A 143,044-nucleotide genomic window follows, 5' to 3' on the forward strand; every position below is an offset into this window, starting at 1 on the left:
TCTATGTCTGTGAGTCTTATTTGTTCCAGATACATTCATTTGTGTCATGTTTTAGATTCCCCATATAAGTGATATCATACGGTATTTGTCTTTCTCTGTCTGACTTACTTTCAATCATCTCTAGGTCCATGCACATTGACACAAATAGCCTTATTTCATTCTTTATGGTTGGGTGATATTAAACATTTTTAAGAGATAAGGCTAAATTTCAAATACAGTATTTACCCTCCACGGAGTGAATAAATCCTTTTTCATTTTTTTTGGAGGGGTGAGTTGGACTTTCTGCTTTAGTCACAGGCCTCACAGAGCGAGCTTTTCTCATTTGGTTGTTGTATGAGGGTGTGGGGTATGCCTTTGGCTTCTTTTCTTGGGTTATGATCACAGCTAATGTTAAACTACTGCATGCTGCCTGATCATACACAAGGATTTGGTCATCCACATAAACATGATGCTGTTGTGAGTTCACTTTTCTATTTAGAGAAACATGTCAGCTAGAAATACCTCCACCTTATTACCCAGACGCATGCGTGCCGAGCAAGTCTCCAAAATAGCCCTTTGAGTAAGTGGCAGCTTTAAAAACCGTCCAGCCGCCTACTTCAAACCAGAAGGTCAGCAGAGGAGAGTGGAAGTTGGATTCTGAACGGTCAAGGTGCCTACAGGAATTTAATAGGAGGCAGGATTTTGGAGACTTGAACAACCAGACAGCGGTTTCTCCTTGGATTTCTTGCCTGTTACCGATCTTGGTCTTCTCTCTTCAGACTTCACGATGAATGTGCAGGCTTGCTCTAGGTGTGGGTACGGAGTGTACCCTGCTGAGAAGATCAACTGCCTAGACCAGGTCAGTAGACGTTTCTTGGCCTTTGCAAATTGTCACAAACATGGGAAATATATCTTGTTACATATGGACATGTGGGTTTTTTTGAGCCACCAAGATAACGACGTTTCCCCCACTTTTCTTCAGTTCTACCCGTCTCTAGCTATATCTCCTATATTGTCTCAAAAATTTGTAGCCGAGTGTCTGTTTTATCACCATTTTATCTCTAAAGCTCATTTTTTTTTTGCCCTGAAATATATAAGATTCCTGAGAATGAAAGAAAAGGTAATTTTGCTCAATGTTTTCTATTTGGTTTCTAGATATGGCACAAAGCTTGTTTTCACTGTGAAGTTTGCAAGATGATGCTATCAGTGAATAACTTTGTGAGTCACCAGAAAAAGCCGTACTGTCACGCGTAAGTGTTTGACACTCCTCCCCACCACCTCTTGAATTATGTTTGTTTTTTTTTTAATGACTAACCAACCAGAGAATCAAATCACACACTCCAGGGTTAAATCCAAGAACCCAAGAAATGTCTTCTCAAAAGTTTTTACTTAAATACAGTCATTAAAGAGATCTGACACAGGATTTTATGCAATGGACAGAAAGTTGAAAATTTAAGATTTCTTACAAGTGAAAGACGAAATCTATCCTCTGTAACCCCATGTCAAACTATTAAAGATTGTGCAGAACAGTGTTATTGCTATGGATATGCAGAAAACTTTAAAATGTTTTCTTTTAAATAATTTCAGGTAAATAATTTCCAGTTAAATTTGGTTGAATTTATTTGATTTGGTTGAATTTATTTGATTTGCTTTTCCTTCTTTATGACTCATTGCCTGGAAACTCTTGAATTTAATTGTTATGTCTTAAATTTTTTTGATATAAAAAGTGACTCTTCCTTTAAGAATAGTCACTCAGTCATTGTGGATAAAGTACATTTTCTAATTCTGGTTTATATATACTTTTTGTAGCCATAACCCCAAGAACAACACTTTTACAAGTGTCTATTACACTCCATTAAATCTAAATGTGAGGAAACCTCCAGAGGCCATTTGTGGGGTAAGTTACTTAATTTTGAATTTCCAAATAGTGTTTAAAGAAAATTTCTTAGCTCAGGAACTTAGGTTTTTAAGTGTCTCTGTAAATATGGAGAAAATGAGCAGGTTTACATCTAGGCAGAAAATGGGCAGGTTTATACCTAGGCATGTTTAAGCAACAAATATTGCTATTTGCCTTACCACAACGTAGAGGCCCATACAGGATAATCCAGCTTGAATATCTGAGGATCTTGTATCCATTTTAATCTCCTTGTGTCTGTCAGCTCTATACACACTGATACAGCAGGCCATGCACACACCAGGTGCTTAATACATAAAACAAAGTTCATATAGTTGGAAAATATTACAGAGCCCTTTCTTTCCCCATTATATTTGGGTATAAACATGGAAACCTCTAGTTCCACACTTAAATCTCTCTGCATTCGGTAATGTTTAAATCTCTTTCCCCATGGGTAGGGGTAGTCAGAGATATTTTGATCTGGAACTGATGTTTGGGTAGGCCAGAAGGCTATATTGATTAACCAACCTGTTTTGAAAAACTAACAGAAGGGTTTTGTCAGATAACTATTGATTGAATGCTTGCATTTATTAAAATGATGAATCATTTCACTTGCCTCCCCCAGGCCCCATAGCAAGTTGTTTTATGGGATTGAGCTAGCAGCTTTCTAAAATTAGAGAATGACACAGGAGGTGGAAGGCTCTCTAGTAATCTTCCTTCCTCATGTTACCTCACCCTATCCTGGCTCTCCTGCCTGCCTAGGCCACGTCCTCCTCAAGAAGATGGTTTAGGTTGAGCTTATCCTTATGGCTTTTTACATGTAACCGCCAACTAGCTTATTTCACTAAGTGCTTTGCTCCAATTGTGAGTTTATTATTTTTTTTAACAAGCTTAGGTAACATTTACTGTGTAGTTGCTTAACTAATTTAACACATTGCAATCCAATAAAGTAAATACTATTATTATCCCATTCTACTGGTGAGGAAACTGAGGCTTGGAGAGTTGTTCATGTATCTATTGTTGACTTCTAACAATTAAGAAGCCTGAAGAATTCACAAGCCATCCATTACTGAGAAGGCTTATTCTTTTAGGATTTTGCTTTCATCCGTTTTTGCTTGTTTGCATGGGTTTTGTTGTTTGTTTTTGTCTGTTAACATCTAACACAAAATTGACAGTACTGAATTTAACTCTCTCAGTTCGACAGAATGCCAGACACTTTGCAACACCCTTTATCTGTATAATTTCACTTATTCTTCACAAAAACCCTCTGCAGTGTTATATTACAGTTGGGGAGGCTGAGGCTCACAGAAGTTAAGTAATGTACCTAGTTTTACTGGGCCAGTTGAATGGATACAAATCCTGATCTCTATCACTCTAGGATCCATATCCTAAACTGCTCAGTCAGCCTACTCATATGTGCCTAGGGTTTGGCAAACTCTCCAGAAGGAAAAAAAAAAGCACTTGTTTATGTTTACAAGCATCCAGATATTTCTGCAGCTCTGGGGTCAGAGTTTGCCCAGAGATTGAATACAAGGAGGTGTACTTATATACAGAATATTGATTGTATTTGTCACAAAAAGATCCATGATATCTCTGTCTTCCACCCTCAGTGAGGTATCAACTGGCATGTCCCCTTTACAAAATCTTACAACAGATCAGGCAATACTTACCTTCCTTTGAAGTGGTGGTGAATTCACTTTTTTGTAACTTGTATGACAGGCCGGACCTGGAGCAAGATTATCGCTGGTTCTATTTCCAGCCACAGGCAGTGACGTGAGCTTCCCAGGAAGCCTATGTGTGTGTGTTAGTTCACATCTATGTGAATATGTGTGTACGCGTGTAACTATGTGTGTTTGCATATGGAGAGTGTATGTATGTGTATATGCAGTTGTAAATATGTGTGCGTGTGTATACACGGTGTATATACATGTGCATATATACATGAATGTGTATATACATGGCTGTGTGCACATTTGTGTATGTGTGTGGTATGTGTATATGTGTGTATGTGTGTTATCTCTGTGTGTATATGGTGGATGTGTGTTTACATGCATGTGTATACACTTGCATATGTGTGTATGTGCATATGCGTGCATGCGTGTACACACACGTGTGTCTCTCTGTGTATGCATATATGTGTATACGTGTACATGTGTGCGTGTGCATGTGTGCAGAACAACTGACTGCTGAGACCCCTTTCTCCTTTCCCACCAGGGGAAAAATCAAGTGGACACTCATGTCCCTTCTAGGCCCCAGATCTTACAACCACCCTGGGGAACGTTGTGGATTGCATTCTTACTCCCTTTTCTTTTCTGGGAGACTTTGCCAGTTAAATAAAAAACAGATTCCTAGTGCATGTGCTAAAATTAAAAAAGGAAAGCAAGGGATTCTTCAGTTACAGCAATGAAGGTGAAATGGCATTTGAAGCTGGTTGACATTTTTCTGGTTTTTTAAATGTCACTCTTCGAAAAATAAATGCATAAATAAATATTTACTAAGACAGAATTTCCTGTTTGGTAGGTGTGAATGGAACTTTTATCAGAATAGAACATGTAGATTGTCTCCTATTCAGAGAATGAACTTTAGCCCTTAATGCTTCCTTACTCCACAAATAACATTTATGGCTTTTTTCCTCTTCCCATTTCCTCTGAATAGTCATGAGCCCTGTGAAAGGTCTCTAGGGAGGCAGGCACCGAAGCTGCCTGTACTGTGGGAGAAGGGCAGAAAATACAGATTCCTGTGTACTATGGTAACGTGATTCTGATTCCTTTAGTCACTGGCTCTAAAGGAGGGCAATTTTGCCCCCTAGGGGATATTTGGTGACGTCTGAGGGACTTTTTCTGGTCAAAACTGGGAAGGTAAGAATACCGGTGGCATCTGGTGGATAGAGACCACCCATCTTGCTCAGCATCCTGCCATGAGCTAGACAGACTGCCCTCAACAAGAAATGAACTGGCCCCAAATGTCAGTGGAGCTGCTTATGAGAAACTTTGTCTTGAGTTTATACAGTGTTCAAGGTAATTTCTCAATATCCAAGGGAAAAGGCATGTAAAGATTCTCAATTTATGTGCTTAAAAATATACATGTTAGTGCTGCATTAAGCAACCCCAGACAAAGTGCCCTTGACAGGGAACTAGAATTCCCGGGTTCTGAACCTGGCTTTGCTAACCTGCTGAATGATTTCAATAAGTTCACTTCTCTTCTCTGAGCTTCTTTCCTCGTCTGTAAAATTAATGATTTAAATTTCAGCTTGTTTAAGTTGCAGATTTCTGGGCTCCATCTTGGATCTCATACATAATATCTGGGTTTGAACCTAAGCCCCAACATTTTCTTTTGTGGTTAGTTCTTCTGATGTTCTCCTTAAGAAATCTTTGCCTATTCCAAAGTCATGAAGATATGGTTAGATGTCAGTTCTCTTCAAACTGATCGACGCATTCAGTGCAGTCCCAGCCAAAACTCTGGTGTTTTTCATAAAAATTGACAAACTGATTCTAAAATTGATATGAACATACAGTGATTCTAGAATGATGAAGAAATCTTGAAGAACAAAATCAAAGGACTTAGGTTACCAGGTTTCTAGGCTCCTCTGTCCATGAAATTCTCCAGGCAAGAATACTGAAGTTGGTTGCCATTCCCTTCTCCAGAGGATCTTCCCCACCCAAGGATCAAACCCAGGTCTCCTACATGGCAGGCGGATTCTTTACCACCTGAGCCACCAGGGTGCCTCTTGTAGTTGTTAACTCAGTGTAGTATTGGCACTACTGTAGAATTGACAGGTCAGTGGGAAACAATACAAGGTTAAGAAATAGAGCTGCACATATGTGGTCACCTGAGTTATAATAAAGGCACCACTGCAATTCATTGTAGCAAGAATCATCTTTAAATAAATGGTACCTGAGTGACTGGACACTTACATAGAAGAAATGAACCTTGATACCTACCTCATACCCATACATAAACATTAATACAAGGTGTGTTATGAATCAAGATGTGAAAGGTGGAATCATAAAGCATAGGAGAACACCTACATGAATTTGAGGAGCCAGCATTTAACAAGCTCCCTGAGTGTTGCACAGACTAGTTAGGAACCACTGCTCTCACATCTAGGTTTTCTAAGCTGAATACTTGGTACTGTGTGATAAGCTTGTAGAGACATTGTCTTTTTATTTGTGTGGCAAAATAAAGCTTTGCACACAGTAGGTGCTATCCATGTGCCACTTGGCTGGTGGTACAGATGAAGCCGATGGTGACACTTGACAGCACAGTGTGGCTTGTAGTACAGTTAAGATGCTCTGCAGTTGAGACTTAGGATCCGCTTCCCCCGCCCCTAATTTAGTTCTGTATTATTTGTTACCTTTCTCATTTCTGATGGAAACATTACTGACAACATCTTCATTGTGCAGATCGATGGCCAAGAGGATGGTGAACGGTTTAAGTCGGTTTTGCACTGGGACATGAAATCCAAGGATGAAGCCGCTGCACCTAACAGGCAACCACTGGTGGATGAGGTGAGGCGAGAGTTATAAACAGGTTTGGAAGCAGAGAAAAGAATGACGCATTGTGCAGATGACGTGTGTAGTCAGCATTACTTCTAGAGGGAATTGGTTAAGCTTTCTTTTATTCATCTTGTCATTCCAGCGGTCTACAGAAGACCTCCATGGTCTGTTTCCCACATTCTCTCAATACTTGGTATTACCAGACAAAAGTTTTGACAACCTGTATCTTGTTTTTTTCTATTTAAACTTTCCTGATTGTGAGTGTAGTTGAGCGTTATTTTCACATATGAATGGTCTGACTTTTCAGATCACCAAAGGATGGTTCTACCCAACCTGTCCAACTTGCCGTATCTCCAGCCCACTTGGCTCCCTATCTCTTCCCCCCAGTTCCAGTCAAATCCACTTCCTCATGGTCTTTCACGTGAAGTCTATCATTGCCTTCTTGCTTTTATTCATGGCAGTCCCCACTCTTAGAATTTATTCAACATGTGTTTTTTTTTCTTTTTTAAAATCAGCATGTATTTATTGAGTATTATATGCCAGGCACTATTCCAGGCTGCTGGAATACATCAGTGCACAAAAACAGATGAAAATCTCTGCCTGCATGGAATAGACCTCCTTGAGCAGATGCTTTTTCTTGTCCCTTTGCATCATCTGGTAACTGACCTCATCCCTGGAGGTCCAGCTCAAATTCCTGTCCAAATCAGGGACCCTCACATGGAGATTGCTTTTTCAAAACTCTCAGTGTTTATCTTCAGTACAGTACATTTAAGCACCAAATGTTTTCTAATCACTGATTGTTTCATATGTCAGTTTTATTTCCCTAGATAAACCACACATATCTTTAAAGAGGAACTTTGTCTTCTTTTTTTTCTCTTTTGATTTTCTTTTCCTAGTGTTAATTGCTTAATCTAGCGCTTGGCACACAACAGGTAGCAGGTTTTTGAAGTTTGGCTGAATAATGCTGATTAATCTCAGATGGCCTGTCCACAGCAACTCCCTGCTGCCCCATCTTGGTGCAATAATGAGCAAAAAGAATGTTAAGTTACGTTTGGAACTCTGCTATGATATCAATCTCTGAAAGTTTTGGTTATTTAGGAGATTAGGTTATTTTCTAGTTTGAAAAAACTGAACATTCTGGTTAGCTGAGACCTGCCATGTATCAGGAGGAGTTTATCGTTTTTAGAGAATTTCTGTTTTTTCTATCTTATGTTGACAATGTAGGTGAGCATTGCTTGGAGGGTGAGGTAGGTAGGGTGATCTTACCAAGCAAGTGTGTGGGCTATGTGTTTGTATGCATTTGTGTTTTTCCTCTCCAGAGAGCCTATTGGAGTGGATACAGGGAAGGGAATGCCTGGTGCCCAGGAGCTCTGCCAGACCCTGAAATAGTAAGGATGGTGGAGGCACGAAAGTCACTGGGTGAGGTAAGGGCTCTAGAAAATTACTTTAGCAGTTAGCTTGAATGTTCATTAAGATTGTGTTAGAATGCTGGCCCTCCCCCAAACATTCCCATGTCCTAGTCCCTGGAACCTATGAATATGCTACTATGCATGGCCAAAGATATGATGAAGGTAGAGATTTTTTTTCATTGAAGTATAGCTGATTTGCTTCCCAGGTAGCTCAGTGGTGAAAAATCCGCCTGTCAGTGCAGGAGAGGCTAGAGACACGGGAGACACGGATTTGATCCTTGGGTTGGTAAGATCCCCTGGAGGAGGAAATGGCAACCCACTCCAGTATTCTGGCCTGGAAAATCCCATGGACAGAGGAGCCTGGTGGGCTATGGTCCATCGGGTCACAAAGAATTGGACATGACTGAACGATGGAACAAATGTACATACAGTTGATTTACAGTGTTGTGTTAGTTTCTGATGTACAGCAGAGTGATTTAGTTATATGTATACATATATATGCATATATATTCTTTTTCATGTTCTTTTCCATTATAATTAATTACAAGATAATGAATATAGTTCCCTGTGCTATCCAGTGGGACCTTGTTGTTTATTTTATACATAGTAGTTTGTATCTGCTAAACTCAAGCTCCTAATTAAGCTAAGGATCTTGAGATAGGAAGATTATCCTGGAGGATTAACGTGGACCAAATGTGATCACAAGGGTGCTTATAAGGAGAGTCAGAGTCAGAGAAAAGATGATGTGACAACAGAAGCAGAGGTCAGAGCTGTCTGGGGCTGTAAACCAGGAACTGTGGGCAGCCTCTTGAAGCTGGAAAAGGAAAAGAAATGGATTTCCTACCAGAGCCTTCAGAATCAGCCCTGATGCCCTATTTTAGATTTTGGACCTATCGCACCATAAGAGAGATCTTAGTAGGTTTTCATCGTAAGAAAGACAATTTTACCCCAGGTTATGGAATTCCTTAATGATTTGCATGCTGTATCCTCTAGTCTTCTCCCTAAACCCAGGGCACCTGTCCTTTGAAGAAACCATTTTGGAAAATATTGTTAGTCTTGAGTAACTTTTCTTTAGCACATGGAAAGAAAACAACTGAAGCACAGTTGCTAAGGTGCTATGTTTCGTTAGGAAAGCAGACTAGCAGAGATATTCAAAAGTAAGGAGGAGAAAAGAACAGATATTTCACTCCCAGTACTGTAGAAATGTGTCTAGCGGTGGTTTAGTCATTAAGTCGTGTCCAACTCTGCCACCCTATGGACTGTGAAGCCCGCCATGGACTGCGGGCCCATGAACTGAGGAGCCCGCCAGGCTTCTCTGTCCATAAGGACTTTCCAGGCAAGAATACTGGAGTGGGTTGCCAGTTCCTTCTCCAGGGGATCTTCTTGACCCGGGGATCTAATGTAGGTCCCCTGCACTGCAGGCAGATTCTTTACCAACTGAACTACCAGGGAAGCCCAGAACTGTGTCTAGTGGATGAGTTGCTGAAGGGTCTCCTGCATAATAATTGCTGCATTATCTTACAAGCCTTTGAGTCAAGGGGCATCCCTTGGGTTGTGCCAGGTTCCACAGAGTTAAATATAAACATTGAAAGGGAAACTCTTTGACCTGGGAAATACAATTTCTTCAGCCTCAAAGGTGTTAATTTAAATCACCAAGTGAATAATTTTCAAATTTATTCCAGGAGACCAAAATATTTTCCTAGTGCCATATACATCCAGTTGCATTGGTTCTGATGATGCTTGCTATTGCAGTTTTATTCGTTCTCATTGGAGATCCTATTGGTTCTCATGCTGACATTGGTCTGACCAACAGGAGTATCCAGAAGACTATGAGCAACAGAAAGGTAAAGGGAGTTTTCCAGCCATGATCACACCTGCTTATCAAAGGGCCAAGATCGCCAACCAGCTGGCAAGCCAAGTGAGTGTCTTAGTGCTTACTCGCTGTTGATTACACTAATTTTTGTCATTAGTGAATCCCTGGGATTCAGGTAAAATCTAACAGGAGAGTTCTTTGGGGTCAGTAAGTACCCTGAGTACAATATTACGAAGAAGACTGTGTTCTTATCTTTTCTGTATCAGTCATTCTCTATGCCCGTGCCTCCTCTATCAATGGAGAGAAGACCATGTCGCTCACCCCAGAACTGAACCAAATAACTTTTCGAGGTTAAGCATTAAGGACACTGATTTTTATTTAGAGGATGGCAGATCCTACTGAAGAATAGCATAGCTGGTTGATTTAGAGCTCAGATTCTGGAGCCAGCTATTTTGGGATTCGAATCCTGGCTCTCTGGCTTCGTAGCTGTGGGACCCTGCACAAATTACTTAACCTCTCTGTTCCCCAGCTGCTCATCTGTAAGATGGGGAAAATCATAGTCCTGCCTCATGTGATTGCTATGGAGACAAATGAATATTTGTTCAAGTTTAGCAGTTCCTGGCACTCTCTTGGACTGAATACATGTGCGTGTTTTTGGAGAGGAGCCCATAAAGCAAGCCAGAAAGACTTTCCATAGATTTTCCTCGAGTGTTGCCCAATGGTGTAGCTTCAGGACAGCTGCAGGGAGAGGTTCTACAAAGGTTTCTGGGTGTGACCTTGACTCTGTGCTGTCTCCTCGCCAGGTGGAGTACAAGAGAGGGCATGATGAGCGCATCTCCAGATTCAGTACGGTGGCGGATACCCCCGAGCTGCTCCGGGCCAAGGCTGGTGGACAGCTTCAAAGTGATGTAAGAAATGATAGAAGCCAGGGACTTCCCTGGTGGTCTAGTGGTTGAGACTCCACACTTCCGCTGCAGGGGGGCCCTGGGTTCAATCCCTGGTCTGGGAACTAGGATCTCCCAGGCCGTTTGTGTGTTAGTCGCTCAGTCATGTCTGACTCGGTGACCCCATGGATTGCCTCCCGTCAGGCTCCTCTGTCCATGGAATTTCCCCAGGCAATAATACTGGGGTGGGTTGCCATTCCCTTCACCAGAGGATCTTCCCGACCCAGGGATCGAACCTGGGTCTCCCACATTGCAGGCAGATTCTTTACTGTCTGAGCCACCAGGGAAGTCTGTGGAGTCCCATGCCACGTAGAGTGGCCAAAAAGAAAAGAAAGCAATGATGGTGGCCAGACACTGTGATTCTTCCTTAAGGTTCCCCACTCTTTCCTAACATGGAGAAGGGTAGGCAGGTCAGATTCAGCAGCTAGCACAGACCCCGTGAAAACTCTTCCTTAGAGAGAAAAGTTTACACGGTATTAGTAACAAGCCAGATATTTCTGATTAACCTGAAAGAATTCTCTCCTTGTCACTGCAAATAACAGAATAGAACTTCCGAAGAATTTGTACCATTTGCCTTTTCGATTCCAGTTGCTCCACAGCATAATAAGATGGAAAACTTAGTGTTGTTCTGATTGGGAAGTTTAAGCACGAATCCAGGTTCAGCTTAACGAGTGGCTTCCACTTGCCTTGGTTGGCCTGCAGCAGGTGCTCATAAGTATGTGTTGAATTCCACACTGAATATCTCCATGTATCAGACACTGAGCTGGGTGTTGGGAATAAAATGGTAAATAAGGGTCCATCAAGCATTTAGCTACTACATTGCCTAAGAGATCTGATGGGAGATGTGCAGGTGTTATGGGAGCCCTTAATGGGGCTTCTCACTCAGATTGCCTGGTAGATGGTGGGATTGTGGTATGTGATTCAAAATATTTCTTTTTCCAGGTGAGATACACAGAGGCCTATGAACAGCAGAGAGGGAAAGGCAGTTTTCCTGCTATGATCACACCTGCTTATCAGATAGCCAAGAGAGCCAACGAGCTGGCAAGTGATGTAAGTGTCCCTGGCAATGTTGTCACGTGAGGGGAGGAGTCAGGAAGTTACCCAGACCTGGCGAGTCCAACTTGCTGCCTTCTGTGGTGTGCACTGTGGATCCAAGAAGTAACTTTCCTTCAGAGTTTTCAGTCAGTTTTATTAGAACAAAGATCCGGCACTTTTATGTCTAAGACACACTCCCTAGACTCGAGCAGAAAAAGAACATTCCGTACACATTCATTTTGACTCTTGTGACCTGTGTGCATAAGAGGCTAAATTTACCAGGTGTATCCTTCTCTCCCGTTCAAATAGGTGAGATACCATCAACAACATCAAAGAGAAATGAAGGGACTGGCTGGCCCTGTTGCTGGAGCTGAGGGCCCATTGCCAAAGGAATACATGGACCAGTATGGCCAGGTATGGGATAAAGTGACTTCCTGGGAGACTACCCTTTTGAATGGTCAGGTCTCAGTTTGGCAACCCTCTAGCCCGTGATACAACCTGTGACAGTTTAATCAGGGGTTGGGCTGTCGTTTATCTTTGCCCTATTTATGGAAAGTGGATTTCAAAGCCAGAAAGTAGCAGGCAAACAATTACACAGGTTTCAACTTGACTCACTTAGGAAAACAAATTCTAAGTACTTTATCTTTCCCTTTTTTTAAAAAAACTAAAGGACCTATATCAGAATGGTGCATTTGCTAGGAATAAAGCATACTCATCTATTCATTGAAAAAAAATCCTGAGGACTCAGACTGGCTGTGTTTAGCCTGTCACTGCATAGTAGCACCAAAGGGATCAATGCATGTCTTGAAAAATATTTCGCTGAGTAGCAGGATTCATTTTCTTAGAAAGTGAATTTATTATCTAGGTTGCCAGATAAAGCAATATGCTAGAGGGAAAAAAAGCATATTGCTTTATGCCTTTTTTTCTCAATTTCATTTCTTCAATGAACTCCATCTTGACAGGATGTAAAAAGATTGAGTGACAATTACAAGCTAATTTCGTTTGCACATCCCTCTGTATTTTCTGGTACAAGACAGCTGTTGTAAGGGGGGAAGTGGAACATTACTTTTTCATGGTTGTAAGTAAAGACTGTTGGAAGATCAAATGTGTGTGCTGGAAGAGTACGTTCAGTTGGGCTTAGTTGATATTTTTCTCTTAATTCGACAGTTGTTTAAATTTTTTGGTACTGAGTAGACTTTACAACACGTGTGACTTATTCGACATATATAGTTTATAAAAGGAAACAAATAACTGACTTCTGTTCTTCAGAAAACCGAGTTGCTTATAGTGGGGGGTATATTCATGTGAAACTTTGAATGAATATAAAGATAGGTTTTGGCTCCTTTGCAAATGTCTATCTGAACACAAATGTTTGATTTTGAATTTATAAGGCCATTTGATTAAATTCCACAATAATTGTTAGTCAAATGGTCTCTTAGTGCTTAAAGCTCAGTGAAAATATTTTTTTATAATTGTATTTATTTATTTATCTTTGGCTATGCTGGGTCTTTGTCTCTGTGCGGGCTCTTCTCTAGTTGCAGTGTGCAGGCTTCTCCAGGGAGCACAGGGTCCCTGTAATGCCTAAATGACAAAACAATTTATTCTTTTTAATGCATATTTTTAGGTTAATGGACTTTACCATGTATCTGTTATTTGTAACCAGTCATCTTCCCAATAGGATTAAGTGTCTCAAAAAGATTTACATACTAAAAAAAAAAGATTTACATACACAACATATATTCATATAAACAGAGACATTAAAATAAAGCCACAAACCAACTCCAAATCATAAAGCAGAATGGGAAAAAGGAGGCTACCAAAGAATTTGAGTCTTTGTTATTATTTTTTTTTTAGCTTAACTTCTTTCACTTACTACATATGGCCCAGAACCTGCTGGCAACCAACCAAAAAGGAGCTCTTAGGCTAAGCAGGTGTCATTAAAGGGGTAGAAAGGAACCCTGGGCATTCTAATTTGACCCAACTGTTTCATATAAGAGAGTAGTGTGCCAGACTCTGAACGGTATTGCTGGAGCCGGGCAGCCCCACAGTGGAGGAGGCCAGAGTGAGATGGAGTCATGAGCCCGAGGGGACACACTAAGGGTGGTTTCAGATCTGTGGGAGCACAGATGAGGAAGCAGCCAGTTCTGCCTGGAGCAGGCCTGGAAGTGAGAGTAGAGTTCCCCGGAGAAAAGGTAGCATTGATGGACTTTTGAAGTACATCCAGTTCCTGATTGCCGGGGAAGGTATACGCCAGTGACGTGGGGCTTCCCAGGTGGTGCTAGTGGTAAAGAACCTGCCTGCCAATGCAGGAGATGTAAGAGCCTTGGATTCGATCCCTGGGTTGGGAAGATCCCATAGAGGTGGGCATGACAACCCATTCCAATACTCTTGCTTGGAGAACCCCATGGACAGAGAGCCTGGTGGGATAAGTCCATAGGGTGGCAAAGAGTTGGACGTGACTGAAGCAACTTAGCACGTGAGGACAGTTCCGTGAGAAGGAAGGTTCTCCTTTATGGGAGTGGCTGGGTGATGGGAGTGGCGGGGAGGAAGGAAGAAATTAAGACTCAGATTGTAATACTTAGTTTGAAATATACATTTGGTCCCAGTTGAGATCATCTTAAGGAAATTTGAAATCTTTTCCTCCAATGTCAGAAATTCAAATCATTATATAACCTTCCTTTATTGGTAAATGAAATGAATCCATCACTGGGGGAGGCAGTTAGCGGAATATCAGTGCTTCTCTGCATAGATCTGCCAACAGATCCGAGAACAGTAGCATTCAAGACTCCTAGAAGACAGAGGGACTTTCCTGGTGTCTTTTACGAAATGATTACTCCATGGGCCTAGGAGACTCATACAGTTTCTTAACTTATCTGATGGAAACGATGATGCCAATGATAATCACTTCCGTTTATTTAGTGCTGACCCCAGTAAGTGTGCTGGACAGTAGTAGGTGGGCCTACCTCCAGAGTCCACCAGCTTAATTACCACATGTGCTGCTCTTAGGGGTGAACACAGGAGGGTTCAGTGTGGACGGGCCTCCATGGGCCTCCAACAGGAGATGTAGGAGAGATCATTGCTAATCCCCTACCCCTTCCAGTGATAGAGCATTACTCATTAAAATGTTTTAACTAATTATAAATTAAATTAAGTATTTATTTGGCTGCATTGAGTCTTGTTGCTGCTCAAGGGCTTCCTCTGTTTGCAGCGAGCAGGGGCTACTCTCTAGCTGTTGTGCATGAGCTTCTCAGAGCTTCTCATTGCAGTAGCTTCTCTTGTTGCAGGGCACAGGCTCTAGGGCACTTGGGCTTCGATAGTTGCTGCACTTAGCCTCAGTAGTTGTTGACACACAGACTTAGTTGCCCCCGCGGCATGTGGGATCCTAGGTCCCAGGCCAGGAATAGAACCCGTGTCCCCAGATTCTTAATTGCTGGACCACCAGGGAAGTCCCCTGATTAAAATTTTCAACTGACCCAGCAGGGTTACTCAGAAGAGTATGGCGAGCACAGAGGAAAAGGTAGCTTCCCGGCCATGATCACCCCAGCTTACCAGAACGCCAAGAAAGCCAACGAACTCGCTAGTGATGTAAGTACCTCATTGGGACAACCCACAGAGCCGCAGAAGCAGAGGAAAAATGAGACTTTGGAGGCTGTGCTTACTGAAACCTACACCCAGTTGATTTTTTCAGAGCTGAGTCAAAGCAGAATATTAACCTTCAATTCTTATCCAAATTTCTGACATCTGCTTTTTGGGTTCATACTGTTAGGTCACATTTGTCTGCTTTAAAGGAGATTGATGTGGACAAACCACATAACTTACTTGAGGTCAGCCGAAGCAAGCGCAGATACCAGTCCAGCCAGATAAGATGGAGTTATCTGGAGAGTCTTTGCAAAATAACCCACTTTAGAAATTGAGCACTCAAGAGGAATAGCTGGTTAAAATAAACAGTATGATTATCAAATTGGGTGTAACCCAGTTGATAAAATAATTTTTATTTCCAGAATGTTAGCCAATTGGCCATCCTTGAAAGATAAGCTATCATTACACTTGGTAAAGTCGTTACACTTGGTAAAGCGACACGCATACTGCAGATCTTTTACCAACTTCAACTTGATCAATCATCAGAAGCCCAGCATTTGTCTCATGCCTGCTTCGCCCTTCTCCTTTACTTTGTTCCTACTCAGTTATTACCAATTTCCCTAGAAAAGTGCACGTTGCCCTGAGGGGGGAAATAAAGGACACATTCATCGCTTGAGACTGGCTGAGAAATGGTTGTGAAAACCAAAGGCAGAATGGGTTTTTGGATGATACTTCTAGGTGTGATCGTTTTGAGACCTTTCTTCATGCAGAAGTAGAACGTAAAGTGTAAAAAATGTGAAAGGGGGGAGTAGCATTTTAGTCTAAAAGGGAGTGAGCGGTATAGGGAGTTAGTGGAGGAAAAACCCATGTGATTTTTTTTTTTCCTTCAGAAAATTGTATTAAGTAAATGTTGACATGAAATGTGGAGTCACTTCTGGAGAATGAAAACAACGGTTCTGGATGTTCTTTGTGCGCTTGTTTCAGGTAAAATACAGGCAGGACTTCAATAAGATGAAGGGCGCTGCACATTATCATTCCCTCCCAGCCCAGGACAACTTGGTTCTGAAGCGCGCTCAGAGCGTGAACAAGCTCGTGAGTGAGGTACGTACGGGGATGGTCCCACCTGTGTGCTGTCGCCTCCTTTGATTCTGACCGACGGTGAAGGGGTGACCCCGGAATGAACAATCCTGTGTTAACGCCACGTGAAGTACACACACATTACCAGTTGCCAAAGAATGAATAGGTGTTCAAAAGCAATTCATAACAGAGCCTGGAACCAAACTAATTAAATCTTTCTCTGATGGTTCAGAAGTTTCCTCCTCAAATTCTCACAGGGCTGTGGGATATTCCAAAGTTCCTGGTAGTAGATTTCTAGTTGCCAGAGTATTGGACGAACCAACCTTTATAACCGTATGTCATTCTTATAGAGTGGAAATCAAAGATGAGGAGTGTTTTGAACATGGAACCTCCCTCATGCTCTTATTTTTGTAGTCAGGCTTCCAAGAAGTTCTGCGTGCTGTATGAATTCCCCTTGCCTTAGAGACAGACCTGGCCGCGAGAGACTGTGTTTTGTTTGGCCTGCCAAGGGGTTAGGATTTTTATAATTGCTAGGGCTGTTTGCAAGGGAATATCTCCTCTCGTTCCCCATATCATTTTTATTATTCTTGAGTTTCTTATAGCAGCTTCTTCTCTGTTTGCATCACCAATCACGACCCTGAAGGCATTTGAGTTGTCAGCCTCTTGCCAGGCTATGCATAGGACCCATCTAACAAGTTGTCTGAAACTCAGAAAAGGATATGCAAATATCCTAAAAGATTTTTCTTCTCTAACCCCTGAGAGTCAGTCCTTTATCCCAAAAAGTGCCTTAGCCTGTGATGCTGCTCAGAATCACAAGGGGGTACATTTCTGGGTGTCATCAGAAACTTCAGATACTTAGAAATAGTGGATAGGTGCCAAGCCCTTGGAACCTGCATTTAAAAAAAAAAATTTATATTTGGCTGTGCCAGGTCTTAGTGGCTGCACATGGGATCTGGTTCCCCGACCAGGGATCAAACCCAGGCCCCTTGCATCGGGAACGTGGAGGCTTAGCCATGGGACCACCAGGGAAGTCTAGAACCTGCGTTTTAAACAAATTATCCATATGATTCTTATGCTCTAGGCCAGAGGTCAGCAAACTATGACCTGAGTAACAAATCTGGCCCACAGCCTGTTTTTAAAAATGAAATCTTATTGAAATACATCGTATATCTGCTTTTGAACGATAAGGGCAGAATTGATAGAGAGATGGTACATCGTGCAGGGCTTCCCAGGTGGCACATAGGGTCACAAAGAGTTGAACACAACTGAAGTGACTCAGTGCATGCGCGCGCGCAGACACACACACACACACACACACACACACACACACACACACACACACACACACACACACACACACACACACACACACACACACACACACACACACACACACACACACACACACACACACACACACACACACACACACACACACACACACACACACACACACACACACACACACACGTCCTGCCAAGACTCAAATGTTTACTCTCTGCTCATTTATAGAAAAAGTTGGCTGAATCTTGCATTTTGACTCATGGAACATTAGATCTAGGTGGGGTATTTGCAGTCTTTTGTCCCTGGCTTTGTCATAGACCTGGAAAAGTCAAGTGTCTTGTTTTGGTTCCGATAGACTTCTAGAGGCAGAACTAGAACCAGACCCAGGAATAACACTGTTACCATTTTGGCCTTTTTCTATGTGAAAGTGTTAATTGCTCATTTGTGTCCAACTCTTTGCGACCCCATGGACTGTAGCTCGCTACATTTATGGGATTTTCCAGGCAAGAATATTGGAGTGGGTTGCCATTTCCTTCTCCAGGGATCTTTCCGACCCAGGGATCAAACCCAGGTCTTTTGCATTACAGGCAGACTCTTTACCATCTGAGCCACCAGGGAAGCCCTTTTCTATGTGAATATACTATAAGTAAATATATGAATATAAAAACATATTTTCATAGAGTTAGAATTCAACTGTGTATACAGTTTTATGTGCTTTTTTTCATTTTATATCATATTATAAGCATTATGGTGCATCATGCAAACTTTAAGAGGCATATTCCCACCAAATGTTTTATAAGATATGATAATAAACTGTATTTCCTTTGGTAAGCATCACAAGGGAACCTTCCATTTCTTTTTGCCCTTATGTTTATCTAGTAAGACAAACCAGCCCTGCCTCTATTAATGGTAACTAGCCTTCAGCTGCCTTCTCCAATTACTTGGAATGACTTGGAGTCTATTTAATAATGACCTCACATCTTACATCCATCTAACCAGAGGAGCTCAACTAGCCATTTAAAATTAGAAGGCACTCTGCATTTATGTGTGGTCTTATTTATTATATTCTTTTGTAAAGTAACTTTTTTGGTTAAATTCTACTGAAGTATACATACAGAGAAGTGCATATATCATAAGTGTACAATAGGAAGAATTTCCACAAGTGGACTCATTTTTGTAATAAGCAATCAGATCAAAAAACAGAACATGAGCAGAAGTCCTGACATCCCCCAGACACCTGTCCCCAGAAGTGACCACTGTCCTGATTTCTAAAACTAACTTGCCATTTTTGAGCTATATAAAAATCGTAAAGTATTTACTCTTGAAAAGGACTATATATTTTTTAATATTCAGAACCAAACTGATTATTTACTTATTCACTATTTGAAAGGAAAACATGTATTGTTGACCTACAGTAGCCTATGCCTGGTATTTTAAAATCTTAGGTTGAAAGTTTTCTAAAAATATCCTAAGTTGAGCCCTGGTGACATTTTCAAGAGTGACTCCAGGTTTGGTTCTCTTGCGCATCTGGTGTTTTGGTTTCCAAGGTGGAGTATAAGAAGGATCTGGAAAGTAGTAAAGGTCATAGTATCAACTACTGTGAAACGCCTCAATTCAGGAATGTGTGCAAGATCTCAAAATTCACCAGTGATGTGAGTTTTTAATGCCTAAGACTTTGTTTGGTTTTCTTTTTTTTTAATGACCTGAATTTCTTGGTCTCTTAAGAGACCGTGTACGTGAATGCATCTGGGTGTCTTGGAGAAGCATGGCTTCTTAGGCACAAATACTGTGAATGTTGATAGAGATTGCCTGCTGGGGCTGGTCCATTGAGTGTTAAATCCCCAGCATGCACTTGACCCTGAGTCCTCAGGGCTGCATCTGCCCTCTTGCTTCCTTCATGTAAAACAGTATCCGGATCCTAGTGGCAAATGCTGGTGAGGAAGCCTAGCTGAGCATGCAACGTTCCCTCTCAACTTGACTTTGTGCTTCTTAAATTAGTACATGATCTCAGTTATCCTGCACAGTCACCTGGGGAGCCAGGTATTTCCCCATCTTACAGCTGAGCAGATGTATGTTGGAGTGGCATTTGCGAATTTGGAAATTTTCAGTTTAGGGATGTATCCTTGAGAACGTCAAAGACTGGTATATATGATTTTACTTCTACTTACTTGCTTATAGTAGTAAAATCTGAAATCACATGGGACTTTGTAAGGCTCAGTAAGGAATTTTTTTCTTTTTTACATACATGTCATAGTTGAGAGTACCAGCTTTGGAGCTGACGGGCCTGGTTCCATAATTGGCCAAGTGGCCGACTTTGGGCAAGTTGTTTAAGTTCATGGAGCCATTTTGCCTGTCTGTAAAATGGGGATGATAATAATTCCTTCCTCCTCATAGACTGTTTGTGAAGATTAACTGAGATAAGTAGAACTGTGTCTGATATAGAATAATAGTATGCTGTTAAAATACTCTCAGTGCCTGGAAACTCAATGGCCTCCCAAGGTAGGTGATTTTAATATAGCTTTATTAGAAAGTACTCAGATTTTTCTATTTATGACTTCTTGTCTTCTTGTTTTGTTCTTTGTAAGCTGCAGCTGGGACATAATATAGTTACTTAACATGGTTGCGGTAGTAACCAGTGTGTCATGTAAAAGGTGCAGAATTTGGCAAACTCAGGTTTTATTCTTATATATCTAGAAAGAGTGGTAATAGCATGCAGTGCAGGGGCTTGGGGCTTGGGGTTGCATGTAGCCCCTATATGCTCAGTGCTTGTCCTTGGAAAGCTCCACACTCATGTGATAGGTTTTCACGGTGGAAAAATCTGGTATGTTTACAACTGAAAATGTCAAAAAAAAAAAAAATCAGGTCTGTTTTGTGCTGTCTATGCATCAGATCCTATGTTTGCTTGTATGCTTGTTTTACCCCAACTTCTTGAATTCTAATTTTTTTTTTTAGGTTTGTCTCATTTTTAATTCGCTGACCCACTGAATACATAAATAGGCTCTATTTAATCATTTATATGTTGGATTTAGCACGTTAAGATGAGTCGTTTGTCTTCCACGAGTTGGGGAGAGAATGCTTTTGTTGAAGGTTTTGTGTTCCCATCTAGAATAAATATAAAGAAAACTACCAGAACCGCATGAGAGGCCACTATGAAGGAGTCGGGATGGACAAACGGATGCTCCATGCTCTGAAAGTTGGAAGCCTGGCAAGCAATGTGAGTCCTGTTGTGAAGGGCCTGCATGTCCTCGGGGTCTATTGGGGTGGAGGGAGAAAGGGCACGAGGAATTCAGCCAATTCTTTTCCAACCTCCCCTTTTAAAAAGTCAGTGTTTGTTGTGTAAAGACTGACCTCAAAGAGTTTCTAAATGTTAATCAATACAACCAAGGCTAGGTAAAAAATCCTTGAAAATTTTCAAAAGCTTCCATGTATTAATCTCAGCTTTCTCTGCTTTGAAGAGTACTTAGATCTATTGTAACTGATCCAGTGTAACAAAAACTTTCAGTTTCTGAGAGATAAAGAGAAATGGATGAGCATAATTCTCATTTGAAATGCTTCAGATTTCCAAAGCGTTTGTGATTTATTTGGAATTGATTGGTTGGTTGACTGATTTATTCATTCATTCCATTTTAGTGTTCATTGTAGATTTCCTATGTCCAGGCACTGCTCAAGACAGTGGGATAACAAGATAGATCAGGTCCCTCTTTTTGCTAAAGCATGTGATCTATTAATCTCTGGCTTTGTCCATTCAGTTTACACGTTTGCAAATGCCGAATTGTACATCTTCGAAGTAAAGGACACCAAGAAGAAGCTGATCTCGTTATTAAAACATACACATGTCAAATTCCACCTGCCTGAGAAAGTCAAATTTGACCTTTAGAAAAAAATTTCAAGTACTCTGAAGACTTTTGAATTTTCTTTTATTTTCTGGGCATTAGCCAAGAAGCTCTTTTGTTGTATACTTGTATGCAAATGCTTCTTTAACAAAAAAATCTACAAGGGACTCCATGATTAATAAGAAAGATAAAATAAATGTGCTACAGATGAAGTTAGCTAATTTTGGGTTAATTAAGAAGAAGAATTCAAGTTAATTAAAGGCAAAAGTGTGAATGTAATTTAATTTTCCTTGGAGGTGATGAAACTGAATTAATTTTGTTTCTGGTTATTTAAAGAATATTTTTATGACATTCAAACAAGGTCACAAGAAAGTGGGGGCTAATTTTAATTTCTCTTTTCTTGCTCTTTTCTTTGTGTTTCAGATCGCCTACAAGGCCGATTACAAACATGATGTTGTTGACTACAACTACCCGGCCACTCTTACCCCTTCCTATCAAACAACAATGAAACTGGTTCCCTTGAAAGATGTGAGTCCTTCCCCAGTAGACCTTTATTCCTCATCACTTCCCTCCAATGGAGTGATTCTTAGGCAGCGAGATGGAAAGGAACAGGATACAGCAGTTCTTAGGAGATACAAGGGACTGAGAAAAAGGAACTCTTTTCTAACAGGAAGTTCATATATACATGTCTGGAAACTCTTGAATTTCCAACATAAGGCAGAGACAGCCCTGGTTTCATCTTGGAAATATCCTAAAGTTCCATTTCACCTTTTAGAATTTGGGAACTATATGTGCTGCTGGGCACTATATCTGCTGCTGGGCACATTTCAAGTAATTATTTGCTAGCGGTGATGAGGTTTTTTTTTTTTTTTTTCAGTTTTATGTTTGAGGACCAGAGGAAGTAAACTGAAATAGCTACAAGTTGAGAGGAAATGGCAAGATTGGCTTAATTATTTTCTCCAGGAGCACTTAATTGTTTTCCCCAGGAGAAATATGTGTGTAATTTTAAAATTTAATTTTATATAATATTAAATAAAATAAGATTAAGATAACTTAATTTTATTATTTAATATTACAGCAGTGATTTTATTTATTTATAGTTTGGTTTGTCTCCAATGAAATATGTATAATTAATTAATTTCATTGTTTTCTAATTACAAGAATTTTACTACATGTTTATTACAGAAAATTTAGAAAGTACAGAAACGCACAAGGGAAACAATAGAAGTTATCTACTGTTTTAAAAAGTACATCAGGTGGTTTAGAACTGAGTTGTCAGTTATGTTTGTCATTGAAAGTTATCTTCAGTCAATCATTTGGTGTAAGGACTTCCCTGGTGGTCCAGCGTTTAAGCCTTCACCTTCCAATGCAGGAGGTGAGGGTTGGTCAGGGAGCCAAGATCCTGCATGCCTGATCACTGAAAAACCAAAACATAAAACAGAAGCTATATTGTAACAAATTCAGTAAATACTTTAAAAAGGGTCCACATCAAAAAAAGAAAAATCTTAAATAATTTAGTATATCATTCAACATGTGCCCACTGAGTGCTCAGGGCTACTTTCCTTCACATTCCTCTGGAGTCAGCACAGCTCCAGCAGTTGACTTGGTCTGTGCTGTTGGCAGGTAGGTCTTTGCAGCTCTTTCCCTTTTGCTCCGAGTCGGAGCAGTGTCAAGTTCAGCTTGGCATCTCCAGCATCTCACATAGATACAGGACAACGAAGGCCAGTCAGTGGCAAATGACAGCTTGATGGATGAAAGGGACTTTTCAAACGTGTGATAAAGCAGGGGATGGGGAGTAGGATATAAAGAGCCCCTATTTTGCTTCTCCCTTTCCCAGAAAGTTTGGTTGCATTGACTTACTCATTTCACCTTAATGAAATTCAAGTTTAAACTTGGCTACCAAAGCCAGGTTTCTTTTTTTGGCTGCATACATTACCTGAAAAACTTGAGAAATCAAGAGCATCTCATAAAATCTGAGTGAATTCTGTCACAGTGGGCTTCTGAGTGAGTTCCTTCTTTGAGTGGGCTTCCGTAGTAGCTCAGTCGGTAAAGAATCTGCCTGCAATGCAGGAGGCCGGGGTTCAATCCCTGGGTCAGGAAGATCCCCTGGAGAAGGAAGTGGCTACCCACTCCAGTATTCTTGCCTGGAAAATCCCATGGACAGAGGAGCCTGGTGGGCGGCAGTCCATGGGGTTGCACAGAGTCGAACATGACTGAGCAACTAACACTTTCACTTTCACAGTAGAATTCTAGAAACAATGCTTAGTAGCACAAATGAAATGAGTGAGTCCTGCAACTACAACAGTCATCCTACAACTACTAGAGTCCTACAACAGTCCTACAACTGTTACATAGGGTCATATAACAGCAGTCCTGTTATAACATGACTTGCTATTACATTTGCCTCTATAAGACAGTGGGTCAAAGCAGGTACCTGAAATAGAGCCAGCTCAACCTGGAGAAGTCTGAGAGATGAATTCAACTAGACTGGATTAGAAATATTAATTGGAAGCAGAGGTAGATTCTGCACTGGCAGCCCATGAGCCAGATCCAGGTTGCAGAGGTATTTGGTGTGGCCACACAGTGTTAAGAAAAATTGTTTTTGAAACGATATGTAGAAATTGTGAGTTCACGTAGGAACTGTGGCCCTAGTTCCTGCATGGCAGCAGTTGACGGGGACTGAGTGGCCGCTTCTTCTATCACCTTAACCTGCTTTACTTTATTTTCCTGGCTCCTGTGTGAAAATTTTTACTGCCTTTAGTGTAGGACTTTAGTTTTCAGGAAGTTTAGGAATCCATTTGTATTTGTGGTCTCTTTTTCTGTCTGGTAGTCTTAAAGTTGGTCAGGTAGCCCTGAAATTAAATAAACAAGCATGGGCCCTTAATTAGAGAACATTCCTTTCAGATGGATTTTAAAAACACTAATAGCATTAAAATGAGACTCTACCCTCAGCAAAGGGACCTTTCAGAAAGTAGACTGAAGCATTGACCAAGCATCTGTGATGTTGCAAAGATATAATTAATCATGGAGAGTGTTAATTATGTCCTGCAGAGGAAAGTAATTGTGCTCTGCAACATACTTAATGCAGAATTATCAGGAAGGAATGCACCATTTAAAAACCACAGTTTTGTGACATTTTATCATGCATAATTCTGAATTCTATTAGACTCTATTATGAGATGATAATTTTCTCTCTGACTTAGTGCGTTTGGAAGCTACTATAGTGTAATCTCATTAATATTTGACATTGAAATGACTTCATATTTCCTAGTTTTTCTACATACCCCAGGTCCAAACCTCAGAATGTGCAAAAACTTTTCTCCTTGAATTGTTAATTAAATAGAATGAAGCAATGCTGTCCCTTTTCTCCGAATCCAACAAAAGATTCTGTGGTCTAGTATCTGGAACACTCTGTTCTTCTTAGATCTTGTTCTAGAAGCTAATTTATAAGTCTTTTTTTTTTGTTTTTTGTTTGTTTTCTAATTTGTCATAATACATTTCCTCTCTAAGCAGAGATAGCTCTGGTTATAGGGAACCCCTGGCTCATCTGTAAGATAACAGGTAGCAGTTCCAAGCACACCAGCATTGGCAAAACCACAGTTATAGTATGTAGTCTGGGAGCCACTTTGGGAGGCCGACTGCTGAGATTTGAACCCTAGCTCTGACACCAGGGACTTTCCTGGTGGCTCAGACAGTAAAGAATCTTCCTGCAATGCTGGAAACCGGGAATTGACCCCTGGGTGGGGAAGATCCCCTGGAGAAGGGAATGGCTGTCCACTCTAGTATTTTTGCCTGGAGAATTCCATGGACAGAGGAGCCTGGCGGGCTACAGTCCATGGAGTGTCAAAGAGTCGGACGCGACTGAGTGACAAACACTCACTTTCTGACACCAGCTGGTGACCTTGAGCAAGTCACTTTAGGGCTCTGTGCCTCAGTTTACATGTTGTTAAGGTGGGGATAACAGTGCTCCCCACAGGGTGGTTGGGAAGATTCAATGTGTAAATAAATGTAAAGCACTTGCGGTAGTGCCAGGTACATAGTAAGTGCTATTTTTTTAGTTGTAATTATTGTTTAGCTCCTGTTGGGACAGGCAAGAATGGAGTGAGTCCAAGGAAGAGATGCAGTCTCAAGCTTTTCATTGGGTCTATTTCCCTTGGGTCAGTGGGTTTTAAAACATTGAACTGTTTCCCAGCATTTAAAATTGTAAGAATTTATATAATAATATGGATTTCTGGTTTCTTTGGGATAACTGGACTGTCTGGCCACTCCAAGTCCCACTTTGATCAAGATCACCATCTCCCAGAGCTGAGTGGTAGCTCTGCCCTTTGCCACAGTCCCCACCACTCCTCATTATTTCCCTACAAGGAGGCCAAACATTGAGCCAAGACGAGTGCCATCCAGCTAGTGGTCTGTGACTCACAGGGGTGAGCTGTCACCCAGGGAGTTGGCAACAGGAGGTGACAGCAGATGGGTAGGGTGACAAAGACATCAGACTCTGGTTTAGACAGACAGGATATGGTAGGAAAGTGCAAGGCTGCCCCTGTGAGGGCAGAGCCCCCTGCTATGGCATCATGGTCAGAGGCAGTAGATGGAGTCTGGACAGAGAAGTAAGAGCTAGTGGGAGGCAGGAAAGTGGGGTGTGGAGGCCTAAAGAAGCTGCCATACTGTGCAGGATACTGGGTGGGGCCCTGGGCTTTGGGCACTTAAACAGAGGCATGAAGACCATGTGTGGGATGTTTGATGGTGATCTGACTGCTACTAACAGATCCAGAACCTAATTGGCTAAAGGGCCTAGCCGGGAGCCGGTAGGTTTTGAAATGCCTTTCTCTGATTAGCGATGTGGACGGTCACCCTTTCTTCCATTCACTGGCCATTCAGTTGAACTCTTTTTACGAGCCGCCTGTTCAGTCACTCACTCTTCAATGGACTGTTTTTCCATCTATGGGCTTGGAGTGTCTGTTGGTCTCCAGTTGGAATCTTTGGGTTTTTCTTTGGTCATTTGAGAATCACGGCTCTATAGGGCTGAGGGGGAGGGAGCTAAGGAAATCTTAAAGTACAGGTGACACCTTGTGCCTCTCTGCATCCAGGCCAACTACAGGCAAAGCATCGACAAGCTGAAGTACAGCTCTGTGACCAACACTCCTCAGATCATTCAAGCCAAAATCAATGCCCAGCAACTGAGTCATGTAAGTGACACCCTTTCCACCCGGCTAGATGTGGGGGACTTGCAGTTGCTTTGCAGGGTTCTGGATATCTGGTTCCCCAAAGATTTGACTTCCATTGATGGTGTTACAACCATGAAATGACTCTTTTTAAAAGTTATTATTTTTAATATTTATGTATGTTTGGCTGTGCTGGATCTTCCTTGCGCTGTGCATGCAGCCTTTATATAGCTGCAGCAATCAGGTGCTACTCTCTAGCTGTGGTGCTTGGGCTTCTCATTGCAGTAGCTTTTCTAGTTTCGGAGCATGGACCCTAGAGTAGTTGTGGGTGCCAGCTTAGTTGCTCCGCAGCATGTGAGATCCTCCCAGACCAGGGATCAAACCCATGTCCGTTGCTTTGACAGGCAGATTCTTAATCACTGGACCCCTAGGGAAGTCCAGAAATTACTCTCTTTGATTTAAACTTTATTTTATAAAATTTCAAATATATTGAAAAGTAGAAAGGACGGCAGAATGAACCCCCAGGTAGCCGTCATTCAGCTTCAATGAATTAACTCGTAGCCAGTCTTGCTTCTGCATGCACATCCACTGCCCTGCTCCATATTATTTTGAAGGATGTCCTAGGTATTGTATAATTTAATCTACAGATATTTTAATATGGATCTCTAAAATATAAAAATAATTCTAAACATATTTATACAATTTTGATATATCACACCAAAAAACAAACAAAAATTCTTAACATTACCAATGTCCAGGTGGCATTCAGCATTCCAGTTGTCTCATAAGGTTATTTTTTTTGCAGTTTGTCTGAATCAAGCTCCAGATAAAGTCCACACTTTATGATTGGTTGATATGTCTTCAAGACTCTTTTCATCTTTAAGTTTTCCTCTTTATCTCTTTTCTTGCAAGTTATTTGTTGAAGAAACTGAACTGTTTACCTTATGAAGTTTCCCACATCTGAGCTTTGCTGACTGTATCCCAGTGTGGATTGCATATGTGTTCTTCTGGCCTCCAGTGCCTATAAAATAATAGCTGGATCTCTAGGTTTGGTCCGGCTCAGGTTTAATTTTGGGCAAGACTGCTTCTCATATGATGCCGTGTTCTTCTGTTGGGAATCATAAAATGTCTGGTTGGCTGTTTTTGTGTGTGGTTTAAGATGGTCTGTTTCCAATGTGGGCAGACATTTGATAATTACTCTCTGAGTATCTAACTGCACATAGCGAGAGGTTTGGCATTGCAGTAAGTTTAAAAAAACAAGTTTCATACCCTCAAGTGCTTCAGAGGCCAGTGGGTGAGGTAGCCACAGGGAAGTCTTTTGCAAACTTGTAACTGTGAGCATGTCTTTGAGTTGTTTGACTTTTCATTTGGCATCTTCCATCTGTTAATTTAAAACATTCATAAAATTACAGGCTTCCTTGTGAAATGCCTTTTCCAGAAATTCCTTCTTGGCTATGGGCCTACAAAAAGAGAGTGAAAAAGAGTGCATTCTCTCCAAAGTTCTTCTTCTGCCATGTCAAAACCATGTGCTTACCCTGAGGATTTATTTTAAATCCAACAGGTGAATTACCGTGCTGACTATGAGAAAAACAAGTTGAATTACACATTGCCCCAGGACGTACCTCAGCTGGTGAAGGCCCGAACCAATGCACAATTGTTTAGTGAGGTGAGCAAGGAGAGTGGGTGAGAACGCGGTGGGGACTTTAAACAGATGTGAAAATGAAGGGACAAGAGCGGTCCAGCAAACAGGGCCCAGAGACTCCTCTGTTCATGGAGAGGTTCATCAGAGGCGCCCATCAGGTTGTAATTTTGAATGTTGCTGCCTCATGGCATATGGTAATTCAAGAGAATAAATTGATCCCAGCAATTGAATTCTCACTGTATGTGCATGTGTATGGTGTATGCTGGAACACACACACACACACACACACACACACACACACACACACACTCCTACATACTCATCATCATCCTGATGACTCCTAGCTGGTGCTTCGCTGTGTAGGTAAAGTTTAAGTTTGAAGAAGACCAAACTTAATCACCAGATTCTCCCAGGAGTCACAATGAGGCTATGACTAGGCTTCTTATTCTAGATGGGAATTGTAGGGCAGGAGAAAGGAAAGAGGAACTAACCTGGGAGGTGGTGGTTTAGTCGCTAAGTCGTGTCCCACTCTTGGGACCCCGTGGACTGTAGCCCACCAGGCTCCTCTGCCCATGGAATTCTCCAGGCAAGAATACTGGACTGGGTTGCCATGTCCTTCTCTGGGGGATCTTCCTGACCTGGGCATTGAACCCAGGTCTCCTGCACTGCAGGCAGATTCTTTACCATCTGAGCCACCAGGGAAGCCCAGTTAAGAGTTTGGAATTAATATATGCACACTACTATCTATGGGGTAGATGAATAATAGGGACCTACTATATGTCAGGGAAGCCTGGTGTGTTGCAGTCCATGGGGTCGCAAAGAGTTAGACACGACTGAGCAACTGAACTGAACTGAACTAGATAGCACAGGGAACTGTACTAAATATCTTGTAATAACCTATATCTATCTATACATATCTGAAGCACTTTGCTATACACTTGAAACTAGCACAGAATTATAAATTATACTTTAATAAAAAATTCAAAAAGGAGAAACTAATTTTTTTTGTATGCCTATTCTGTGCTGGACACTGGGATAGGCATTGTATATGGAATTATTCATATATATTATATTCATCTAACCCCTTGGAGTTATTTATTGCAGAGACATAGTTGGTGGCATGGGCTTTGGTATCAGAGAGCCAGGTGTTACTACCATAGCAACAGCAACACCCTGTATCTCTTTGTACTTTACGTGCTTAGGATATCTGTTCTCACGTATACAATATATTCTTACTGCCACTCTTGTGTTACGTCACTTCAGCTGTGTTCAACTCTTTGCAACCCTATGGACTGTAGCCCACCAGGCTCCTCTGTCCATGGGATTCTCCAAGCAAGAATACTGGAGTAGGTTGCTATGCCCTTCTCCAGGGGATCTTTCTCACCCAGGAATCGAACCCACATCTCTTATGTCTCCTGCATTGGTGGGCGGGTTCTTTACCACTAGCGCCACATGGAAAGCCCCTTAGACAGATATATAATATTATTTTTGCAAATGGTAAATGGAGGACCAAAAAAGTGAAGTAATTTGTCCAAGGTCACATGATCAGGCAGCAACAGTGCTCAGATGAACCCGTGGGTCTTCTCATTGTCCTATCCCGTCAATACCCCACATGGCCCTACAGTGATGGAATCAACTGTGTTAATAATTGTTGTTGTCACTTTGGTAGTAACAGCCAAGATTCTGCTCTGTAAACAGATGAAGGCTCCAACTTTGTTATTTAAAAAACTTCTGTTCAACTTGTGGCAAGACTGGACAGTGACTCCTATTCACCTGTGATTCTGTTTGTCAGGTCAAGTACAGAGAAGGCTGGGAGAAGACAAAGGGGAAAGGGTTTGAGATGAAGCTGGATGCCATGTCTCTGCTGGCTGCCAAAGCTTCCGGAGAGCTTGCAAGCAATGTAGGTTTCTCTCATTAACTCAGAAATGCATAAAAAACAGTTCCGGTAAAACATCAGTGGTCCTGCAGAAAAGAATAATGACTGTTAACATTGTAAACATTGCTACGCTTTAATCTTCTGCTGGGTTTGAGAAAGACTGGGAGGTATTTTTGCAGAATAGTTCCCCTTGTACTTGTCGCTTGAACATGGTCCGCCTTGCACTAACCACAGTCCCTCACATGGCAAAGTTTATCTCTCACAGTTGACTTTCCTCTTTCTCTCCAGATTAAATACAAAGAGGAGTATGAAAAAGCAAAAGGCAAAGTCCTAGGAACTACAGACTCGAGGCTGCTGCACTCCCTCCAGGTTGCCAAGATGAGCAGTGAGGTAAAGTCTTTTCTACTCCTCAACCCCTCACTTAGGGCTGTGTTGCTGTGAAAGTTTTTCCCAGCCTGCTTCACCTGAGACTGTCATTTTTCCACTTCCGCTTGTAATTTCTTTCCTGGCTTATGTGGGAAATGTTTTCTTTCTTTATCTTGGCAAAGGCTGAATGTGAAAGTGAAGTCGCTCAGTCGTGTCCGACTCTTTGCAACCCTATGGACTGTAGCCTACCAGGCTCCTCTGTCCATGGGATTTTCCAGGCAAGAGTACTAGAGTGGGTTGCCATGTCCTTCTCCAGGGGATCTTCCTGGCCCAGGGATCAAACCCGGGTCTCCCGCATTGTAGACAGACGCTTTACCATCTGAACCACAAGGGAAGTAGATGAGAAGTGTGTGGTCCCTAAGGGTGACCGTCATCTGCTGTTCATGGTACAGGGTGTTCGGCCACATCTATTCACTCTGAAATGTTTACTAAACAACTATTCTGCGTAAGATATTGTGTGAGACATCAGGGCCGTAACAGTAAACAACCTATAACTGGTTTCTCTCTAATGGAGTTTAATTATGTTGGGAGCATTAGACAGGAAGCATTCTGTTTATAGAGGTGGTGTCCTGGATGAAGCTTCTTGTCCAAACACAAGTGGTATTCAAGATATTTAGCCAACAACTGGGGCATCTAGTTTCCAGCCACTCAAAATGGCAGTGCTTGTAAACAACTATAGTGGCTGGGGGTTAACCTGGGTAAATGTCCATTAGCAGAAAGCTTTGGGGAAGGAGCGGTCTGCCAAAAGGGTCAGATTTGGTTTCCAGTGAAGACTTCCCTGTCAATGCCGAACAGGCAAAAAGGAAGCATGGTCATCAATTCTGCTTTACGGTAGTGAGGCTGACTTATGCTGCTTTGGTAGTGCATCAGTTATGATTACCTGATGAGTCATGGAGGAACCAGGCTTGAATAGAATGAGAGAATTGGCATCTTGTAACCATTTTGGATGTGCCCTAGGACCAAGCCCTCTAATGTCCTCAGTCATGAGGCATACAGAGACACTGAGCATTTGGCTTCAGTTTAGACAGAGAACAAAACTGGTTTTGCATACTTGTAGTTGGAGCAACGGAGAAGGCAATGGCACCCCACTCCAGTACTGTTGCCTGGGAAACTCCATGGATGGAGGAGCCTGGTAGGCTGCAGTCCATGGGGTTGCTAAGAGTCAGACACGACTGAGCGACTTCACTTTCACTTTTCACTTTCATGCATTGGAGAAGGAAACGGCAACCCACTCCAGTGTTCTGGCCTCGAGAATCCCAGGGACAGGGGAGCCTGGTGGGCTGCCGTCTGTGGGGTTGCACAGAGTTGGACACGACTGACGTGACTTAGCAGCAGCAGCAGTTGGAGCAAATGGGGCCAAAAAAGATGGCCTTGCCCTAAGTCATATTGTAGTCAGTGGTAGTGGCTGAGGAATAATTAGACCACAGAACTCTTAACTTACTGGCAGTAGGCTTCTTCTCCTATACCACACTTCCTTACCATCACACCATCATCACCACCATCACACCATCACCATCATCATCACCACCATCAACACCACATCCACCCTCATTGCCAACATTTATCAAATGTTTTGCTGTATACCATCCCTGCACTAAGTGGGTTTCGGCTACTGTTTTGTTTACTTTTCACAGTAGCCCTCCAAGGAAAAGGAGCCTTTAGAGAGGTGATGTGACTTTCCAGAGGCCATCTAGCTGGCAAAGTTCAGATCAGATTTCAGCTCAAGCTTGGCTGACCCTGGAGCCCAAACTTTGCTATATTTGCCTCTCAAAGCTTCCACAGCAACCATGGATCGAGTGTTTTCTTCCTAGATCAGCTGGGTGAAAAGAGTTAGGAGGCATTTCTCGCAGAGACAAAGTAGTGTGAAACCTCAGTTCCCAGGTGCCACCACCTGACAGAGCCAGGACTTGGGTCTCACCCTTTGGACACACAGGTGGCATTGCCCAGAGTGCCAGGTCCTCATGGAAACCTGGGCTTCTTTCCTGTGTTTGTTTTCACATCACTCCTGCCAAGGCTGCTGCTGCTGCTGCTGCTGCTAATTCACTTCAGTCGTGTCCAACTCTGTGCGACCCCACAGACGGCAGCCCACCAGGCTCCGCCGTCCCTGGGATTCTCGAGGCAAGAATACTGGAGTGGGTTGCCATTTCCTTCTCCAATGCATGAAAGTGAAAAGTGAAAGGGAAGTCACTCAGTCGTGTCCGACTCTTAGCGACCCCATGGACTGCAGCCTACCAGGCCCCTCTGTCCATGGGATTTTCCAGGCAACAGTACTGGAGTGGGGTGCCATTGCCTTCTCCACCTGCCAAGGCAGGCTTCCAGTAATACAGCGTGTTTTGGTGCCTTCAAGGTTGAATACAAGAAAGGCTTCGAAAAGAGTAAGACCCACTTTCACCTGCCCATGGACATGGTCAACATCAGGCATGCTAAGAAGGCCCAAGCTCTGGCCAGTGACCTGGACTATAGGAAGAAACTGCACGAATATACTGTGCTGCCCGAAGATATGAAGACTTGCTGGGCCAAGAAAGCCTATGGGCTCCAGAGCGAGGTGAGCTCTGACTCTTTGCCTGCTCTCCCCATGTGGCTCTTGCAGCTGGATATGGTGACACTTTCAGAGTGATTTAGAACTTGTCCATGAGTCTGTTTGGTGACTCAGGACCAGGAAGAACTGATGGAGATGTGCCAGGTCCAGGGAGGATGGACGGGGAGGTGGAGATAGAGATGGAGATAGAATCAAGACAGTGGAGACTGGAGGGTGGAGGGTTGGAACTCAGAGCTATTGTGAAAGTCAAGGTGTGTTGGTAATGGGATGAGCAAAGAGGAAAGCAAGTGCTGAAAGTGGTAGAGCTGATAAATGTTGTAAAGTAAATCTAGGAAGTATAGCAGGTTGGCAGATAAGGTCCTTAAGGCAAAAAGTCTGAAAAGCCCTCCTTTTTGGTGAAGGTGGTGGTGTTTCAGAACTAAGGTAGAATAGCCTCGTCTGGTTACAAGGTGGGCAGTGGCTTCAGCCCCGAGCAGAGTTCTGCCTGACTATAAGATGAAGGGCAGAGAAAATGCAGGAGTGAGTGCTTTCCTAAGTCTCCATTAACTTCTCCCAATCCACATCCATGTGTCTGATTAAGCTTGGTCTTCCTCTTGCAGCTGCAGTACAAGGCTGACCTGGCATGGATGAAGGGGGTCGGGTGGCTGACCGAGGGCAGTCTCAATTTGGAACAGGCCAAGAAGGCTGGACAGCTGGTCAGCGAGGTAACCTGAGCCCAAGCCCCCGGCTTCTCGTCCTCAGCCCAAGTCATCCCAGAGAGCCATCTTTCCCTCTGAATTCTCCTCAACCCCCAGGCTTAGTTTTTGAGTGAGACTTAGAGGCGTACTTCTTCATTTTGCACATGTAGCTCACCCTGAACTAGCTTTCTACACCCTTATACTTCCTGGGAGGTATTTGTAAGAAGCCAACCGATTTAAGTAGTACTTGCATCCATGAGTCAGAACGGTTGTGATATACAATTAGGACATAGGAAATGTGTTTGTCATGTAAAGAGTGTGTGATTGCTTCTGAATCAGAGGATCTGGTATTTAGAGGTCAGTATTCTCATCATGCTTTTTGGGAAAAAAAAAAAAAACACCTGATGCTGGGAAAGATTGAGGGTAGGAGGAGAAGGGAACAACAGAAGATGAGATGGTTGGATGGCATCACCGATTCGATGGACATGAGTTTGAGCAAATTCCAGGAGATGGTGAAGGACAGGGAAGCCTGGCGTGCGTGCTGCATGCAGTCCATGGGGTTGCAGAGTCAGACTAAGCGACTGAACAACAACAGTTCTCACCATGTGTGTACCTTAAACTCACTGTAGACTTTGGGCAAGTCATTCAACCTTTCCAATCCTCCTTCTCTCTTATAAAAATGAGAAGGTTGGCTAGGATCCTCCCCAAATCCCTGTGGCTCCAAGCCTGTGCTTCTCTTTACTCCATGTACAGCTGGCGTTGGCAGCAGGCAGAGGAGGACTTTTGAAGGACATTTCATTTGTAACTATTTTAAATGTAACTATTTCAGGAACCCCATTTGGGATCTTCAAAGGGGGTTCTTATTTTGGTGCCAGGAAGGCTGAGTCGGCATTTTTCTTTCATATGGTAATCATAGTGCTGATAACAGCTGCCGTTTATAGGCTGATAATAATTATGCAACCAGTGCTGTCATTCATTGATGACACACCCATGGTTCATTTATCACTCACATTTATTGCTCCTCTGTGAGTAGACACTAGTATTATTATATTCATATCCCCATTTTACATAGGTGGAAGGTAAGACAGAGTTAGATTTCTGGGAATGGCAGAGCTGGAATCTATACTTAGTGTTTTGGTCCAATGCACCAGCTCTGGACAATTAAGCAATATTGGATTCCCGAAGCACCTTTTCTAATTTATTCTTATTTATCCACTGCACTCATCCTTCTCTCAGACACAGACACAGACACATTCAAGGTTCGGGTGTTTGAATAAGGAAGGTAGAGAGAAGAGAATACCCTTGAGGGTTCCCATCACTTAACTTCTTTGAGACCAATTGAAATCCAGGTGGAACAAGCCAAGCCCCGTTTGTCTTGGACATGGGTGTGGTAAGGGGACCTTCTGCCTTAGGCATGCCTGATCCCATCTCACTCCTGTGCCGACTCATTGTTAAGCTCCTCCAGGGCCAGGAAGATACCCTTTCCTTTACCTTTTTCATAGCCCTGCTTTGCCCTGGGCACGGTGGATTCTTGGCTCCTCACTCGGCACTTCTGATTTGACCAATGCAGAGGCTGGGACACCCAGGGATTTCCAACCGTGGAAAGGCAATGTGACTTCCTTCAATTATGTGGTGAAGGAGTTTTCCCGTTCAACATGCTCCAATGAGAAAGGAAAAGTACGAGTCTCTGCGGAACATTTTTTGTAGAATTTCTTTTCTTCCTCCTGGGAGGAAATTCGGAGCTTTCGATATTCTAATCCCTATTTGTGCTTCAGTTGCTATCGACAACCGTTTTGCTGACAGCACTGGGGGCTCTGCTCACCTGTGATCTCCCCACAAGTTTCTGCTTCAATAAGCCATTCTCAGCAGCTTCCTCTCCCATCAGCTTTGGCAACTCCAATGGAAAAGCCAGAGGAACTAAACCTCCGGGAAGGACAAGAAGTCCCCGTGGGGGAACAGAATTAGCACGTGTAATTTTTGCCAGTGGCTTTGCGGCTGTGAGATGGGGACACAAGGAAGACAAGCCCTCAGTAATCTGGAACATGGAGAGCTGTGAGAGCAGAACCTACCTGGCCACCTGCCTTCTGGATGTGGCTCCTGGCCTTTCCTTTCACAATACTTCCTGGAACATCCTGACAGCACTGTGAATAACAGTGACTGCAAGCACAGTGATCGCTTACTCTGCCCAAGGACTCCCCTCGCGGGAAGGGAGGCTTTGAAGCCTCTGCACCACCTGCAGTGAAGCAGCTTCTGTTGTTTTCCACATTGTACAGTCCAAGCCTGAACAGCTCAGGGGATCCAGGGATCTGCCCCAGGCCATGAAGCCAGAAAGAGGTCAGGAGATTTGGACCTCGAGATTCACGCCTGTCAAGTCCAAGTTCCCTCCACTCAGCTCTCCTATGTCAGATCTAGGTTTACAGAATGGATCCATCCGAGGGCTCACGGTGACATACAGGGTTCACTGAAGGGAATATTCAAGTTCCCATTCAGTAGAAGCGACTAAAACAGTCTCAACAGGCTGAAAGTCTCAGGTCTGAGTGGTCCTCTTTAAGCTATAGAAATATCTGGACCATCCCCCCCTGGGGAAATTCTTGGATCACAGGAAGTATGTGGGGTTTGCATGTCTGTGATGGTGGGGACAGCCCGATCTAATGCTACCGGGTTCCTTTTCTTTGGAAACAGAAAAACTACAGGCAGAGGGTGGACGAGCTGAAGTTCACCAGTGTGGCCGACAGCTCCCAGATGGAGCATGCCAAGAAGAGCCAGGAACTGCAGAGCGGGGTGAGTCCCGGGCACCCTTTCTCCTCTGAGCTGCTGTGTCATGGGCTTGGGAACCTCCGGGACCATAGCAGGTGCTGTGCAGGCACGAGCCAGGAGCCAAAGAGCCTTCCCTTTAAATAGGCTGGACTCTGCTTTCCACGGGCTTTCAGGCCTCCCTACCTCACTCGCCATATTTCTCCTCCGGTTGTTAAGGACAGATGTCAACTGACATTGTTCCTTTTCAGTTTTCAATCTTGCCTAGTTCATTCTTCTTTCTTTCTCCTTCTCTCTCTCTCAGCAAGGACTCCAGAATTCTGGAGCCAGTAGAGAGTTATCTTAGAGGAGGATAGCATTTGCTTGTGGGATGGGTGCGCTTCCTGCCCACTTGCAGGCAAATGTGGAAAGTAGAACAATGAAACACCACATATGTTATTTACACATTAGGGATCAACAGCTGAGCAGGTGTAGTTGCTACCATCTGGCCAGGACGGTCCTAGCTTTCCTTTCTAAAGGTCCAGATACATCTACCAGAAAGGATACAATAAACATGATTCAGAGTCAGCAGAAAGCCACTGCATGGAAACTCAGGCTGGGAAGTGGGAAAGAAGGGAAGAGAAAAAGAGCAGGAGTAATTCGGTTTCCACGGAGAAGATGTTCACTCATGCTGCCTTTGTGGTCACTGTTCACTTTCCAGGTGTCACTACCTGTGGATGTGCTAGGTTTGATCATGGGGTGCAGGAGGCAGGAGATACTCCTTATTTTTCCCACTTGGGGAGTCCATGTTCCTCTTAGCCCTCTAGTGAGTCATTTGTGTGGCCATGGACACTGTGGATGGGAACAGCTTGGGGAAATTGATGCCTCCTGGGAAAATGGGGCTTCCCTGATGGCTCAGATGGTGAAGAATCTGCCTGCAATACAGGAAACCCAGGTTCGAGGGTCAGAAAGATCCCCTGGAGACGGGAATGGCAACCCAATCCAATATGCTTGCCTGGAGAATCCCATGGACGTAGGAGTCTGGCAGGTTATAGTCCATGGGGTTACAAAGAGTCAGACATGACTGAGCGACTAACATTTTCACTTTCTTTAAGGGAAAATGAGAACCTTAGAGGGGTTCTCAGATTGGTCCCCTGGCCACGTTTTCCTCCCAGTTGCTCACTGCTGCTGCTCATTCCCTAGTCATCTATCCTGCCTTAAGCCTCATTTCCTGCATGCTGCCAGCAAGCATCTGCCCTGATTGATCTTGTAATGGATTTTCCATATAAGACACAGAAGAACCAAGCAGCCAGCCACCTCCTCCTTTGCCTTCTGCTCTTGACCCAGTGTTCTCTCCCAACAGGTGGCCTACAAGGCAGAGCACGAGCAGTCCGTCCATCAGTACAGCATTAGCAAAGACGAGCCTGTCTTCCTACAGGCCCGAGCCAACGCTGCCAATCTCAGCGAGGTACAGTCAGGGGGGTGGGTGGCTGAGGGCTCTACTTTCCTGTATGTAGGCACCTGATCTGTAAAACCCACCAGCTATATCAGTGTGTCTGTGTCCGGTGAGGCTGCGTACATCTGGTCATTGTAAACTCCTTTCCAGTATTAGTGGGCAGGAAGGGCTTCCCTGGTGGCTCAGTGGTAAAGAATCTGCCTGCCAAACAGGAGATGCCGGTTCAATCCCTGGGTCGGGAAGATCCCCTGGAGGAAGAAATGGCAACCCAGTCTAGTATTCTTGCCTGGAAAATCCCAGGGACAGAGAAGCCTGGTGGGTTACAGTCTTTGAGGTCACAAAAGAGTTGGACACCATTGCGCAATGGAGCACGCACACACGCACGCATGCATGCAGACAACCTTTGGTAGGGATGAGCACCAGCTATATGATGGAGTAGGAGGCAGTGATGATTCCGGGGTTGGAGTTGAAACAACATAAGAATAGTAATAAAGAGGGGAGTGAAAAAGAGCTCAGAAATTGGCTCCAAACTGTCTAGGTTTTTAGCACTTATTAGGTGTGCAACCGTGGGCAATTTCTTTGCTCTCAGCTGTTCCGCTGGCAAACGAGGGCACTCCTAGTTCCCTCTACATTGGGTTGCGCCGAAGTCTCAGTGAGCTGATACACAGCAAGCACAGGAAGGAGCATGCTTACAGCAGTTATTCCTTAGGCACGAAAGCTTGCAGAGTTCCAACTTGTCTTCTCTGTCTTCTAAGGAAGGGCCTTTCTTGGCTCTTCTGCTGGGCTCCCAGGTCTTTGGGGTCCTGATGCAAGTATTGGGAAGAGGGGGGAGAACTAGAAGGAGAAACATAAGCTAAATTGATTCACACACAGAAATGGATGGAACTTTAGATGGTAAAGAATCTGCCTGCAATGCAGGACACCCAGGTTCGATCCCTGATTTGGGAAGATGTCCTGGAGAAAGAAATGGCTACCCACTCCAGTATTCTTGCCTGGAGAACCTCATGGACAGAGGAGCCTTGTGGGCTACAGTCCATGGGGTCGCAAAGAGCCAGATACCGCTGAGCGACTTGCACTTTCCAGAAGAAAGAACTTGAAATCTGGAGGTGGGGGCAGGACAGGAAGTGGGAAGAGCAAAGGAAAGACCCACATGCACTAGAGGCTGGCTCAGAAAGAGAAAGGGGTGTGCCAGGAGCAGCTGCTGAGCTGGTGGGGTGTGCAGGCAGACGGGGAGCAGACTCTTCAGAAGTGCTGCTGTGTGTTGTGCGATGCCGTTGCACCTATGACCTGTCACTAGACTCTTAGTATTTTCCAGGGCTTCTGGAGTTCAGTGTCTGCTTCTTTCAGTCAAAGCCCTGTAAGGCAAGTGGCCATAAGGTAGGAACAAGAAGGCCTGGTTGTATTCAGGCTGTAGGTTTCTCTGGGTCTCAGGGTGTCTATGGAAGCATGTAATGGGTGTTTGCCTCTTGGAGAGGTTGTTATAGAGTCTAAGGGAGGTCCTCTCACTTCAGGATGATCTCTTTTCTCCTAAATCCCCTTAGAAACTATATAAGAGTAGCTGGGAAAACCAGAAGGCGAAAGCGTTTGATCTGCGTCTTGACTCCTTGGCCTTCCTGGCAGCCAAAGCCAAGAGGGACCTGGCCAGTGAGGTGAGTCAGTCCCTGATTTGTACTCGGCACCATGAATCCTGGGAGAGTCTGAAAGTGTCCTGGCAGGTTTTTAGTCTCTCTGAGCCTCAGGGTTCTAATCTGTAAAATGGAGATAAGTATGACCATCTTGCAGTGAGATAATCGTGTAAGTGTCTAGCACACTGCCTGCCGCACACTTGTTTTTGGTAAGTGGTAACTGGTATTATGAGTAGTAGTAGTGTGAGTAGTAATCCAAACCACTCATTTTACAGGTAAGCTGATGCCCAGAGACATTCCATGACTTTCTAGGGATGTGGAGGCCTGCTGAGGTTTAGAGTAGAGGCTCAGGTGTTGGAAAGACTCGGGGTAAAATCCCCGCTCCATCACCAAATAGCTTGTGACTTGGGGTGGGCTGTCTCACCTTTCAAAATCTCAGTGAACTCATGGGTAAATTGGTAATTGCAAAACGGATATGAGGAAATGAGATGCGTTGATGTGTGTTAAGTGTTCTGTAGTCCAGTGCTGTCTATTACGAGCCTGATGTGAGATAAGGAGCTTGGGCAAAGTTGTTAGTCTGACGTTGGTGGCTCAGACAATAAAGAATCTGCTTGCAATGCAGGAGACCTGGGTTTGAACCTTGGGTCAGGAAGATCCCTTGGAGAAGGGAATGGCTACCCACTCCAGTATTCTTGCCTGGAGAATTCCATGGACAGAGGAGCCTGGTGGGCTACAGTCCCTGGGGTCACAAAGAGTCGAAACCAACTGAGCAGCTTTCACTTGCACTGCTTCCTTCATCAAGAAAGTCTTGCTTCCAAAAAAAACCCCCAAATATGTATGTGTGTGTGTGTGTATACACATTCTGTATCTATCATGTATGCATATGTAATAATATATACACACAAAAAAAAATATACCCATAAATGTATATAGATATCAGCTGAACTAAACAATGGCTTGGCAATGTGGTTGATTTATATTATGACACAAGCCCTTTGTCTCATCACAAACCAGCAACTTGTCTGTAGATGCACCATGAGTGGCACAGATTTATACCATCCCTGGCTCATTGCAAGTGTTCAATAAATCGTGGCGGATAGTGATCCTGTTGTTCTTGTTGGCAGATTTGAGAGTAGAGCCCAGGTCTCCTGATGACCCCAGTAATGACGATGTTGAAATGATGCCACACACCAGCATCCTGCTACAGTTTTCAAAGCATTTCCGTATTTATTCTTTCTTCAGATCTTCATAAATCTTGGCCTAATGTTTCTTTTTCAGGCCAGTGTGCTCCCTTTTGCTCCCCGTAACTCCTGAATATTTACAAGTACCTCAGTTGTCTTTCATTTGAACTTCTTTCTGAAATAGCAGTTGTATTTTAGGTATTCTGTGTCTTTTTCATTTCATGATGACTTTCCATACTATTCTCCCTGTTATCAAAAAAGATTACAAAGTGGCTTTCACAAAAGCAACAGGCCACTTAACAATAAACCCAGAAAGAGTAATCTCAAATAATATAGAGACAAGGTGGAATTTCACCAGGAAATGGGGAGAAGACTGTTCGATAGTTGGACTTTGAGTTTAGTTCTGAGGTTCTGGCAGTGCAGGTGTAAAGGGAAATAATGAGTTGTGATTTTTTTTCAATATTTGATGAAAGAAAATATATCAGTTGTTCAAAGGAGGCACAATTTTTATGACACTAATTCTGGTAGGTTCTGTTGTATGACTGTTTTCACTTTCTTGTGTGGCTTGACGCTTAATTCCTTTAGGAGATATCTGCTAAGGTACCCCTGCTCTCTTTCTCTCATTTAGGTGAAGTACAAAGAGGATTATGAAAAATCCAGAGGGAAGCTCATTGGAGCTCAGGGTGTCCAGGGGGATTCGCAAATGAGCCACTCACTGCAAATGTCCAAGCTGCAGAGTGAACTGGAATATAAGAGGGGCTTCGAGGACACCAAATCCCAGTGCCACGTCCCCCTGGACATGATCCACCTCGTGCATGCCCGAAAGGCTCAGCACTTAGCCACAGACATAGGCTACAAGACGGCATCCCATCACTTTACAGCTTTGCCCACAGACATGAAGGTGGAATGGGCCAAGAAGGCTTACGGTTTACAGAGTGATGTAAGCTCCTTGTGTGTGTGTGTGTGTGTGTGTGTGTGTGTGCGCGCGCTAGTGTTTCCCAAACCCTTCAGGAGATAGTCTATACTTTGAGATACCTGTTTCTGGATCCCTCAGTGGAAATGTTTAAGCTTCCTAGTGCCTTAATTTTACTCCGAACTATGTCCATTTTAGATTCTGTACTACCAAACAGAAAATTATACAGCTTCCTTTTTATTCCTAGCATTCTGATGGACATAGGTTATCTATGTTTCTCCTTATTGCTGGGTTGGTGAGGGGATGTATATGTGACATTCTTAACTGTGACCTGCCCGAGGAGAGAGCATTCCTGGTATTCAGTCCAAGGTCAGTAGTCCCATTTTTAGAAAGGGCAGCTTGCTAGTCCTCTGCAACCCTTCTCCCCCTCCCCATTATGTTCTTTCACCTTCGGTTGACTCTTGCACAGGAAAGTGGGCAAACTGAAAAGACAGGTCAGCGATGGTCAGACTGTCACCCATGGAGGTGGGGTGCGGGCAGTGCAGGCACACCCTTCCAGGTAGAGCTCTTTTAGGATGGAGAGGTGATCTGCTAGTTTCAGAGAGGTGTCCATATAAATGATTTTCCATTAAAACTACTCCTTCTTCCATGGCAAAGAGAGAAATGAGAAATACCTCCCCCGCTGCCCTGCGCTGAGGTTCCTAAGAAGGAGTTGGCACCGTGGGAAGTCGTGCATGTCTTGTGAAATTCCCTCAGATAGCTCCCCACCCAGCTTCTGTTGTGAATTCTCATTTTCTTCTCCCCTGCGTGTCATTTTAAACAAGAAACTGGGGAAAGCAGACAATGAGGCCGCGCTTCTTCCCGATGTTGCCGTGGACCTGTAATGAGGGATGCGACTGATGGGGCCCCCCCCTCCATCCAGCTTCACCCCCAGCAGTGTCGTGAGCGGCTAAAGCCACCATCCGCGGGTCGGCTCCAATTAAGGGAGAAATTAATTTACATTTTGGAGCCCTACCTGTGACTGTGCAGAAATGGATAAGACAAAAGTGGCATCTAATTTGACTCAGCTGGCACCAAGGTGGCATCGGGGAGCCATTAATAGCCCTTTAAATGTCTGCACACCAACAATGGCCTGCCTTTTTTTTTCCCCCTTTCTCCTTTGTCAGAACCAATACAGGGCAGATGTGAAGTGGATGAAAGGGACGGGCTGGGTCGCCACCGGGTCATTAAATGTGGAGCAGGCGAAGAAGGCAGGAGAACTCATTAGCGAGGTGAGATTCCCTGACAGCGTGTGGCGGGCCTGGCTGCATTAGGCGTGCGGCATTGCTGTATAAAATTAAAATAATTTCCACTCAAAAGGCAAAGAAAAAGGCAAAGCTACATGAAAGGCCTCCAAACCCAGACTAGGGCCGGTAATTAGAGGAAAACCACATACCAAACACACCCCAGTAGGGGCCCAGAGAGCCCTGGCAAAAACAAAGTGGGTGACAAATGATATTATGAATAATAATGACAATCAAACAGAGCTCAATTGCTACCCACCAACTTACCTTTTTAATGAAGCAACATGGGAGAGATGATAAAAAGACACATTTATCGCACCCAGAAAGCCCTTTGGTGACTTCACGCACATTTTCTTCCTCTTTCTTTCTGAGGCAGCCCGTGTAAACAGTTTTTGAATATTCACGTGGTGTCGAACATGTGACATGGTTCTTTTTTTGTTGGAGGGTCTCATTTCTGTTTGAATCTCACTGCTATCTACTTGCAGCCACCCTGGCTGGACGCAGAAGCTTCTGAAAAGAACCTTTCCTTGCTTTTTAGGACAGTATCCTTGAGCAGATCTTTTAAAGACTAGGTCAGCATTTCTTGGCCTTGGCCCTGTGGACATTTTGATGACTGTTTGTTGTGGGGCTGTCCTGGGCTTTGCAGGGTGTTTGGCAGCATCACTGGCCTCTAAGCATTAGACGTTCACGGCACTCTTTCCCAGTCGTGGCAACCAAATATGCCTCCAGACACTGTTGCAGGGTGGAGTGACTGCCCCTGGGCTGGACACATCAGAGTCATCTTTGTCTCACGTTCACAGAGAGGCTGCACACCCTCAATAAGCCAAATCCACTCTGTAATGTCTGCTTTGGGAGGCACTTGGTCAGCAGCCTGGTTTTTCTGGATGTTCCTGGGTGAGGAGGAGACATAATGACTGTAGCCCCAGAAGACTTCAACCTTGACAGTGAGCAGCCTGGGACAGTGGTTTGGTCCCAGGTCCTCCTAAATGTAAAGTTAAAGCAGAAAGACACCTGTAGTGTAAGCACACCTGCCAAGCATTGATATTTTCCCATGGACAAGCATTCCAGTCACCTGACATGTTATAGTCTATGCATGATAAGTCGCTTCAGTTGTATCCAGCTCTTTGTGACCCTATGGACCGTAGCCTGCCAGATTCCTCTGTCCATGGGATTCTCCAGGCAAGAATACTGGAGTGGGTTCCTGTGCCCTCTTCCAGGGGATCTTCCCCACCCAGGGATCAAGCCAGCATCTCTTATGTCTGTTACATTGACAGGCGAGTTCTTTACCACTAGCACCACCCGGGAAGCCCAATGTGTCACAGAGCTGATTTAAAACATGGCCTTGCTCTGATTGACCTAATTTTTAGAAATGTTAGTGGACATGCAAGGCTCAGAAGACCCTGGGAGTTCTGTAGAGATTGTACTGCCCTAAGTGTTAAATAATTCAGTCTTATTAAGGAGAAGCTCCCTTAGGAGGGTGAACATGAGAAACTTACAGGAGGAACCATTTAGAGTTGATTCATGCTCCCAAACTCTCCATATTGGACCCACTCATAAAAATAAAGGCCATTGTACACATCATTTAGACTTTGAGATGATTCCTTCATGTATTTAAGCCTGGAAGACAAGGGATCTTTTTTGGAACCATCTTTCCTATAGTGGTCTTAATTTTCCACCACATTTTGCAAACTTATTTAACACATTTGCTTATCTTCTGTGCTTTGTGTGGGTTCAGTCACTCAGTTGTGTCTGACTCTTTGTGACCCCGTGGACTGTAACCCACCAGGCTCCTCTGTCCATGGAGTAGGAAATGGAGCAGCTTGCCATTTCCTATTCCAGGGAACTCTCCGTGCTTTATACAGGTCTTCAGACTTCAAGAAGGACATCTTTCAGCAACGTTTCCCAACCATCTCATTCCAGTTTGGCATGTTTCCAGTTTAGTGTCAAATTGAATTGATTTATTAGTTTTCAGATGGAATGTCAGGCTCTGTGAAAGAGCCACAAATGCACACACACTTGTCATTTAAACCAGGAGTTAGCAAACCTTTTTTTGTAAAGGACCTGATGGTTGATATTTTTGGTTTTGCCAAAAACCAGCCACCCCACTTCTGTTGTAACTACTCACTGCTACCATTGTAGCAAGATACAGCCATAGATAAACGCGTAAATGAATGAACACCACTGTGTTCTAATAAAACTTTATTTACAAAACAAATGATAGACCAAATTCACCTGGACATTTAACTGTCTTCTTAAGATAACCCAGTATACAAATATCCAACCCAAAGGAAATGTTTCTAAAATAATTGTTTGATTGGATAAAGAATATACTTCATAATTCCATTAAGATAGCAACTGTTTTACACTCCTGGAACTGTACTTTGATTAAAAAAAAACAGGAATTAATTTAAGCATGATTTTCAGAATACTTCAAAATTGGGTATCTCAGACCTTGTTAGCATTTGTATTTCTTGTAACCCTTATCGTTTGTTTCAGTCTCTTTCAAATTGTCTGATGATTCCTTTCAATAATAGCACTCTTTTTCTTGTTATTATAACATTTATAGAATTATTGCATACGTTAACTGAACCGGTTTGTATGGTCACTGACTGTTAAAGTAAGGGTTTTGACTGTGATAATCTCTTCCAAGTTCTTTTGTGGAAGGAACTTTGAAAGCTTCAACGATAAATGTAACTATGAATGTTCTTTCTTGCTTGGGAGACCCAAACTAAGGTATGTAAACAACTGCAAGACAGTATCTGAAGGCTATATAAAGAATCCTTTCCTAAGTGTGTATCCTACAGTATTTTACCCATATAACCTAATTTTGAGATGTTTTCTTTGCACCAGGTAGAAATACTTTAATGTTAATTGACATGAGGTTATTCTTAAATTGAAACAAATATTAACCTGAAGGCACCTAGGATATAAAGATGGAGGAAGCCGAATAATAATTATGTTCACAAATTCACTCTAATCTCAAGCAACCTATGATTTTCTCTTTCAAATGGCATGAAAGAGCAGCACAAAATTCACAGCTTTGATCTTTTTCTGCTCAACAGAAGAAGTACCGGCAGCATCCAGATGCTTTGAAGTTTACCAGTATTAAAGACACTCCGGAGATGGTCCAGGCCAGAATTAGTTATACCCAAGCAGTGGATGTAAGTGATAATGTATATACATTATGACTCTAAGAGTGGGCTCTTCTTTCAACCCTGCGATTGAAGCCGAGGGGTTCTTGGCTCGCTCCTTCTGTTGTTCTAAGGATGAAGGAGCTTCTTATCCTTTGCTGAGACTCACCTTAGCGGGGGTGCTTCTTCATCAGGATGCAAATGGGGTGTTACCGCTGCTCTTAGCTGCCAAGTGGGGCTCCACCACCCCAGTGCCCCACGCTTTCATTCCTTCCTATTTGCATGTCTCCAGGATTTGTCATGGTCAAGGCCTTTACCCCTCTCCTTTTGTTTTGAAACATTGTTTTCAGAAATGGGACTTTGGGGGGAAATTCTTGATGATTGGAATACTTAGGAATTGGAATGCTTAGGGTTTCTTGGGACCCAGGGCAGGAATTCTGGCTTTCTGAATTCCCCTAGAGACTTTGAAAGTGATTTGGATCTGATTGATGTGCATTAAACTAACTTTCAAGCCGTTTCCCATCTTCCCTTTATAAAGTGAAACCAAAATCTGGCCTTTTGCCCTCTCGGCGCAGGGTTCCTTGGAGACTGGGAAGAATGACGAGGTCCTCTAAAAATTCACGTTAAGACAAGATTAGCCCTGTTTGGCTGATTCTACTGAGGGGGCCCCTGGGTCATTGTGCGGGACAGACAGGCTTTTAAAATATCTTCAGACCTTTTAAGTTGCCACGAGGGAAACTGACAAACTTTGGTGGGGAGGAGTTGCCAAATGTCTCCCTTGCTTCCCAATTGAAGAAATTACTCCTGTTGTGCCATATTCAATAGACGTTCTGAGATGTCTCGAGTGCCTATCTGAATATGTTATGAGATAATTCACAAACTTATGGGTTTAGAAATTTATTATTTCTTGACAATCAGCCCAGCCCATCGGAAGAAAATTTAATTCTGAGAAACATAGATGGTCAAACGAGAACTTGTGTAGGAAGAGGAAAAAAATACCTGCTTTTTCCTTATCCTAACCAACTCTAGGGGGCACTGCTGTGATACGTAGAAACTTGGACACGTCTAATAAGATTTGGGATGGAAAAGCCTGATTTAGAAACTTTCTCTGGTGGTGGATGCCAACTCCATGTGCCACTGCTAACTACTAGAATTATCATAAGCCCAGATCAGAGATCTGGATGGACAGAGCCCCAGACCCACCCATCCAACCGGGAAGAGGTTTATTAATAAGCATAAGAATCCTTGAGGTGACAGGGATGAGGGGAGAATGGAAGTAGGTCCAGGGAAAATCTCAGCTGTGGAAGAACCATTCTCTCTTGTGCCTGCTGTATTTTGAGGTCCTCTCCTTGTTGTTATTGTTAAGTTGCTCAGTCGTGTCAGCTCTTTGCCACTCCGTGGACTGCAGCACACCAGGCTTCCCTGTCTTGCCCCATCTCCTGGAATTTGCTAAAATTCATGTCCATTGAGGCTGTGATGCCATCCAACCATCTCATCCTCAGCCGCATGTCCCCTCCTAGCTCTTAGTTAATAACGAAATTCCTAGAGATTAATCAGACCTCATTCTCTCATTTGACACCCATCTCAGCAGTGTGCTCCAAGGGGAGTGTTCACTGAGAGGGCAAGTTTCAGCCTGTCATGTTCTGGGCTGGGAAGTAGAACTCGGGAGGGAGTGAAATGCATGTCACCGGGTGGAGGATCTCTGTGCAGTCCGGGAGGAGGCAGGACACCCAAGATCCTATCTCCATGGGGAGGGGCCAGCGGCAGCGCCTTTGTCTCCTGGAGGGTAACCTGGCTGATGGCTGCATGGGGGAGGCTTCTGGGTTTAATGCAAAACCTCTCTGCATCCACAGAGGTTATACCGAGAACAAGGAGAAAACCTAAAGCATCACTACACGCAGACCGCCGACCTCCCTGAAGTCCTGCTGGCCAAGCTGAATGCCATGAATATCAGCGAGGTGAGGCTGATGGAGGGGAAGGGGAAAGTGTTAGTCTCTCAGTCGTGTCCGACTCTTTGCCACCCCATGGACTGTAGCCCATGAGGCTTCTCTGTGCATGGAATTCTCCAGGCAAGAATACTGGAGTGGGAAGCCATTCCCTGCTCCAGGAGATCTTTCTGACCCAGGGATCGAACTTGGGTCTCCTGCATTGCAGGCAGATTCTTTACCACGTGAACCACCAGGGAAGCCCTGATGGAGGGGGGCATTGGTTTTAATTGCGGGAGATCCCGGGACCCGCGTGGTGACACTGTACCTGCGCTTGGAAGCATCCTGCGCTCCCGCTCTTTGTTTAATGCTCTGCTGTCACCGAAATGTGCAAGGTTTCTGAACAAGGGGCCCCATGTTTTCCTTTGCACTGGACCCTGCACACGGTGTGGCTGGTTGTGCAGAAGAGCCAAGCACATTGATAAGGATGAGACTAGGAAAGCTTCCTTCACACAAAGGGCATTTATACTGAGGGGCTGGGATATAGGTGAAGCCCTATTTTCTATGTAGAAGCTATATTCTGTAGCCTCAGAATAGAGGTGAAGACATCCAGCCAAAGAGAGACTTGGGAGAGTGAGCTCTTTCCTTCCCTCATCCCTGTCAGCACCCTCCTTGCCTCTTCTTCAGCAGAGACAGTCGAATCCCCTTGATTCTCCGTCAGGAGCTGTGCGCCTACAGCCTCATGCCTCCTTCTTCCAATCAACTTGCTGCTCAGAACAATCTGGTTCTGACTCCAGAGCTCTTGCCTTTTAAACCCCAGCCCCAGCCCCATGGCACTCCGTCCTCCAAGGCTGGACACGAGGCAGGTTCCCGCTCTTGGTTGGTTTTTGCTGGGCCACAGTGATCTCTTAACTGGGGGGAGCCGAGCCTGGTGGGCTGCCGTCTATGGGGTCGCACAGAGTCGGACACGACTGAAGCGACTTAGCAGCAGCAGCTCCACAAGAAACAAGATTCTCGTTTTGATCGTGGGAATTTAGGAAAGGTCTTTATTGGTGCCCATCTTCTCAACAGACACGTTATAAGGAATCCTGGAGCAAACTTCGCGACGGTGGCTATAAACTGAGACTGGATGCCATTCCATTCCAGGCAGCAAAGGCTTCTGGAGAAATCATAAGTGATGTGAGCTGCCACCTGCGGTCCTGTGACAATGTTTAATAGTCACCCATTTGTATTCCTTTTGCCCCTAGCCCCTGCCTTCTTTTGCCTGTGGCTAATATCCTCTCCTATCCCCAACTGACTGTGTCAGGGCAATCAGATAACGACCAGTGAGAAAGAACATGCCTTACAACAACAAAAAAAATCCACTAGCCGGGGTACAAAGCTGATGCTGGACTGTAAATATGGACCCCGGGCAGATGAAACGCACCCTCCGCCAAGCGCTTTCCTAAAGCCAGTCCATGTGAAGAGACTGTTAACAATGCACCCACCTTCCTCCCAGCCTGGGCCGCCCAAGCGCTCTCATGTCCTGCCATTTCATATCCCAGCCCTTTAGTCATTGGGAGGCTTGCATATGAAAGAATAGGCCTTTTGACGACTCCCGCGCCTTTTCTTTTAACTCACCCAGTTACTGTCAAAAGAACAAAACATTTTTTGCCCAATACCCACCTCTTCCATTCCGTGTCCCTTGTCCCCGAGCTGTTACTCTCTCCCGCTCTCTTTCCCTTTAGTACAAATACAAAGAGGCATTTGAGAAAATGAAAGGGCAGATGCTCGGCTCCCGGAGCTTGGAAGATGATATCAGCCTTGCGCATTCGGTGTACGCAAGCTCTCTGCAGAGCCAAGTAAGTGGGAGAGACCTTGTAGAGCCTGGACCCCCAAACCTAATGATGACACACAGCCCACAGATGTCCTTGTCCTTCTGGTTGTGGACTTTGGTGCTGTTCCGGCTAGCTGGGTGGCATGGTCAGGACCCTTGGCCCCTCTGGGCTTCAGCTTCTTCCTCGGTCAAGTGAGAGATTGAGCATTCTTTGATTCTCTCGTTCTACGATTTTGACCAGCGGCCACAAATGGAGGCCTGTGGGTTGGATTTTGGACTGCAGAGGTATTCTGTTGGGTCTGCAGAGAAGATTGATTGCAGACTTTTCAAAATGGGAAACTTGGCATGAAAGTTGTAAAGTTCTGTGCAGAAGCCAGGCCTGGATTCCTCAAGGCTACCACTGAAGTTGATTACTGAGCGCCCCATTTAGAAGGGATCTGTGCTCTCCTGGTCATGCAGCCAAGCCCTGCTCACCCACTTCCTCCTTCACTCATTTATGCTACCTGTCTGGCTCCTGGTGACATCTGAGTTTGCACCCCTTGACTTTGATCCTCTGGGTGCTGGCACGTGCGTGTAAGGTATCTCCTTGCACATATGTGAGTTGGCTAATGGCCAGGATGAAATCTAATATGTGTCCGACATGTAGCAGAGGACTAAACACTTTAACATGCAGTGTCTCATTTAATCATCAACTTATTTCTAGGAACATCGTCTGTTCATCCTGGTTACTGATAAGGAAACCTAGACCCTGAGTGTCTCAGTCCCTTGCCCAAGGCCAGCTGGAAAGGGGCAGAGCTGCACATGGAGCCATCATGTGCTCTCTTCACAGCTTCTCTGCCTCAGTTTCCCTGTTTCTAACATTTCTTTCCACTTTCTGTACCAGGGTGGGATTGGACATGAATTGTCCGTGGCTTTATACCAGGGGTTGGGGGAGGATGAGCAGAAGAGGGGGTGGGTGGTTAGGGGGGAGTGGGCGGAGCTTGGAGGGCAGTGAGAAGGCTGGAGGAAGAAGAGATGGCGATTATGCATCTGACTCCCCAGAAAGCACGGAGTGAGCTTTGAGGACCTTCAGACAGCTCCTCCGAGGACTGGGGTGGAGCTTGAGGTCTGCAAATGGGCCTCCCTTTTCCTGCTGCTGGAAGCATATTGGGCTCTTGGGAACTCACCCCTCAGAACTGGCTTGTCAGGCATCCGCCTGCTGCTCCCGGTTCCTAGATTTACTAGGATGTCGTTGTCTCATGTTTGAAGACGCTCTTCATTAGCGAGCATGAGAGGAGAAACCCTGGTGTCTCAGTCTGAACTTGAGAGGGTGATAAGAAGCTCTGGGGAGCAGGAGGCAGCTCAGCCATGCCTCCTCTTGCTTTTGGAAAGCAAGACGATCTAGACTTGACCTAGGGAACCGTTGACATTATATCTGCCCCTTGAGCGTCTGTATTTTCCCCAAGTCGGGGAGCCCTGAGCCTGGGTCATCCCAACTGATGACCACCAAGAGCTGAGAGTGGTGAGTGGCAGGTCCTAGAGATGAGTCCTACTTATTAAGCCAGTCCCCATAAGAAAGGAGGACTGGCCCTGCCAAGAACACCCCTCCGGGCTCACCTGGGACAATCGCAGCACATCGTTCTCCCTCGTGGCCCTGATGCAAATGGCGGCTTTGAAATAACTGTTGATCTGTCTGTGCATCTAGGTGAATTACAAGAAAGACTTTGAACACTCAAAGGCGCAGTTCCATCTGCCGTTGGACATGGTAACCCTGGTGCATGCCAAGAAGGCTCAGACCCTGGCCAGCGACCAGGACTACAGACACCCACTCCCCCAGTACACGTCCTTGGCTGAGGACCTGAGGCTCAGCTGCGCCAAGAGAGCTCACGAGTTGCAGAGTGAGGTAAGGGGACCTGCCTCTCTCTTCAGGCTCTTTTCCTCTTAAATGACCATGAGGCAGTGACCCACAAGCTCCTGTTGGCTCAGTGGGGGCTCCAGAGATGAAGAATCCGATACCTGGGATTTCTTTTGAAGCACTGCCCCCGTTGTTCCTGCCTTACTCTTCATAAGCACAGTCACATAAATCTATTAATAATAGCAACAATTTATTGAGTGTGTTAAGTGTGTATTCAGTCGCTCAGTCGTGTCTGACTCTTTGCAACCCCATAGACTTAACTTTCCCCTATGGAGCCCGCCAGCCTCCTCTATCCATGGAATTCTCCAGGCAAGAATACTGGAGTGGGTTGCCATTTCCTTCTCCAATTTATTGAGTATTTCTGATGAATTCTAGGTGTTGCGTTTACAAGCATTATCTCTTTTAATACTCAAAATAACCTGATAGTTTTTATCCCCATTTTACAGAGAAACTATAGTGAGTCTCAAAGAAGTTAAATAGCTCATGCGAGATCACGGAACTATAAATGAGAAAGGGGGTGCCGAGATTTGGAGGGAGTCTGAGGAAGATGCCTTCGAGGCTCACGGTTTAGCACGTTCAGGACTTGTCAGTGGTGTTGCCTGTGGCCCAGGTTGGGCTGGGGGTTCCTCTAGGAGCCTCATATGTTCCTGGGTCACCCGTCTTCTGAAGAGGCCTGAGGTCTGCCAGGAGAGGTGCTCAGAGCCCCTTTGGAAGTAAACCAGTTCAGGCAGAGGAGAGTGTCGGGCGGTTGTTGTTCAGTCGCCCAGTCTTGTCCGACTCTTTGTGACCCCATGGACTGCAGCACGCCGGGCTTCCCTGTCCTTCACCATCTCCCAGAGTTTGCTCAAACTCATGTCCATTGAGCCAATGAGACAGAGGGCAGGGAAATCAGGGCCCCAGAGACCATCCCTGGGCCCTCCCAAGGAGTCTCCCGAGGCCTTCACGCTCCCCCCAAGTGCGTTTCTAGCTCATGCTGCCCGTTTTCTTGGCAGCCAGGCCTGGGAGCATTGGGAAGTGTTGAAGAATTTCCTCACTTACCGGATGTATCTTCCCAACAGGCAGCAGCATCCTTTTTGGTGCTCATCTTATCCCCCAGCGTGCTACATTTCCATTGCCGGGAGATTTGCAAATAATGGGCCTGAGTTGGAAATAAAACAACCTCCCCCCCACCAAAAAAAAAACACCTACTTTCTGGTTTGGCAGAGCCTGAGAGCTGAGCAGTGCTCAGATCTGGGTTGCTGTTGTCTGTTGGAATTTTCCGCCCATGTGCGGCGTTTACTGAGTGACATAAACTGTCAGGAACCCAGGAGCAGCTGGAGGAACTAGCGAGCCACCACGCTCAGCTCCGGGGCCCGTTTGTCACTTGAGCAGAGTCCTGGCTGTCCCTGCCTCTCGTTGCCTTAGCAGTTGGAAGGAGGCACGCCCAGGGGGTGCCTTGGTGGCTGAAGGGGAGTGAATTTGAGGCCCTCTTTAAACTGTCAGCCCAGACCCTTCAGGTACACACCCCCGCCCCCACCCCCACAGACTTGGGGCTTTGTCAGATTATTCTGGATTCATTTATTAATTCTTTCTTAACCCATGATTAATTCATGCCACCCTCTGCTGCTGGGGTTTGTTTTGAAGACCTATTAAATCATTTCCACATTTGCCCCAAGACAGCTGACTTTCTAACCACAATCCGCTCCAGCGATTATTTTTTGATAGCCCACATGAAAATAAAACTCCGCTGAGCACCCCTCTAACAGCTACAGAGACGAGTGACAGCAGAATTATTTTCTTCTGACCTACATTTTTGTTTCCCTAATGAGCATTTACTCAGAAGCCTGCGTGCGTTCGCTGAGTATTATGTGTCTGGAGAGGCTGGTTTGGCCTTGAGTTCTAATTACGAAGCTGTCTGTTGTGGGTCCTTGTTCCACAAGCTTGGTTTTTCTGATTCCTTGTAGAATCTGTACCGATCGGACCTGAACTTTATGCGAGGTGTTGCCTGTGTCATTCCAGGCACGTTAGAGATTGAAGGGAGAAAGAGAGCGTCTGAACTCATCAGTGAGGTAACTGGGGGCGCAGGATGGGATGGGGATGTCAAGTATATTCCACAGTAGAGATTAGACAACAATCAGTTGTGTCTTACTAAAGCCAATTAGATGCTACACTGTTAGCTGTGGTGACTCACCCAGCCTCTCCCCTTACTCCCTTCTCCATTCAGACAGGGTACCACATAAGACAACTTTTCAGATTCCGGGTCAGGTCTTTTATTAATACCATACAAGAATCATTCACTGGCTCGCAAGATGTACTTTCCCAGAATCCCTTTGAAGAGTGAAAAGAGGGCAAGCTTTGGAGACACAGATGGTGATTCATTTGCTGTGTGACCTCAAGCCAGTCACCTGCCCTCTCTGAGCCTCAATATCTTAATCAGTCAAATGGGAATACTCAGACCTGCCTCATTTAGTTTTTGAGAGGGTCAACAGTCATCTAAGCACTGTGCTTCTCTGTTGGCTGTATATGAAATCATTGCTATGAGCCCGGTGATAATTTCTTTGTAAAAATATAGAAGTCTGGAATTCTAAGCTTTTTGAATTCCTGAGGAATCTGGCCCACCCCTGGGAGGGCTCTGGGACTTCCGTTCCCAGTAGACAGGCAAAATGGAAGGCATTAGAAATGAAAGGCAGTCAGCGTCCAGCCTGGGTGCATCAGAATGTCTTATGCGTTGATTGATTAGAGGCTCTGAGCAAGCAGAATTGGCCTCACTGTGGGAGTCGAGATTTAACTTTGTGTTTTGCTTTTCCAGTGAAATCTCTAAAGCAAGTGGTTTCTAAACTTCATGGCGCGTCAGAATCCCCTTGGGAAACTTAAAAAAATTACAGAAGCCTGAGGCTACTGCCGATTTATTGAATCCCATTTCCTGGGGTGGTGTGCAGGCGTGTGGGTTACTTTAAGCTGAACGAATGTTTCCCGTGTACCCCCAAAGCTGAGGAATCCAGGGTCTTCAGTGAGCAAAGGAAATTTGGGAGCAAAACATGAATTTCAGTAGTCATGTTCATATTCGTGGCAAAGGACTAGCTCTCCCTTTCTTGCTAATAAGCATCCGATTCCGTCTGTCCCCTCCTCTCCTGTTTCTTCATCTCACTGAGTTCTGAGGTCACAAGAGCAGGTGATGGACTGGATTCTGGGTCACAGACTGGCAACCTTTGCAAAAATGAGGTTTTATCACTAGTGCTTCAAGAGCTGATTCTTCCTCTGGGTTTGCATCTCACCTTGTCCTCTTATTCCCTCCTGTGTGTGACTTCAGAGTAAATATCGTCAGCATCCCCAGTCGCTCAGGTACACAGCCGTGACCGACACACCCAGCCTCACTCATGCAAAACTCAGCAACCAGATTACAAATGAGGTAAAACCTTCGGATGACTTCGGGATGGGCTTTTTAAAAAACTGCTAGATTGTTTTTCTTTAAAAAAGTATGAATATTTGTGGGACCGGGGAGGTAGGGAGCAGGGGAAAGCATGGAAAGAAAGGAATATCATTAGATGAAGCCTAAATGGTTTCCAGAAGGAAAAAAGGCCCAGTAGAAAGTCTGTGGTCTTGCCCCCGCCACCCCAACTCCAAATGCATTTACAGATTGACAGCATCAGCATCCCCTGGGAGCTTGTTAGAAATGCTGAACCTCAGGCCCCACCCGAGAGCCATCGAATCCACAGGGTCATTTAAGACCCTCACGGATTTGCTTTGCACATGAAAGTTTGAGAAGTGCTGGTCTGTCTTTTGTCTCTTCTAGCTGGGCAGATATCCGCTAACCCTTCTTCCACTGTCATTCCGACGATGGTGATGGGGAGGATTTGTGGTTATCCAGGGACGGTGATTGATACGGTGTGAAGTCTGCCAGGCTTCTTGGTTCTCTGCCTTCCCATCTTCTTGCTCACCACTTACCCAATTCTCACTGTAATATTCGAGCAGAGGGAGCCCAGGGGAGAGAATCTTAACTCCGTCACATCATCGTTCCAGCTCTACCTCTTCGGAGTGACTCTCTGACATGTTTGAAATAGCAAGTGAGCTTGGCAGAGAATGAAATGAGTTTTTCAGATTCTCCTTCTGACCCTAGCTTTTAAAAGTCAGTTGAGATTTGGATATTTATATATTAGTTTCCACACTTACCCCAAGATTGGGTTAAGAAGACCCAAAGGGCTGTGTAGCGACGTTATCAATTTAAGATTCCCACTGAACCTATCTTGCCTGCTTTGTGATTGGGGTACTGTGGGATAGTAAGGCCTCCTTCAGTGGCCTCTGGCCTCGGAGAACTCAGCAACCGCAGGCCATTTCTAATTACAAGAGCATGTGTTTTCATACCGGCTGAGGCCCTGCACGGGAGCACTGGTGTGTTTGCCCGTGGGAGGATCCTGGGACTTTAGTGAAGGATGCAGACTGGGGTTTGGGAACCTCCTTTCCAACCAGCAGAACGGCTCCTAAATTTCCCAGATATTAATATTGTCTTTACACCATGTCCTCAGCAAAAAAAAAAAAAAAAAAAGAATCTACAATGGAAAGAACCATAACAGTGTTCCTAAAGGTGTTTTTTTTTTTTTTTTACCCCTATTATTGAGCAAAGTAGCTGCTACTGCTAAGTCGCTTCAGTCGTGTCCGACTCTGTGTGACCCCATAGACGGCAGCCCACCAGGCTCTGCCGTCCCTGGGATTCTCCAGGCAAGAATACTGGAGTGGGGTGCCATTGCCTTCTCTGGAGCAAAGTAGAGGGCAGGGAAAAATATCTTTTCTTTGACTCACCTTGGGTTCTCAGCTGGGGCTCTGTAACAAAAGACAGATGAACAAGGGAAAAGCATACACATTTATTTAATATGAGCTTTAGGGGATGCAGGAGTCTTCGTAAGCAAATGGAGATCAGGAGGAACCGTTAAACCTGAGCATTTTTATTCCAGGTTTGATGAGGAATGTAATCGTGGGCAGGTGTCATAGCACAAAAGGGGATGAGCTGAGGGTAGGAAACTGGGGGACACTGAGCGAGTTCAGATGCCTCTCGGGTTCCTCGGGGTTCAGAGATCAGATGCCCCTTTCTCCCTCCACCAGAGGGAGGGCAGCTCCCCCAGGAGGCATGTGACCTGCTGTAGGGGGGAAGGTCAGAGAGAGGTCTTCCATCTCCTGCTACTTCCAGATTCCTTCTGCTTAAAATATGCACTACACTAAGGTACCCTCTTTGGGGGTAACATGTCCTGAACCCCATCACAAGCAACTTGCAATTTTTTTACATATTCCTTTCATAGCACTCAATTTGACTCATGAAGGACTATCTTTCCTTCAAGTTTTTTTTTAAATTTTGATGTGGACCATTTAAAATCTGTATTGGATTTCTTACAATATTGCTTGCTTTTTTTAAAAAAATTTATGATTTGGTTTTTTGTTCATGAGACACATGTGATCCTAGCTCCCCAACCAGGGATTGAACCCACACCCTCTTCATTGGAAGGCGAAGTCTTAAACACTGGACCTCCAGGGAAATCCCATGGAAAATTACCTTTATTGAAAGAAATATCTTCCCCAAGCTGAGGCTGTGTCCATGACACAGTGAACAGCCTTTTACAAACGTATTTCCCAGTTGCAAAGGAGGGACCTCCAGTCCTGCAGAAATGCACAGTGCTTACCTTGTTTTTTTTTTCCCCTCCTGCCCAGCGCCTCTATAAAGCAGCTGGAGAAGATGCAAGACACCAGTACACAATGACCCTGGGCCTGCCTGAGTTTGTCCGAGCGAAAACAAACGCGGCCAATCTGAGTGACGTAAGCCTTTCCCGTCGCTGAGGTTGAGATGTTCTCCAAGGCCAAGTCTATGTCTGTGATGGGACGTAACAGTGACTATGCTGGCATTCGCAGAAACTTTCAAACATGTATCTTGTCGACATGCATGTTAAACATACCTTTTCCCAGATGTGTTGATATATATGTTTCAGAGCCCACTTCTGGGAGGGTGCTAATGAGATTTTCTTTGCCAAATTGAAAGCTTTTGCTTGTCAGAAATCCATTCTGCAACACCACACTGCAAATGAAGTGGGTAGCCTTTGTTCATGGAGTCATGTAATTTTTTTTTTTTCTTAAGAAGATCTACATGTGTTCCTAACCGTAGGCAAAATACAAGGAGTCTTGGAGGAATCTCCGTGCTCAAGGCTACAAGCTGACAATAGATGCTCTGCCCTTCCAGGCGGCTCGAGTCTCTGGAGACATAGCCAGTGATGTGAGTTGAATGATACGACCTTCCATTCTGCCTAATTTCTGTTAACTTCATGTAAAACAATGTCTACGGCTGATTTCCCTGAATTAAAGCAGATCTTTCGCCATGTGAGACAGGATGTCATCCGCGGAATATATTAGTTATGAATGAGATTCTTTGATGGAGAGAGGGAAAGAAAGGCCCTAATCAGAAGCTAAATGCAGGCAAAGATCTCCAGCAGAAAGGAGATTACAATTTATTTCTAATTGTAGCATCTAGGCAACCATCTCCCCGTAATGTGTGAACTGTCTGTTTTCTAACTCCACCCAGAATTAGAAACAGAATTTGCAGCAGAAATTGTAATGTGGCCATAGCACAGTCCCCTCTTGACTCTCTGTAGCTTCCCGCATCAGCGGTAGGGTTTGCAGCTGTGTTTCAGCCACTCTCCTCATAGCGTTCATAGCTTTGGGACATGAAGGTGACTTTCTCTTTCCCACAAACAAATCGCAGAAAATGTAGACTTCAAATAAATGGATCCTGTCTTTTGGGTTTGATGTTTTGCCAAGTGTGAGGGGATAAAGCACAAGTTTGTCTTTCACTCTTTTTGATAAATTCCTTTTGGCCATAGAACTCATAAGGGGAGTGGGCCCTCACTTTGGTTCTAAGGATCTGGTTTTAATTAGATGGGAGGACGGGAGCGCTGTTTTAATTGTTCCTCCCCCTTGGTCGGGGAAGCAGGCTCTCAGGCCAGCCTCACTGTGCCATTTCTTATAATCATCCCCAACTCGTGTAATAACAGGTGATTTTCTTAGTGACCGCGAGGAAAAGGCACAGATAGAACATCAGTGGGTCAAACGCCGGCCCCTGACCGCCTGGTTCCCCTTCTAGTTCCTCTACAGACATGACTTTGTGAAGGAGCGAGGACGGCTGATCGGGGCCCAGAGCGTGAGCGACGACCCCCGGCTCCAGCACTGTCAGCGGATGGGCCGGCTGCAGAGCGAGCTTCAGTACAGGAGGCAGGCGGCGGGCAGCAGAGCCCAGTGCCACCTGCCCATGGACATGGTGCCACTGGTCCACGCCAGGAAGGCCCAGGCCCTGGCCAGCGACCTTGACTATAGGACACGGTGCCACGCGTTCACGGCGCTGCCCGAGGACCTGAAGATGGCTTGGGCCAAGAAGGCTCATGCCCTACAGAGTGAGGTAGGGCGTCTGTGGATCACACATCTCCCCGATCTTCCTCCTCCCACCAGGCCTGGGTGTACATCTCTGCCTCTTCCTTAGCCTTTCAGATCCCTTCACCAGCCCCCGCCCCTCACCAATGACTTGCTGGGTCTGTATCATCTAGGTTGGAATTATTCAGACAACAAATATTTATTGAGCACCTACTATGTCACAGGCATTCCTCAAGGCCCTGGGAATATAGCAGTCAGCAAAAGAGTCCAAAAGTTCCTGGTGTCAGGGAGCTTCTAGTCTGTGGGAAGGAGATACAGCAGGAGTGAGCTGTGTGGTGTGTCAGATGGAGATAGAGCAGGGAAGTGGGGTGTGTGTCAAAGTGTGAAAGTGTTAGCACAGTCACGTCTGACTCTTTGTGATCCCATGGACTGTGGCCCACCAGGCTCCTCTGTCCATGGGAATTCTCCAGGCAAGAATACTGGAGTGGGTTGCCATGCCCTTCTCCAGGGCATCTTCCCAACCCAGGGATCAAACCTGGGTCTCCCCTGTTGCAGGCAGATTCTTTACCATCTGAGCCAGCAGAGAAGGCCAGGTAAGCGTATGTGTGCAATGTGAAAAAATGGGGGACAGGATCATTCTCATCCTCTATCACCCCCTTCTCCTCCTGCCTTCAATCTTTCCCAGCATCAGGGTCTTTTCCAATGAGTCAGCTCTTCCCATCAGGTGGCCTAAGTATTGGAGCTTCACCTTCAGCATCAGTCCTTCCAATGAATATTCAGGGTTGTTTTCCTTTAGGATTGACTGACTTGATCTCCTTGCAGTCCAAGGAGGATGAGATGGTTAATGGCATCGCTGATTCGATGGATATGAATTTTGAGCAACCTCTGGGAGATAGTGAAGTACAGGGGCAGGGACAAAGACAGTACTGGTGTGCTGCAGTCCATGGGACCGCAAAGAGTCAGACATGACTTAGCGACTGAACAACAACAAAAACAGGGTCATTCTCGCTGCAGAGGTTGCATTTGAGTAAAGACCCTGGGCAGCAGCAGCCTCAGCATATCTGGGACTGGACTGAAGCGAATGCCTGAGTGCGTGAGTGAGGAGGATGTCCCAGGGGATGGGATGGGGGTCTGAGAAAGAGACTCAGGACCTGACTGTGTGTGCTGGGGGTGTCCGTGAGGCGAGTTGGAGAGTTGTGCCCAGAGCTGCCATTCCCTGACTGCTCACCAGTATGGCACCCTTGTTCCAGCACTTGGGGATGAGGGCCTTGTTCCTCCTGTTGCACAGATGAGGTCACGTGGGAGGGGCTGAGGCAGGCCTGGCTCCAGAACCCACACTCTCAGCCATGCCACCCTCCTGGAGCAAGGGAGTCATATTTCCTATGATGCAGGTGTGGATACTGAGGCCTAGAGAGGGGACATCCTGGCCCACACGGGGGCATTAGGTCCCACCTTTAGTGGAAGTCTCCGGACTCAGTGCCTCTGAAGTAAGTGCCAGGCCACTCCAAGTCTCGGCTCCCTCAGGAGGGCCAGAGTAGTGATGAAAATGTGGTCGCGGTCAGCACTTCCAGGCCGTGTGCCCATGGCAGGCTCTGCACCATGTTTGCTTATGTGTATCATCTCCCCCAGCCCTACAGCTCCCCCAGGAAGAAGGTGCCCTTGTGAGATTTTAGAGCAGATCTCATGAGACTTTAGTCACATGACCCTTCATCATCCATATCGGGATTTCCAAACTTGGGCAGCTTTGACACTTCGGGCTGGATGCTTTGTTGTGTGGGCCTGTCCTGTGCATTGCAGCATCCCTGGCCTCTACCCTCGAGATGCCATTAGCAACCCCCTCAGTGTGACAATCAAAAACATCTCCATATATTGCCAAATGCACCTGGGGGAACAAAACTGTACCCGATTGAGAACTCTGGTTTCAGTTGAGGGCTGTCTGTATGATGCGCTGCACTGAGCACAGACAGCACATGGTCCATAGGAACGTGCCAGAGGGTGTGAGCTGTGAGGATTATGTTTTCCACCAAGCCTTTTGATTCTGGGGGCCTTCAGGGCAGTGACTGCTTCTGGTTTAGTTATATGACACAGGCAGAGTGTTGAAAATACCCAGTTGATGATTAATTATGACAACAATGATGTAATGATTTAATGAATGCCATGATCATCTAATTATGATCAAGATTTGCTGGGACTGCAGTATTGAGTGGGCACCAGCCAGGGGAGCATGGAGCAGGGCATGCGTTTGCTGAAGCACAGCCCAGGACCCACTTAGAAAGCCTTCTACTTACTAGCAGGCCACCCTGAGGTCCCTAAGAAGAGTCTCTTAGTGTGACTCAGTGCCCAGCCCAGGACCCTTCTGTCAGTGGCCTCTTCCAGGGAGAAAATAAACCTCCTCGGACAGGACAGGCCACTGTGGGGAGGTTGGGGGCCGGGCTAGAAGCCCAGCTTCGTCCTTCAGCAGCCACTTGGCTTTCTAGGCCTTCATGTTTCTACTGGAAAAGCAAAAGATGTTTGATTTATTGGTGATCTCAGATTTCAGGATTCATAGATAAATGTTTTTTTAAATGCTGTCATTATCATAATATCAGACTATTTCACTAAGTAAGGAAAAAAGACCCAAAACCAACTCTTACCTCAAGCTACCATTTATATCACCGTTACTTCTGAAAAGAAAGGATATTTTAACACACACACACACACAAATAAGAACAACAAAAAGAGTCCTTCCCAAGAAACGCTTGTTGGCAATCATAGACTTACACTTTACCAAATGCGATATGTTTTGTGCTGAGAAATTATTTCCTGATTTAAGAATGACCATGTTGGGCTTCATGCATTGTTTTGAAACTTCAGGTTTGCTAAACTGGGCGGTCTGGGATCCCAAGATCCTTGAACAGCAGACCCCCAGAATGTCCAACTGGTTTGGAGGCTTGTTTTCTTTCAGTCATCACTGAAAATCCAATTCCATGTAGTTATGTTTTAGCGAAAACGAAACAAAGGCTCTTTGTGAGCTCACGCAGTTCAGCAGAGTTCGGGGCAGGAGCAGTAGCTCCAATAGCCATCAGTCGTCCTCCTGACCTCTCCCATCCAGGCCAGAGAGCAAGCGTGGGCCTTGGTGCTCACCCTTGGCCGGAAGGTCCTCAAGGCTGTGACTGCTGAAGTCTTGGGAAGGTCATGCTTACCTCAGGGATGCATCTGAGACACGTGCTCCGCCCAGGCTGTGCTCCACCACCAGGGGTGCTGGTTCAGTCACCTCTTGCTGCTGCTGCTGCTGCTGCTGCTGCTGCTAAGTCGCTTCAGTCGTGTCCGACTCTGTGCAACCCCATAGATGGCAGCCCACCAGGCTCCTCTGTCCCTGGGATTCTCCAGGCGAGAACACTGGAGTGGGTTGCCATTTCCTTCTCCAGTGCATGAAAGTGAAAAGTGAAAGTGAAGTTGCTCAGTTGTGTCCAACTCTTAGCGACCCCATGGACTGCAACCTACCAGGCTCCTCTGTCACCTCTTAGTCCTTTCCAAATCTGCCACTCCACGCTCCCCTCCGTGATCTCACGTAAGGGCTGCGGGCACCCTACAAAGCACATGAAGGAACAGTCAAGGGGACAGTCTTGGCCCCAGTCCTTATGGCTGCACGGCCTCAGGAGACTCCTTAAGCTTCCCCGGCTTCCATTTCCCCATCAGAAATAACAGCAATGACAGTAACAATACCTAAGAAGTACGGAATGCTTATCCTGGGCTAGGCATTTATTTAAATATTTTGCATGAATATCTCATGTAGTATCTAGGTAGGTATTGTAAGTACTCCCATTTTTACAGATGCGGTAACTAACGCACCTATAAATCTTCAGGAACTTGCTCAGGGTCATAAGGTGCCAGGGAAATGACTTGCTCAAGACCATAGGGCTTAGTAAGAGGCAAAACCAATGACTTGCTCAAGACCATACAGCTAGTTAAGAGGCAAAGCCCATGTCTGGGCTCCTGACTCTGGGGTTCGCGCCCTCTGGCTCCCCCTGGTGGCTAGATTAGGAACCAGGCGCTCTGGCTCTTGAGGGTTCTCTTAAGGACCACCTGCACAGCATCATCCCCAGAGGACAGCAGCTAGTGACTCTTCTGAGAATCTGAGCAAGCATTTAACCCCCAGATTGTTCTATAGTTGGGAATAAGAGCTCGTCCTTTGAGAATGGCATTAGGATTGAATGAGGTAATGGGAGTGAAAGCGAAGTCACTCAGTCGTGTCTGACTCTTTGCAACCCCATGGACTATAGCCTACCAGGCTCCTCTGTCCATGGAATTTTCCAGGCAAGGGTACTGGAGTGGGTTGCCATTTCCTTCTCCAGGGGATCTTCCTGACCCAGGGATCGAACCCAGGTCTCCCGCATTGCAGGCAGACGCTTTACCATCTGAACCACCAGGGAAGCCCCAAATGAGTCTGAAGCAAACCACACCTTTTGCAAGATAGTTGTTACAGTGATTCTTATTATTAATATGACAAATATACCCCTTCCCCTGGCTACCTCCTGGGTGCACCTCCTGGTTATGTAATTCCTGTTAGCACTCAAGGGGTGAAAGCTACAGCTTGTGTGTCTCCAGAATGGGGGGGTGCCAGGAACCCCACGTATGACCCTGAAGGTGGCGTCCAGGCCTTCATATGTACACGGGCAAATAGTGAGGCTGCCGCTTGGGGAAGCGAGATATAGCTGGGCAGCCCAAGAATATCTCTTATTATCTTAGAATCCTTCTTGGAAACCATCTTTGGGCCGATTCTCCTCGACTACCCTCCTTGCTCCCCACCCCCCCTTTTATGGTGAGGTCTGGGGCAGGTGTGTTGTTTTTAGGGTCTGCGTGAATAGTCAAAGCGGGGCTGGGAGCAGAAATATCAATAGACAATCCATTTATAAGAGAGTCGGAGGCGCAGTCAGATCTTTGGGGAACCTGCGTCTTGCCTTCTGACTCACCTGCGCTCGCACTGTTCAGCTCAACAAAAGGCAAGTTGAAAGCGTGCGCCCCCACTTCATCTCACTTATGAAAGGAGCAAGGCCCGGCTGTGAAGAGGCCCTGTAGGATTATTCTCTCTAACTTAGAAATTTATCCAATTTTCTCTGTTCTTTATCAGAGTGGAAGGCAAAAGCTTTGCTGGTGTAGACTGAAAGATCGTGGTATAAAAAGCAATTTCACTGACATGGGGTTTTGAAACGTGCTCCCAAACCCGAGTGATGTCCCCCTTCACCAGTTGGAAAGCAGAGTGGAATTTGCACAGGGGCCTTAACCAGCAGACAGTAGATCAGAAACGGACCCTCTTTGAGGCCAGCTGTGAGGAGCACTGTGATTCCTGAAATGAAAGAAAACTAAAAAGGCTGAAAGGCTGATTTCAGGAGTGGGTATTTTGCGTTACCGCAGAGCTTGTACCTAAATTAGAGAAATGCCAGCAACTTCGTTTAGGTCCAAATTTCACATTTCCTTAGAGAGTCCTTTTTCTTCCTTTAAAAATGCCTAATTTCCATATGGAGAGGAAGAAAAGCTTTTTCAGAGACTGTCTCGATGTAAGTAATGGTGGGCAGATCAAGGAATGGTAATAAGATTAAACGTTTCAGGAGATTCCTAATCAGGCCCATTGTCTTAAAACCCCACTTACTATTTTCTTCCTGGAATTGATGCTGTAGTTCTGATCTTCTGAGTCCTTAAGAGGAGGAAAATGGATAAAGTTTAAGCCCATTGTGCAATGTAGACAAATCCTGAGTAACCATAGGAGGAGGGGTAAACTGAGGCATGGAAATATTAAGGTGATTTACACACCATTCCCCAGTTGTAGCCAGGTTTGTTGCAGTTTTGAGAGTCCTGCAAAGAACCCCCCCTCCCCCACCACCGCAAAGAAAAAAACAAATCTAACACAGAGTGTCTTTTACCCCTCAGGACTCTCAGGTGTTTTTATGAGAACAGAGGGATTGTCGTGACCTTCGGGTATCACAGAGAGAAACTGAGTCACATTTTGGTACAGTGATTTGCCCTGAGTCACAGCAGGTTTGATCCAGAGCTCAAAGCCCTTTGATCCACTGAAAGTGTGTAAAACGTTTCTGTTTAGACAGGCGGTCAATCGCCTCACTCCCAGAATGAAACCAAATAATCAAGGCTGATGTGTGGGCTGGGGTGTATATCTCAGATCTTTCTTAAGGGATCATTCCCATAGATCACAACCTTCTGCTTGGAATCCAGCCAGTTTACAAGTGGGACCTTCTTGTGTCTTACACATGATCCGTTACTTAATTCTGGGTGGAATGCACAAACTCAAATAGTTTGCCTTGATGACAATGACATGCAGAACGCACCTGAATGAAGATATTGAAATGTTGTGATGAAGAATTTTACAGATGCCTCAATGGTTTGCAACCTTTCCTGATAAAAGCCAGTGTTTTTTTCTTCTCGCAGTTGCGCTACAAGTCGGACCTGATGGGTATGAAGGGGACAGGATGGCTGGCGCTGAGTTCCCCACAGATAGAAAGTGCAAAGAAAGCCGGAGAGCTCATCAGTGAGGTATCATTAACCTGACCTTACCCCAAACGCAACCTGGCATTTCTCTCCTCCTGACGAGGGAACCTGCAGATGGACTGGAGAGCCTGGGAGGGCCCCATAGCACTGGACTCCCAATATCTTTTTGAGGCTATTTGCAACCAAATCCCAAAACAGAACAAGATTTGGCTCCCAGTGAATTCACTTGCTGGGGAGTTAAAGGCTTGTTCCAATCAGGCAGTGAAAGAGGGGTGATGCATTAGACGATGCCCAACAAACGTTTTATGTACAATTATGATCTAACCTGACCCATGATTTTCATGGAGGTAAGGAGAGAGTTTGCCACCCGTCTCCTGAGTTTACTCAGTTCAATGTCCTAGGGTTACCTGACTTCAGAGGGTGTTAAAAGTTGCCCAGAGATGGTTACATTAACTGAACTCCCCACCATGTTGATGACCCAGAGATTCTTGCCCTGGGAACTCCTTAAGAGCATGGCACTGCCTTTAGTTCCTTAATAACAAAACCTACTTGAATAGGGTCTGGGCAGGGCCGACTTAAGGCTGAATCCTCCCATCTACTGAATTCCTTTTCTTGTGATGAGCTTTGGCATTTTGCAGCCTCTCTTTTCAAGGATGTAAATACCTGTAAAACGGTCCTTATCACAGAGGCAGCTTGAATCTCTTCTGTATGCTGGTGAGGTGGCCACAAAGCAGAGAGATTTCTTTCCCAAGCCTGTCATTGGTACATCTGGTACTGAGTAGGTAGGGTGAAGCTGCACCCAAAAAATGCATGGTGTTTGATTGTTTCTTGAGAATCTTCGTCTTTCTCTTACAGACCAAATACCGTGAAAAACCAGACACCATCAAGTTTACCACAGTGGTTGACTCCCCGGACCTAGTTCATGCCAAGAACAGCTGCATGCGTTGCAATGAGGTGGGTGTTTTCTGCTCACTCATCCCAGGCTTAATAGTGGGTAGTGCAGTGCAGTGGTCAGTGCTTAAGATGTAAATCCCATGGACGGAAGAGCCTGGTGGGCTATAGTCCATGGGGTCGCACAGAGTCGGACACAACTGAAGCGACTTAGCAGCAGCAGCAGCAGAAGTAAATAAAACTTCATGAAGCTTTTAGCAAGTATTTAGAATATAGTATGTCCTCAGTAAATGTCCCTAGTTTGCCTCATAATCATCACAATAGTAATACTAAGTATTATTGATGGACCCTTACCAAATACTAGATCATATATATCTTAATTGTCCATAGATGATAATGGAATTAAATCTTAACATAAGCCAATTAGAAAAAAAAAGCAGCTATATAAAGAACTTCTTTCTACTTTTGCTGCTGCTGCTGCTGCTAAGTCGCTTCAGTCATGTCCGACTCTGTGCAACCCCATAGACGGCAGCCCACCAGGCTCCGCCATCCCTGGGATTCTCCAGGCAAGAATACTGGAGTGGGTTGCCATTTCCTTCTCCAGTGCATGAATGGGAAAAGTGAAAGTGAAGTCGCTCAGTCGTGTCCGACTCTTAGCGACCCCATGGACTGTAGCCCACCAGGCTCTTCCGTCCATGGGATTTTCCAGGCAAGAGTACTGGAGTGGGGTGCCATTGCCTTCTCCCTTTCTACTTTTAAGAGATATTAAGGTGTTTAAGGTTTTTTAGCTGCCATGTCTTTTTATTATTACTATTAATGTTTAGTAACAAAGGCATTGAGGCATCTTGTTACTAGTAAAAAGCTTGAGCAAATGCCTGATTGCAAAGATCCTCTGAAATATCCACCCATCTTTTACTGTTTGTGAAACACAGGTACAGTGACCCAGGGTGATGGTTTGTGACCCTTTTGGAGCAAAACTTGATGAATATTTTAAACACTTAAAACCAGCTCCCCACCACCTGACCCTGGCCACTTGGGCACCTCCCTTCCTGGGTGGCATCTGGAGGGATGCTCTCCAAGTGCAGGATGGCTTCTGCACCCTGGGTTGGGAGGGGCAGGAAAGGGCATCAGCCCTCTCTTCACCTTTGACTGCAGCAAGTGCGGTTCCCCATTTACCGTGAGCCTTCTTCCCTGCAGCGCCTGTACAGGTCAGGAGATGCTGAATCCCGACACAGATACACCCTGGTGCCCGACCACCCTGATTTCACTAGAGCCCGCCTCAACGCCCTGCATCTGAGTGATGTAAGTGAACCGGCCTTTCATGTGGTGTGTGCCCGTTTCTGTAATATGATCTGTGCCCAAATGGGATTTTTTTTTTTCCAGATAGAATTCCTAGGAAGGGAGCTGGGAACAGAAAGCACCCTAGACTGAGAGTAGGATAAACGGCATGTATAACTTTGAGCCACTTTTCTCTCTGGGCCTCAGTCTCCCCAGCTGCAAAATGGGGATAGAGCTGTGCTAGCCGACTCCTGTGGTCCTGCCAGCTCTAGCATCCCAATGCTGGGCGTGGCTCCAAAGACCTCAGTCAGGGGCTGGGCTACAGTCAGAGGAGCGGTGCCCTGGCCCCGCGGGTGTAGACACCTGCTCTGCTCTGCTTCCCTGGACTCCTCTCCTTAGCCATTCAGAGCCTTGTAAGTTTGGAGACGGAATGGCACTTTCTCTGCTTTCTGCAGGTTAGAAAGACGCTGCAATTGTAGTCCATGGGATCCAAACACAATCCGCTCCTTTGTGCCTGAGGCTGTGGCCCCCGACACGTCTGTTCCCTTGGATGTGTGCCCTTTGCATGCATCTCCAAGATGCTGTTTCCTCAGCCCGGCTTGTTGTTGGCAGGGGTCGGAGGCCCCTGGTTGTAATAGAATAGGCGGCCGCTCTGCCGGCAAAGCTGTGATCCTGGGATAACAGGTACCGAGGCGGCAGAATCAAAAGACACTGTCAGATCAGAATAACACAGGCTGAGTGTGTCGGCCTGGGGCCGCGCGGGGCCTCCCAGAGTCCGGCCATTCTTCCTGCCCTGGCCCGGCCATTGTGTCCTGGGGCTCCGTGCAGATCAACAGCTGCTGCTGCTCACCCCAGAGGTAGCCGCCTCGCAGGGGTCTGCGAGAGGCGCCTTCTAGTTAGCGTGTGTATTAGTTTGTTGCGTTTGTAAAGCCCTGTGGGATCCCACGCGGTGAATGTGCTGGTGCTTTGTAAATATGAGTTATTATGACCATTTGATGCTTTTGAGGGATGCGCAGGCGATAATTTTAGAACAGCAGCTCTGGTGGGCTGACCTCCATCTGGGGAAGCGGGACCTCCCCCTCAGCAGAGCTCGGACAAAACATCCATCTCATTAATGCTTCAAGGATGGGGGAAGGCCAGGCCTCCATATGAGGAACTCCTGGAGGCCCATCGCCCTGGACACTGGGATAGAAGTGCCAGTCCTTCTGGGGCCCAACTTAAGGAGGACAGCCACCCCGGGCTGGTGGCAAAGGCATCCTTCCTTCCACAAGGGGTGCCAGTCTGCAGAGTCCCGGAGCTGAAATTAGCCGCCAGGGCACGCGGGTATGGAGGACTCATGAACCTCTTTTGAAAGAGCACTTCTTCGGGGGCGTGTAGGATACGCACAATTGGATCAAGTGCTCTGTGAGGAAGATGTGGAGGGAAAGTGACCTTCCTGGGCAAAGAAAGCCATTGAGATGTGTAAGGCAGCCGAAATAACTAAAAATCAAATGACTCTAATGTGTGAGGATGAGGGCAAAGCTGTGCCCACTGTGATAAAGAAGAGGAACGCCCAGGGTTCCAAATCAAAGAGCCTGCGGAATCTAAAGACTCCCAGTGGCAAGGCAAAAACCTCAACAGAATAAAAAAAAAAAAAAAAAAAAAACTCAGGGAGGAAGCGATGACAATCAAGCAAATAGTATACAGGGAGAAGTGGGGCGGGGAGACAGGGAGCCAGCGCCTTGGGCAGAACCCCAATTTGGGCCTGCCCTTGAGTTGACTCCCATGTGCTGCAGTGATAAAGAATCCGCCTGTCAATGCAGGAGACGTAAGAGACGCGGGCGGGTTCAATACCTGGGTTGGGACGATCCCCTGGAGGAGGAAATGGCAACCCACTCTAGTATTCTTGCCTGGAGCATCCCATGGACAGAGGAGCCTGGGGGGCTATGGTCCATTGGGTGGCAAAGAGGCGGACAGGACTGAGAACACACACATACTTACACTTGAGTCGACCCTCAGTTACAGAGACTTGGAGGCTGGGGTGCCGTGACACCAAAGCAGGGTGACCTTGGAGTTTGATGCTGTGAAAAGATTGGTGTCATTTCCTAGCCCAGATCTGGTGGAGAATCTTATTAGGAAGGCGCTGACAGACCCCTTTCCAGGGAACAATAAGGATTTTGACTCTCCTTCCTAGTCTAATATTTGTAGGACCATCAAAACAAGGAAACGCAGTGCTAGAGGGGCTGATTGTCACTATCTGAATGCGCCTCCCTTTCTACACACCTCTCAGTCCTGCCCGCTAAACTCAACGACGACCCAGGAAATCTGATCCTTTGGGCCCTGTTTGTGATCTGCCAATGAGTGATGACCTCAGCGATGATTAGTTCTATATTTCTAGGTGCATCAACAGAGTAGGCATTTGGCTTCTGGTTTGTGATGTTGGGACTGGAAGAAGTGATGAAGGTAAAGGTGATGATGAGCAGCAGGACTTAACAAACAATGAGCTCCACCACGCTTGGCTCAAGCTTTCCGTGGTCCCCTCTAGTTCCGGGCTCGGTTGTGGGGTGGCATGAGGGCACTCTGCTTTTTTCTCTGCCGCTCTTCCTCTGCTTAATCCCCCCAATCCCCTGTAGAACAGAGTCTCAGCCTTGACCTCTATTTCCAAATGACAAAAGTAAGGTTTTTAAGGGCCCCCTGACCTGCCGTGGCTCTGAGATGCGTGAACGACGGACACGGTCTGGGGCTGTCACTTTGTCATCTGCTGGCGATGCGCCTCGCCTGCTGTCTCCCTTCTCTGTGACAGAATAAAGGACAGCCTTCTGCTGGGATCTCCAGATGACTCCTTTCATGGAGCCATTCCCTTATCTTGAAAAAAAAAAAAAATGAGCTACATGAAGGCACGGGCGGTTTTGATGCCTCCATAGGTGATGTGGGTCTACCTGAGGACTAAGAGGATGTGATTACAGACTCCCGGAGGGTGTGCAAGAACAACTTGAAAGGGGGGAAAATAAAAGAGGACGATGTGAAATGCAGGGGTCAGGAACTCGGTCAGGTTCCTGACGATCAATTTAATTCAGGTGAAGGCTCTCCTCTCGGTGCAGACACCAGGAGGGCGTGGGGGCTGCAGCACGCTTCACAGGGATGCTGTGACGTGGCATCAAAGATGGCCCAGGGGCCCCCAGGAAGTGAGTGGAGCCGATGAACATGAGGGTGCCAGGACCCAAGGAATAGAACTGGCAGCATGTGTAGAGAAACAGGGTTCTTTAACTTTGCATTCTGGCAGCTGGAAGCTGCAAACTTGAGGTGCTGGAATGAAAACAAAGACAGGAAGAAGGGGGATAGGGGCATCTGGTACCCCCAAGATGTAGCAAATCAGCCAGACCCCGAGACCCACAAGAGCAGGGCCTGATGCTCAGGCTGGGCGTTTAGAGCCAAAGCCCTTCATGGCCAGAGCTGGGGAGGCCCTCAGGGTGGTCTGCCATCTGCCATCATGGGCTCTGCCATCTGAGCACCAGCAAGACAGAGAGTACCTGTATAGGAATTACTCCCTCTGACAACTAGCAGACATGGAGGCATGGAGCTGCCCACTCAACTCTCACTCATTTCTTTGTTTCCCCAACTAGAAAGTTTACAGACACTCCTGGGAGCAGACCCGGGCTGGCGGCTACGACTTCAGGCTGGACGCCATCCCGTTCCAGACGGCCCGGGCATCGAGGGAGATTGCCAGTGACGTAAGACCTCACGTTCTCTCCCTGCCTCTGTCACTGATAGGTTTCACTGTGGTTTTCCCAGTTCTGTTGAAAGGCAAGCCACTGGGAACCAAAGCTGAAAATGTATTTCAAGTGAAAGGAATAAAAGTTGGCCTTATTTTCTAGCATCTCAGCCAGAAATTTGGAATCGGGGAAGGTTTTATTCCTACTTCGTCTCCTTCAAGAGAGGCATTCTTAAACGTTGATGCACATGGACAGAAACTAGAAATCAGTTAGCAGAGGACTGATTTGTTGACCTTCAATAAAGGGACTTTTTTTTTTTAAAGCTGAAGTGCACTATGGGATAGAAAGAGATTGGGTTTCCCGCCTAGATTGACTTGAGTTCAGATCCTGGCTCAGTTGCGTAGGAGTTGGCTCTGTGGTCTTGAGCAAGTTGCTTAAATCCTCTGAACTAAAATTTCTCCTATGAAATAGAGATCTAATACTTGTCTCTATTGATGACAGGATTGATGTAGAGAAAGTGAAAGTCGCTCAGCCGTGTCTAACTCTTTGCCACCCTATGAACTATACAGTCCATGGAATTCTCCAGGCCAGAATGCTGGAGTGGGTAGCCTTTCCCTTTTCCAGGGGATCTTCCCAACCCAGGGATAGAACCAGGGTCTCATGCATTGCAGGTGGATTCTCTACCAGCTGAGCCACAAGGAAGCCCAGGATTGATGTAGGAATGTAACCAAAATGGTTCACAGTGTCATGTACAGAGCAGGGGGGCAAAACATGGTAGCTGTTATTATCAAAGAGGAAGACATCACTACCTTGATAGGAAGACATTACTAACTAGATATGTGGTCATTCATGAACAACTTGTCACAGGTTCAAAGTGAAACAAGTATAGAAACCAAGCATTTAGCAACACTGAGCAATTAGATGTTCTGACCTCCAAGCCTGAGATGGATGGACTCCTCCGGCTGAGCAGAATAGAGGCCAGTTTGGGTTTATCAAATGCACCTGGTATTTTTACATACTAATCACAGGCTTCCCAGGTGGTGCTAGTGTTAAAGAACCCATGTGCCAGTACAGGAGACATAAGAGATGCGGGTTCGATCCCTGGGTGGGGAAGATCCCCTGGTGGAGGGCACGGCAACCCGCTCCAGTATTCTTGCCTGGAGAATCCCATGGACAGGGGAGCCTGGCGGCTACAGTCCGTGGGGTCACACAGAGTCAGACACGACTGAAGTGATTTCGCACACATGCCATCACAGGCAGAAGGACCACATACTGAGCTTCGATGGACTGGAAATTTTAAAAAGCAAAACAAAGTGAATCAATCCCGTTTTTCATTATATATGGTTGGAGGAGCGCTAGGTTGGGTCCCTGAAAGCTGGTAATAAATCAAAGGATGAGTGGCTGCTGATAGAATGGGTGCGCTTCTTAGCTGTTGGATTAACTGTTACCACAGCAATACCCGCACCTACCACTGGGTGGATGTGAGCCTGTGCGGGACATGAAGCTCAGCCCCATCTCGCTGAATCCTCTCACTATCCCGTGGGATGGAGGTTCATGCACCCATTTTATCAAGTGGGGAAACCAAAGCTCAGAGAGACTCAGTAACTGACCCGAGGCCACACAACTAAAGGAAACAGAGGGAAACCCGGATCCCGGGCCTACTTGAATCCAAAGCGGTGCCCTTGACCCACTGTTGAACTTCCTGTTGAGAATCCCGAGGGCCGGCGCTGGAGGGAAGGGGGGCTCCCGTGACCCCCCCATCTCTACTCCTCTGCCCTGTAGTTCCGGTACAAAGAGGCCTTCCTGCGGGACCGGGGCCTGCAGATTGGGTACCGCAGCATCCACGACGACCCGAGAATGAAGCATTTCCTCAGCGTCGGCAGACTCCAGAGTGACAACGAGTACAAGAAAGACTTCGCCAAGAGTCGGTCCCAGTTCCACAGCCGCCCAGACCAGCCCGGCTTCCTCCAGGCCAAGAGAAGCCAGCAGCTGGCCAGTGACGTACACTACAGGCAGCCCCTGCCCCAGCCCACCTGCGACCCGGAGCAGCTGGGCCTGAAACACGCGCAGAAGGCCCACCGGCTGCAGAGCGATGTGAGCTGCCCTCCCCGCCCCCCAGGCCTAGGCCCTGCCTCTGGTTCTCTTCATTGGAGGTGTCCATAATCCCACGTCCCGTGTTTGCCTCAGGGAGGAGCTGGGCTGAGATAGAACCTAGACCTAACATGATAGTGCCAGAAAAAATGACAAGAATCCCAGTGTATCGAGCCCTTCCTGTGGGCCAGGCTCTGGGCCAAATGCTTTCCATGTTGTGCCCCATGGCTCTCACAACCAGCCAGTTTACAGATAGGGAACCGGAGGCTTAGAGCGGTGAAGTCACTTACTCAGGATCCCATGGCAATCAGTAGCAGGTCTGGGATCTGAGCCCCATATTGTTTAATGTGAGAGCCCAAGGTCTTGATTGCTGCGCACTTTCCAGGGCTTTCCAGGTGGCGCTAGGGGTAAAGAACCCACTTGCCTGTGCAGGAGATGTGAGAGACACGGGTTTGATCGCTGGGTCAGGAAGATTCCCTGGAGAAGGGCGTGGCAACCCACTCTAGTATTCTTGCCTGGGAAATCCCATGGACTGAGAAGCCTGACGGGCTACAGTCTGGCGACGAGTCAGACATGACTGAAGCGGCTTAGCAGGCACATACTCTTTCCAAGGGATCTTAGTAGTCACCAGCCTGGCCCTTTATCTCTGAGAGGCAACTGAAGCCCCTAAATGGGAAATGACTTCCTTAAGGTTACAGAGCAGGTCTAGATAGGAGCTCGGCCTTGAACCAGATCTCTGACCCTCCACTCTCACTGCAGCCCCCTTGAGTAGAGAGATACAGGGGACAGCGCTGTGCTGGCCCAACTCCCAGCATAGTGAGTCCTCAGTGCCAAGGAGCTCCTGCTTAAGGCAGTTTGGCTCCCACGTCCTGGTTTCACTAACAACATAGTCCCCAGGGCAGCCTTTTTAAGCCTCTCCACTCTATGCCCTGCTGACCTATTCCTCTTGCCTCCCTCGTTCCCCCAAGGTCAAGTACAAATCAGACTTGAACCTGACCAGAGGTATTGGCTGGACACCTCCTGGCTCCTACAAAGTGGAAATGGCTCGGCGGGCTGCAGAACTGGCCAACACAAGGGGCCTGGGTCTCCGAGGGGCTTACGTAAGTAGCGGGCTGGCAGGCAAGGCCACGGGATGGAGGTGGGGGGAGGCAAACTCAATTGTTTCTTTTCCAACTTTATTTTTGGCCAAAGGTTAGCTGGCTCTAAAGACGCATGCAATGCAGCTCAGGCAAGGCGCCTAATTTCATGGGTCTGAGATGACCAGGCGGATGACACCTGGGTTAAACTTCCTGCAGGGTTTTCTCTGAAGTCACAGCCATTAGTTCTTCGGAGGCGAGCGTGCCGGGGCTACATCAATCCCGGCCACGCCAGCCAGGCTGGGCCGACTGCTTGCTCGTTACATGTGTGGAAGGGGTCAGAGCCTTGCTGTCTACCACAGTCTGGGTTTTGAACCCTACTTTGTTCAGAAGAAAGGCACCCCGTCTAAATGAGAGATGGGCTTTGCTTCTTTCTTTCTTGCCTTGAGGTTCCTTTTTCTTGGGGAGGATGGAGGAGGGAGAAAGGAAGGAGAGGGAGAGCTTTTTAGACAGCTTGTCTTGTGGGAGCTTCCGCTTCACTCAGGGAAGTGTGTCTGGTTTCTGCAGTGGGGGCCGGAGGCTATGGAGACTGGAGATGATCAGAGGGGGGTTGTAAACCCAGATGCCACCGAGATTCTGCACGTCAAAAGGAGGAAGGCCCCGCCGTTCTGAGTGGGCGGCGTCCACCCTTGGTTCTTGGGAGAGAAGCTGGAGAGGAAATCTGCATGCCCGAGACATGGCTTCAGTCGGAGCCAACTGTGAAAATGGCGCCCCTGCCCTAGTCCTCCTTTATTAAAATAACAGCTCCCTGAAAATGTGTGGAGAATGTTGTGTTTTGGTCCTCTGTCTAACACCTAGCAGTGGGTGGCTGGCCCTGTTGTGCACCTTGAGTGTCTGAGGAATAAAGACGTAAAGGTGACCCCCACCGACGCTGAGCCGTCTGAAAGCTCACACTTGCCAATGTCCCAGGTGAAGGCAGGCTGTGAACACTGATTTTCTAGAAGCTATGATTGTTGGAAGGGAAGCAAACGTCATGCACTTCAGGTTGATTCTCTCATTTCTGGGTTTCCCAGGAGGGATCCTGAGGAAGCGGGGGCCACGCTGGTCCCGGGTGCCCTGGGCTGGGCAGCAGTGGTCTCTGCTTAGAACCTGGATACTCAGAGGCTCCAGGGGGCGTCCATTGCTGCCCACAGGGCCTCGCCTTGTCTGGGTGTTCACAGGACGGGCTGTGAGCCTCAGAAGACACCTCAGAAGCTTGCCTCCTTCTCCATGGTGGCTTTGATCCACGTTAGGAATTTGGTCACTTGGGTGTAGACCCCTGGCTTCTTCCCACACTCCAGGCCCCAGCTCACGATCCCGTAGATGTAGGAGGTGCCGTCCTTCTCACAGGTCAGAGGGCCTCCAGAGTCGCCCTACGGGAAAAGATGCAGGAGTCCACTTTGTGGTTCAGTATACACTCAGAGACACCCCCGCCTTCTGTGAGGGGATGCTGGTGGGTGAGGGGTGGGACCGTTGGCCAACCCTGGGGAAAGTGGCAACAATGTTCTTCTTAGGCCTCATATGATGCAGTGCTCTGAAGGGAGAGAAGCAGATACCAACCTGCGTCCTAAGTCAGAGAGGGCTTGGCAGAGAAGCCATGGGGCTGGGCCCAGGTCACGTCCTGACTTCCTGACCCACCATGACTCAGTGATGCAGATATTACTAAGGGGCTCTCGACTTCTCATTCCATCCTGGGATCTAGCAGGGGCTGGAGGGATGCCCTGTTTGGATAGAGCACCTGCAGGGCACACATTTGGTCAGGAAGGATGGGGTTCAGAGGCAGCATGGCCATGATGTTCAGCATGGTCTATGGGGTTAGATTTACTGGGCTCCAAACCAGGCTGTCCATCTGCTGGCCTATGGGGCCTCCATTTCTCACACTGTAAACCATGGGCGGCAACAGAACCCACCCGAGGGTTCTTGTAAGGACTAATGCTTGTAAGGCTCATGGGACAGTGCATGGTTCACATTAAACCAGTTAGAGTGGAGAGGAGGAGGGTGGTGGGGAGGACAAGAATGAGAACGACAGCTCACACACACACACACGCCTGCTCCTGCTTACACACCTGGTAGGATATTTAATGAATATTTCTTTCGATCTTAGCTACAATCTCCTAATTTTATGGATACTCTAGTTCCATTTTATAGATTAGACACCTGAGGTCGGCTAGTTATTTGAGGGCAGCAGGTTGAATGTTTGTGTCTTCCCTGCCCTTCTCAAATTCCTGTGTTAAAGCCTAATGTTTTATTAGAAGGTGGGGCTTTGGGGAGGTAATTAGGTTGCGAGGGTGGGGACCATGCACGGGATTCGTGCCCTTGTAGGAACCTTGTGGCCCAGTCGTTATAGAGTCCACTTGCAGTGCAGGAAACACACATTTGATCCCTGGGTCAGGAAGATCCCCTGGAGAAGGAAATGGTAACCCACGCCAGTATTCTTGCTTGAGAAATCCCATGGACAGAGGAGCCTGGTGGGCTGCAGTCCTTGGGGTTGCAAAGAATCGGACACAACCGAGCAACTAGGCACACATGCAGAAGGGACCTAGAGAGCTCTCTTCTCTTTGCCACATGAGGACATGATGAGAAGTTGGCAGTCAGAGTGAGTCCTCACTGGAACCATGCCGGCACCCTGATCTCAGTCTTCCAGCCTCCAGGACTGTGAGAAATAAATGTCTGCTGTTTAGCCACCCAGTGTGCAGTCACCTGTATAGAAGCCCAAGCTGACTAAGCCATTCAGTGACTGATAAAGGTCACAAAGTAAAGGACAGAAGTGGGTTTCAAACCTTTGACTGTCTTTTTAAAATCCTGCAATTTGTTTCCTTATCCATCTTCTAGGGACTCAGGGAAAATCACTCCCATCTGCCCACACCCTTCAAGTAGGTAGATACCTGTGGCTCCTTGGGAGAGGGCAGAGGGTCACAGGAGAGCCACAGACCCTGAGAGTGACCATGATTTCCCATTCCAAAACAGTCTCGAGGCTGCAGATCATTGTTGAGTTCCTTTGTAGGGAGGAGCTCAGGCTTGAGTGTGCCCATGCTTGTCCCCCAAAGTCCTGCCTGGGGGTGGATGTCAGGCAGGATCTAAATTGGCTCTAGCCACAGAGGAGCCACTCAGCCAATTAGTGTATTAGGGCTAAATTTCCTTCCCGCTTCACACACACACATTTAAATCCTAACGGTGACTCAATATTCTGCATTCTCTGGCCCCTCATCTTTCTCTTTCTAACCACTGGTCTTTGCAAATGTCCCCTGCTCACTGGGATTTGCAGACAAGCTGCCCAGTGCTGAGGGCAGAAACACCCTCTACACATTTTAACACAGAGGAGCAAGTTCTTGCTCTGCACTCTACCCAGGAGCTATGGGCCAAGATAATTTCTCTAAGCGTCCGTGCAATGATGACAGTGACATCCTTCACCAGACTGGTGACAGTCAAATTCAACAACAGCGAGCAAAGTGACTGCTATGGTATTGATGCTGAGTCCTCCTGGTCTGGTGTGGATTCAGGTTTGCCAGAGGACAGATATGCCCACCTTGACTGAATGGCAGGTGGGTCTCTGCCTCTCCTTCCCGGGCTCTAAGGGCCCTCTGTGCCCCCGTATAAGGCCCTGCTTTCTCCAAATGCCACGTGGAGTCTCTGACCTGGCAGGAGTCTTGTCCAGGCTTCTGGAGGTTTCCTGCACAAATCATGTTGTCGTCAATTGAGTGGTCATAGAGTCGGTGGGAGTTGCACATCGTGTTGCTGATCAGCTTGACCTTGGCATCCAGGAGCTGGCGGGACCCTTCTCCTGAGGGGCAGAGAAAAGACCTTGCCATTGTAGAGACCAGGCTGGAACCTGCCCCACCAGAAGTCAGCAGTGGTCAGAAGAGGGCCACCAGCCCCACGTTCAAGCAGTAGGGGTTTTTCCAGGAGACGAGGAGAGACGCCTACTTGAAATGATCCTTGCTTTCCATTATTAAGAACAAAATCGGAAGGGAGAGAAGTCTATTTTGAGTATTTGAGAGACACTTAAGATACGACTTCTGAATTTCCGTATGACAGGGCACATGCATTGGAAGGACTGATGCTGAAGCTGAAGTTCCAATACTTTGGCCGCCTGATGGGAACAGCCAACTCATTGGAAAAGACTCATGCTGGGAAAGAAGGAAGACAAAAGGAAAAGAGGGCAGCAGAGGATGAGATGGTTAGATAGCATCACCTACTCAACAGACATGAATCTGAGCAGACTCTGGGAGATAGTGAAGGACAGGGAAGCCTGGCATGCTGCAGTCCATGGGGTCACAAAGAGTTGGACATGACTTAGCGACTGAACGATAATGACATAATCTTGTCAGTACTATATATACCTAGGAAAGGAGGAAATTCTCCATGGATACAAGATCAATGCTTGGTGAAAGTCAAGGAGCTAGGGGCTAGGGCCAAAGACAGATGTGGAGATGAGAGGAGACTGTGAAGGTGATGAGATTTAACTAGAGCTAGAGAGATGGCCAGGAAAATACCTTGGAGTAGGAAATGGCAACCCACTACAGTGTTCTTGCCTGGAAAAGCCCATGGACAGAGAAGCCTGGCAGGCTACAGTCCATGGGGTTGCAAAGAGGCAGAAATGACTGAGCACATACACAGAAAGCTGGGGCAATCTCTTTCTTTTGATAGGTCATTTTGAAAATAACTCTGATTTCTAGTCCCAGAGGGCAGTTGAATGTGACCCTTTCTTGTCTGGAGGATGTAAGTCACCTGAGTCTCAGGATAATGCATGGCCAGACTCACCTGTTTCTGTGACACCCCAGCCGGAGATGTGGCACTCGGTCCCAGAGGGAAAGGGACCGTCGGGCAAACAGACAGTTTTCACGTATTTGGATTCGAGGGCACAGTGCCCATCCACTGGCTTTAGCTTGAGCAAGGCTAGGTAGAGAGAGGGAAAATGGGTGATGAGACCCTCTCGATCGAAGAAGCATCACCTTCAGCTCGATTGGAAGGTGGTCGTAGGAAAACCCCACTCCCAATACCCCAAATTCTTCTCTTATCATTTCATGCTTTTAACTTGCACCTGGGGAGGAATCATAACACTTCAGGCTGAGAGGAATACTAAGAAATGGTAACTGGGTTTGAAATCATTTGGAATCCATTTTAGAAAAACAGGCTTTAAGGGGGAGAAAGGTGTTGAGGACAGAGGAGCCTGGTAGGCTGCAGTCCATAGGGTCGCACAGAGTCAGACACGACTGAAGCGACTTAGCACGCATGCACAGTGTTGAGGAGGGAGAGTGAGAAGTGTGTGGATGAAGAAATAAGATACAGAACTAAGGAGCAAGAAGCTTAAGTACATCATTGCCTACCAGGTGCCAGATGTACGTGAGACACGGGTACCTCATGTCACTTAGCACACAGGAAGTGAACATCAGTGTCCCTGTTTCACAGAAGAGGGAACTGAGACTTAGAAGGCTGAAACCAGTTAATAAGTGGGGGAGTAGGGATTCAAGACTCAGCTCTGCACAGCACACCATCCTTCACATCGGATGTTCCTTCCCCTCGGTTTAAAAGTCTGTACACATTTATCTGCAACACTTACACAGAACTTTCAGAACTAAAACACCCTGGAACCTTACAGGATCTATGAAAGACCTGCTTAGAGCACCTTCCAGAACCAAGTCTCGACCTTCTGTCAGTAGAGAAATCCACGCAGGACAAGACCCACGGGAAAGCCACAATAGAAGAGACTTGCCAATATCGTTGTAGGGAATGTTGTCTATTTCAATATAGTGGCTGTACTTGAATATCTTCTCTACCCCAAAGCTCTGCTCATGGAATTCCGTCTTCTTCAGGTCCTGGTCTCCAAGTACCACTTTTAGATTTTTGGTTTTTATCCTGTAAGCAAAAAGTAAGATGATCAGATCTAGTCCTGGAATTTGAGAGGCTGGAGCCACACCCTGGCTCTGTTCCCCGTGAGCTGTGTGACCTTTGATAGATGACCTGACTTCTCGCCCCATGGCATCCTCATCTGTAGTCGTGGTCTTGCTCACAGAGCTCTCCTGCTGGTCATTCAGCAGTCAGTTTAGAGGCTTGACTGTCATAACACATGTAATGCACGTGGTAAGCATTCTACACACAGGAGCTTTCTTCTGTTGTCTGGTTTTAAGGAGACACGCTTTTGCCCTTGGAGCTAGATCAGACCCCCTAGTCCTGCCACAAGACGCTGATCAGATGGGAAGGGGAGAGCACCCCTGGGGATTCTGGCCACCCTGGCCTTTGCTCCCAGCAGGCGCTTACTCAGTGCAGTGGGCGGCAGTCAGCACCCAGCATGGGTGGATCAGCGCCCCCCCACAGTAGTGGCCCTGGGGCATGGAGACGGTCAGTCGTAGTGAGGTCTGCAGGGATGCCTGCCACGGGTGCTTGCCCGCTGTGCTCTTAAAGCCTCCAAAGATCCTCTTGACCTTCCTCTCTGCTATCTCAGCCCTCCCGCAGGACTCAAACTCAGGAAACTTGGTCAAGGGCTCCGTGGGTCTTCCCTCTGGGTTGGCAACGTCTGTGAAACACAAGAGAAATAAATCATACTTCCACCTTCCCTCTAGGTTCTCAGAAGGACCTTATCAGAGGTATGGCTCTGCCTCAGAAGCTGAGCTAGTGTCCAGAGCTAAGAGACTACACTGGTGCATACAGGATGGGCACATATGCGATTAACATTTGTTGGCAGAGTTCCCTGATGGTCCAGTGGTTAAGACTCTGTGCTCTTACTGCTGAAGGCCCAGATTCAATACCTGGTCGAGGACTGAAGATCCCACAAGCCCACGTGGTATAGTGGAAAAAAAAAAACCTGCATGCTTATACATACCCTTAAAGAATTGTTGAGCACCTTAACACAAAGCAAGTCTATAGAATTAATGATGAAGACATTGCTTTTTCCTTCTTATTTTGATGTGTATACAAACACATAAAAATGTGTATGATTTATATATGGAATCTAAAAAATACAACAAATAGAGACTGTAAAAAAAAAGAAGCAGACTCAGGCATAGTGTATGAACTAGTGCTTAGCAGAGGGAGGAGAGGCAAGACAGGGATAAGGGATTAAAAGGTGCAAACTATTAGGTATAAAATAAACTACAGGGCGTTTATTTTGTTGTACAACAGGAGGAATATAGTCCATATTTTATAATAACTATAAATATAGTACAACATTTAAAAACTGTGACTCCTAGTATACACCTGTAACTTACATAACACTGTATATAGCAACTGTATTTCAATAAAACATGTGCAAATAAGTATCAAAATAGAAATCCATCTCTGGTAGTTTAGTTGCTAAGTTGTGTCCAAATCCATGGACTGTAACCCACCAAGTTCCTCTATCCATGGGATTTTCCAGGCAAGAATACTGGAGTGGGTTGCCATTTCCTTCTCCAGGGGATCTTCCAGACCCAGGAATCAAACACAGGTCACCTGCATTGCAGGCGGATTCTTTACTGACTTCTGGGGATGTATTTAACTATGTTAATGCACACATAGATTTTTGAAGGCTTTTTTGGTGCCTAGGGGAAGATACCCAGATGACCGAGTTGGGTAGATGAGACATTTGCACAGATACCTGTCAACCAAAGGAAAGCGCAATATGAGTATGGGTGGTGCCCAATCTATTTCATGAGGTTTGTAAGGAGTGAGAGGTAACACTTCACTTGGTAGATCATGGAGGACTTTCTGGAGGAGTGATTGAAAGTGACAGTTGCTCAGTCATGTCCGACTCTTTGTGACCCCACAGACTATAGCCAATCAAGATCCTCGGTCCATGGAATTCTCCAGGCAAGAATTCTAGAGTGGGTAGCCACTCCCTTCTCCAGGGGATCTTCTTGACCCAGGGACTGAACCCAGATCTCCTGCACTGCAGGTGGATTCTTTACCATTTGAGCCAGGAGGAGTGATTACTTGGGGTGATTCTCAAAGAATAGTTAGATATGGACAAGGGCAAACATGGGATAGAGCAAAGGCACAAAAATGAAACTGTTCAGGGAAGTAATTCCACTGATCAGGGCAGGAGGGTGCATAGCTTCAGATGTGGGTAGAGAAGTGGACCAAGGCAGACTTTCAGAAAGACCGTGAGGCTAGAAATCAGTCCATGTTGCATCCTGAGAGGCTGTGGAGGCCCAGCCAATGTTTGATCCCCACTGTACACTGAAGGCCTGGCACAGCACCTGGCATACGGCAAGCAAGCGATCAGTATTTGCTGAATGCACTGACTGGGAGCAGGAGGCCTGAGTTTGCAAAGTTGTCCAGGTCTGCTCAACCTCCCGAGAAGGGAGCAGAGGGTCGGGAAGTTGGGTTGCCACTAGAATGGCAAACTATGACGCAGGTGTGCAGGGAGGGTAGGCGTAGGAGAGAGAGAGCTCCAGAAATATCTGTCTGTGGATCTACAACCTCCCCACCACCGGACCTCCAGGCAGCCACGGTCTTACCTAGGGCAGAGCAGGTAGGGACATCACAGTACTCCCATTTCACCTTTGCATTGTTTACTTTAAAGAAACACCAGGGCTTTTTGTCTCCATCCGGGTTTCTAAAAAAACAAAAAAACAAAGTAAGCCGGGGTCATGGCCCAGGGCCACCTTCCATTCCATTCCTCTAACAGGTTAGCAAAGCGTGGCGTATAAGGGTGGTTATAGCTCTGGGACCAAGTCTTAACTTCTGTAGGGGAATCTCAATAACCAGGAAGTAGTTCACAAGCTTTATGCCAGATCCACAGGACACAGATTTTTTTGCAGGAAAATAAATGAGATCCTTATTGAAGATCCTTCTTTATCAGGAACATGAAATAAGTATGGAAACAATGTGAGAGAAGGGCTCCTTTGCCCAAAGTTTCAAATTCGGAGCATGAGAATTCTCTGAGAGAGGCTACCTGAAGACAATCCCGTGGAAGGAACAGCTCAAGGTCAACGAAAGTGGAAGGGAACTTGTGTGTTGTGCAAGGGAAATCCTCCTGCTTAATGGAACCAGCTGAAAACCATACACAAAATCCCTCTTTCTATATGGAGACCGTATAGAATGTCCTTGCTTTGGTTAGACAATGAGCAGAGGGAGGAAGGCAACAGAATGGTCTGGAGGCAGCAGAGGGGGAAGAAGGTAACTAGTCATCACCAGGGATGGAAATAACATTATTCTTATCTGGGAAAACCTGCATATCCTTGTGGCAGAGACTGTAAGGCTCACCAAACCTTTCATTTTCTCCTTTGACATTCCATTTCTCCCTTGAAGTTTATGTGGGACCATGTGACTATTTCTGGTCAATGAAATATGTGTGCCGAAATGATGTGTCACTTCTAGGTTGAGGTAGTAAAAATCTCCATGTTCCAGGCTCTCCTTGCCTTCTCTGGATATTTGAGTAACTTTGTGGAGTTACCCAACCTACATGACACATGCAGTGTGAGTGAGAAATAAACACTGATGTTTTCAAACCACTGGGGTTTGGGGTTGTTTGTTACAGCAGCATAACCTAACCTATACTGAGTTGGAAAATCTTCCTATTGATAGAAAGCTGATGAGTTTCAGTGTTCCATTCCAAAATCTCTAAGCTGACTCAGGAAAACTAGGAGCAAGGGGAAGGGACAAACAAATCCTCACCCTGACAAGTAGCCAAGACTGATTAGAAAGGAAGGTGAGTTTTACCTGCAGAAGTTGTGCTCTCCAATCCCATGGGCCTCAGCGTCCTCCATAAACATGTTGTAATTCTCCTGCAAGAGGAGGTGGGAGTTCCAGTAAAGGCACGAGTGCTGGTTGACTGTCTTACTCACTTTCCCTCGGTAAGAGTAGCCGTCACCTACATAGCAGTCATCAGGACCTCGGAGAGAGCAGGCAAGAATGTGAGAAGTGAGACCAACTGGTGTGCCATGCCCGGAAAGGACTTGTCAGGTGTATCAGGTGTTGAGAGGACTAGGCCTAAATATTGATCACCCTGAGATTTCACCACAGGTCCCAGGTGGTTTGAGAATGTTCCACCTTCAACCCAGCTTAAAAACACAGAATGTCATGGAGGTGGGGGGTAGGAACTGAATTATTTAATTTTGGCTCAAACAAGAACTGATACATTGAGGTAGGTGCATTGAGGATCAAGGATGCCCAGGTGTATTTGACTTGCCTACATATATCCCCGTTTATTACATCCTTTACATGGAGCGGGACGCACCCTATGCCCTTTGGTTAGAAGGCTGAGACAATAGCAGTGCTTGGGAATCTTGACTTGAATCCTGTTCTGCCAAGTTCCCAACAGATAAAGGATTCCAGAGGCCTCCTGTGTGGCTCTGAAATTCTGGAGAAGTGGTAGAGACCCATACCTATTTCACAGACTTTCCCCTTGAACTGGTCAGGACAGGCACAGGTGAACTTGGACCTCCGCCTCTGCCGGGAGCAGATGCCACCGTTTTGGCAGGGATTTGGCCTGCACACAGGAACCACTGTGAACACAGGGAGTGGGTCCAGGAAGACTCTTTAGGAGGAGTGGCAGCTACATCGGAGCTGATGAGGAGATGTTGGTGGCACTTTTCTGGTGTCCATCCTTTCACAGAAGATGGGTCACCAAAGGGGAAAGAGAGACCCACTGACATGCTAGTAAACATACACACACACCTTCAGAACATAAACAAACATGGGTGAAGCAATATGATGGAGGCCAGCAAAAATGAGTATATAAGTAGATGGGTCGTTCAGTAAGGAATAACAAGATGCATGGACTGAACAGGAATTTGGGGCCAGTCTGAGCTAGGTTGAAACTTAGCTCTGCCCCTTGATAGCTGTGTAATCACGATCAAGTTAGCTAACCTCTCTGAACTTCAATTTTTCCATCTGTAAAACTCTTTCTTGTAGTGTTTTTGGGAGAATGTAAATCTCCTCGGACAATGCCTGACTCACAGCAGTGAATAAATATACATGACTCATTCTAGGAATGGGCCAGGGCTTACTTCCTAGAAGTGAGTTTCAAGATGATTTTTTAACAGGAAGGCACACAGACCAGTCAATTCCCACCAGACTCTCCAGGGATAATGAATATTAAAAAGTCTTAGTTAAAAGGGCCATCTTGAATGCCACCAAAATTTTGGATTGGTATCTGAACTTCACACAGTAGGATACTGACATCCCAGGCATAAGTCAGGGTAGAGAGAGCTTAGCATAGAAGAGGCTTCCAGTACTTACCTCTGGAGCAGTCTGAACCCCTGTAAGGGTGTTTGCAGGCACAGCGGTGGTAAGGAGGACTCTGAGTGATGAGACAGTCTCCCCGGCCACATGGGTTGTTTTTGCACTTGTTTTGCACTGTGGGAGATCAATAGAGAAGTTTTGCCAAAGTACAGGATGTTATTTGGGGCACATTTTACATTGAGAGGTACCTGCACAGTACAATAATTAGGAGGGGGCCCTGGGGGAGGTAGTGATGGTGACTGGTAGAGCATGTGCCCTTGTCCATGGTTCTGAAACACCATGTTGCCCACCCCTCACCCCTCAACCCCCCAGAAAATTTCCCTTATCCTTGGGTAATGGATGATTGCCTCCCAGTTCCTTATGAGTTCCTAGTGCTCATAGCCTTTATTATTCTATCTTTATAAACACTTTGATAATTTTTACACCTTCAAAAAATCCAAATGGATCTGCAATTTGAGTTTCTCCACTTTATAGCTGATTTCATATTCCATTTACAATTTTGTCACTCTTCCAAGAAGTGGAGGGATAAACTCAGATGCTGTCTTTGTGCCTGATATCCCAAACCATCCTGAAGCATTTATTTAAAGACTTTGTAGGGTTGAAAATGATAGGAGGGACTTCCCTGGTGGCCTGGGGGCTAAGACTCCATGCTCCCAGTGCAGGGGGCCTGGGTTCAATTCCTGGGTGGGGAACTGGATCCCACATGCTACAACTAAGAGTTTGAATGCCACAACTGAAGATCTCACATGCCCCAACTAAGACCCAGCACAACCAAATAAATGAATTTTTTTAAAAGAAAATAGTAGGAATAATCGAAAAGGGCACAGAGAAAAGAAGTCAAACTTAAAACCCTCACTGCCTCCCCCACCCCAGTTATATGGTCACTAGATAGAACAGAATCCAGGTTCTCTCTAAGGGTATAATTGGCCCATAAGAATTCTATTCCCAATACCTTATCACCTCATGCTATGCCCACAAGAGGTCACTAAAGGCAGACACAGCTTTTATCAGAGTCTCCACGAGTGAGGATGGTAGGAAGAGAGAGCCTCCGGCTGGAATCAGGCTCCAGATCTCTAATTCCTGCTCTTCTGCTAACTAGATGTGTGACCATGCACAAGTACCCCGTATACTCTGGTCTCCCTTTCTCTAACAGGATTGGGCCTTATGTGCCCTGAGCACCTTCCTGCTCCCCTATTTGAGAACACTTTTCTGTTGAAGATGGTCTAAACGCTCCAAACAATAATAATAACAAGTCCTGGTCAGGATCCAGTTCTTATCTCCTCAGTGTTCTCATCTGTGGAATGGACATATTAGTCCAATCTAACACGTGGGGATGAAGACTCAGGGAGATGTTGCCTTGACCAGGCTGAGGAATCCTTTATGCATAATATAATATGTGTGGTTTTCAGTCTTTTCATGGGATTTCTGAGAGCCTTCATGACTCCCCTAGAATTGCAGGAACAAATGCCTGTTATTCAACTTGGAGGAAAGAGTGGATCTGGTGAAGGTACACTCACCATTCTGACACCTGTTTCCAGAGAAAGGGTCCCGGCAGCGGCAGGTGAAGGTGGCGCCACTGATGAGGCAGTCCCCGCCATGTGTACAGGGGTTGGACAGGCATGGGTCTAAAGCACATGGGCAGAAGTCAAGGTTTGCAATGAAAAGCAGGTGAGATGCCCCCCTTCGCTCATTGGATTTCTGCCTCCTGCCCCCAAATAAGAGAGGAACTACAGAACTAGTGATCAGGGAAAGGGGGAGACACGCTTTGCCCTTAAAGAGCCAGGAACACTGCCATCACAAGGGCAGAGGGAGGGATTCGGGTTAGTAAGAGGAGAGGAGAGAAGGAATCGTTCCTGTCTCCCTCGGCCTGGCTTTGGATGGGGCCTTTCTCCTGGAGTAACTCCCCTTTCCCGTCATCACTGTCTCTCTCCTCCCAGTCTCGCTGGGAGTGCCACGGGGTCTGTCTCTGATGCTGAAGGCATTTCACAAGCCTGAAGACCTCCCCTACTCCCAGTGCCCAGGGGTGGAGGTCAGGAGTGGGGAACGAAAACCCACCCCTAATGAAACACCAGCCTTCTGAACATCAGGAAAGAAGACCAAAGGCAAGAGGGGGACAGAAGAATTGACGGCGAGGAGGAAATGACCCAGTGGCCTTCATCTTTCTTCAACTACTTGTTCAGTTAGATTTTGTCATATTTCATCTGTGCCTTTGGCTTTTCATGGTTGTCTGAATGGATCTTCCCTTGGGGAATTCTTTATCCTTCTGTTCACACACATTGTTCTTTGGTTCAGGAACTAGGATCCCTGGGCCTGGCTCTTGTTTTGATGGTCCCTTCTGATGTTCCCCTGATGCCCTGGATCTTGGCCCTGCCTTCCAGGCCACTTCGCAGTTACACAGCTTTTATTCCAGCTGCTAAGTGCTTTGCATTCCTTCTCCTGGTTTAGTCACGTGCCTCTGCTTAGGCCCAGCTCTCATTTTCCTTTCTGCCCCTTTGCTTGGGTTAAGAAGCCACAGAAAGAAAAACAAATGTGACTGAAGCACACGTGTGAATACACACATGCACACACACACAACCTAATGACCGTGCAAAGCTTCCCAAGAGTGAAAAGAGAAAGGAAAACATAGCGCAGGTGAAAGGAAAGTCCCAATGCCAGCTGTGCATTAGCTACAGTCTGATGCCTGATGCTAACTGAAATTCTTCTGCATAATTAGAACCCCCGTGTCATGAAAGCTCTGGGAATGACTTTGAATGTGACTCTAACCCACAGGGTCGGGAGACCTGAATGACGATGCGCTAACTTGCTGTGTGATCTTGGCTAAGTCAGCTCCTCTCTTGGCCTCACTTGCTTCCCCTGTCATTTGAGGGTGGAAGAGATGGTGTCTAACAATCTCCCCAGTTTTCACAGTATATGATTCTAACTGGGGGAAAAAAAAAGCCACTCTAAATAACTTTTTTCAAAACCTATTTTATAATACCACTCAGAGAGGAGGGAGAGAGCCCTCACACGTGGTCATATGTAAACTCCCCGCTAGCTGTGCTGCCCTCCTTTTGGGAGGGCCCTCAGACAGCTTTGGTACCCACCATCCTCTTCGTAGTACCAGTCAGGGTTGTCAGAATAGGCAGGGCTACTGCTGGCATTCTCTTCCTGGTTATAATACTCTTGGCTGTACTCATACTGGTCAGGAGTCCAATCTACAGATGTGGGAACAGGACAGAAGAAACACTAATTGTTAGACTTACATGAAGCCACCATTTTATTTCACTGAAAACCCCGTTTTCCAAAGATTTCTAGGTCCTAAAAGAGGCTTCCTGTGTCTTTTCAGCTCCTGACACTGATAGGGTGTATAGAAGGGGTCAGGCATTTTGAATTTTCATTTGAGGGGCTTGTTATGACCCAGTGAGCCAGTACTGGCATTTGGCAAGGTCAAGAGCATGTGATGGGAAATGGGGAGAAGATGTCAAATTCTGGCTTTTCATTAACCACGACCTGGGACACAAGCCAGCTGTGTGCTCGGTGCCTCAGTTTCCTTACCTGTAACAACAGGAAGATGACTGGGGTCTAGGAATCCTCCAAGTTGCTATATGAGATCTGCCCAGCGTCAGATCCAGGGGCACTTGGGTGCCTTGTTGGGTGGTTCTATGGATGAAATTTCTCAGTGGGACTTTACCAGTCACTTCAGCTCAATCAAGACAAAGAAATTTGTCACCTCCCTTTCGGTCACAGCATCAAACTGCTCCCAAGTTATTTCTATAGAGTCATCATAACCGTTAATATTTACTGAGTCTTTACTATGTACCAGGCTCTGTACTAAGCATTTTACATGAACCATCCCATTTTTTCATTCTCCTGAAAATCTGGGAAGTGTATTATTATCTCTACTTTAAACTTAGAAACCTGAGTCTCAAAGAAGTTCAGTAACTTGTCCAAGGTCACACACTAATGGATGGTAGCATATGAACTAAAGCAGCTCATCTCTGCATAACCCCTAAATTGCACACTCTCAACTTCTTCAGCAGGCCTCTCACACTGCCTCAGAGAATTCACACTTGCCCTTGGCAAAGGGGTCCAGTCATTCCCACTGCATATCCAACCTGTTAATTAGGAATCACCCAAGAACAACCTTGAGCAGGTTCACAGATCTTGCCCACTGAGAGAAAGGGCAGTGTATGGCCTTGGCCATGGTGGTAAACCTCACACTAGACCAGTCCATTGGGAAAAGCAGTATGTGTAAGGCTGGACCCAAGCTCCTTGTTGTCTGGGGCTTTGGAAGATGTTGGTAGCTCTGCGGCTGACAGAGAGAAGTTTGGGATTTAAGAGAAGTGGAGTTGACTTTGCTCTCTCCAGCTGGCAGGAGTGTGGCAAGTCGGCAAGCTGAAGCTGCAAGAAAGCCCTCCGGAGATGCATATGACAATGAGGTAGGGGCAAATGCAGATAGCCAACTTGAAAAGGCACTCCCACGGAGCCAGCTGATGGCTCGGAGAATGCCACTTTACCTAAGCCTGATTATCAATCACATTATCTTACTGGTCTCTCAGTCATTCCCTGATAGTCTTTATCTCTCTGGCCTTTGAAAACTCAACTTTTGCACAATGGCTGTTTTATATTTCCCATTAAAATGGAACTATCTTTTTATTTCCTTTTTGAATACACCAACTCTGGTTCCTTGCCAAAGTTTCACCTCATTTATCACAGTGTCAAGTCAAGACTCCCTTTGCTTCCTCATTATTTCACTTGAGCCGCTTTTCCCCACTATGAAAATGCTCCCAGAGGAGGCCACCTTCCCAGGCATGAGGATCTAAGTTGAAGATAAGGCCATTATCTTCCTGGAGCAAATCAAGTTTCTTTCCAGCTAGCTTGATAAAGTAGAGAAAGAGAGGAGAGAGCGAGGGGAAAAAAAATGTTTTTCTGAATTTGACATGAAAGATTTCAAACTGACATTTTACAGAGACAATGGGTTTGGTAATGAGTTGATGGCCCCATTTCTTTCTTTCTTTTTTCTTTGGGGAATTGATTTTTGGTTTTCCAACAGGTGTTTATAGATAAGTGCCATCAAATTGCTCTTGTAATTTCTCCCATCACTCCCGCATTTGAGGGTCAGATTGGCTGATCTTGGTTAGACCATTGCAGATATTTGGAAATGAGAGGAGGTTTTTATAGATAGATGGAATGGTATGATTTTTCCAGATGACGAGGGATGGATGAAATGTCTATTGGAGGGTTTTGACTTGAATCCAGCTCTATTTACAAGGCCTGCTCACCCCTCAGTGAAGCTAAGGAGGGAATAAAATAGATGTTGAATTATAGTCCTGCTAAGTAAGGCAGTGTGTGTGTGTGTGTTTGTGTGTGTGCTCACTCGTGTCCGACTGTTTGCGACCCCATTGACCGTAGCCAGCCAGGCTCCTCTGTCCATGGGATTTCCCAAGCAAGAATATTGGAGTGGGTTGCCATTTCCTTCTCCAGGGGTCTTTATGACCCAGGAATCAAACCCACGTTTGCAGTATTGCAGGCAGATTCTTTACTGCTGAGCCACTAGGGAAGTTAAGCTGGGGGTAGGGGGGACTCAAAGTAGATTTTTGACTATATTGGGGTCAGCATCCCTGACCCTCAAATTGTTCAAGGGTCGACTATATCATTTAGTAATAACAAACAGACCCACATAGCTTGATTAATATTCAGTTGCTGGTGGGATACAACTTTTAGATACTAGAACTCCTCAATGACTCAGCTGGTTGCAGAATTTTAGGTTGCATGGCTCAATCTCAGAGGGCAAATCTCTTGTATTTTGTATTTAACTTGATCTATCTGATTTGTTTCCTCCAACTACATAGTCGGCTTCTTAAGAGTAAGATCCATGTCCATTCCTCTTTTTTACTCCACAGTGCCCAGCACAGAGCCCTGTTAGCCCCTGACATATGCATTTGATAGATCAAGCTTTCCCTCGGTGGCCAAGCCTCCCTTCCTTCTGATCAGCCAACACAGTGGGTACACAGCTCTGCCAGCAAAGACGGTGTCTATCTGGTTTAGAGTAAACAGAGAATTCAGGAGAGAAACTGTGAAATTTGGGTCATAAATATTTGGTGAAGACAGTGTGTGATGAGCTTGACAGGAGTATAGAAATTTGTCCAAGGGCTTACCTGGGGAGAGAAGGATTGCATGCAGCCTGACATGAAATTTGGTTCCATTGGTAGATTTTGAAAAATCACTCCAGGTTCAAATACAGATTATTGGAAACTTTCTCTAGTCTTTAGAAAAGGAGAAAGCTTTGGGGGAAGAATGGGGCAGCTGTCAGAAGCATTTCATATCAGTTATAAAAAGAAACCCTTGTGGATTTGTCTAATTATCAGAGTCTGCTTTTAGAATTTATCAGGAAGAATGGTAAGAGTATCTTAACTCCAAGAATCCAAATAAGAGGTTATTATACATTCACTATTTTCTGTGTATTGCTGACTATACTAAATAAATGTGATTTCACACAATCTGTTTAACCTTAAAAAAACAAAACAAAACCCTATGGCATAGGTCTTCTTCTTTTTATTTTACAGAAAAGGAAAAGTTAGGGCAGAAGGAGATGATATCAGAACCCCGGTCTACCTGACTCCTAGTCTAGTTTGCTTTTTATGAGTCCGGGAGCCTCTTGTGGGTTTGTGTTTCCTGAAAGTCCATGGGTTTTAGCTTCTAGGAAGTAACACACGTTGGGAAATCTCCTTTGGCACGTGCTCCAGGTCCCTGGACCGGGATTATCGTGGTCCCTACAGAAAAACTCCTGAGTTCCTGGGATGGGGCTCTGCAGCTGTTTGGGTTAAAGAGCTCGCCAGATGTGTGGAACGGAGTAGAAATCCCTGGAACGCTGTCCCTGTTGGCACCATCCATCACTGTGGCACAAACCGCTCCTCCAAGGGCCGCCCCCAAACCTCAGCCCTGTCGGCCTGCATTTGACACTTCCAATCCGGCTGACAGGGCGAGCCCAGCAGAGAGCCTTGCTGGCAGGCAGCGGGACAGCTGATGGATGTGCTCAGCCTGTGTTGCTGGGCCCAGTCTAGCCGGCTTTGAAGAGATATTTCCATAGGCTTGTGGGCTGTCGCGTCACCTGCTTTGGGGAGATGGGCAGAGTCTGTGTTGTTTGATGGCCACCTCCTCTGTCACCCGTTGGGGATTGTGTCCTGGCCCCTTCTGTTCCAGCCAGGCCCTCACCATACACTGTCTCCAGCAGGATCAACCACAGCGGCGGCTTGCCCGTGGACATGAACACAGTGTATCTCTGGCCCCACCATTGTCTAAAGCCGGTGGGGAATCTGACAAAATTCCATCAAAGTACAACCCTCTGATGAAATTAAATCAGACACAAACAGAGGGGTCTTTAGAACGTAACCCGCTCTTTGCAGACAGACCCAGCCACGACATCTCACCCCATTCCATAGCCACAGGCTGACCGAACACCTTGAGAGGGACTCGGGAACCTGTGGGTGGCCTGCTCCAGGGTCCCTTCTTCTACTCACCAAACTCTCAGAAGCCATTGGCAGAGTTCTTATAAAGTCCAGAAACTCAGCATGTTAAATCCCGCTCTTTTCTCTCCCTATTGTTGTTGTTGTTCAGTCGCTAAGTCGTGGCCAGCTCTTTGAGATCCTGTGGACTGCAGCACGCCAGGCTTCCCTGTCCTTCCCTATCTCCTGGAGTTTGCTCAAATTCATGGTCATTAAGTGGTTTTTCAGCCTGTGCTTGAATACCACCAGGGATGGAGAACTCGCTATTTTCCAAGAGCCCCAAAGCCCATTGAGATTTTTTTTGGAGAACTCTGATGGTTAGGAAGAACTTGCTATTCGCAGATCGAATCTGCCACTATAGTTTCCAATCTGTTTAATTAAAGCTGAGAGCTTGGTGTATGCGTAGACTGTATCCAGTTCCTTTTCTGTGATGTCTGTTCAGCAGAACCACTGCATATAGTCCATGTTCTTTACACTGTTCACTGCACAATCCAGGGCATCTTAAACTTAGAGTCATTGTAGATGTCTTTTGCAACTTTCTGGCAGGTGGCAGTAAAGTGTGTTGAGGTAAATACCCCTCTTAATTCCCACAAAGGCTAAGGGTGGGGCTGCTTTTCAAATACGTGGAGAGAGTGAGGTCCCTTGAGTCTTCAATGTCCTGTTTCTTCCTCTGTGCGACCCCGCAGTTCTGCAGCTCCGTCTCTTGGGCACCCAGACTACAGCAGCCCATTCAGTGGTGCCTGAGCAGTTTTGTGCAGAAGGCTTGGATGGGGGCAGCTCGTCCCATCTCTTGACTTTGGACCTTCTCTGGATTCCACGTGTGGACACTGCTGGTCTGGCCATCCGAGGGAGCCCCCCTGAAGTAACATCCTTCCAAGGAATTATATGTTGTTGAATTCAACACTCTCCTGTGCTTTGAGGAAAGACAACAATCCTTTCAAATCCCTGCATGCCACACTCATGTATATTTCTTACCAATTTCACAAACATTCCCTAAGCACATGGGGTGGGACAAGGTCGCTTGCTTTGAGCCGGCACAAGTCTGTCTGCCCACGTAGGGCTTTGCTGCCAGAGAATATTGACTGTCAAGCTGAATTTGAGCCGGTTAATGCCATCTTTGCTCCAAAGAGACCCTTGATCCAAAGCTGAGATGTGACTGTAGTCTCCTTGTGCCTGGCTCATGTCCTCTGCAGGTGACCAACATGGGGCACTACCAGTGGGGGATGCGTTCTCCCCCCAAGTGAAGTAGTGAGTGGAGTTAACTCCCTTGGGTCTCAGAGCAGCAAAAAGAGACTCAGACCTGGAGACAGAGACCCAGAGGGGACCAGATGGCAGGAAGGAGCAGCTCTGCTCAGCCCTGGGTGCCAGGCAGAGGAGACAGGACAGGGAGAAGGTGAGAGGTGGCAGGTGTGTCTGTGAGAGAAGAGCTTGTGTCAAAGAACATTGAGGAAACAAAGCCGGTGGAGGAGCATCCCAGTGGGGCTGGTGGTGGGAGGCCGTCTGCAGGGATGGGCCAGCCTGGAGCCTGCCTACTCAACACCACCCTCTCCACAGAGAGGTGCCAGCCTCCCACTGTTGGAGTGGCGAGAGTAGGGTAGCACAGGGCTGGCCTGCATGGAGCCATTGCTCAAGATATCCTCCCTTCGCCAAGGCAAAGTGTCTCATCTCAGCCACTAATAGGCTGTGTGACCTGGGGCAGGTTGCTTCCCCTCTCTGAGCCTGTTTCCTTCTCTGTGAAATGAAGGGGTTTAACTACTTCAGCAGTTGTTCTCTTGGAGTCCTGAGACTGGACCTCAGTCAACTCAAAATTGTGTGAAACACTGTGTGTGGACACATAAACACCCAGGCGTATATTTCTTTGGGGAAATCCTCAAAGGGGTCCGAGCCACTTCCTAAACATGGGAACCCTGGGGTCATACCCACACTCACACAAAGGGCACCCTTTCTTCATCCCAGAACCAGCCTGTGGGGTGGGCAGCCCCAGGGTAGTCTGTACACTCACCTGGGTCCGGGTCTGTGAGAAAAGACAGCAGGGAGAACTGAAAAAGAAAATGACACAGAGAGGAGGAAGGTTGAGTTCTCCGAGCTGGCCGGGCTCTTTCCTGAGCTCCTGTGAGCCGAAAGGGGCTGTTTTGGGGTCATAGCCAGGGCATAGCAGCACTAGGTACTTTCTGATGGCTGAGGGGAGGGGGGTGTGGATTGGAGAGAGTGGTAGGGCCTATTTGACCATGTTCCCCAATCTTCCTGTGCTGGTTGAGCATCCGAAACATCACTCTTTCTCCCCGGTATGGAGGCAGAGTGCTCGCACTTACCTGTTCCCATGTTGGAACCTGGCTGCCCAGGTACCAACCATCTTCTTAGTTACAGTGATCACCATGTATTGTGTGTTTCCTCTGCCTGACTATACATTGCTGCAGTTAACTCTTACAACAACCCTATGAAGAGGCTTTTATTAACCTGTTCACAGATAAGAAAACTGAGTGTCAGAGGTCACACAGCTGTGAGAGGATTCACATTCAGGCCCATGTCTAGGTGATTGCCTTAGACCTCTCTGGTGGCTCAGAGGGTAAAGAATCCACCTGCAATGCAGGAGACTTAGGTTCAATCCCTGGGTTGGGAAGATCCCCTGGAGAAGGGAATGGCAACCCTTGCCTGTATTCCTGCCTGGGAAATCCCATGGACAGAGGAGCCTGGTGGGCCCGATGAGAGCCATGGGGTCACAAAGAGTTGGACACAACTGAGCGACTAACACACAACAGCTCCTTAAGGTTGGAGATGGACAGATGTTTAAACTCTCCAGTTACTCCTCATTGTTCTTGGAACAAAACAGAAACACCTGCCATGACCTATGAACCTCATCCCATACCCTTTTCTCCTAATGGTGTTTCTCTCCTGGTGCTCCAACCAGACCTGGGTTCAAAATGGCACCAGCCAAGCTCTTCCCTCCTTGGGGCTTTTGCACTTGTTGTTCCTTCCGCCTAGATAGCTTGCCCTGCCATTCCTCCCCTGCCGCCATGTCAGCTTTAATGTCATCTTCTCCGCATCTTCCCACCTCCCCCATCAGTATGAAACACCCCCATAGTTTTGTCTCTGCACCCATTCATTTCCTCCATGGTCCCCATTACAGCTTATAATTTTATATGTGTTTATTTGCATGTTATCTGTTGCTCACATCAAACTCTGATTCTCTAGAAAATCAAGGCTCTTTCTATTTCACCACTGATGTATTTAGCCATTATCCAGCACAGTGTTTGGCATATGGCATGCCTCAACATAGTTTTGCTGAAAAAATAGATAATGGTAGGAATAGTGTTCACTTTGTTTTTAAAATGCAGTCAGTCAGTCAGTTCAGTTGCTCAGTCATGTCCAACTCTTTGCGACCCCATGGACTGCAACATGCCAGACTTCCCTGTCCATCACCAGCTCCCGGAGCTTGCTCAAACTCATGTCCATCGAGTCCGTGATGCCATCCAACCATCTCATCCTCTGTTGTCCCCTTTGTTTTTAAAATTCAGTACATCAGAAAAAAAGAGAAAGTGTTATTTATTTAATAGGTGGAATATTTTCTTTCAGTTAAATCATAGATCAGCTAAAAAAAAAAAAAAAAATAGCCCTTAGGCTGAAGCCAGGTTGTGTTTGTGCCAATAAAGTTTTATTGGAACATGGCCACGCCCACCTGCTTATATACTGACTCTAACTGCTTCGATGCTATAATGGTAGGACAGTTGTGACAGACACAGTATAGTCCCAAATATTTCCTGTCTGAAACTTTACAGGCAAGGTTTGAGGACCTCTGACTTAGAAAACAGGAGTTCCATCTTCTGACAGGCTTCCCTTTGGTTCTCAGTGGCCCAGAAGCTGTCAGTGCAATGCATTTTCCTGGTACCCAGTCTAGGCAGTTTGGTGTATTTGCTTCCTCCACCCTCCAGCAGAAGCTTTAGTTTTCTGTTTTACTGTAGCCCCTTCAGTCATTTTTAGGTGAAATGGTGAGAAGAAAGAATGCATTCCAACATGGTGTACGAAGGGCACAACAGTCTAGACAAAAATGCTTATCCTGAATCTGCTCATGAAGAACATGACAGACACAAAAAGTGGGCTTTCTGCAAAACAGCTAGCCTCAACTCCACAAGTCTGTCAATGTCATAAAAAATGAAAAAGCTGGGACGATTGTTCCCTATTAAATGAGGCTAGAGAGACCTGACAACTAAATGCAGTAAAGGATCCTTAATTAGATCCTAGATTTTTTTTAAAAAACCCTAAGGATATCATTGGTACTATTGGGAAATTTGAATATAGACCTAGGTTAGACAGTATTATAGTGTCAATGTTGAATTTCTTCAGTGTGATAATGGAAGTGTGGTTTTATAGGAAAATGTCTTTGTTCTAAGAAGGTCCTGAAGCAGGGGGTGAGATGGCTGCAATTTAGTTGCCAAGGATTCAGCAAAACAACCAGCTAACCAACCAACCAACCATCCAAATCAAATGTATATACATAAGATCAGGGCAGAAAGCAACTATGGCAAATGATCAGTGTTGCCATTATTGTCTGGGTGAACAATATTCACTGTATTATTCTTTCCACTTTTCTAGAGGTTTGACAAATTATAAAATAAAAAGTTGAGGAGGAGAAAGGATGCAGAGAAAGAGAGCGGTCGTTTGCTACCTGGAGTGTGCCAGTTTCGAAGAGGTGAAGGCAGGTCAGCAGAGGAAGGGCAAGTCCAGGTCTCAGGGTGTTTCTGGGCCCGGGGAGTGTCTGACATTGATACCTCTGGGCTTGGGTGCCAGGTAGGTGCCAGAGAAGAGGAATGAGGGGGCCCTGGAACAAACGTTACCCCCTCCTTCAATCTTATCCTTGTCACAGCCAGTCAGCTCAGCCTTGATCCAGTTCTTTGCCTGTCTCTTCCTCCATCCATGGAGCTGTCTGGAGGCCAGGGTCTGTCCCTTTCTACTGGCCTTCATCCAGACCTGCAGGACCTATGCCAGGCCAGAGCCCCACATTTTAACTGGAAACTGGAGCCTGAGGGACAGCTGGGTGCTGCACTGCCCATGGCCAGCAGATGGCAGACGTGCCCTTCCCAGGAGTTGGAACCAGAGCTGGAGCTCAAATGGAAACTAAACAAAAAGAAAGCAGGACCTTCCTGAGCTGGGGGCCCTTCAGATCCCACGGGCTCTGGGAGTCTGAAGCAGCTGCCTCCCAGCTGTGCACCCTGGGCTGATGTCAAGGGGCCTCAGGGGTCCGAAGCAGGCCCACTTATTTCATGAATCACTGGATCCACCCACAGAAAAGAGACTGTGGTGGAAATGTGGATACTGGCAGTCGCAACACCGGGCTGGCCCAAGCCGGAAAGGCCACAAGAATCGTCAGTTGTTTGTGCCATACACCTGGATCCTGTAACTCACCTGGGTGATGGCGGGGGATGGGGGGTGGGAATAGACAACATCTACCTACTTTCATCCCAATAATCCATTCTGTTTCTACAGAGAGACAGGGAAAGGATAAGAATTCTTATTCCTGGGACTTGTAAATCCAAAGAGGAAGATCACTGATGCAAAACAAGGAGAATGGGGAGAAGGAGGGGACAACTATGATCTCAGTTCACATTTATTAAGACCTGACAGTTGCCAAGGACTGTGCTAAATGTTTTATGTGCATTTTGTCTCTTTTATTGCACATAATCTTTGATAATTGGAGTACTATAATTATGTCCATTGTAGACATTAAGTTACTGAAAGTAACTCAGCTAGTAAATGCTGGAGCCAGAGTAGAATGGAGCCAGTCTTATGCCAGAGCCATTGTGTGAAGTATGAGGGACCCACCGCATGCAAACATGGTAATGAAGGGGTGGAGAAGGAAGTAGGAGAGCCACCTAACCCTAAGAGAGGCAGGGTACTCAGTCTGGTGAAGAGATTGGGCCCCTGTCTTTGGAAAGTTTTTGCAGGTCCTACCCAGACTAGCCCAGGCCCGGCAGACACAGGAAGGGCTGCTAGGCTCCAGGGACACTCAGAGTAGGGACAAAAGTCAGCTGGAGCCGCAGCCAGTTCACTGTGACAAACACATCTCAGCAAACGTCTCCACCCAGATCGAAAAGCGCCTGCTTCTTCCATCATGTGTCTCAACAGGGCCGAGTGGTCACAGCTGCCCCAGTTCCCCTGAGAGGGCTGGGAATAGCTACTCTGGCACATGGAAAGGTAGATGGTCTGCAGTAGATTCAGTCAGACCCCTTGAGATCCAACTGCTGGTCCATCTCTAATCGGGCTTTCACAATGGATCCATGCCTCAGGACTTTGGCCTTCCCCAGTTGGAAGGACTGATGTTGAAGCTTAAACTCCAATACTTTGGCCACCTGATGTGAAGAACTGACTCATTTGAAAAGACCCTGATGCTGGGAAAGATTGAGGGCAGGAAGAGAACGGGATGACAGTTGGATGGCATCACTGACTCGATGGACATGGGTTTGAGCAAGCTCGGGGAATTGGTGATGGACAGGGAAGCCTGGAGTGCTGCAGTCCATGGAGTCGCAAACAGTCGGACATGACTGAATGACTGAACTGAACTGAGTTAGAAGCAAATTACTAGTGATGTTAACATCCCACCCCCTAACCCAGTCACCAGTGAGCATAATATGGTGTCTTCTAGGCTAACGATGGTTGGTGGGGAAGGCAGGGAGGGGCGGAGAGGGGGATCCTATGACTTCAGCGTAATCTCCTTGGGGGTGGAGGGCATTGTGGTCTAATCTCTTCTGTCCTATCTTTAATCTAGTGATTATTTCAACTCAGTTTCTTCCTCTACCTTTTACAATTTTAACCTTCTAGAAAACAAAACAAAAAAGCAGAGACTAAAAGTCTGTGTTGATGGTCTCCAGGAATTAACTATTAGGACATTTTCTCAGAAGGCAGAATGCCAAAGAATTGATGATTTTGAACTGCTGCTGGAGAAGACTCCTGAAAGTCCCTTAGACAGCAAGGAGATCAAACTAGTCAATCTTAAGGGAGATCAACCCTGAATATTCACTGGAAGGACTGATGCTGAAGCTGAAGCTCCAGTATTTTGGACATCTGATGAGGAGAGCTGACTCACTGGACAAGACCCTGATGCTGGGAAAGATCAAGGGCAGAAGGAGAAGAAGGTGTCAGAGGATGAGGTAGCTGGACAGCATCACTGATGCAGTGAACTTGGGCAAACTCCAGGAGATGGTGAGGGATAAGGAGTCCATGTGCTGCAGTCCATGGTGTCGCAAAGAGTCGGACATGACTGGGACATGAACAGCAACAACAACAGCAACATCTTCTCAGAGGACTGGGAAGCAGTAGAGTGAAGAGGTGGGGCTAGACCTGACCTTTGGGGCCAGAACCTTGGCTTAGAATGAGCCAATAGCAGAACAACGTTTCACCTGGTAGGTAAGATTGGAACTCATATCCCACCCATCTCTTTCTCCTTGGAAGTTCTACCATGCCCTGGTGGTAGACCAGATGTCACTACACACCAGGGAAGGATTTGCATTGCTCCTAAAGGCAGCTGGGCAGGAGAGAATTGCATTGTGGCCACATGAGGCTGCAGGGCTGGAAAGCGAGCCAAGGGCAGGAGTGCACAGCTCAGCAGGGCCTGTCCCCACTGCTGGACCAAGGGCTCAAGGTTAGGGTAAGAGGTGTAGGTGACAGAGGACAGGGGTTGCCAGTGTTCCAGTCACCATTCCAACTGCTGCCTCCCTCACACCATCTTTCTGCTCTGGCCCCTGCCACAAACATAAGCTACGTCATGAGATGAACAATTGTGCAAAGCCTCAGTCATTTTTTAAAATTGTTAAATTCATAGAAATACTATTTTTCATTTTAACCATTTTTAAGCATACCATTCAGTGGCATTAATTGCATTCACAATATTATGTAACCATCACCACTATCTATAGCCAAAACTTTTTCATTATCCCCAACATATAAACTCTGTACCCATTAAATAATAACTCTCAGGCTACCCTGGTGGCCCAGTGGTTAAGAATCCACCTCGCAAAAGAGGGGAAAACAGTTCCAGCCCTGGTCTGGAAAGATCCCACATGCTTCAGTATAACTGAACCCATGCGCCACAACTATTGAAGCCTTTGCAGCTATAGTCTATGTTCTGCAACAAGAGAAGCCAACACAATGAGAAGCCCAAGCACTATAGCTAGAGAAGCCCCCAGTCGCCACAACTAGAGAAACCTCGTGCACAGTAACGAAGACCCAGCACAGCCAAAAATAAATCAATAAATAAAAATTTTAAAAATAACTCTCTTCCTTCCTCCTCCAAGCCCTCATTAACCTTTATTGTACTTTGTCACTATGAATTTACCTATTCTAGGTACCTCATGTAAGCAGAATCATACAATATGTGTCCTTCTATGACTGGCTTTATGTCACTGCTATTCATAATGTTTGCAAGGTTCATCCATGTTGTAGCATATATCAAAATTTTGTTCCTTTTTATAGCTAAATAATATTCCATGGCATATCACAGTTTGTTTATCCATTCATCTGCTGATGGACACTTGGGTTGTGATATCCTTTGCCTATATGAATAAGGGTGCTATGAACATTGGTGTACACGTACCTGTTTGAGTCCCTTATTTCCATTCTTTGGGGTTGATATTAGAAGTGGAATTGCTAGATCATGTTGTAATTCTATGTTTAACTTTTTAAGAAATCACCATACTTTTCCACAGTGACTGCACCATTTAACATTCCCACCAGCAAAAAATGAGGGCTTCGATTTTTTCACATCGTCACCAGTCCTTGCTATTTTTCATTTTTAAAAGGTTCTAGGCATCCTGATAGGTGTGAAGTGGTGCCGCTCTGTCCTTTGTGGTCACAAGAAATCTCATCCTTGCTTTAGCACATGAACTATGTATCCATTGCACATGCGCAATACTATCCTAGCAGTGGCTTCACTGTGGCTTTGCTCTCATCTGGAGCTAGAGGTAAGGAGGGACGGCTCTAATGGGAAAATTTGAGGCCAAAGGAGAAGCAGCAGCCAGTGGTCCCTCTGGGTGGTCTCCTTCTTGGGAGACTGGGCAAAGCTGTTTACAGGACCACAGTGATGAGCCAGGAGGTGAAGAGGAGCTGGCCCAGACCCTTTACATGCAAAGGAAGAAGCTCAGGCCCAGTGGGATAATGCACTTCTGTGAGGACACAAGTGGATCGGGCCAGGGAGGAAGTCAAGCCCGGATCCCTTCACTCTGAGGCAGTCACCTGTGCCCGACCCAGAGCCACCTACACCACCTCTGCTCAGTTAGCTGCGGACTGGACTGCACAGCTTTGCAATCAGTTGCTCTTCACATAAGCACTTGGAGAGAGATACTGGTGCAAATGTGGTATCCCAGGAGCTTGCAGGGAGGGGGCTGAAGGATCGGGCATGAGACCATCCAGGATAAGGAGGTTGGAGAAAAACACTCATTTCTGGATGTGATCATGCTCTTGGGAGCCCATTGAAAAGGCAAATGAACAAACAAAAGAGTGGGTTGGCCTTGCGTCTGAGGCCCACCACATGGGCACGAGCCCCGATATTCCCCTCCTCGGCCAGTCTGTTCTCAGGAAAAGCCCAGGCCTTCCCAGGGAAGTGGACTTCCCTGGTGACTCAGACCAGGGAAAGAATCCACCTGCAATGCAGGAGACCTGGGTTTGATCCCTGGGTCAGAAAGATCCCCTGGAGAAGGAAATGGCAACCCACTCCAGTAATCTTGCCTGGAGAATTCCATGGACAGAGGAACCTGGCAGGCAGGCTATAGTCCACGGGGTCATAAAGAGTCAGTCGCAACTGAGCAACTATCTCTTGCACTTTTCTCACTTTCCCAGGAAAGTAACTTCCCACAAATGGGAACCAATTCCATCCCCGAAGCTGTCTTTACATCTGTGCTTTCCCTGGTGTGGCATGTGAACTGCTGCTGGTACCCAAGTTGACTCGGGTGGTGCCTGGCCAGGGAGAGACATCACATCAAAACACAGCATGAGAAAGTCATTTCCTTCTTAGTTTTACTGTAAACTCTCCCAATCCCATAACAAAGACAGACTGGGGTGGTGCTGGTAAGTCCTTCTCCTCTAAAGTGAAGTGTTAGTTGTTCAGTCATGTCTAACTCTTTGTGAGATCATGGACTGATGATCACCAGGCTCCTCTGTCCATGGAATTCTCCAGGCAAGAATACTGGAGTAGGTTGCCATTCCCTTCTCCAGGGGATCTTCCCGACCCAGGAATCCAACCCAGGTCTATCTCATTGCAGGCAGATTCTTTACCATCTGAGCCACTCTTCCTAAGGAGAAAGCAGAGTTCCGCGCAGTTTTAGAATGACAGCTGCAGCCAGCTGGAATTCAATATCATTGTTTCCTTTTCTTTGATTTTCTAATTTATAGTAGTGACAGTTTCCTTTAAAAAGAAATCTATTTAGGTTGACAGAAAGTATTAAGAAGCTGGTCTGGGCTTTGGCAAAATTTCTGAAGATGGATTCATTCATGACTAAAGTTTTAAACGCCCTGAGCTAATGGGCTAGCCATCTAGCAAGACTTGATTCCTCTCGCGTTGGAAAGAAAAGCTTCAGGGATTGTTGGAGAAGCATCCAGGTGGGAATGACTTTTCCTCCTGCCTGAAGCTGGAATCTGAGGCCACTGTCCCTCTGGACACTTTCCATTCCATATTGAAAGTCTCAGTCGTTTCAGGGTATTGCCTGTCAGAGCAACCTCTAACACAGAGGTTATGAATTTGGAACCAGCATCAAGCCATCCTGGGTTTGAATCCCAGCTCTGTAACCTCACAGGGCAGCCATCTGTGCAGATTATTTAATTTCTTTAAAGCTTAGTTTGTTATCTGTAAAATGAGGATGACAGCAGTCTTTACCTCATGGGGCTGTGGGGAAGCTATACATGAGGTAATAAATATAAAGCACACGATGTCTGACATATAGTAAAGACTTAATAAGCTTAATAAATACTTGCTACAGTGATTATTAGCCATTGTTGTCAATATGTTTAAAAAACAAATTTTTTTTCAAATTATGAAGTGATTGAGGAGAGCTCACTCAGCACAAACTCTTCCTGGAATTTGTTCGTCAGGTCACAAGCACGTCACACCAGCCCCCTCCCCCCATTTTTCCTGGGATCTTTGCCAAGTCCTAAGCCAGGAAACCTTGTTATATTAATTATGAAGAAAAAGCATGTTTTATTTAAAATTCCGGCTGCCGAATATTCTGCCATGCTGTTTCTCTGTGACAGCAGAATTGCTTTTGCATTTAGGAAACTCTAATGAATTGAAAATATAAATATATCTGTGCCTACACACACATACGAGTTCCTGCGACCTGATTTCCCTAAATACCAGTGTACACTACCAAAGCTAATGAGTTGGACTTGTGCTTAGGATCAGGGTTTTTTTTTTTTTTTTTTTTTATCTATAAGTACATGAAGTGCAAATCAGTACTTATCTTTTCCATAAGACTGAATGGGTTACAGCACCAAGGAGGGATGTCTCCTATGCCTGAAAGAGACTCTGACATTCTGGAGCATTGAGGCTTTGAAAAGGGCGGGTTGTGTCTTCTGGTCAAAGCCCTTGTTTGGTCCTGGGGGCCGTGCGGTTATGGATTCTTGAATTAATCAGACAAGGAGCCCTGTTACTTGACCACCCAAAACTGACTGTAATATTTCAGCATCCACAATGTCTCTGAACAATAATCAGACAAATGTGCTCTCTGTGTTTCTTTCCTTGTTTGTCTCTCTCTTTCCAAGGTAGACCTGGACAGGTGATGTACATGCATCGAACAGAGACAGTGTCAGAAGTAGAGCTGGGACCTGGGGGACCTGGCATCTTCAGTTTCTAATTCCAGAAGCAGTAGTTCTTTGTCCCCTCGGTGTCATATAAGAATGGAAGCCCATGTTACTAGAATGTCTGATTTTCAGGAAAAGCTGGAGTCTGTATTATTATATGAAGTGTCTTGATTCTCAAATGTCACTAGCAACCGAAAGGAAATGAAAACACTCTTCAGGGTGAACTTTTACCTGCCAAACAAAACATGGGCTGTGAGCAGCATGTATCCCAAGCCACAAATTTGCAACCTCTTGTCTGTGCAGATATTTTTGTGACTCTCTACCTAGGAGGATTCTGGAGCCCTAGAGTTCTTGAGTTTAAATTCTAGGGTTTAAAAAGCTAAGAAATGGGAGCAAACATGCCTTTTAATTGCCAGGCCCCCTGTTGAGGATGAGCTGAGATAAACAGGGCAAGGCTGACAAGCCTTGTCCTCTAGCTTCTGACCCTGGAAGGAGTCAAATTGCATTACAGCTGAGCCCAGGGGCACCCCAAGTCACCCTGAGGACCGCAGCAGGAAAAGAAGTCAAAGCCCTAGGCACAGTGCTCATAGTTGAGCAAACCTCCTGTGATGGGTGAGGAGTCGAACAGAGCTGAGTCTCAGTTCTGGCTGGGAAGTTAGGTCACCATCTTTGGGCTTGTTTCTCCTTCAGAAAATGGGAATAACAATACAAGATGTGCTGGGAATTTTGTTGTTGGTGGTTAGTCGCTTGTGTCCGACTCTTTTGCACCCCCATGGACTGTAGCCCGCCAGGCTCCTCTGTCCATGGAATTTCCCAGGCAAGAATACTGGAGTGGGTTGCCATTTCCTACTCCAGGGAATCTTCCCGACCCAGGGATTGAAGCTGATCCTCTTGTATTGGCAGGCATTCTGTACCACTGCGCCACCAGGGAAGCCCCTGTGCTGGGGACAGGTGTTCAACAATGACAGGTTAAGAAAAACAAATCTAGACCTGGAATCTGTGGCAATAATATCCGACCACCCTTTTTTTGGATCGTGATACCTGAATATAAACCTAAGTTACAGATGAGCCCATATAGAAGTCATCATAATGTTTGTGGTATGATCTGAAGGCATAGGTGGGTTTCCAGGCATCTCTCCAGTGGGCAGCAATGAGAGACCTGTGACTGTTTTTGTTTAAAGTTTCAGAGGCACATGGAATCTGTGCCTGACACTTTACCCAGCAACGGGCCCCTGGTCTAAAAGCCCCCATTCCTATAGGAAGGATCATACCCCTAAGTCTATATGCTGTTGTTTAGTCGCCAAGTGGTGTCTGACTCTTTCGCGACCTCATGGACTGTAGCCTCGCCATGTTCCTCTGTCTATGGGATTTCCCATGCAAGAATACTGAAGTGGATTGCCATTCCCTTCTCCAGGGGATCTTCCTGACCCAGGGAACGAACGCAGGTCTCCTGCATTGCAGGCAGATTTTTTACCATCTGAGTCACCAGGGAAGCCCCCCTAAAACTAGTTAGTCGGTTGTGTCTGACTCTTTGTGACTGCATGGACTATAGCCCACCAGGCTCCTCTGTCCAAGGAATTCTCCAGACAAGAATACTGGAGGCTGTATGGACCAAAGACATCTCATCCTCAGCCAGGGCCCCAGGCAAGAGACCTTATCCAGACCGATGGAAACCAGCCATAGTCTAAGACTCAGCTCTGCCACCTCCTAGTTTGAGAACACGTTCCTCAGTTTACTGATCTGCAAACTGGGAGCAATAACAGTAATACTTTCTTTTGTTTTTAAACTTTTTATTTTGTGTTGGAGTATAGCTGATTAACAATGCTGTGATAGTTTCAGGTGTACAGCCAAGAGATTCAGCTATATATGTACATGTATCCATTCCCCCCCAAATTCCCCTCCCATCTAGTCTGCCACACATCATTGAGCAGAGTTCCCTGCTCTATACAGTAGGAACTTGGTTATCCATTTTAAATATAGCAGTGTGTACATGTCCATTCCAAACTCCCTAACTAGTCCTTCTCCCCATTCTTCCCCCTGGCAACCGTAAGTTCATCCTCTAAGTCTGTGAGCCTATTGCTGTTTTGTAAAAAAGTTTATTTGTATCATTTCTTTTTAGATTCCATGTATAAAAGATGTAATATGCTATCTATCCTTCCCTGTTTGACTTATTTCACTCAGTATGACAATCTCTAGGTCTATTCATGTTGCTGCAAATGGCATTATGTCATTCTTTTTAATAGTACCTATTTCAGAGGATTCTTCTGGACAACTCAAAGACCAATCCCTCAAAAGTACAGAGCATGGCACACAGGATTTCTCATTAAATGGCAGTTTGTTATTACTTTGCCTACATTGGGGCAGGAGAGCCACCCCGTCCATCTGGCTACATGGTTCCTTCCTTCCTGGTAATGTCTCAAGCTCTCTAAACATCTGAGTGAGTTGGCCACTTTCCCCTGTATCTCTGTGCATTGGCCTATGGAATGTGAGCCACTCTCCCAACCACCTGTCTGGCATGCATCCGGAGTAAGAAAACATTCCAAAGCCCTGAATCCTCCCTTTGGAATTGACTAAGCTCATTGCCTAAAGGCTAGTTCTCATATTTTCTCTTTTATCTGTTGTTGACTTACAATTTCATTGCTAACCCTAAAAATTCACTAGGGCTTGCAAAATAAGGATTTGGGGGGACCATTATCTTTTGCTGAACTTCAAACAGACTACATCCACTCCCTTCCTTGCCTGCAAATTTTAGGATTTAATTCCTTCTGAGTGGTACTTTCTCTGGAGCGTTTGTGAGTCTCTGATAATTTCCATCGCTTTTCTCTAGACCTGTGCTATTTCTGCAGGGTTTTAGCCTCAGACATTCAATAGCAATCAGTGATGTAGAGGGTTTGATAACGACTGATCATTGCAGCCACACACCGCCCCCCCCCCAAGTTATCACTGGAAAAGAAAATTCTTTCCGAGATGAGTCATTGGCAGCTTAATATGGTACTAAGGTAGGTGTCCAAGTACAGTTTACGAAAAGGGAAGGAGAAGCTGCTGTTTTCAAGGCATGCTAATCAGAAAGCTTAGAATCTAATCTGCTTCCTGCAGGAAAAGCTCTATGGAGTGAAACTAGAAATAAAATGCAAAGATGTTTAATATGATGACTGTTATTTCAGTTCTCATCCCTTTCTTGTAAGTTACTCACCGCCCCCTCCACTCTAACAAAGGTGAGCCTTCTTTGATTTTTAAAAAGAGCTCATGTTCACTTTGGAAATTTCAAGGGAAAAGAGCTCACATTTATTGAAAGCCACATGCGTTGCCCTGCTTAATCAGTCACAACCCTCCCCAAATCTGGGGGAGATTATCAGTTGGTTTGCAGTGGAGGAAACTGAGGTTCGCAGAGATGATGTTACTTGCATGAGGTTTCACACCCAGAACGTGGCAAAGCTGAGATTCAAACCCTGGCTCCCAAGCCCGCACTCCCACTGCAGACCACCTCCAGCATGGAACTTGAGAGGTTTGAGGTCTGGTGAAGACCCCTCTCATATGCCCACAGAGACCCAGCTAACACTCTTAGACTACAAGGGCATGAAACAGGAGCAGACACCACCACACCTCATCTGCTCTCCGATGTCTTGAGTCCCCCATGTGAGACCCCCCCAGATGTCACTTTCCTTTTCCACTCACCACGACCTCCTGGGCCCTTGCTCACCTCTCTGCCCTGTTAGCTACAGCCACGGTCACAGGGTGATGCGAGAAAAAGTCCTGCTTGTGAAGCTTCTCTCCAAATTCTCTAAGTAAAGCTGTGGCCAGCAGGATTCTCCTCTAGGGTCAAAGTAGGGGGATTCTTACCCTAATGTCCCCCAAAGAAGCTGGAGAACTGGGTATGCGTGTCAGCATGTGCAGAGAAAGAGTTTGTCACTTTCAGTGGCTTCCCAAAGGGATCTCTGTGGTTCATATCAGACAAAACATGCTGCCGTAGCAGATTTTTTTGCTTCGATCCCCTTAGTTGGAAGGTGTTCATGGAGACTGCTCCAAGATGGCTCAAGTCAATTGCATGGCTTCATGGACCTGGCCACTTAATAGCAACCAACATGAAAGACCTGCATTAGCGCTTGAAATCAGGACATATTCGACCCGGCAACACCAGTCTTTCACAACTAAAGTTTCTCATTGCTCCTGGCCCAGCTGGTTCGGTCTTCCTAATAACCTCAGAGCCTCTCAACACCAGATATTTGAAAAGAACACTTACCCCGAAGGCTGTCTTTCCCGCCAGAACCATTAACAGCAGAACATGGAGATCAGACATGCTGGCAAACATCTTTGTAGTTTAAGAACTCTTGTTTTGCTCTAAATACAATTTCTTTTGTTGTCTCTGCCTTTGGGGGGGAGGGGGGAATGTCAGTCTCCCAGGATTCAGGAACAAATGAAGAGGATGCAAATTATTAACTAGGCATCAAATACTGTTTAATGTTTAATGTTTTGCAAACCAACTAACTTGATTAAACAAATGGTAACTTTGGGGCTGGGCTGAGTCATGGGGTTGGTTTCTTTTCTGGAGAGAAAGTCTCCAAAGAAAGCAGCAGAGATAAAGTGCTCCTGGCTCCTGGGGGTGGGGGCAGAGTTGCCAAGGGTTCAGTGCAGAAGGCCCCACAGTTCACTAGCATCTCGGTTGCAGGATAAAAGCCTGGCCAGAGTGAGACTCCTGCCGCAGGCCTCTGACATTGCTGATTCGATCAGAATGTTAATAGAGATCTGATTCATCAAATCACAAACAGAATTAAGGCATGGATAGGCTCCTAATAACATCATGCTTTATATTCATGAAAGATAAATTAAAGGATGCAAAACTGCTATTGACAAACATTGATTCTAGGCCCTTTGAAGCATTGCCCACGATTGCTTGTTGGCTTCAAAGTTTTCTTTTAAATTTCATTACATAAGGCTTTAACTTTTTAATTATTTTTTTTTCCCTTTCATTAGAGTCTTTCTTTGATCAAGAGAGGGGAAAAAGTGCCCATGGTGCTCATATCTGGGGCCAATTGTTTCTTATACTCCTTTTTTACCTACACTGATTACAGGTAGCACTACATAAAGCAAGAGGTACCTATGAAGCATGGGTGCTCATGGATACAATTGATCTCTTTAACAGGCATCATTGTGAGCTTCTGTAAACACGTAGCTGCCCGCAATAATCTATGCAAGGGCTCCAGGAATCCTCTCATCTGAGTCCTAAATCCAGGCTCTAAAATCCTGCTGATGACCAAGGCAGGTGCTCACCTGGCTCACCTGTTCATCCATCTGCCATCCCTACTTGGACATGCACTTAGACTCCTCTGCAGCTGCTTCAACCTTCAGAAGCCAGGTTGCTGGTCATGGAGGGCCCCACAAGTACTAGCCCAGGAGAAGACCAAAGTCAGTGCCCCAGTCACCAGAAAGATGGTCCTTGAAGAGCAAACCATCAAAAAAGAGCAAATCACAAAAAAAGACAAACCATAATTTGTCTTCTGTTCACTTATTTTGTCTCCATTCTGTTTTAGGCAGACAGCAATTCGTTCCTGGTCAACATGCACTGAATCCCTATAAGACAAGCACAGTTTTCTGGGAAAGATCTCGAATTTTCCCCTATGACTCCCCAATCTTTTTCACTTGCTCACTCAGTTGCGTCCGACTCTTTGATCCTATGGGCTGTAGCCCACTAGGCTCCTTTGCCCATGAAATTTCCAGGCAAGAATACTGGAGTGGTTTGCCATTTCCTACTCCAGGTGATCTTCCTGACCAGGGATTGAACCGTGTCTCCTGAGTCTGCTACATTGCAGGCAGATTCTTTACTGCTGAGCCACTGGGGAAGCCCCAGCCTTATTCCACTCCTAACTCTTATCCTAACTCTAACCCTGATCACTCTTTAGCAAATTAATTTAGGTACCCATCTAGTTAATCCAACTTTCCAATTTCAGCCCAAACGTTACTTCTTTTTAAAAATTTTTATTATTTTTTTTCTACCTAATTTTATTTATTTATTTATTTTTGGCTGTCCTGGGTCTTCATTGATTTACGCGAGTTTTCTCTAGTTGCGGTGAGCAGGGGCTACTCTTTGTGGTGGTGTGCCGGCTTCTCATTGCGGTGGTTTCTCTTCTTGCGAAGCACAGGCTCTAGACACTCAGGCTTTAGTAGTTGCAGCACAAGGGCTCAGTTGTTGTGGCACATGGGCTTTGTTGCTCTGCAGTACATGGAATCCTCCCAAATCAGGGATCAAACCTGTGTCCCCTGCATTGCCAGGAGGATTCTTATCCACTGTGCCACCAGGGCTGTCCCAAACTTTACTTCTTCAAAAGCCCTACATGCGTTTTTCTTTCACAACACTTACTAAGGTTGCAATTGCATACCTATATTACTCTTCCATTAATATTTGCTTTCCCACTGCCCCACTGGACTGAAAACTCGTGTGGTAGGCACTCTGTTTTGTTCATCATTGAATACTTGGTAGGGATGCCTGGCACTTGCATTCAATAGATACACCATGAATGAATGAGGAAAGGAATAACCACTTTCTTACAGTGACAGCTGGACACTTTTTAACCCAGGCACCATAGATAGCATAGCCAACTCAATGTGAAAAGGAAAACTGGGTATGAAAAAAAAGTTAAAGCATCGGTACACTTGTAAACATTCTTCAGTTTATTCATGGACACTACATGAATATTCATCGATTATCCACTGATGATCTGCTGTGAGCAAGTGTTGGCCACGCCGGGACAGAAGAGTCGGACATGAACTTTTCTCTTAAGGAACTTGCTTGCTGGTTGAGGGAGAGTTAGGCAGACCATGAAAGGGTAAGCAAGTTAATTTTAATAAGTGAAAAAGAATAAGTCTGGAAAAGAATGAAACAAGGTAATGGGACAGAAATCTTTGTGAGTGGGAGTCTTCCACAGGCTGGGAGGTGGCAATGGTAGTGACAGTGGCTAAGTGGGTCACTGTGGGGTGTAGACAGTGTTACTGGTTATCTGGCCATGAAGCAAGGGTCAAAGAGGCAGTGTGCACAAACAGCTTGCTGCTCTCCAGACTCAGAGCTGGAGTCTTCTTAGTATCAGCTCAAGCTGTAAAAGGCGGAAATGGAAATTTCAGACAAGTCAAATCACTGAATCACCCACGTGGCTTTTCTTTTAACCTCAACAGCCTCCTGTGAACTAGCGACCTTCTGACTTTGTGGAAAGATTCCCAGAAAACAAACCAGAAGCTTTTCTTCCTGTGTTAACAGGAAGTGACCTGGTGAGTCTGTTGTTCACCTTTATTAGTAGAACCCAGATTCATTTCCCTGACATGTACTCTTCCTTTTATCTCAAACAAAAAGTGAACAATTGTGTTCTTTGTGTAATAACCGCAGGCCTCCCACATATTGTCTCAGGTCCCTGAAGTTCTGTTATCACAACAATGTGAAACTGAATAAACTTCTGCTTGTAGCCCTGAAAGACAGAATTCTCTAAAAGATGCTTAATCCTTTTAATTTGGTGGGACAAAAGGACCAGTTTATCATGTGATATGGCTTTATCAGGGGAGTTGAAATGAACCTATCTGGGATCTCTGTTTTTTAAGTCCAAACACATTAGACTTCACCTCTTGTCCCAGCGGAGGTTTCAGATGTGATCAAGTCAATCTATTCTCTAGCGCTCTGGGGGACGTTTTCTCAAGTGTAGGGTTACATGCTGCCCGTGAGAATGTCTGTCCTGCCCCAGGAGGCCTTAGGACTCTGGTTCTCTAGCAGGCTGATTCTTCCACCCTAAGGGAAGTCTCCTTCATAAAGTGCCCTTGCTGGAGACCCAGCCTTTCATGGACTGGGTTACATGACATCTACGTCTGTTGGGTCTGGACTGACCTGCCTCGTGTTTATTATTTACAAGTAACACTCTTCCTGCTAGGGCTTCAGTATGGAAAGGTAGCGGGCGTCGGGGGTAAAGAACAGCAGCCCAGACTTGAAATTGACCTGAGCCCTGGCCCAGCCACATCTCCGCTTTGGACAGCAGGACAATCATTTACTCCCTCTGAATCTTGGTTTCCTCATCTGCAAAATAGGGATGCTGTGGTTCCCCCCTTGTGGCATCACCATGAAGTATACATGAGAGAATAAAGGTAAGGCGTTAAATGCAGTGTCTGGCATAAAGCAGCCTTTGTGAAACACACTGGTTTTAGTATCAGCAAAGTCTTTTCATAGGATGGTACTTGCTGAGCCCCCAGACCCTCAGAGATGAAAGGGCCTGTGTTCAGTGAATCTAATCCTCAACCCATGGACAGAATGACTGTATCCTTGGGGTGACTCTTGTCTTGCTGTTCTCTCTAGCACAGAGGTCAAAAAACTTATGAAAGTGCTAGATAGTAAAAATCTTAGTTTTTTTCTAGACTTCCAGTTTATGTTGTGAATCTTCAATTCTGCCGTTTTTACACAGAAGCAGCTGTAGCTAACACATCCAGCACTCCACATCCACGGTTCTGTACCTGCAGATTCGACCAACCATAGATCAAAAATATTTTTTAAAAAAATTCTAGACAATTCCAAAAAGCAAAATTTGAATTTGCTGCTTGCTAACAATGCTCAATATTTACATAGCATCTACAATTATTTAGTTTGAGCAAGTTCCGAGAGTTGGTGATGGACAGGAAGCCTGGCATGCTGCAGCCCATCAGGTTGCAAAGTGTCGGACATGACTGAGCGACTGAACTGACTGACTGACAACTATTTATATAGCATGTTCTTTGTATTAACCACTGAAATGGTTGGATGGCATCACCGATTCAATGAACATGAATTTGGGAAAACTCCAGGAGATGATGAGGGACAGGGAAGCCTGATGTGCTGCAGTCTGCAGGTCACAAAGAGTCAGAAATGACTTGGTGACTGAACAACAACATTTATATTAGATATTATAAACAATCTAGAGATGATTTAGAGGATACATATAGGTTTTATGTAACTACTACGCCATTTTTTATAGGATACTTGAGCATCTGTGGATTTTGTTATCCTCAGAGGGTCCTAGAACCAATCCTCCCCAGACACTGAGGGATGGTAGTACTAATGCCAACAGCAAGACTATGTTTCCATAAAACCATATTTTTGAAAAAGAGCACCATAGTTTGTGGATTACGACTCTAGGAGAGAGCCCTGAAGATGTAGCCAGAGCACTGCACAACTGGAGGGGCCCTGGAAAACAATGGAGACGCTTTGGTAAACACGGGAGGGGGCCCTGGACTGATGACACTGCTGTCCCCAGAGTGTTTGGTGTTGGTGCTTTGGTCACAAAATCGTGTCCGACTTTTGCAACTCCACTGACTGTAGCCCACCAGGCTTCTCTGTCCATGGGATTCTCTAGGCAAGAATACTGGAGTGAGTTGCCATTTCCTTCTCCAGGGAACCTTCTCAACCTGGGAATCAAACCTGGGTCTCCTTCATAGCAGGCAGATTCTTTACCAACTTTACAAGGGAAGTTAGAGTGTTTACTCAGAAATTATTCCTCCCAAATTCTGGAATCATCAGAACTTCTTTGTGGGGTGGGAGGACTAGAAATCATTTGTCATTCCTTCTACAAGAATTTATTGAGCACTTACTGTGTGCCAGATGACAGACCAGGTGACGGCTTGCTGGGGTTCCATTCCCAGGAGTATCCCCACTCAGAGTCACATGGCTGATCTTTGGCTAAATTCTGCGGTCATCCTTTATCATAGATGACATCCTGCAGGAACATGTCACTGCTCCTTTCTGCTGTTCCCAGAGGCCTCTGCCTGATCCATTCACTTCCAAGAGCACTCTCTTTTGCGAGGAAGGGGGATGGCTTGTTAACTTGTCACGGGGTAGTGATCTTCCCCCAGTCTGCCTCACACCCCCTAGCATGGTCTATTATGTTCAGATTCATTGTAAACTTGTTGGTACCACATACCCCATTCTCTGATCTGAAAGATACTAGTGTGCCCCCCACCTTGTTTGTGAAAAGAAACCAGCATTTATGGAGCAGTTTCTGTGTTACAGGTGCTTTTACAATCTTGAGCTCATACAGTTTGTATAACTACCCTGCGAGGTGATTTGATCCATTTTGCAAATAAAGAAACTCAAGAGACTCAGAGAGGTTAAGCACATTGCCCAAGGTCACAGATCTTGAGGCAGAGCCAGGTCTGAAGGTCTTCCTACTCTACTGCATGGACTGGAGACTCTCGGGGTGGTGGTTTTGCCCTTAACCCCGAGACACATTGAAACTTACTGAAGAAAACAACATGTCTAAAAGCAAAGGTTGCTCATCGCCTCACCAATTTCCATGTTCAAGTCTTCCTTACAGTTACTTATTCTTAGGGGTGGCACTGTTGCCACCAGCAATAGCAGCCATTTGTTTTAAGTTGGGTTTCCTGGGAAACAGAGATGTTGAGATTTGTGGGCAGGGAGTTTGTTGGGAAGTACTCTTAGGACCAACATCCATGAGGAGTGAGGGAGGCAGAGGGAAAGGTTTGGCTGTAAGGCAGTCACAACAGAGACCCATTTCATGAAATGTTCTGGAGCTGGGATGGCCTTGAGTGTTGTCCTGTCGTGAGCCAAGGGACTAGGACTTTGTACTGGGACTATCTTGTCGTGGGATGGGGGCTAACCCTGGGAAAGAGGGCTGAGCTTGGGCAAGGCAACCCTGGTTAAGAGTAACTCTCAGAGAGGAACTCAGCTGAGAGCCCCTGGTAGCCAATATCTGGCCTTTGAGAGAAAGGGGACTTCATTTGGGAACAGGAGATCTGGTGGTATCCTCTAGAACACCCACTTCAACCATTAACTGGGAATTTACCCCACATCCCTCAGTTCAAATATCCAATTCAGGAAACTTGAATGGCCCAGTCAAGTTCTGAATGAACATCTTTAGTCAATTCTTGGTCTAGTCAGAGATGGCTGGAGCTACAAACATGGGAAGACTGATCTGGATCCATGGGATAGACAATGACAGATGTTTAGTTGAGCTAATCAATATCAAGGAGAAAACCAGAATGCTATTATGGAACCATAAACTCTACATAGTTATTAAGCAAGCCAAGTTACAAATTTATAGCTAAGCTCCCCGTTGGCCAAAGGAAATTGAAAGCCCTGATCATTTGGCATGATTTTCATGATACTTTAATCAATTTTGTAAGAAAAATTTAAAAAAAATTCCCAAGACCAATTCCAGGTCAATTTTTTCTTTTGTTTTTTAAAAACCTTATGATCTGATGAACACAAGTAGGAATTAAGTAAATGAGATGGTGAAACTCATGGTCTAACCGATGATTCAAATTCCACGTGGTCCATCAGCGTCACACATGTAGGGTCTCTGTCTATCAGGCCAAACCAAGAGTCAGGATGAACCCATGACATAGATTTGCTTCTTTTTCTCAGAAGCAGGTGTTGAGTCTCTAGCAGATAGTAGGTGCTCAAGAAATGCCAGTTGGAGGATGCGAATAATCAACTTTTCCCAATCCTCTCCACTTTAGAAAATGGCATCAGTGTACACATGACTTTTCAAGTTGGCAATCTGGAAATCAGCATTTGTCTCTCCCGAAGAATTGATGCTTTTGAACTGTGGTGTTGGAGAAGACTCTTGAGAGTCCCTTGGACTGCAAGGAGATCCAACCAGTCCATCCTAAAGGAGATCAGTCCTGGGTGTTCATTGGAAGGACTTATGTTGAAGCTGAAACTCCAATACTTTGGCCACCTCATGCGAAGAGTTGACTCATTGGAAAAAACCCTAATGCTGGGAAGGATTGGGGGCAGGAGGAGAAGGGGACGACAGAGGATGAGATGGTTGGATGGCATCACCGGCTCGATGGACATGGGTTTGGGTAGACTCCGGGAGTTGGTGATGGACAGGGAGGCCTGGCGTGCTGTGATTCATGGGGTTGCAAAGAGTCAAGATACGACTGAGTGACTGAACTGAACTGAACTTCTTCCCCAATCCCAAATTGACAGCATGTTTCTACCTACAGAATGCATCTCAAATCCTTCTAGTACCACCCATCCTAGTCTAAGCATGCATGATCTCCTGCCTAATCTCTTGGAGAAGCCCCTTTACTGCTTTTCCTGTTTTCACTCCTGCCTCCTCTTAAATTCATTCTCCACCATATAATAGTATGTCCTGTAGAAAACGGATTGCCAGGTGACACAGTGGTAAAGAATCCGCCTGCCACTGCCCTAGATGCTAGACTAGGCTATGATTCCTGGGTTGGGAAGATCCTCTGGAGTAGGAAATGGCAGCTCACTCAAGCATTCTTGCCTGTAAAATTCCGTGAACTGAAGAGCCTGGTGGGATACAGTCCATGGGGTCACAAAAGTTGGACACAACTGAACACATATGCACCACCGTTGTAGAAAAGCCTAATCCAGATTACATCATGTCCCTGTTTAAAACTCTTGGATATTTTCTTTTTGCACTTAGAATGAAAGCCACAATTCTTACTGAGATACTGTTTGATCTGGCCTCATTGTGAGTTCTTCTCAGACACGCAGTATTCTCCAGAAGACCATGTATCTGTCGTGTTTACTGCCCTGACTTATCTTCTCACCCACAGTATGGTATGGAGTGTCAATATTTATTCATTGGCTGAATAGATGAATGGATGGTTGGAGAGACAGTGGGAAGCCATGCTAGATCAGGTGCCAGAAGCTTCTCTTTCGGCAAGGGCTCACCATGGACTCCAAACTCAGAGCTCCTTCCCTCTTGCCAAGAGGGATCCCTGGTCTTTGGTCATTGGTAGTTCTGGTTCTTGTGATCTATAAGGTTTGGAAAAATGTAAAACCCTTGAGATGCACTACAACTGTATAACCTCCAAACACAATGCAACCCATTATGTATTAAACACCTCAAGTCTTCACACAACAATTGATCTATTTGTGCTTCTTTCCTTTCTTTAGGCTTTCAGTGAGGCTTCGATCTTTCCTCTTTCATTTTAAATCTCCTCTGTTCAGTGGTTGTCTATGGCAGAGAGTGTATTTTCCCCCCCAATCTCTCCCATTCAGTCAGTTCTACAGAAACACAGTATGCCCCTTGACTCTCCAGCCTCACAAAGAGCTGTCACCTGGGCTGTGTAATACTTCTTACTCTAAGTGCATCTTTGATTTATTAGACATTTTTGAATAAAATTCTGCATACATTTTACATGTTGGAAGGTTTCTCCACCCTTCAACATAACAGAAAACCTGAAAGAGAGGTGGGATCTTGATATTTGGGTGTTCTTTTCTGAATAGACTTTCCAGTATTCTGAACAGAGGGTTCAGTTATATTTTCAAAATCCTTTTCTCTTTAAGGGAAAGCAGACTTCTCAATACTTCTCCAAAATGTATATCTTCTAGACCCTGCCTGACATTGACATCTTTCAGAAGCACATTTTCTTTCTTTTTTTTTTTTAATTTAGTGTGAAAGTGAAAGTCACTCAGTCGTGTCCGACTCTTTGCGACCCCATGGACTATACAGTCCATGGAATTCTCCAGGCCAGAATGCTGGAGTGGGTAGCCTTTGCCTTCTCCAGGGGATCTTTCCAACCCAGGGATTGAACCCAGGTCTCCTGCATTGCGGGCGGATCCTTTACCAGCTGAGCCACCAGGTTTCTCAACCCAACCCTCAAATCCACACTTCATGGAGCCAGAGAGCTGTCTTCTAAAATGCTGATCTGGTTGTGTCACTCACCGGCTTAGAACTCATCAGTGGTGCCTAATTGGCTGCAGGACAAAGTCCAGAATGAGTCACGTGACACAGGACGCCCTGCTAAACTGGCCTCTGGCGACTCGCTTTCTCCTCGCCTCCTGGCTCTGTTCCCAACTACCATCCCACTTCCCTCACATCCATCCTAAACACGCACCCTACGCTCCAGCCACAGAAGCGCCCATGCCTTCGTTTATTTACAACTGTGACTCCCTGGCCAGAAGAGTCTCCACACCTCTGGTGCCTGGAAAACTGTACCATTTTCTCTTTTAAATCTCGGCTTGACAGACCTCCTAGGGGAAGCTTTCTTCCCCTATAAGTTGGAATCCGCTGCTACCCTGAGGGTTCCTGTGGCAACTTGAAGTTTAAGACCTTAAGACCCTGGTGTGTTACTCTTACGGCTTCCCAGGTGGGTCAGTGGTAAAGATTCCCAATGCAGGAGATGCAGTAGACATGGGTTCGATTCCTGGGTCAGGAAGATCCCCCCGGAGGAGGAAATGGCAACCCACTCCAGTACTCTTGCCTGGAGGATTCCATGGATAGAAGAGTCTGGAGGATGACAGTCCATGGGGTCACAGAGTCAGACATGACTGAGCATGAGCACATGTTACTCTTGGGGACACTGGAGCTGAGCCTGTGATTCTCTCACTTTTGCATTTCCAATGTACGGTACACAACAGGTGCTCAATAATTGTTTTCTGAATGAAGTTAATGTGTTTTTGTCACTTTAAGGGCATGGGAGCTCACAAGGATTTAGGAACAGGGAAAAGAAAGGGAAAAGAGAGATGAAGGCAGGCTTAGAAAGAAGCAGTGGTGCCCTTGGAGATTCTAGGGCCCCAGATCCAGTCTCTGTCTATTACATCCCTGAGTAATCGGAAGCAACAGCAAATGAATATAAGGAGCATATGTCAGTGGGCCCATGGGAACTGGTCCCTTCAGAAGCAGGCTGGTCTCCTCTGTCAGTACGCATGCTCCTGCTGGTTTTGGCTCCAGACTGAACCCTCCCACTGGCTCCCACATAGATCTCTGCTGAGCCCCTCTAGAGGGCTGACGTTCATGTGCTTCAACAGTGGAGCTGGGAGTTTGAGTTTTGGATCTCAATAACTTCTTTTTCTCAGCCCGTGATCTGAGATTGTTTGGTTATTCAACCAGTTGGGATCAATAAGGACTTAGATAATATACAGAAGCTCTTTGTACAGTACCTTGCATGTAGTAAGTGCTCAATAAATGCAGCTATTATTTCTCAAGCTACCTTAGAGCAAGAAATTTAACAATCATAAATGAATGCACATATTACAAGAGAAAATTATTAAAGTTCTTTGTATAACATCCTAATGGTTCTTTCCTGAGGCTGGTATTCTTCATCTGAATCCTTCACTTGATAATATGTGCTCACAGAAATCACAAAACAATAATAATAAATAGGAATTTTTTTATAGAAAAAAATCATACATTTTCTAAAAACAAACTCATTTTGTGGTTGGATTTGGGATTTTGTGATCACATGAGGTCAATGGATACCAGAGGTCTCTGGGTCTCTTTCTAGGTGGTTTTTTCCCAGCCCTTTCTCATAAAACCGGTTTTCTGATATGTTCTTCTATCTTTAAAACATTTACACTGGAGATGGCACCGGCCCCAGAGAGGGATACACTTACACAGAGCTATCAAAAGTTTTCCCTATTCTAAGAAATTATTGACTCATCAATAATTGATCAACTAGTCAATTCTTCATTTTACACTCAAGCAGTGGAGTCCTGAAAGCTGACTCACACTGGCTCACAAGAGTCAGCTGTCCACATCTCTTTTCAATTCTGCATTCAGTAATATCACACTGGTAGCTTAAAATCAACCATGTAGAAATAGATCACAGAAGTTGGCAAATGCCATAAATCGGGGCTTCTCTCCCACACTCAAGAGTAAGCTACTCAACATTTACCAGCATATCTTGGATCCAATGGAAATGAGAAACAGAAAGATAAAGTGACTCTCTCAAAGTCACATAGCACAGTAGTTTAGAAGAGAAATATTTAAGAAGGACTTTTTCGAACATGTAAGACTTAAATTTGGCTTCTAAGATAAATAAATAGAATAGAATAGAAAGATAGACAAAATAATGGCCCCCTAAAGATGCCCATGCCCCAATCCCACAGAATTTGTGAATATGTTACCATATATGGCAAAAGGGTCTTTGCAGATGTGAGTAAGGGTTTGGACCTTGAGATGCTGGGATTATTCTGGATTATCTGGGTTTGCTCAATTTCTTAAAGACATGAGTCCTTAAAAGCAGAGAACATTTCTTGGCTGGGTCAGAGGGATGAAACAGAAGAAAAAGGAGAGATTCAAAGTGTGAAAAGAGCCCCCTGGTTGCCTAGTGCTTAGGAGTTGGGCTTTAACTGCTGTGACCCAGCTTTAGTCCCTGGTTGGGAAACTAAGACCCTGTACACTGCAGGGATGGGCCAAAAAAAAAAAAAAAAAATGCCCAAAGTTGTAAGAGAGGTCAGATGTCTAAGATGGAGAAAGAGGAAACTTCCTTTGTGGTCCAATGGTTAAGACTTCCTTGGTGGTCCAGTGGTTAAGACTTTGCCTTCCAATGCAGGGGTTATGGGTTTGACCCCTGGTTATGGAGCTAAGATCTCACATGCCTTGTGGCCAGAAAACCAAAACATGAAACAGAAGCAATACTGTAGCAAAATCAAAAAGCTTTGAAATGGTCCACATCAAAAAAATCTTTTTAAAAAATGGGAGGGGGGAGAGAAAGTCCATGTATTAAGAATATGGGGGGCCTCTAGAAGCTGAGAAATGACCCTCAGCTGATAGCTAGCAAAAAAATTAGGGATCAGCAAGGAACACAGCCCTGCTGACACCTTAAAGGTAGCGTGGAGACCCATGTTGGGTATCTGTCCTACAGAAGCACCAAGGAATAAATTTGTGTTGTTTAAGCCACAAACTGTTATGGAAGCAATAGAAAACTGATAGTGAGGTTAACATTTAGTTGCTAAAGGAAAAGTAGGGAAAGTACAGATACCCAAGCAAAGGAGGCAGGAGGGGCAATGCATTTTCAAGGAATGAGAGTAGATGACTTGTCTACATGGAGGCTTCCAGTGGAATCAGAGTGGGAAGAGACTTTGGCAGGTCCAGGGCTCTGTGTGGCCCTTCAGGAACTGTTGGCAAGTGGCAAGGACAGAAGCAAGAACCAGCAGTAACAGGATGAGTCTGGGGCTACTAATGTAGATGCCTGCAGAGGCCAGGCAGGAAATCTGAAATGAGTGGAATGGGGGATGTGTAAGGAAAACAGCCTGAGGATGGCGATGAATATTAGCTAACATTTAGCTTCAAGGAGGGAAGCAAAATGGTTGGGGAACCTGGGGGAGCCCCACCCAGGGTCAGCATCCTAGAGCTGCAGGACTGTGGGCTTGGTGTGGCCAGAGAGTTATCTTTTTCAAGAGAAGCCAGAAATCCTGAGTTCTTCTGATTTCTAAATGTTGACAACTATTTCAATGATTTTTTAAAATTAATTTATTTATTTTAATTGGAGTCTAATTACTTTACAATATTGTACTGGTTTTTGCCATACATTGACATTTCAATGATTTTTTTTAAACATGCATTGGTCATCATTGTCTGTGTCCCATTAAAGCACATCCACAGGCCAGCTCTTGACCTTTGTCTCCCGCTCCCCGCTTTTTCTCCTCCTGGTTTTTGGATCCCGTGCTGATTCCCAATTTGGATTGAGTAAGCTTCCAGGAAGATTACACAATTCTGTAGTGGGAGGGCTCAAGGCGGGCAGAGTCTGGCCTTCCTGCTAGTACTGGCCCAACTGCTTCATTATAAAAATGACAAGAGCTCATCCTTCCCCTCCCATCCCCTTTCTCTCCGCAAAAAAGGAAAACAAAAGTGAACATATTTTGCTGGCTTGATGGCTGGCTTGCTAAAGTCTTGCTGACTCCATCTGTTGTTCCATCTCTTGTTGACCCCGGTCTTTGATGCTGAAGAAGAACAGGCCCAGCTGGGGGTCTTCTCTTCCGGTTGACGGGATGGCTGCGGTCCTTCCCACTCCCTCACCGTTTTACCCAGGACCTGCTTGGACTTACCTGGAGCCTTGGGAGGGGCGGGGGAAAAGGAAGGCAATTATTTGAATTTGTTGTCAGAAAACAACTTATGCTGCATTTATCTGAACAGGATTCAATATTTTTTCTTCCCCAGAGCCACCATTTATTTATTTATTTTGGGGGGTAATTGATTCTTTGTACTTTTCCTGTGCTATCTGATGGAGTGCTGCTGAGGAAGCAGTTTTAAGTGGTAAAGTACACAGAGATGAAAAAATGAAAGCAGGGATTGGGGGAGAGGCTGCCCTGGGGCATTTCCTGAAGGTGCAGACCTTTGTTCCTGACTTGGGCCCTTTCAACCACTTCTCAGTGCAACGGGATCCTGGTCTCGATGGAAGGGGGAGCCAGAGCTCACTTCAGGGGGCTGGGTGGTGTGATGGTTGGGAGCTCTGGTTCTGGGTGAGACTGACCCTCCTGCTATTCTGAATTCACTAGTTAGGACTTGAATGATGTTAAATACATCAAGCCCTAGGAGCCTCAGCTTCTTATCTTACAGGGTTTGGGGAAGATGAACTAGGGTAGGTTATGTAAAGGGTCTTGCTATTACTTCTTGATGTGTTATATTTATGAGCTTGCAGCCCAGACTGCATGCACCCCAAGTGTGGAGACACGTACCTATGTGCACACTGCCTGCAGATGTGTCTGTTCTCACATCCGTTCCTTGTGCCTCCCCTGCTTCAGTTTCCAGGAAGGGAATTACGTTGATCAGCTCTCTTGCCCTCTGGCTTCTGGGCAGGTTTGGCCACAGGGTGGTGGTTGGAGGTGGGGAGGTAAAGGTTGTTGTTACCGTTCAGTCACCAAGTTGTGTCTGACTCTTTGTGACCCCATGGACTGCAGCACATCAGGCTTCCCTGTCCTTCACTATCTCCTGGAGTTTGCTCAAATTCATGTCCATTGAGTTGGTGATGCCATCCAACCATCTCATCCTCTGTCACCCGCTTCTTCTCCTGCCTTCAATCTTTCCCAGCATCGGGATCGTTTCCAATGAGTCAGCTCTTCACATCAGGTGGCCAAAGTATTGGAGCTTCAGCTTCAGCATCAGTCCTTCCAATGAATATTCAGGGTTGATTTCCTATAGAATTGACCGGTTTGATCTCCTTGCAGTCCAAGGGACTCTCAAGAGTTTTCTCCAATACCACAGTTCAAAAGCATCAATTCTTCGGCACTCAGCCTTCTTTATGGTCCAACTCTCACATTCGTACTTGACTACTGGAAAAACCATAGCTTTGACCTTGCAGACCTTTGTCAGCAAAGTCATGTCTCTGCTTTTAATATGCTAATACATCTAGGTTTGTCATAGCTTTTCTTCCAAGGAGCATTTCATGGCTGCAGTCACCATCCACACTGATTTTGGAGCCCAAGAAAATAAAATCTGCCACTGTTTCCATTTTTTCTCCATCTATTTGTCATGCTAAGTGCTTTACATATATTTCAATCTTATTTCAGCCTCTCAGGGCCCCTATGAAGAGGAGGCTACCATCATTAGTCCCATTTTACAGATGAGAATACTGAGTCTCAGGTTAAACTGCCTGCCAGCCATCTCACCACTAGTCACCAGTGTCACCAGGATGTAAACTAACATAGTTTGACTCTAGAGCCTTTGCTCACCAAGTAATGAGTCTTACAGAACTGAGGGCTGGCTCAAGTCTTACTTCATTAGCAAACCATGACCCTAACTGCCAGGCCAGCAGGCTGACACCAGCCCATTCTGGGCCTTGACAAGAAACACTTCTTGTACTACAGCTCCAAGGAGGGGAGAGCTTCCTCTAAGAGCTGCAGCTGTTAAAGTTTTGACAGACAACACTAGCTGGGCCCGAGAAAGGCTCTGCAGCTTTGATGGGTGACAAGATCCCATCCAGGCAGCTCCCGGAGATGGCTTTGCTCTGAACAGATAACTCAATATAAAGGAGAGGAAAAAGTGGAGGGGTGGAGGGAGAGAGAGAGGCAGGGAGAGGGGGCGGGGGAGAAAGTCCTCGATTTCACAGAGCCCAACCCCGACCAGACACTCTCTGATGACCAGGGGAAAGGCTTTGAAAAGTGGAGGGGTAGCGCCTCAAACCCCGTTCCCTGAAAGTGGGGGTGGATCCTGGCAGAAATCACATGGGGACCCCTGCTGTGGAGCCAGGGAGCCCGGGAAAGTTCAGGTGATAAAAAAAAAAAATGTTAATAGAGGACTGAAATGCATTTGGCTGCAATTCCAGTCTTCCGATTCCCAGTTTGAAATCCTAGGGAAAGAAGGCAGTCAGGCTGCTGCCTCTCCCACCCGAGGACTCCACTCCCTCTGGGGCGATGCCACTCAAGGCTGGCACAGCTTTTGTTGATCTGTGATGTGAGAGCCGCCATATTAAATGTGGCCAAACAGGCACCTTGGTTTGAATGGCTCTTCCGTCAAGCATCTTCCTTCCTCCTAGATCTTTGAACCACTTGCTGGCCACAGATGAAAACATTTGAAGGCTATATGGACTCCTTGACCCAAGAAAGACGCGGTGTCTGTGCCAATGATTGATGAAGAGGAACCCATTGATATCCCCAGTCCATTCTCCAGAAAGGATATAGTAAGGTACAAAAATGGGATCACGTTGCTTCTCTGCTGAAATCTTCACGCCTTCCTCATGCGCTTAGATTACAATCCAGAGTCCTCACTTGTCTAACCAGGTTCTACATGGCCGGCCTGAGCCTTCTGGAAACCCCATCTCAGACCACTCTCCTCTTTGCTCACAAAGCTCCAGCGGAAGGGCCTCCTCTCAGTTCCTTGAATACAGTCTGCTCCTCATCTCTGCCACAGGGCCTTTGCACATTCACTTTACTCTTCCTGGGGCCCCCCCTTCAGGCTGCTCTGTATGAGCCTGGCTCCTTTGTATGCTCTGGCTTAGCTTAGATGCCTGGCAGCATTTCTCTTTAGAGAATAAAAGGTCTATGATTTTCAATCTCAACATCCTTTAGGGCAGCAGTCCCCAACATTTTTGGCACCAGGGACCGGTTTTGTGGAAGATAATTTTTCCATGGACTGGGAGGGGTGGTGGTGAGGGGAACGATTTCAGGATGATTCAAATCCATTACATTTATTTTGCACTTTATTTCTATTGTTATTGCATCAGCTCCACCTCAGATCATCAGGCATCATATCCTGGAGGTTGGCGATACCTGCTTTATGGTACTTTCACAGTATGGAGTTTGTTTATTTACTGGCTATCCCTCTTAAGCCCCTCTCCCAAAGTTCAGGGGCATTGTGTGTCTTTTACACATCTTTGTCCTCAGTGTGTAAGCAGAGGTGGTTGCTCAGTGAATATTGGTTGAATCCATGACTGAAGAGGGCAGGAAGCAGAGAGCTGGGAACTGCAGAAGGGAAGGGGGACCTCCTGACTAGCCCGTAGGTGACTATTCCTGGAGGGAATGGGGACGAAAGGCCAACTATTAGGAGCTGGCTGTCGAAGAGGGAAGATTGTGAAAGGGGGTCCACGTGGGCAAGAGGAGGTCTGTGCTACTGTGGCTCCCCGGCTTCCTCTGGCAGATGTGTGTGTCGGCAAAAGCAGGCATAGACCTTGATCCTTTCATTTTATCTGGGCCAGTTTCTAGACCTGGGTCCACCAGCTCCCCACACACATCACTCTCTCTTTTTTGCTTCCCTGTGGGACAGCAACAAAACTGTGACAATTCCACCCAGCCAACCAACTATTTTGAGATCATGTAGATGAAGACACGGTAAAAGAACCAATGAAACAGAAAAGAAAGACATTGCAGCAAATAGAGACACAGACATGTGTGTGTAAATATTAATAGTTGCCGTTATTTAGTCCCTAAGTTGTGTCCAATGCTTTTGTGATCCCATGGACTGTAGCCCACCAGATTCCTCTGTCCGTGGGATTTTCCAGGCAAAACACTAGAGTGGTTTGCCATTTCCTTCTCCTGGGGATCTTCCTGACCCAGAGACTGAACCCAGGTCTCCTGCTTGGAAGGCAGTTTCTTTACCACTGATCCACCAGAGAAGCCCCATGTAAATCGTACATATTTTTAAACAATACACATTTAGACAATTTAAACCAATTTATTATTTAGATAAATGTGACAAGTAGAGAAAACAAGAATTTTGATTTAGTTTGAATGGAGAAAAGGAAGAAGGAGGGATGAGTGAGTGTCCTGAGAGAAAAAACCCAACCCTCATCTATCTGAGTAGGAGATCAACAGATTCATAATCCATAAAACAAGGAGTGGTGGTGGAAGCAGAGTATCTGGAGAAGGTCATCAGAAGAACTAAAAGCAGAAGACATTTTTAAAATTGAAAAGAAGCTGCCTCTGAGCTTGAGAGAGGAGGGTTGTGTTTCATAAGCCATTGAGTGCTATTTTTTTTTTTTAGTTGCATTCATGTCACTTTGATACATGACATGATACACTTTTTTAAAATTAAAAAAACATTTGTGTGTGTTTCAGTGGCTTTGATAAACATTTAAAAATATTTTATACTTTCTAAAATATTCATATGTTTAGTTTTTCAGAAGATAAAGACAGGTAAAATTGCAGAGGGGAAGGGGAACTAGGTCAGATGGAATGTGCTGGAAACCAAGTTAAGCCTGTGTAACTCTCCATTAGCGTACTTCTCCCGGTTCCCAGGCTAGCTGCACAGATCATCGCCTCTTCTTGCATGTTCCGCACCACCCCCCATCCACTCTCACCTAGCACTCCTGGGCAAATCTCAGATCGGGGACAGGGCTGCAAGCCCTTCCTCACCCTAAGACTCTGGGAAGGGAATAATTACAGAGAAGCCCAGGACCCTGAACCAGGTCAGAATGGACCTGCCTTGAGACTCCCAAACCCCCATCAGCAGATGTCCTTCCTCGTGTGCCCGGTTCCTGGAGGAGAAAGGACAGAGGAACATCCATCTCAGGGTACCTTCCCCGAATGGCCCTTGAACTGACTTCTCTCCTTCCTACAGCCCTGCGCAGACCTGCAGACCAGGTTCCCATCTCCCAGCATCTGTGTGGGGCTCCTGGGTGGGTCTGAATCCCACCTGGCAGTCCTCAAAGCCTCAAGGGGGAAGGGAGAAACTGCTGTTCTTCTTGAAGCCAAGAGCCATCTTCTTCCCCTCTGACCATGACTCTTCTCCTATTCTTTCTTGATTTGGGCCAGGTCACCTGGGCCATCCTTGGAACCCTGCTCCCCCTCAGCCTCACTCTGCAGGGCCCTCTGTGAGCTGGGTCATGTCCCGTTCATGCTTCTGAGAACTGGGGTTGGCAGGCTCCTACCTGCAGACCTGACAGTTCAGCATACATGGGCATGACTGTGAACTCCTGTGACTGCTATTTTAAGTCAGCCATGCCTCCAAACATGTGCTGTCTCCTTGGAAGCACTAAACTCTCTTGCAGGTCCCAGGGAACCACTCCTTCCTGTCGGGTCAGGTGCCATCCACCCTGCTAGGACTCCCCTTCAGACGCTTCATCCTGTTAGCCCCGCCGATGGCAACCTTCAGCCTTCAATCAGGACTTGGATTTCTTTGGAACTGAAATAGCCAGGGTCTTGGGATCGGAAACCAGGCACACTGCAAGAGGTGGCTTCCTTGTGCCCGTGTTAAGATCCTCTGTGAGTGTCCTTCTGTTCCAAGCCAGCCCGCCCTGCCCCCAGGTCTTGGCAGAACCCAATGCTCGTACTTTGAATGGTGTGCAATCAGGCAGATCGGTGGCCCCCCAGGCTGAGAAGGAAAGACACCTTGTTGGTGCAACAGAACATTCGAGCATCACACGTGTGGAGGCTGCTCCTTTTCCTCTTCCCTCCTGCGCTGCCCCAACTGTCCAAAGGAAGCACCATCCTCTATTCATCCTCTGTGGGCGAATCTCACCTTCCTCTGACTGCAGGGAAAGGACGCGGTCTTGTTTCCACAAACGGCTCAATGCGGGGCTTTGCCAGGAGGCCTCTCTCTTATCTCCGCTCTCCTTTCTCACAAAGAATTGCAGGGCAGGTTTCAATTTGGGGATTAATCTCACCCAAGTACGGAATCTCCTTCTCTGCATGGAGAACGCTCTCCACGCTGTTGTTTATCTGTCCCCCTCCCACCCCCCTCCCTGTTTCATCCTAATCTTTGGAGCTTAAAAAGGCTTAAAGTGCTTCTCAGGCTTGGAATCATTCTTAGGAAGCAACTATTGATGAGCTAAACAGAACTGACTTCAAAACTTATTGTGTGAACTTTTCTCCGTGACTGTATGGCCGGATGTGGAGCGAAAAGGGAAAGCGTAGGCTCTCCTATTGTCTTATGTTGTCTGATATCTTCTTTCTGGGGAAAGACTGGCCATTGGAATGTTCAAACACGGAACCTTGAACCTGCTATGGAGGCAGTGAGTCAGAGGGCCCCCACCTTTGCCCTTCACCTGGGAGGAGGAGTTAGTTCCCTTCACATCATCCTATTGCTTCTCGTTTTATCAGTTCTCAGCAAAATGGCATATCAGAATAGAATCCTAACATCCAAGTGGCCCCTTGCTGTGTGAAAACTGCTTTCACATGCATCGTTTTATTTGTCACTCACCACAATGCAATGGCATAAGTTCAATGATTACCATTTGACAGATGAGAAGACTGAGGCTTGGAGAAGGGCAACAACTTACCCAGAGTATCTCAATTACTAAGGTGTAGTGTTAGGATCCGGAGAAGGCAATGGCACCCCACTCTAGTACTCTTGCCTGGAAAATCCCATGGACGGAGGAGCCTGGTAGGCTACAGTCCATGGGGTCGCTAAGAGTCGGACACGACTGAGCGACTTCACTTTCACTTTTCCCTTTCATGCACTGGAGAAAGAAATGGCAACCCACTCCAGTATTCTTGCCTGGAGAATCCTAGGGACGGCGGAGCCTGGTGAGCTGCCGTCTATGGGGTCGCATAGAGTCGGACACGACTGAAGCGACTTAGCACAGCATAGCATAGCATAGTGTTAGGATCGAACCCACAGTTCTGAAACCACAGTCCTTTTGCTGCTCATTCCTGGTCCAGCTGCTTCCCATAGCCATGAGTGAAGCTGCAAAATGGATGATGATTGATGATTTGAGCAAGGCGTGAGTCCTTTGTGATATTATTAATAGAAGAAGAAAGGTCTGTGGGTTAGTCCCAAATCAAATCAGTTGGAGACTCCATGCAACATGTTGGGAAAGAAACGTCCCAAAAGAAGGTATCTCTGAGCTGAAACGAACACTCGAAATGAACACAGAATTTACCTTAGCAAGTTAGGGAATTAGAATCCAGTGACCTTAAAATGACCTTAAAACCTGGGCTTCCAAGGTAGTGCAGTGGTAAAGAACCCATCTGCCAATGCGGGAAACACAAGAGACACAGTTTCAATCCCTGGGTCAGGAAGATCCCCTGGAGAAGGAAATGGCAACTTGCTCCAGTATTCTTGCCTGGAGAATTCCATGGGCAGTGTAGCCTGGCAAGCTACAGTCCATGAAGTTGCAAAGAGTCAGAAATGACTGATTGACTGAGTATACACAGCACATGACCTTAAAATCTACCATCAAGAGCATATTAGAGCTGACCCACCCATAGGAAGGGGGAGCGACAATTAAGGGCAAAGTCAAGAGATTGAGAGCATGCTGACTGTTCCTGGGGGGAGCAGAGGCTGAAGTGTCTTGGTAATTCCATGCCTTTCTCCTCACCCTGCGTGAGTAGACCAGCTGAGCTGAAGGAGCAAAGAGAATGTCTGCCTTAGCAGCTCCATCAATGCTGATTTTAGAGGCAAACCACAACCACCAGTTTTGAGGTAGAAACCTTTGCTGCTGACACTAGCTTTTGAATCTTCTACTCACATTGTTGAGAAAACAGTACATGTTTGATGCTTCCTTTCAAGTCTTTTTCTATTCCCTCACTGTGGAAGGACAAAATTGGCAAGAGGTGGAAAGGAGGAATTCAGTCATAAGAAGAGATGCATGCATGAATATCTGTGGTTATTGTCCTGAGTTCTGAAGGTCCCCGGCTGTCTTGTCTAATTCACTTGAGGAGCATGATATTTACTTGGGGACTCCTGGAAGACCCAGTGGTGTCCTAATGAAATAATAATAGGGCATATCCTTCTCCCCAGCATTTTCTACAGGGAAGGTTTACTGTCACCCCAGACGGGGATTAGGTCTAATAAATTGCACTTCAGAATGCAGGATGCACACAAAACGGCAAGGCTGCGTCCACGCACGGATGGCCCTGAGCACAGAAAATTCATCATCCTGGGGGTAGACACACAGCAGGCACCAAGCAACAGGAAGTAGCCTGCAGTGTGCCCACCCCCCGACTCTCGCTCCCGAAGTGGTTGTTGGAGCTGAGAAGGAAATACTGACAGCGATGCAGGGGAGAATGACTGTGTGTGTGGGTTGTGCGGGAGGGGGCACTCAGATGCCACATTTGTGGGACCCTCATTTTCCTAAGAGAATGTTGCCCATTCCTGGGTCTACCTGGCTTTCTCAGTCTCAGCACCGTTGACGTCCTAGGTCAGATCATCCTAGGCTGGGATGGAGGGGGCTGTCTCGTGTAGTTTAGGAGGTTTAGCATTCTCCTTGCCCTCTGCCCACTAGATTCCATTAGCATAAAAAATGTCTCTAGACAAAACGTGCCAGGATGGGGGACAAATTGCCCCCAGTTGAGAACCACTGGTCTATACTAGGAGAGATGGAGTGGCTGCTACGTCACCAGAACAGAGAATGGCTTCCAGTCTCACTCAGAGTCTACTGGAACCCCAGCTCCTTCCTCATCCACCTATCCAGCCTCACCCAACGCTTTTTCCCCTGCTCACCCCACGCTTGCTGGTCCTCGTGGGCCCCAGCCGTCCCCTTGTTAGGGACTGTGTGTTTGCCCTTTCTCCTGCCTGAAATGCTCTTTGCACCTCCCCCTCCCCAGTATGCACGTGGCTCATTTCCTCCCCTATTAGGGTCTCTGCTCAAATGTCACTCACTTGGAGACATCTTCCTCCTGACCTTTCACCTTGAAGAGCATCCCACTCCCATCACACTCTGAGCTCTTACTCCTCATTCTGACTTACCGTCCCCATGATACCCCTCCCCATTCTGTACCTGCTGCCCATCTTCCTCATCAGAACTCGTGCTGCTTGTGGATGGGACCTTGTCCACTAGATCAGTTGCTGAAGTCCAGGCTTCTCCAATAGGACCTGGCCACCTCAGGTGCTCAGAAACCTGTTGACTAAATGAGGACAGAGTCTGTGCCCGTATTGGTCACCAACATGAACTCAGAGCCCACAGGATGTTAAAGAAGTCTGTTGAGCTATGATTAATGACTTCTCGGATGGTGTCCTCTCTTACAGGTGTGAGATGGGGATAAATGGAAATCAGAAATAATCAAGCAAGATGCATATCCTAGGTGTCTGCCTGGGGTCAACTCTGCATGGGGCTAAGAGCTTGACTTGGGATCAGACTGACCTGGATTCAAATATCTGCTGTGGGATTTCATGAAAAAGCCACACACTGGCTTTGGGATCTTTGGTAATTGTTCACTCCTCCAGGCATCAGTTTGACAGTGGGGATAAGGGTATCCCCTCCTGGCCAGGTCGGAGGAGAACATGAGCTGATGCTGACAAATGATTGGTCCACCCTACTGAGGCGGATCTGCCTCCAATCTGGGCCTCCATGAGATGCTGCCTGCCCCCTCAAAGCAGATGAATGCAGGGCCTGGTGTCCCCCTGTTTCCTTGACCCAGTGTGGTTTCAGGAGGTTGGGTGATGGTGGGAATGAGGGTGCTAAGAAGGAATGGAGCTACACTTTCAGCCTAGGCAAGTCCCACCCAGCACATCAGCCCAGAACTTGCCAGGGATGAGCAGAGAAGGGGGGCTGGTTGAACTCAAGTTTCAGGGTCATCAGGCAGTTTACTTGGTGGGGGAACCTGAGTGGTGCCTGCTGCCACCTTCCTCCTCCCAAGCCCTCGGTGTGTGTGGGGGGGGTCACCTGGCCAATGTCATCCCAGTGTGCTCAGCAGGGAGAGGCCCCGTGGTTCTCTGAGCTTCCAAACAACAGTCCAGGGCTGTGTGGGCCTCCAGCCCGGGACCTGACCTCTGCTGTCTTGCAGAGGTTCGCTGGGAACTGTGTCCCAGGGACACAGTTTCAATGCATAGTTCACAGCAGGATGTGACCTCAGACACCTTCTCAAATTTCTGTGTCTAGCATTTCTCCCTGCAGTTTGACCCAAGACCCTGAATCACCATCATACATTTACACCAGTAGCTGCAAGAGAATATTGTTACAAATACTATTTTTAGGGTGTCCCCTAGCCAGGAAGGAACCCTTTCGTTCCTACTCCTGAAGCTGAGAGTCTGAGAGCATTGTTCTCTTCCCCTCACTCCAACCTTGCCTCCCCTTCTCCATGCTTCCTGAGAACAGATGCAGAGATGGGAACACAGGTCAAGCCCCTGGGTTACACTTTCAGCAAGGAGTCATTTTTACCGTACCCCTTGGCTAGCATGCTCCCTGCTGCCTTCCCAAGTCCCCATGAGTTGGGAGGAGGAGGATGTCACAGGGAACTTTTAACCTTTCCTATTAAAAATCATTGGGCTTCCCAGGTGACTCAGTGTGTTAAGAAACTGTCTGCAATGCAGGAGACACAGGAGAGTTGGGAAGATTCCCTGGAGGAGGACATGGCAACCCACTACAGCATTCTTGCCTGGAGAATCCTGCGGACAGAGGAGCCTGGCAGGCTAGAGTCCAGGGAGTCGTGAGGAGTCAGACACGACTGAAGGGACTGAGCATGCACGCAGGCTTTAAAAATTTTGGTGGGGTGAGACGATCATACGAGTAAATATAGGAATTGTAGAAAATGTGTCCTATTTAGCCCCAGGAAAGGAACAAAGAAACAAAGGGGAATGGAGCCCGAGAGGAGTCCAGCAGCTTCCTGACGGTGACTCACTATCAGGAACATCTGATGCAAAGACGGAAAGACTCTTTGTCCTGCAGACTGGCACCGGGCAGAACGTTCCACCAAGGTGGGCTCAGGCCTGGGCAAGCTGCACTTCTGGGCAATTTCTTTGCTGGCAGAGTCTTTCCTCAGAAGACTGGGCCCTTCCCCTCCGTCCAGTGTGGAGCCCTGCCTGGGACACAGCTATTGATATAACACAGTGGTTAAGAGCACAGGCTCTGAAGTCGGGATTCCTGGGTTCAAATCATTTTTCTGCCACTTAGTAACTGCAAGCCCTTGGAGGAGTTTGTTAACACGTCTGGGCCTCAGTGATCCATCTATACGATGGAGATGCCATAGTGAGGATGGAGCGAGTTATTACTAGTACATGGTTCAAACAGTTTCCAGCAACATTAATTGCTCAGTAAATGTCAGGTAGCATTATTTTACTGTGAATTTAACCCTCCAACAACAAATTGCTTTCTACCTTACATTCCCACCTGTGAACTAGGGCTTTTCAGAACCTCATAGAGTTCTAGTCTGCTGGCCATCAGTGGTAGGAATTCTCCAAGGTCTCCTCAAGGACAGGCCCGGGGTCAAGTAAGGACTCTGTCTTTGCTTACTGGCTTGGGTTCAAGGACATTCCTTTGGGGTTGGTAGGGCATCCCCACCCATGGGTCAAGGGGCCATAGCACAAGTCTATGTGACCCCTCAGGAACACCTGTGCAGACATGGGTGGAAATAAGAAAGGACCCTGGGGAGCAGACAGAAGAGCCCTCAGGACCCCCACTGGGGCACAAGCCCAGGGAACATGACCTGTGAGCTATGAAACTCCTACAGAGTTCCTGAAGCCTCTCCCACTGTGTCACTTACTGGACAATGCAAAGGATGAAAAAATATACCCTCCTGGTTCCTATTAGCATGGGGTGTCTTTGTCCCCTTGGAAGACTTCCCAGGAATCATATCAGAAGTAAAAAGAATAGCTGCTTGTTTAAAATCTGTTCCTAAAAAAAGTTAGGTGATAGGATAAAAAGATAATTCTTGTACATTCCATGCTTATAACATCTCAAGCACTGGACCAAATCTTCATATATATCCTTTCATTTGATTACCACAACAGCCCTATGAACTAGGTCCTTTGTTATTATCTCCATCTTATAGAGGAGGGAACCAAGGTTCAGAGAGGTTAAGTATCTTGTCCAAGGTCACACAGCTAGGAAGTGGTGAGGCTGAGGTTCAATTCCAGGTCTGTATGACCTTTGAGCCCAAGTGACTTTATTTCACATTAGGAAATGGAGTCTCCTAATAAAGGAATTGTCCCTCTGACCTCTCTTCTGATTACTGGAGTATTTCAGTTAAATATACACTTTCTTTCTTAACAACGGGGACATTCAGGGTCCTGTGTATGAGACTTACTGTTCTGTATTACCAAAGAACACTTTTTTCCTCCTCATTTTAGGTGATATTGTGAAAAGGACACTTGACCCAGATATGCAGTATCTTTTGGAATAAACCAGATTGCCGCAAATGCCTCTTAATTAAGCCATGACCTTTACCCAGTTTATCTTCTTCCTGAATGGATGCTCTCATTTTCTGCCCAAACTGCTTTGAGTAAAAACGAGGCTGGACCTGTAAAGCATTAACCTTTTTCTCTCTTCCTTTAACTAATATCTGCCCCTCTAGCTCTGGTTCCCATCTCTCATTTCCAGTTGCCCACAGGAAATTGCCACTGGCAGTCCTGAAGGCCCCTCCGACTCCACCCCTCACCCCAAACAAAGCATATCCTCTCCTCTGTGCCCACCCCTCTTCCTGCTGAAGGTGCCATTGTTCTCCCAGCCTGCAGAGTTCAAGGTCAGTGAAGCAGCTTTGCTGGCACCACTTCCTTCATTCCTGATGTAGCAGAAGTCACCAAGCCCACAAAAGCTGCCTTCCCAGCATCCTGGGCGTTTGTCTCCATCAGCACCTTGTCCTGAGGTCCGAACTTCCTCACCTCCTCTCAGGACTCAGGCCCATTCACAATCTTCCTGGCATGAGCTGCCAGAGGGGCCTTGCCTCCAAAGGACATGATCACATACATTTGCCCGGCAACATTCAGAGAGTCCCTTTGCTAACTGCGGCAGTCTGCTCAGAGTCCCAGAGAGCAGACCCTCTGTGCCCGCTCTTTCCTATCAGATCTATCTTCTCACTCGTAATTTAGCTCACTTCACGCCCTCTGGCGAAGATGCCCTCCCCCTCCCTCTTTAGGTCTTCAACCACCCTTGTGTCAAGTCTTGGAAAAGTCAGTTAGACTCCATTTCCCACTCAGCTTAATGGTTGTAACTGCCTGGAGCTCTGTAATGAGAACTCTGAGGTCATATAGTTGGTCTACATGAGAAAGAGAGAGAGAGAGAGAGAGTGAGTAAGTGTGTGTGTGTGTGTGTGTGTGTGTGCGCGCGCGTGCGCGCACGTGCTATGATTGATTAGCAATGTCTGCCATGAGTGTGAAAGCTCAAATGATTGATTAGTGATGTCTGCCATAGGAAAGGAGGGAGAAATTGAAACCAGTGGACTCTGGCTAGGCTTCCATGGTGGTCCAGCAGTAAAGAATCTACCTACAATGCAGGAGACACAGGAGATGCAGGTTTGATCTCTGGGTTGGGAAGATCCCCTGGAGGAGGGCATGGCAAACCGTTACTCCAGTATTCTTTCCTGGAGAATCCCATGGACAGAGGAGCCTGGTAGGCTATAGTCCAGGGGGTCCCAAAGAGTCAGACATGACTGAAGCAACTTGGCACACACAGACTCTGGCTAGTGCTAGATGATAGCCATGCCTTTTCCATGCAGCCTTGCGTCAAGGCAACCCTATGGGTCATCTTGCAATCGATGCACTACCGTATTAATAAACACCTTATTGCAAAGGGCTCTGAGAATTAAAAACACTAAGAAGATCTGCCTTTGAGAAGGCTAGATTAGGAGTATATTTATCCCACTCTTTATTATATCCTACCCTGTTCTCTATCTGCGTGAGATAATTAAAAATATTATCTATAACAATAATGGCTAACACTTACGGGAATTACTCTGTGCTGCGTACCACACTGAGGTCTTGATACACATCATCTCCTTTAAACATCTTGACTCTATGAAGGAGGAACTCTTACTAGGCCCATTTTGCAGACAAGGAAATGTCTAAAGTGATTTCAAGGTCACGTAGGCAATAAGTGGTGGGACCAGGGCTCTCTGATTCCGAAGCTCAACTGTTAGGTTGACAGGTATTTTTATGATTTTTTATTAGTGTACAGTGTCCCATAATGTCACCCTGAATTACTCACTGTTGGTGAAGGTATTATGAATAGACCGTCGAGTCTTTGAGGGCAGAGAGCTGCTACACACACTGTGTCATTTCCTTTCCTTCAACAGCCAATTACTTGACACAGTGCTAAACCAGAGCTGGTGGACACTTGGAGTCTCTGATGCTCACTTTAAGGCCAATCAAGCCCATTGAAAGTGCTTCCCTTTTGCAGCCAATTAAGCCGACTGTGCTCTTTTCCCCATTGGGGCCCAGTGTGCAATGGCTGCAAACAGCAGCCTCCTTGGTAGTGTATGCAACCTGTTGCCTGTACAGGTTGTCCTAAGGGACCTTGGACACAACTCTTCTAGTGGGCATTCGTGACTAGCCTGCTGTTCCCCAGTCTAGACTCCAGACAGGTATGCACGGTGCTTTTGGAAAGCACCAGGGCACAGTGGCCAGGGTCCACATTGGCCAGGTCATAATGTCCATCCGCACCAAGCTGCAGAACAAGGAGCATGTGATTGAAGCCCTCCGCCGGGCCAAGTTCAAGTTCCCTGGCCGCCAGAAGATCCACATCTCCAAGAAGTGGGGATTTACCAAGTTCAACGCGGATGAATTTGAAAACATGGTGGCAGAAAAGCGACTCATCCCGGACGGCTGTGGGGTCAAATACATCCCTAATCGTGGTCTCCTGGACAAATGGCGGGCCCTGCACTCATGAGCATTAGCACTGTCCCCTCCTTAATCATGCTCACCAATAAATGCTATTTCCTGTCCATCTGAAAAAAAAAAAAAAAAAAGAAAGTGCTTCCCTGATAGCTCAGTCAGTAAAGAATCCTCCTGCAATGCTGGAGACCCTGGTTCGATTCCTGGGTCAGGAAAATCGGCTGCAGAAGGTATTATAGGCTACCCACTCCAGTATTCTTGGGCTTCCCTTGTGGCTCAGCTGGTAAAGAATCCGCCTGCAATGCGGGAGACCTCGGTTCGATCCCCGAGTTGGGAAGGTCCCCTGTAGAAGGGAAAGGCTACCCACTCCAGTATTCTGGCCTGGAGAATGCCATGGACTGTATATCCTATGGGGTCCAAAAGAGTTGGACGCAACTTTCACTTTTCACTTTCACAAGCCCTATTAGTTATCTATCTAGCATTATCTTAACATATTTTCAAGCCATTGGAAGGAAGATTGCAGATATATACAGGGTATGCAGGACTGGATCAAAAAGGCTCAGGGATCTGAAAAACACAGTGTTACAGGAAACAAAAATATCTCCCTCTCTGTGCCTGCAGTGCAATCTTTTTCAGATGTGACAGCAACATTTTGGCCACAAGAGGGCAGTAAAGACAAGGCTACCAGGACCAAATCGCACCAGATTCCATCCAGGCCTCAGAAGCAAGTGGAGACCTTGGCTGCAATTGTTTCTTCTATTGATATTACGGCCACTGTCATAAATCTTCAGCTGAGATGTACTGCAACAGCTGATGCGAAGAGCTAATTTATGGGTTCTCTGCAATTTCCAACAGAAACTAAGCTAAATGGGTTTGTATTCATGAATGTATTTGTGCCACCTGCATTTATTGAGCACCTACTGTATTCCAAGTACCATGCTGCTGCTGAGGATGACAGAGAAGTAAATTGAGAATTCTCCTGCAGGCTCCTAAAAGGCACCTGCAACCTCAGAGGAGGCACTCGCAATGTTCCTGGAAGGGTCTGGGATGGATGGCATTGTAGGAGGTGACTTGGGAGTTGGGCCTTGGAGGAAGTCTAGGATTCCCCCACATAGAGAAGGCTGGGGAAAGGGCATCTCAGGCAAAGGAAACAGGAGAATGGGAACTGCACAAGTCACTGGCCTGGAAGTGAATTTTTTTTACTACTTTCCAGGGGTTGGAATTTGATGGTTATCTTTATGTGAAGATTCCTGAGATTCTCCTGTCTCTGTTGTTCACGTTTGTAAACATTGACAGGAGTAGAGCTACAAGCTCCAGCTCAAGGGGAGCAGTGGGAATCATCTTTTCCAGAAAGTTCCTATGGTAATATTCTTCCTGAGCACATTCGTGGGAGCTCCCAGCAAAGGCTTCATGGATCTGCCTCTGGAACAAACCCAAAGGGACAAGGTGGAAACCCCTTGGTGTCCTTCCCACCCACACTCAGTTAGAGACGGCTGAGGGCCCAGCTCTCAACTTGGAAAAGTGGCCACAGTCCAGTCCCCAAGCAGCTGGATTTCCCAATCTGTTCTTCCTCCGTGAGCTCTTTTTCCAAAATGGTCTTTCAACCCCGCCCCCCCCCCCTTCTGTTTTAGGCAGATTCTGTGTCAAATAACAGCTTCCCTGGCAGTTGATCTGAGCCTCCGGGTATAAGGTGGGGTAGGAGGTCATGAGGTATCTGAGGTCAGCCCTGAGCTCAAATCTAGGTCATGTCCACACCATGGCTACGTGAGCTTGGACTCAAGGCTCAGCCTTTCTGGGCCTCCATTTCTTTATCTGAGAAATGAGAATCAGAGCCCTTTCCTCAGATGCTTATGCTGAGCAGTTGCAGAGGTAAATGTGAGCTGCAGTCCCAAGTGAGGGCCTGGGCTCTGGACCCCAGGATGCCTGAGCATCGTGAAGGCAGTGACTGGGCATGTCAGGGTGTCAGGAACACCTGGGCAAGGGCCATAGCTTAATCTGCCCAGGGATCCTCCTGGGGCAAGATGGGTGCCTTCCCTTCCACAGCATGGGGGACCTCAGTGAGGAAAGCATGCCCAGAAACTGTTGGGGGAGGCTGTACGGTTGTCTCCACCAGTGCTGACCCTTAGTCCAGGGAAGCTGGAAGCTGAGAGGGGCTAAAATGGATGCTGGAGGGAGGGTGATGGGGGAGCCGATGCCAGGGTGCAGTCATGGCCCCCACAACCCAGAGTTGTTCCTTTTCAAGGGGATCCCAAGAGAGGGCAGGGCTGGGTGGGAGCAGGGATTGTGTCAATCACAGTGTCAGGGCTGTACCCATGACAAGAAAAGGGGACCTCAACCCAGAAACTAGAAAGCCAAGAGCACAGTGGGTGTCAGGGCCTGGGGAGAATGTAAAATTTGTGAGGCAATGGAGAGAAAGATCCTGTGTGTCTTTCATCATCACCATCACCATCATCAACATAACAATATTACTACTACTAATAATAAAGGAGTAACGTGAATTTACTGAGCTCCTACAACACTTCAGGTACTTTCCACACACGAAATCCTCACAACAGTATTTCCACATATTTGTCATTATTACTCACATTTGCAGATGAAGACTCTGAGGCTCAGAGAGTCTAAGGAACTTTCCAACTTGCTAAAAAAAGCAGCAAAAGCCAGGATTCAAATCCCGGTGCACCTGACTTCAAAGTTCAGCCTCTTTCCACTTCCCCACTGCTTCTCTGAAAGAATGAGTCACTCTTGATTCAAAGGACAAGGACCCATGCAAATATCCTTCAACGATTTGGTTACTCTGAGTTAAAATGCATGGACCTCAAAGGCAGATTGGGAAAATCAGCTGATGTGTAAGGGATGAGCAGTGAAAAAACCAGAACCCTGGGTGCCAAAAAGAAAAAAAACAAGAGCTGTGGGAGGTACCCCACAGACCTGAAGGCCAGCCAGTACTGTGCCCTTCTGTTCTCTCACCATCTCCCATCCTAGCACCCAACTGACTGGGCCAGATTTTGCAACCACCCTTCTCCATCTTCAGACTTGCCTGGGGAGAGAACATTCTGCTCTCTGCAGGGCTGGAACTTCCAGCCCCTGCCCCACTGGAAGCCAGCGACTGAAAGCCAGGCAGAGCCTGTTTTAAGTCCAAAGAGTGGCTGTGTGGCCTCCTCCGGCATGTCTCCTAATCTCTCTGGGCCTCAATTGTCTTGTCTGTGAGATGGGCTAATACCTGACTTGTGCACATGTAAGATGTCCTCAGTTGTAAGATGCACCATGATTTTATGTACCACTGCAGAAAGGTTTCTAAAAGTGCTGCCAATTAAACTCTGAGTCAGTACTGAGACGGCATGAACACTCGGACATATCCATATTGTGGTGATACAAAAACATGCAATGGATGTTTGTTTTAGAATTGATGACAGAGGGCGATGGTCCCCACATCTAACTCTCAGCACACTGCCTGGCGCGAAGCCATCATCCCGTGAATGGAAGCCAGATGGGGCTGCCTTTTCTGTATTGTCTCTTGTTTATAGGGTCCCCTCCAGAACTCCCTCCACCCTCAGGGGTATCCTCCCAGTACCCCACCCCAGTGAGCGCCCCTGGACACCTCCCCCCTTCACTCCCTGCTTCTCCCTTCCTGCCTGCTCCCCTCTCAGGAGCAGCTTTCCCCCAGGCAAGAACGTGGGCTCAAGTCCCTTCAGAAATGGAGAGGAAAAAAACACATGATTTTAAAAGTTCTCGGGGAAGCTTTCTTTTTCTCTATTTTCGGTGAGCCTGTCAGACTCCTGCCTGTTCTTTGAAAGTTAGAACATTAGCTGGGTCAGCAGGGGAGCCCCGTGCACTGCAGAGCTTCTGCACGTGGGCAAAACTTTTCTCCCTACTGCGGTGAGACCGTGTCCTTGCTTGCATCCCCAGCTCTCCTCCACCGGCTCTCTGGATAGTGGGGCTGATTCATGTCTTGAAAGACATTCACAGTTTTCCTGAAGGGGCGGAAGTCGAGTTTGGCGGTTCTCCAGCTCCTTGCAGCCCACAGAGCTGCAATTGAGGACCCACCAAGCCTATACCCTGTCCTCAGGGCTTACACAGGAGCCGGTGGTCCTTCCGTTGGCCCATCACACGGCCAACTCCTCATAGCTTTGGTCTATCGGCTCTGGACCCCTTGCTTCCCCTTGGCCAGAAATCAGGCAGGAGGGAGGGGCAGTGATCCACAGGGATGCTCCTGCAAAGGAGGGACACCCACTCCCCTCACTCAGTCTTGTCACCTGAGCTTTGCCAATAGCGTTCATCTGGGCCTTGCCCACAGGTGCATCTCCCCTGTGGGTACCATGCACACCTCAGAGTTGGGAGATGCCCACCTGCCTCTCTGAGAGCCTTTGGTTTCTTTCTCCCGAGACCACCTTGGGCAAGGGGTTACTACATGTTGAGCTATGCTCCCCGTGTGTGGATGGACAGAGATCTTTTCCTACTGCCCTGGAAACACTTTTCAAGAGACATGGAATGTTCTAGAGCCACAATTAACAGCTCCCAAGCCATGAAGATCCCAGACAGGGGAGTCGTAGGTGTCTCATTTAAAAAAAAAAATGAGCCATATTTTTGCTTTTTGTTTGCCCACTGACATTCCTTCTTTAGGAGACAAGGAGGAAGAAGTGGATTTATATAAAAGAAGGCTGATGCCAAGTCCCCGAGCGGTTGAAGAACCCAGGGGGGGCGCTCAACACTCAGCTAGAGCAGCCAGCCTGTGGTCCTGGAAGCAGGCCTGGCTGTGAAAGTGAAAGTCACTCAGTCCTGTCCAGCTCTTTGCGACCTCATGGACTATACAGTCCATGGAATTCTCCAGGCCAGAATACTGGAGTGAGTAGCCTTTCCCTTCTTCCGGAGATCTTCCCAACTCAGGGATCAAACCCAGGTCTCCCGCATTGCAGGCAGATTCCTTACCAGCTGAGCCACAAGGGAAGTCCTGCCAAGGGGGCTGGAAAGGCAAGAACTGGCTGACCTCAAATTCTGAAGACTGAGAAGGAGTCAATGGAGAAACAATGGCTTAAAATTAGAAGAGACTGAGGTACAGGGAATGAACTTTTCCTTACCTGTCACGTGGGTCTTAGGGTACAGGTCAAATTACCTTTTTGTCATTCTGAAATCCCCAAACCTCTGAAAACAGAAAGCCTCATCTTTTTTTTTTCCTTAATTTTTGGCACAAAAACTCAGTGAGTGGTGAAGTCTAACCTGCATTAATAAGAAGTAATGTATAACTTATTTGTCCTACCAAAGGTGAAATTAGGTATGTGTTTGATCAAAGTGTGGTACTGCTGATCCTATGGGGGCATCATGGATTGTATACCCTATTATTCTTTTTCTGAAATCTGAGAGGAAAAGGCTTAATTTTGAAACACAGCAGACCCCGAGAATTTTTGGCTAAGGGCCTGGGGACCTGCAAGACCTTCCACAGAAGATTGTTCTAGAAATCAAATAAGGTAACACAGGTAAAGTACTTACC

The 143,044-nt window shown here is 46.3% G+C and overlaps 2 protein-coding genes, 1 long non-coding RNA gene and 1 other non-coding gene across 53 annotated transcripts; 3 read left to right on the forward strand and 1 right to left on the reverse strand.

The window, feature by feature from the left end:
• The first annotated feature begins 598 nt into the window (after window positions 1-598).
• On the forward strand, window positions 599-75,325 carry NRAP (nebulin related anchoring protein). Of its 50 annotated transcripts, none has more exons than XR_014068256.1 (42): window positions 599-838; window positions 1,135-1,229; window positions 1,789-1,876; window positions 6,277-6,381; window positions 7,689-7,793; window positions 9,592-9,696; window positions 10,395-10,499; window positions 11,478-11,585; window positions 11,880-11,984; window positions 15,051-15,155; window positions 16,134-16,250; window positions 19,058-19,162; window positions 20,617-20,724; window positions 21,767-21,871; window positions 26,431-26,529; window positions 28,067-28,171; window positions 29,940-30,047; window positions 30,312-30,413; window positions 32,797-32,994; window positions 33,588-33,692; window positions 36,348-36,446; window positions 37,762-37,866; window positions 39,396-39,503; window positions 41,289-41,600; window positions 42,740-42,844; window positions 45,919-46,017; window positions 47,841-47,945; window positions 48,984-49,091; window positions 49,640-49,753; window positions 51,413-51,610; window positions 53,566-53,670; window positions 54,912-55,010; window positions 57,299-57,403; window positions 57,747-57,854; window positions 58,719-59,030; window positions 65,423-65,527; window positions 66,338-66,436; window positions 67,571-67,675; window positions 71,254-71,390; window positions 73,082-73,437; window positions 74,403-74,534; window positions 75,078-75,325. XR_014068256.1 is itself a non-coding variant. In XM_081538405.1 (42 exons), exons 1-42 carry the CDS (start codon window positions 767-769, stop codon window positions 75,180-75,182), a joined length of 5,214 nt encoding a protein of 1,737 aa, XP_081394531.1. In that variant the 5' UTR covers window positions 599-766; the 3' UTR covers window positions 75,183-75,325. The 50 variants fall into 50 exon arrangements, 49 of the variants coding, with proteins under 49 accessions (XP_081394531.1, XP_081394561.1, XP_081394512.1 ...); XM_081538405.1 differs by having other exon boundaries at window positions 15,048-15,155; window positions 71,254-71,361; window positions 73,126-73,437; window positions 75,060-75,325; XM_081538435.1 differs by having other exon boundaries at window positions 15,048-15,155; window positions 71,254-71,361; window positions 73,126-73,437.
• On the reverse strand, window positions 74,596-109,286 carry HABP2 (hyaluronan binding protein 2). The gene is made up of 13 exons (XM_081538912.1): window positions 109,218-109,286; window positions 95,199-95,235; window positions 88,796-88,906; window positions 87,230-87,337; window positions 85,710-85,826; window positions 84,854-84,973; window positions 84,189-84,360; window positions 82,985-83,082; window positions 80,808-81,063; window positions 80,263-80,405; window positions 79,311-79,445; window positions 78,185-78,330; window positions 74,596-75,922 (listed from the first exon to the last, which is right to left on the reverse strand). Exons 1-13 carry the CDS (start codon window positions 109,284-109,286, stop codon window positions 75,758-75,760), a joined length of 1,677 nt encoding a protein of 558 aa, XP_081395038.1. The 3' UTR covers window positions 74,596-75,757.
• Window positions 109,287-109,317: 31 nt separating this feature from the next.
• LOC145525624 (uncharacterized) lies at window positions 109,318-117,834 on the forward strand. Its single transcript, XR_014068329.1, has 3 exons — window positions 109,318-112,234; window positions 112,882-113,092; window positions 116,453-117,834. It is a non-coding gene; the product is annotated as an uncharacterized LOC145525624 (long non-coding RNA).
• Window positions 117,835-137,119: 19,285 nt separating this feature from the next.
• Window positions 137,120-137,254, forward strand: LOC145540026 (small nucleolar RNA SNORA70). Its single transcript, XR_014078156.1, has one exon. It is a non-coding gene; the product is annotated as a small nucleolar RNA SNORA70 (small nucleolar RNA).
• The last annotated feature ends 5,790 nt before the right edge of the window (window positions 137,255-143,044 follow it).

The sequence above is a fragment of the Giraffa tippelskirchi genome, chromosome 2 (assembly GCF_054371585.1).
Source record: "Giraffa tippelskirchi isolate mGirTip1 chromosome 2, T2T-mGirTip1v1.2.pri, whole genome shotgun sequence".
Lineage (NCBI taxonomy): Eukaryota > Metazoa > Chordata > Mammalia > Artiodactyla > Giraffidae > Giraffa > Giraffa tippelskirchi.

Excerpts from the sequence above, each read along its gene's own strand:
- NRAP (XM_081538363.1), top strand. The coding sequence starts at position 767 with ATGAATGTGCAGGCTTGCTCTAGGTGTGGGTACGGAGTGTACCCTGCT. Across the intron at positions 33,693-36,347 it reads CTGGACAGCTGGTCAGCGAG|AAAAACTACAGGCAGAGGGT; the intron begins GTAACCTGAGCC and ends CTTTGGAAACAG. Across the intron at positions 39,504-41,288 it reads AGAGGGACCTGGCCAGTGAG|GTGAAGTACAAAGAGGATTA; the intron begins GTGAGTCAGTCC and ends TCTCTCATTTAG.
- HABP2 (XM_081538912.1), bottom strand. The coding sequence starts at position 109,286 with ATGTTTGCCAGCATGTCTGATCTCCATGTTCTGCTGTTAATGGTTCTG. Across the intron at positions 85,827-87,229 it reads TGGAAACAGGTGTCAGAATG|TGCAAAACAAGTGCAAAAAC; the intron begins GTGAGTGTACCT and ends GATCTCCCACAG. Across the intron at positions 80,406-80,807 it reads ACTGCCGCCCACTGCACTGA|GATAAAAACCAAAAATCTAA; the intron begins GTAAGCGCCTGC and ends TTTTGCTTACAG.